General features: G+C 40.1%; 2 protein-coding genes across 3 annotated transcripts; both read left to right on the top strand.

Moving 5' to 3' along the window:
* Nucleotides 1-20,191: 20,191 nt before the first annotated feature.
* Nucleotides 20,192-58,054, top strand: slc8a4a (solute carrier family 8 member 4a). 2 transcript variants are annotated; one of them, XM_033611018.2, is made up of 9 exons: nt 20,192-20,322; nt 21,382-21,457; nt 26,804-28,204; nt 28,349-28,863; nt 39,801-39,907; nt 42,741-42,859; nt 45,352-45,451; nt 49,452-49,724; nt 56,236-58,054. In XM_033611018.2, exons 3-9 carry the CDS (start codon nt 26,861-26,863, stop codon nt 56,613-56,615), a joined length of 2,838 nt encoding a protein of 945 aa, XP_033466909.2. In that variant the 5' UTR covers nt 20,192-20,322; nt 21,382-21,457; nt 26,804-26,860; the 3' UTR covers nt 56,616-58,054. The 2 variants fall into 2 exon arrangements, with proteins under 2 accessions (XP_033466909.2, XP_033466899.2); XM_033611008.2 differs by lacking the exon at nt 20,192-20,322 and adding an exon at nt 20,353-21,028.
* Nucleotides 58,055-70,487: 12,433 nt separating this feature from the next.
* Nucleotides 70,488-110,151, top strand: LOC117261227 (uncharacterized). The gene is made up of 4 exons (XM_033633560.2): nt 70,488-70,872; nt 95,540-97,629; nt 98,207-98,509; nt 99,837-110,151. Exons 2-4 carry the CDS (start codon nt 95,556-95,558, stop codon nt 100,100-100,102), a joined length of 2,643 nt encoding a protein of 880 aa, XP_033489451.2. The 5' UTR covers nt 70,488-70,872; nt 95,540-95,555; the 3' UTR covers nt 100,103-110,151.
* The last annotated feature ends 15,069 nt before the right edge of the window (nt 110,152-125,220 follow it).

Genomic DNA, 125,220 nt, shown 5'->3' with positions numbered 1-125,220 from the left:
ACCGGAGCCTTCAGTCATCCATCATTCCGTGAAATCTAAATCTGTTTCACGGAGGGTGTTGCTCTCAATCACCTGTCATTTCTTTCATTTCCTCGCTCTATTAGCTTTTCACCCAAAATTTCTCAATTTCACTTTTTATCCATTCTCCTTTCTTTTTCCTCCAACCTCAGCTTATTATTGAACAGATTTTTAGAAACCACTGGTGCCATCTAACGTGCACTGCTGTCACATCTTTTTGTTATAATCAAACATAATTATCATCACTGATTCTGTACATCCTTTCTTTGACGAATTCCAAAGTCTGTGAGAATCACCTGCATCACAAAAATACACTCACATAGTGAAAGTATGGACAGCACAGGGGCGATGTGATGATGTAATGCAGTGGTTCACAATCTTTTTTATCTGACACACCCACAGCCCCATCAGATGAGATCAAATACCCCTTCATCAACACCCCCCGCTGTGCTCCAAATATGTTCATATGAATGGATTATAAGATGGTTATTTAACACTTTTAATTATATAAAAGTGGATATTGTTACTTTTTTTTTACACAATAAATCAAAGTTTGGTCAAGCTTGCATTTGTGCTACTACCACATGGAGTGGTAGAAGCAGGATTTTTCAACTGATCATACTTAACTTTTAGCAAACTATTTATTTTTTTAATATATTTAATTTTGTTTCTTTATCATTTAGAGAAAAAAGGTTCAAACAGACACAGAGCAACATCATTCATTCGGAGTTGTTTTTCTGTCAACGTGATGAATGTAAGTCCAATATTCTCTCTGCTTTTTGCTCTGTTTTCCTCTCCACCATCTCCCGAGAAAATTTTATGGCTCTTAAGCTGCTAAATGCTTCACTGTCAGGAGGATTGACAGTGAAGCATTTACTTCAGGCTAATTGTTATTTGTGATATTGGGCTTTATAAATAAAATTGATTGATTGATAATTCAGACTGGCCTTTGTGGGTCAAAATGTGTAACCACACCAGGTTTTAAGGTATTTTTTAATGACTCGTTGGGACATTCCAGCCATGTTTGTTGCAGCAAAACTGTTTGTTTGTTTGTTTGTTTTTTTTAAATGGGTTGGAACATTTCCAGTGTGTTTGTTTCAATAAAAGTGGGTCTGTTGCCATAAAACTGGGTATTTTTGAACCAGTCCATATTGAGCTGAATAGTCCATATCTAGCTGTGTTTGTTAAGACTAATTGAAGGAGACGTCTGTCCATTTGTAGCTGTGTTTGTTGCGACAAAACCAGATATTTTTAATGACTTGTTAAGACATTCCCAGCTGTATTTGTTGCAACAAAAGATGGTTTCTAACATCACATTTCCAGCCATGTTTGTAGCGACCAAACCAGGTATTGTAAGCCAAAACAGGATCTTTTCCAAACAGTAACCAGGTGTTATTCTTGTCCGTTTGCCTAAACCTGACCACATGTTAACCACAGCTTTGTCATATCATACACTGAAAATTAAGATGTAAAGAAAAGTTTCAACATATCTGTCACATATAAGGTGTACAAAAGTAACATATCTCTTAGTTTGCAGATATATACAATTCCAACTTTTTTATGTTGATTGGGTTGCCATTTGCCTAAGAACACAGAAATGAATGATACCAACTCCCTAATACTCTTGTCAATTTTAAATGGTTAGGAATCTGCTGTATCTAGTTTGCCATGTAAACTTCTTAGATATCTCGTATAACAGCAACACTTTATTTGTGTACATGAATTATCTGCTCTTATATTTGGACTGAATCAGATCAGAAATACTGAAATGATCCCAGGGGGAAGTTGTGATTCGTTACAGTTGGTTTGATGTAAAGAATAGAACATTACAAGAAGTAAAATTAACAGTATGAAATAGAAGTATGTAAATATAACATAATAAAATTCAATACAATAGAGATAAAAATATGCATTATGCTACAAGTTTAACACCAGTACTTAAGATAGTAAGAATACACTATATATCTTCACTGTGCTGAGTCTGTATGTGTGGAAAAATATACTAATATGTGCAGTGTGCTACATTACACTGTATAAACTAGTGTTACATTCAGAGATATTAAACAAAATCTCTGAAAACTGACTGAAATGAATAAAGGAAAGAATGTTATGCTGCATGTGACCTTGTGGATACATTGCTGATCTATACAGTTACGTGACTGTATGGTGCCTGTGCGGTTCCATACCTCTGACCACCTCACCGCCTCACTGCCTCACTGCCTCACCGCCTACATCTTAAAGTGAACAGACCTGGGAAATTAGTCAGATTATCAGGCTGCAGTCCATATGGCTGATTTCTTGTAATGAAAATATGATGTGAGAATGCAATCTGGGTTACAGCACACAGCAGTGAACGGGTGGCATTCAGCAATCTGGGTTAGTGTGTTATATATCCAGTGGTTAAGCAGAGGTTACTGGTCTATTTTGGTTTACTGTGTTGTCAGTGGTCGGGGATTCCCTGCAGTCTGGTCAAACTGTGTCGAGATGTTATTTTGGAGGTTAATTACTTTCTCACTTGTTTCATTCCTGAAGCCATTTGGGTTGTTAAACTGGCAAAGCCATAAAATACGAGTTAATGAGAAACACAGTTTGGCTGGTGTAATCCAACTTCAGCCTCTACTTTCCTCTCTGTGTCACAGAGAGAAACCTAACGCAGCATGTTTATCAGTTTCTTAGTTTAGTCATTAGTTATATGAACTGCAGTTAGATGCCACGGGTGCTGAAGGCTGCCAGACAGCCCTGGGCTGAGAGCGTTTGGCTCCATCTGCAGCCAGTAGTTCAGAAATCATAAGCACCACATGAGTGTGTCTGGGCCAAAAGCAACAGAGGAAGTCCAAGAATGTTAGTCCTCTGGCCCTCACAGCGAACACTTGAACTCCTGAGTTTGCTCTCATTAAACCTACCTAACTTGATGTTCAGCCACGTAATATTATTAAGTACAGTAAAGCACCTTAAATGCATTCTGTAGGTATTTGCTGCTTTCATTGGCGAGTTATTGTCAAATTTCAACTCTGGCTTTTGACATGAATTTGCCTGAGCCACCTGTTAGAGGGAGACCAAAGAACCAACCACAACTACTTGTCTAATAGCTGCTGCTGTCACAATGAAATATGCTCTGGTGTGTTTACAGATGGGCCATTTCCACTCTATTAGCACTGCTCCACTTGGACTTTGTTATGTTTTATTGTTGCAAATTTAAAGGACTAAAGGATGAATGTGTTAAATCAAACACAGATAGATCCTAAAACTGGTTGTTATCCATAAATATTAGAGACGAAAAAAATTTAAGAAATGATTTTCTCAATGATTTTGATAAATGAGAATTTGTTGGTTTGTGTTTAAAAAAATGAGATTCAATGGTATTGACGATAACCGGGATATTTAAAGGTCCAGTGTGTAGGATTTAGGGCAATGGCATGTAATATTCATAACTATGTTTACTTTAGGTACATCACCTAAAAATAACTGTGTTTTTGTTACATTAGAATGAGCCACTTATTTTCAATTTTCAATTTCAATTCGATTTTATTTATAAAGCCCAATATCACAAATCACAATTTGCCTCACAGGGCTTTACAGCATAGGACATCCCTCTGTCCTTAGGACCCTCACAGCGGATAAGGAAAATCTCCTCAAAAAATCCCTTTAACAGGGAACCTCAGGAAGAGCAACTGAGGAGGGATCCCTCTTCCAGGACCGACAGACGTGCAATAGATGTCGTACAGAACAGATCAACATAATATATTTACAGTGATACAGGGCAGACAGTTATGACAACAGCTACAATAACATTCATTTTAGTAATAATATAAGAGTAATAAAGACAGTAATTGTGGTAGCATATGAGTGAGTGATCCTGTTACAGGTGTTGACACAAATCATAAATGGACCTCCAGTCAAATTTATAGTGCACAATCAATTGCTCATCATAAAGGGTGTGCACCGGGTTCGTGGAACACTCTTCTTGAGATGCCTTCATTTTCCTCATTTATCACCATAAACTCAGCCATGTTGCACTCAAAATGCGATCAGAGGTACCTTACGTGGTTGCTAAGGTCCTCTGTGCAATAGTTTCACCAACTTTAAGCAATTCCTGAAGTATAAGACCAAGATAAGGGGAAAACTTAAGGAAACCTTAAGGAGAGGACTTGAGAATGATTTGTGCAACCGATTTTACTTGAGGAAATCTTAACTCGGATTTAAAGGAAATCTTAACTCAAGTTATCAGAGAAAGGAGACAAGCACACATTAGCAGGAGCTGGGCGAGTGGCCTGTCTGCAGAGAAACACTGATTTTGTAACCTGAAGCTACTTTAGTCAGTGTTTTTACTGGTTTTATTCACCTACTCTGTTTGTATTTTGTAAAGAGAAAGACCTCTGAGGATAATTTGACTCTTCTAAAAACCCCTGAACAATGAATACTGACGCAGTCCTAACTGTGAGTTCACGCTTGACACACAGGAGAAGTTTCAGCTGGTTGCAGGTTACAATCCTTACCACTAGATGCCACTAAATCCTACACACTGCTCCTTTAAAAACGAAATACTGATATCACGTTAATAACACACATAGGACAATACTGTGTAAATACTCTAGCGCCTCTAAAATAATTTTAATTTCTTTTGTCACTTTGTCTCCCTCCACCAACGCCATCTGGTTGCCTTTTAACTATCACTTTTTGTGCAATTTTGTGTGGTTATGCTTTCTCCATCTTTCTACACTTGTATTTTAAGTGCAATGTATTTGCCGAAAAAGAGACAAAAAGCACACTACAAAAAGTTAAAGAAGATTATGACTGATAGCATTACTAATATTATTACTGATATTATTATTATTGTTGTTATTATTATTATATTTTTAAAAATTAAAATAAAACAAAACTGTTTTACCCATTGATCGGTTAAGATGAAACACTCAATTGAATGTTAAGTTTTATTGTGTATTTTATGTTAATGGCAGTATATATTTCTCTTACATCTTTCTGTTTCCACTGGGGATGAAAATTGTAATTTGTAAAAAGTATTTAACAATCTTAAAGAAGATTATGGTGATGTTTTGTAAACTTAATATATATGGCAAACTGTTCATCACATGGACAGGGGAAACAACCTCAGACTCTTGATTTGATTATGTGGATGTGGCAGTGCATCATTTACAACATGCAGTAACTGCTGCACATGTTATTTAAAAAAAGAAAATTTATCAAACCTTCTGCTGGAACCAGGCAGGTTGGTTTGTAGACTTGCTGTTGTGTCATTGCTGGCTTTGGTCTGCCCACTAGTGGTGATAAGGCGTTACTGCAGCTCCTGATGTGCTTCCATAGTCCTGTCTGTCACACTGCAACTTCATGACATGAAACCTCATAATACTTCAGTTAGTTGCCAGGAAAAATTACAAAACAATCATGTTGCAATTTTGGCTGATGTCCATATTTCTCTAACTTGTTTATTTGTTGTTTACACAGAAATTTTAAAGCAGATGTACACATTGTTAATGGTGTTTATTGCCAAGTAGGTTTTGACATACAAGAAATTTGCCTTGTTTGTTTGGTGCATAATAATAAAAGAAAATAAAAGATAAAAGCACAAATCAAATTACAATAGGAAAAAATGCGTAATATATCTGTTTTAGAAATTAAGGGCTGAACAGAGTTTTGTGCAGGAAAAGGGTATTTGTTTTTTCATGTTAGTGACAGGGAATACTCTTTTTGAATGCTATATTTCCTATAAATCTATTGCTCTTTTATTTTATTCAAAGCAGCTGGTACATGCGTGAGATCATTACATGAAGAGGAATGAAAATGTTTTGAAATATGTGAGTTAAATTACTGAATAAATCGTTACTGTCCCCTTTATGATAACGTAAATGCAAAGACTGTCAGTCGTCACAGAAAATTATGCAGATATTAAAAAAAATCACCATAATGGTCATGGCAAAGTGAGATTATTCAAATTATTACTAAGCTCACATTAGTCCGTTCACTGCTGATTTAATATAAAACCCATTAGAATAATATTATTCTTATTTCTTAAATCAGTTGGACTTTTGCCATGTGAGTCATGTTGACTGTTCACAGCTTTAACAGCGATGAAGACGCTGGAATGAACTCATCTGGTTCAGATCTGTATGTGAGATTCCAAGAACCTTTTAATTGGCTTATTAGTGCAAATGAAGACTGACAGATTTTAAATTGTCCACAAGATGGCAACATACGAGCAGCAGAGGCAGCAACAGATGGTCACATTAGGTGTTTTAACAACAGTATTGATTTACAAATGACTCACTCTCTGAGCAGAATTCTAAACTCCTCTGATGGTTTGATTCGCTGCACATGAAGGATTTCAGGTGTCCATATTAACTCATCTGATGGATAGAGAGAGAGTCTGTGTTGGTAATTCAGATAAAGAGCTGCAAGAAAACTGCTGTTATGAGTAAAAAATCTGCAGATGGATTATTACTGCAAGGTTAATAACACATTAACCTCAGCTAGAGTTAGTGGTGGGATGTCACTAAGTACATTTATCTAAGTAATAATAATGATAATAATGACTTTATTAAGGACACATCATAGTGTACCACATATCAAATAGAATAAATAAATAAAAATTTTTTTTATAAAAAGACAAGAAATACCCAACACTACATAATGCAAGTTCATATAAAAAAGACAAAATTCAGTAAACTTTACCAGCTGCAATATTCATGATGCTTGCACATTAAAGGGACAGTTCACCCCAAAATCAAAAATACATATTTTCTCTGTCACCTGAAGTGCTATTTATTGATCTAAATTGTTTTGGTGTGAGTTGCCAAGTGTTGGAGATATCGGCCGTAGAGATGTCTGTCTTCTCTCAAGTATAATGGAACTAGATGGCACTCGGCTTGTGGTGCTCAAAATGCCAAAAAATTGCATTTAAAAAAAATCACAGCAATGTCTCTTACAGAAATCATGACCCGGTTACTCAAGACAATCCACAGACCTTGTTGTGAGCAGTTTCATGTAGGAACTATTTTCTTTCTACCTAACTAAACAAGCTAACTGTACCACTGTACAGAAGGAAGCGTGCATCTACTACTAGCTCAGCTAGCACCAATAAGCTAGCTAACGTTACAGCTCAGCCGAGAAAGATGACACTGTTGTTTACATCTTGCACTGTCATGTGCAAGAGCCTCTTGTCCATTAGTAGATGCACACCTCCTTCTGCGTGGTGATACAGTTGGTGGGTGTACTTCGGTGGAAAGAAGATAGTTCGTATTAGTGTTGTCAAAACTTTGATTTATGGAGACACATCGATTCTGAATATTTGAAATGGTTTAATAGTCATTTTCCTCAATATCGAGACCATTGATTCTAGTTTGTGGTCTGTTCTCTCTGACAGCGAGTTGACGGACACAGTGCTCCCACAGCCACGTCTCCTCCTACTCAAAATGGTGTCTTCTTGTCACTTGTTTTATTCTCTGTGGTTACATACTTGTACTTGTACAAGAATGTATGACAATCTCAGAGGCTTTTGAACATGTGCTCCACCACAAAAAGAAAATTGTTTGACGTAAAAAAAAATGTATCTTTAATGTTTACTACAGACACTCTGCTGTTAGGAAGAGTCATCACTGTCATGTCATAGCCTTGTTATATTGATCTTTTCGTGAACATTTTAAATTGTATGTCCTCAGTGGTTCAGAATATAAATATTTTTAGGTCAAAATTAAAGATAGGAATTCCAGTATTATTGTGACAGCACTAATCTGTGGATTATCTTGAGTAAGGTCATGATTGAGTGCCATGTAGTTTCATTATACTGGAGAGAAGGCAGACATCTCTATGGCAAATATATATATATATATATATATATATATATATATATATATATATATTTACATACATACTGTATGTGTGTGTACATGGCTTGTGTATATGTGCATAGTTTAAGTGTATATACATCATACATTGTCATACATTGTTTGACAAAGCAAAACACATCTGTCATGACTGGATAAGAATATAAAGATGAGATTATTTTGTTAGATGAGGTCTATATATAAGATATTTTATTTTCTAAGTATTTTTGTAATTATTTTATATCTTGCTGTAAGACAAATATTATTGGTAATTCATTTATTATATTAGAATAGGTCTAGGAGGATGAATTATTGTACAGCTTTATACTGATGGGGAGCTACATCATTGACTATTATTAACTTATGGAGAAGGGGTTGGAATAAAAAAGTTTGTACTTCCTCCCACTCCTTTATGGATATGTAAAACAAATTATTATATGTTGTTTTCATTTTTTTTTATGTCTGTCTACTACTGTATGATTATTTTGTTTATTTACTACTGAAGTAAAAGATCTGAGTATTTCTTGTATCATTGGTTACAGTACCACAGTGAGGATTAAGGCACAGTCTGGTCACGGCTGAATCAGTGCACTGAACAGCTGACGGCACTGTTTAGTGGGATATTGCAGGACTCGCTGGGCCGTCCCAGGGGTCCACAGGGTGTTGCACTCATCAGCTATGCCATCAGTACACTAAGAAACAAGATGGGATCAATTTAATGTCTCCTGACCTGCTGCCCCTTGGGCCTAAATTAAATGTTTATTTTTTTCTAACAGCATTATTGATCACATTAACAATGAGAAAAACATCAAAGTAGACTAACAGGGCGGCCAAAGGGCACAGTTTGGCATAGACGTATTAAACCCCAATGCATACATTTCATCCTACAGCACTTCACTGCCACATTAACAGTGTCAGACAGCTTGTGGTGAGGAAGCTGCTGGATGCTGGGTTAATTGTGCATGGTTTGCATGGAACAAATAAAGAGACAAACAAGCTTGAGTGTGTTAATGGTGTGTTTATCATGACCTCGAGGCAACAAAGAGACAGCCGACGTTTTCGTTGACCTCAGTTCTGGAAGACAACAGAGGCTGCACACAGAAGGATGTAAAGCAACAATACAACAAGTGGTTCACTGAACATTTTCCCATTTTAATGGATTTATTCCAAGCTAAAAATAAATATACAAGTGTCTGCCAAAACAAAAAAAAAGAAAGAAGAAAAAGCTCAGCAGGACCGCAACCGTAAAATATCATTTCACCATCATCCATGGATGCACAGTAGCGGAACAGTTACCATGGCAACAAAAACAAATCCAGCAAGGTTTCAGCGTTTAACCACAAATCAAATGTTTTGTGCCCTTTAGATACTGTTTAAATAACGCTGGAGGGCATCTCCATGCTTTCATAGAGGTCAGCTGGTGTTGCTGGTGTTGTAACTTCTCCCCGGCAGAATTTAACATTAGTGACAGTGTAATAATTCGGCTGGAACAAAAACTGATAACAAGGCATGAAACTGTGAGACTGCAGGAATTCAGATACCAAGTATATGACAGGAGTGTGTGTGTTTTACTAAACATATTCTGGTACTACTTGTCCCTCTCTAAACCACAGTGAAGCTCAAAGCGCAACTTCATTTTAGATAATGTAGCATCCCACCACGAGGATGGGACGCTACATTATTATAAGGCTGGAACAGTTTCAGATCTAATCGCATTTTCAAAGTTATCTGAGGAATTCAAATATTTTCTTGCCTTGCTAGGACCAATACGGATACACTTCTGTTCAGCAGAAATGTAAGAAAATAAAAATAAAACAAGGGGCCATGCTGTGGTGAAGCCACCTGTTGCCATTCTGTGAGATTCTGCAATTTATGCTTTGACTTCTCAGAAATCCTCATTTCATTGCCAACTTTCACAAATGCCAAAAGTCAAGGTCCAAAAAACCAAATTGGTCTCACTCCGAACTTGTCATAATCTGTCACTTGGGCACTGATTTGCGGCATCAGACACTGATGAAAAATGCCGTCCTTTAAGGTTGGCATGATACACGGCCAGTTGCCGTTATAGCATAACAGTGCCCGGCGGCGTCAGGGGGAAAAGCAGCGGGAATAGGCAGCAAAAGTCCAAGTAGGCTGGGTGGGAGTGGTGGTGGATGGGTCCAACAACCACCAACTTTCACCCAGGAGAGTGGTGTTTGTGTCCCGTGAGATTTCAAAGCCAAACCTTGTTCTTTTTTCCTAAACCCAACCGCGTGCGTTAGTTGTTCGGGGAAAATAAACATCAATTTGCGTTGTTGTACTGATGTAGTATATTTATTTTGAAAGAAACTGTATGTAAACGGTACATTTCCTGTGAAAACTGAAGTGTTTTTGAAAGAAGAGAATACATGTAACAGGCAGAACTTGACACAGTGTCCCAAAACATCAACAACCAATGCACCCAGGGTACCTTGCACGTTGTATCCGGACATGGAAAGTCTGTGATGAAACGTCTATATGTGACGAGGTCGGAGTGTCAGTGTGTTGGAAAAACACCAACTGAGCTTCTGACAGCAACACTGTGACGTAAACAGTGACGTACTCCGAGGGAAGCCGCGGCTGGTCAGTCCTTCGGTGATTCTCTCATAAGTTGGCCCGTCCTTCACCGTCCCCATCACTTGACGGTTAATGGCCTCTTCGTTAGCTGCTCATTCCTGCTATCAGCTGTTTCCTGTTAGTCCACCGCCAGTGGGTCGCACGTGCGGCATCATCAACAGCTCCTCCCACAAGTCATCAACAGCCCTCTGCCTCCCCTGGCAGAAGTGGGCCTCGTTCTTTTTTAACCAAAAAGGTTCCGCCAATATGACTACCCTATGAGGCGGAAAATTGGGCACCTCGGATCAACTCGCTAATCCGGCTCTGTGTGTCTAAATGCTCGCAGCTTGCCGGCAAAACTGCCCAACATTTGTGAAAAATCTGGTAATCTAAAAGGGGCTACTGGCTCTTGATAGCCAGAAAGCTCTTCGCGTTTTCGCATTAGCAGCCCCTCTGCGATGAGCCGAAGAAAGTCGGATAAACACTGATTTGCAACATTAAACTGCTTCATTCAGTGTTTATACCAGTTTTAATCACCTGGTCCATTTGTTTTGAAGAGGAAGAGATCTCTGTGGATAATTTGGCTTCTGGTAAAAACTCTTGAACAGTGAACACTGAGAAATTCACGCTTGGCACACAGGAGGAGTTTTAGCTGGTTTCAATCTGTAATCCTCTCCACTACCAGGAGAAATAGCAAATACTGTCAGGAATGGTGGTAGGAAATGTTGTCATGTTTATCACACAATCAACATTTTGCAGAGTCCAAACTGTATGTTTCAGTGAGAGACAACAAACCTTTTTTACAGTATCATTTTGTATATTTTGATGCAATGAGCAACCCGACAAAATGCATCAAAGTGTTGGAGTGAGTGGCCAGAGGGCACAGATGGAGTGGAAATCACAGAAGGCCAAGTAGCTGCCTCACAATACATAACTCACAAAAGGCAACATGAATTTCTCTTATATTACATCAGAAAACCTGGGGTTCACATATTTCAACAGTTATTGGAAGCTCATACCCAAATCATGAAAATCTCCCATAAGACAAGAAACCTTGTTCTCTCTAATAACTGCACGGGAGATAATTATAGGCGACAAGATAATTGGTCCCCTGATGACACCTAAGCTTGTTCCATGTGCTGTGAGATGCAGCTGAAGGCTCAGAATAAGGGAAGGGGACCTCGAGTTGTGCGCATGTGTGTTGTTGTGTTAATGTTGTTGTTGCATAACCTCCTATCAAGTCACAGTTGTTATAGAGGCCTGTGCTTAGCACCAGTGGTGTCCAGGATTTTATTTCAGTCACAGAAACAGACACATGTTCAGTTTTTGTTGACGCTCTCATAGTGTTATAAAAATACTTTAGCACTGAGGTCATGATGGTGCTGTATGAGACTGCATTAAGGCTGTGGCCATGGAGTTGATATTGGGAGGAGGACCCTAATCTGCAAGGGTCTGAGGTCCCCTCAATTTGAAAATTCATTTTCTGTTATATTATTTATAATAAGCAAGTACAGCTATACAGTATACCATCAAAATATGCAACAAATGAAAGCTACTGCAGTCTACATGAATTACGTGCAGTGCAATACAAATGACTGACACTTTACTCAGACTTCAGGTCAAATATCACATCATAAAGACATTAATGTAAGTTAAATACATCTGTTTGTCATTGTTAATTGCTGGTTGAACGTGTGGCTATTTAACCACATGTAACTTAGCTACAATAGCTAGCATTAGCGATAGTTGATTTTGCCAAACCCAGGTGGAAGAACAGCAAAGATGTCTTTTCCCCCGAGAAACTCCACAAGTGCATACTCTTGTTCTTGTTTAATTGTTCTTATTGACTCTATTTCTTTAATAACTTCACTTATTGCCGTTTACTCGATGTTAAGTCCCCGCCAGAGATCTAGGGGAAGGAGGGAGTATCACTGTGGTATGGATAGAGAAAAAGACAAGCAAAACAAATCGCCAGTTTAAAGGAAGTTTACTCCAAACGAAAACAGGAAAAAGGACCATCAACTAAAATCAAGCTTGAAAAGGGAACTGCATTGCCTGTACTTGTTACCCACATCTTAGAGATACTCAACTGTCACAGCATTCTGGCCCACTGGCACTGAAACTACTCCTTCATCCATTTATACCCTCGCTGATGAGGAATGAAGGGCTGCACAATGAAAAGAAGAGAAAGGGGAAAACACAAAACAAAGGGTGGGCCCAAAACACACAGGCACGTAACACTCGACTAACATCAGAGTCAGTGCTTGTTGCTTCGAAGCAGCCATTACTGTTCTGCAAGCTGCAGCCTGCATTTTAGCCTACGTCATCAAACTTAATGCAGTCCCTGATTGGATTTTAATTTCTAGAAAGTGTTTGAGGCGGCAACAAGTCCAGACTGATACAGAGAGCGAAACAGAATAGCTCACGTCATAACGATGGTCTTACCAGGCTAGCAATTACTGAATTCCTTTTTTCAGCAAAACATTATTTGGTTGCATAATTGACCTATGGCTAAGCCACGCCCCCCTCCACTCACTTGGACAAACTATCAACATTCAGTGACCGGCGCTATGGCAGGTGTCACAGTACACGGCATTTCACAGGAGGCAATTGATGATTTTTGGGGACATAACGATCAGATGTCTTTGAGAAGTAACCAGTAGGGCCTAAACTACGCATAGGATATATTAATCATTTTATTGTTGAGAAGGTCGATGAAAAGCTTAAATTACAAGCCAAAATGTACAGGTCACAGTGTACGCTTGTGAACCGCATCTTGTTGCCGTCGCCATCAAAGACAACAAGTTAGAGTGCCACTGAATTTAAGGTTTTTGGCTCAGAATATGAGAAAAGGATAACAGCCTTTTTACCATCTTTACCAAGAGTGTCTCTCCGTTAGTTTGGTGCTACAGTATTTACACTGAATCATTCAGCATAACGTTTGCCAACCTTTGTTATCTCTGCGATTACAGATAAGTTAATGAAGCTAAGCTCCAGAAGTTAACGTTAGCTTAACTAGAGCCCTTTGGACAACAGCTAACAATGATGCACAATCACCAAAGTACATAACTAGAACAAAATAGGCTAATGAACTCCCAGCAAACAAGGTGACATGATGAACAACGCAGCTAGGAGCTAACATTAGCTAGAGATGTTAAAGATAACTTTATATTTCTTTCCAGCAAAGTGACAATATGTTGCCTCAAACATGATGTTGTCTTAGAACAGATGTAGACATCATTGTTAATCTTATTCACGTTGAGTTGATGTTGTGGTCTAATCTTATCACACAACTTTATCCAAAGGAGACACTTTTCACATTTGAGATGTGGTTTAGGAAAGGATAAAAAAATACGCCCTGTCGCCCAGCCTCTTAGGATACCTTGTGTCGGAGTTGCATGTACCCCATGCACTCCGTTTGACCATTTTTAAACTTCAAATCTCCGAAAAAGCTCATAAAACCGGCATAGAATGTCTGAGTGTATGGGAATGGCTATACGCACTGTGATTGGCTCATCGCGTTTGAGGGCGGGACTTAGCCATAGGTCAATTATAGTTTTAGCTCAGCATTACTGTATGCATTGATGTGATCATTACCTTTTCACGCATGTCCTGACTGAAGCAAAATGTAATTGTAGTGCAGTGTTACAATGACAAGTTTCCCATCAACAACCATGAAGGAAACAAACAGATCCTACCTTCAGACGTCAGACCTTATTTCCTCAATATCCTTTTTTCATCAGTGTGTACTTATAAAGTTTTCTTTGACTATTTTACATAGTGAAAAAGGTATACATTATCAAATTGGGAGACATTCCAGGGCACTATTTTTTAATTGGTTAGGAGACTAGGCATCCTTTAGGGCCGTGGTTCCCAACTGGTACAGCCACGGGATCCAGATTTGTCCTCACGCATTAGTTCAAGGTGCACACAGTTTAAGCTGTCCTTTATTTACTCATTCTATAGCAGGAAACGGCACTTTAAAATAAAAACTCAACGCCAGAAATTGACTGTACATAAAAATAAAGTGTGTTTATTACAGACTTGACATGTTTGCAAGTCACTTGCGGTTCTTTCAAAATTGACCCACTTTTGGACCACGACCCACCAGTTGGGAACCTCTCCTGTAGGGGATCTTTTAATGTGTCTAAAATATATTATGTTTTACAATTACAGTTCCAATTTGAATTTAGGGAGGAATGTGGCCCGTCCAATATAATTGTAATTGGACTGCATTAAAGTCAGAGGTGTTCCTAATATTCTGCCCTTCTTATGCAGGCTACTCAAGCAGGGAGGACAAAGAATTAGAGCCACCACCTTTATCTATGACCTCAATAATAACCATAGCATTGAATTTACATGTTTCCGACAATGTCACCAAAAACCGAACACTATGAAACACATAAAATTACCATTGCGTGTACATCATACATGCTGTGCACTGGTTTTAAATAATAATGTTGCTATTCTAATGTCACTTATTATATGCACTGTTATTCAGTGTTAATTAAAGGAGGTGTGCGGTGCTGTCGGTGGTGCTGAATGACAGTGACTGAAATGAGAAAGATGCATAGTGACAGTGCTCGAGCTGACTGGCCGGTGACAGACGTATCTGCTAATTTAAACACATTGGAGGGTGTGATAGTGTATGAGTGTGCATCTGTGGAAGGACTCATCAGTATCATGGCTTGCATTGAGCAGCACCTCCTTCTCTTATAAGCTATAGGCACATACATCACAATCTGCTCCCAGTCTAAGAGTAGGTCAGTGTTGGTTTTCTTTTAAGGGTCACATGTCACATGTTTTCATATTCATACAACATATATAATCTGAATAAATGTGTTTCAATGTGCCTCTATGTTTATTCGGAGGATATTTTTTTGTTCGTTTCAGCTTTTGGCTCATACATTTACAACACATACAACACAAATAGGAAGGTCAGTCACCTGACATTAATGAGGGTGAGTTATGTTTAGCAGTTCTTGCTTCCCTCAATAGAACATTGTTTGTCGATGTTGCAGAAAATGTGCACACAAAGTCAAGAGGAGAGGCTACTCAGGAGCAGTTATGTGTTGCACAAGATGTGTTGGAATCAACATAATATGGTAAGTGACTGAAGCATCTCCACATGTAACAGTACAAACCTTTCCACATGTTTCATCGTATGATTTTAAGCTGAGTCCTCTTTACAGAGGCAGAAGATTCTGCTCCTCCTCCTGGTGTTTGGGGTGTTTCCCTTCTCCTGGTGCTTTCTGTTCTCCAGATCTCAGTCTAATCTCTTTTATTTCCCCTCCAAGGTTTGCTATAATCATCGCTTCAGGTGGGTAATCTATAGCCTCCATTCCACGATTATTACAGGCAATCATCAGCCAATAAAAACTAAATGAATTTTATCCAAATTAAAGCTATATTTTTAGCTTTCCTAGCAGTGCGGCTCCCGGGATGGCGATGCTGTACTGTCACTCAGTGTCAACACTTCCAGAGACAACAGCTAGTGAATGGCGTTGGATGCAGATGTTAATGCTACCCCAAGGATTAATCCTAATTATGGTGGTGATCACCTGACAGGTCAAAATTTCCACTTTGAGATAAAGACTGAACATGTGCTTTGAAAGGACTGTAAGCATGCGAGCATGTGCTCAATCTAGTTATGCTACATGTCACATGCTTAATGTCAGCATGTTAACTGTACCTGTGTTTCCATCCTAACATTAGGATTCAGCTAAAAGCATGGCTTAGCATAAATACAGCATAGATTAAGGAAGGTTTCACCAGTTCTGACAATATCAATACTTTTACTTTGGTTAAAGCTGGGGTGAAAAAAATTATGGCAGAATTTGAAAATGCACCCTCCTGTTGCAGCTGTCCTAAGCCCCAACCACAAGCATATGCACACACTTCGCACAGTAACCCAGTTTTTCCCATACATTGATTATTCAATAGCATTTCATTGTAGAGTTACTCACAGTGTATTCACTCAGCCCCTCCTTGCCCTGCTCTCTGTCTCTCTCTGTGTCAGACCACATATGAGACAAGAATTAGCAAGCTAGCCACCCCACAGTCCCTCCGTCTCACTTCCTGCCTCTGTGGATTGCTTACCTGGGAGGAGAGCAGGCAGCAGCTCAGGAGACGGTGCTTCGGTCAGCTGTAGTGGCTTGAATTCGGTCATAGCAAACCCCCTCAATGCTGGTCATCACAGGGGGCTGGTGGCCAGTGGCTGTGCCAGATCTTACCTGTGTAACAGCAGCAACAGAAAGTTTGTTGAATTGGCGGGGAGTCGGAGCTGTCCAGTCCCCTGCAGCTGGGTTTGCACTGGCTGGTTTCTGGTCTGATCTGCTGCCTGCTCTACTCCTGGAGAGGTGGTCTGTGATGGCGGGGGAGTGAGGCGGAGAACACACTGTTATTCAAGGCTTTAGCTAACGTTAGCTACATAAACATGAACATGAAGCTGCAGCTGTGAGCCTTTGGCTCCAGTTAGCAGTAGGCTAAACTATTAGCAACATTTTCTCTCCATCTTTGAAATGCTTTGTCAGTACTGACACGTTTTATTTTGTTTATTGTCAGACTCTCTTTTTGATAAGTCTGTATTCCTTTTTGGATTGCTTTGCAGTGTAGGCAGATATTGCCAGTGCTTAAATAGCATTATTTTCTATCAGATCACCCATCATTTAATCAGGCTTTGACCATTTAAAGGGAACTGCACATGCATCTGCTTTTGAAGAACAGCCCATTAGAGTGCCCTTTCTCTGAAATGACCTGTGTTTGGCCAAAGTCACCCATCACGTGCTAGATTTATTTTGAGCCTGAAAATAGAGCCCAGAGGAGGTGCAGAAGTCAAGTGTTCTCATAGACCACTTGAATTACAATATGCACAAATTTCATCATTAACATTATGCCAAATTGAAACTGCCCCAGCTTTAATTGAAGGGACAATCCAGCAATTTAGTATTGCCCCTCCATAAAACTGAGGGACTAATAAAATAAAGATTTTAAAAGGGGATAACCAACATCTGTGCAACAGACATGAGAAACCCTCACTTTTAGCCCCTAACATGGCTCAATCTCCAGAAACAGGAACCCACAATTCCCATAATGCAACTACAGTCATCAGACCCTTCCTGTCTGTTAAATGTGTTCATCTTTCAAATCCAACTGCTCCAGATTATAATACAGGGTTTCTTACAAATGCTTGAGGTGTCACACACAAGGGCTAAAGAAAGAAGCCAACACAGAAGTGCCAAAAACTGCAGTTCTTTGAATAACCACATGAAGACAGTCAATCCCTTAGACCCTTACGTTAAAACGGTTTTGGTCTCTATAGCTAATTTCCCCGTTCATGACAACTGTCTGGGGGTGACTCTTTAAGACTCACATGTTTATATGTTATCAAGGCTTAAAGTTACTCATAATTAAGGGTGTGGCTGCACTGAGGTGGGTGCTGTCTGTTGACAAGTTGCTACCATGGCAACAATGGTTAAGTAATGTAACCATGGTGTACAGCCGAGTAGCTGTAGCTGTAATTGTCACTATTTCAGTTCATGGAAGTTTATTGTAACGTTTTGGTCCCCTGAAAAGACTTGTTCGGTATTTGATTGTACTAAAAGACCTTTAAAGGAGTTGGATATTCAGTTTTTCCAGGAAATTTGTTTAATGGTTTTAGGCCTGTTTTAACTAGCAAAAATTAGCATTAGCATTACCACAGTTAACCATAGCTCTAAATGCACCTTGCTAACCAAACTAGCAGCTAGCGTTAGAGTTAACTCCACCCTTTGTCCAAATATGGTCACCTCTGCCTTCAAAAATCCAAGATGGTGACGCCCAAAATGCCACAAACCCAAGATAACCCCGATGACATCGACATGATATAATTAGGGTAATTTTCTCAAACTGTTTTCATAGGCTGAGTAGCACTCATGAACGTTATGGTTAAAGGAGCGTCATGTAAGATTTAAGAAGATTTAGTGGAATCTTGGGGTGAGGAACTTCTCCCAGCTGGAATTCCTTCGATGTTCATTGTTCAGGAGGTTTTTGCTAGTAGCCGAATTATCCGCAGAGGTCTCTTCCTCTAACAAATGGACGAGGTGATTAAAACCGGTAAATCCCTCAATTAATTAGTTTCAAGTTACAAATTAGTGTTTTCCTGACACTGTTCGGCTGGTTGGAGATGGGCTGCTAACCCCGCACCTGCTAATGTGTGCTCACCTTTTTTCTCTGATAACCTTCCAACTGGTGGCAACGCAAGAATAAAACATGTTTTTTTTTACAATATTATGGAGACAAAAGGTCTCCATCTTTTCATCTGTTCTAGTGGTGGCATACAGTGACATCAAGGGCAAAGGTTTTGTTTCAACATTAAGGGGGAACACATAAAAAGTGGGTTTAGGGGTCGTCTGCCAGAAAATTTTGAGCATCAAACGCCTCATTTCCTGCACTCTAGTGAATGTTTATGCCCAGTTTGTGCATGTTCTGCAGCTTTATGGTATAAATGTCTGCTATTTTGTCAAAACAAAAGTCCCCTTCTACTTTTATTAAAAAGCTCATAAGATACAGAATCTTACTATTAGAAATACTCTCTCTCGTTTCCCTGGAGAATGCAGGATTTAAGAGTCAGCACAGGCTGAAAGTTTTTCACCTAACTTTGGTAATTTGCAAATCTCGAATCTCACCAGAGACAATTCATAGATTCTCAGGATGCACCCCCTGCTGGATGTGTATCCACACAAAACTACAATTCTCTGCACTGATGATATTTTACACTCATTTCTTGATTAACAACTAGTTTGGCATTTATCCCACTGACGAGCCCAGCAAGATGTCTCTTTCACATTTCACAAAATTTTGCATTTAAAGGAACAGTGTGTAACATTTTAGGGGGGTTTAATGGCGTCTAAGGGTGAGGATTGCAGATTGTAACCAGCTGAAACTTCTCCCAGTTACAATTCCTTCAGTGTTCATTGAGGTTTTTAGTCTCGCCCACTCCAAAATGAATGGACCAGGTTAAAACCGGTAAAAAAATAAAGCAGAATAAAGCAGTCGCACGTTATAATACAGTGTTTCTCTGATGCTGTTCTGCTCATCGGAGGTGGGCCACTAGCCTAGCACCTGTTGATGTATGCTCACCTTTCTGCCCTGATAACTTAAGATCCAGATGTTCAGGAGGTTTTCACCGGGAGGTGAATTATCTGCAGAGGCCTCCTCCTTTCCAAAACAAATGGACCCTGCGATTCAAAGGAACAGTGTGTAACATTTAGGGTGATTTAGTGGCATCTAGCAGTGAGGATTGCAGATTGTAACCAGCTGAAACTTCTCCCAGTCAGAATTCCTTCAGTGTTTATTGTTAAAACGTTTTTTTCACCACCCTCAGGCCAAACTTTACATGTTACTTTACCTCACTAGTGGCAAGGAGCAGAATAGCACCTGTCTCACCTGTGCAGAGATCTTTGCAGGTGTGTGAGGAGCAATTTATGGATGAGGCTGCAAGAGCCAGTAGTTCAGTTCGTTTTGTTTCTCCCCCAGTCATAGATCCTAACTAGTTTTATAGTAATGTGCTTCATGATTTCAGGGTAAAATTCAGACTATGTGTTCTTTGTGTATACCAAAACCCACCAACCAACAGCAGGCATCAACATCTGGGGTTTCTTTAACTCGAACATCAGATCTTTAGCTTTTAGCCTGCAGCAGGTTTATCTGTGCTGATGGCTGATAACGATAATGAGCAAATAATGAGGATTTCGGAGTGAAATGGTCATTCATTCTGGACTCCTGATGCGCAGTCAGGAGGACCAGCCGTGCGTGTAGCGCTGTATCTGAACGTCTCCTCCCCTGTTTCTGCAGTGTTACTGCTTTTCCTTCTCGCTCATCGTTTCTTGTGCCAATGCTGCCCACCGCAAGAGTAAGACAAGACTTCCATTTACATAACACCACACTCCTCTTTCTTGTCTGCCACCATCCCTCTGCTTGATATCCATCTTGTCCTGATCCGTGCTCTGTGTGGTTTTGCGTCCTCTCAATCCTTCACCATTCATTCACGCCTACTCTCATGTGCAGTCCTGTTTGGTTCTTTGCGTTATTCAGCTCAGACAGAAAAGCAAGGGGATTTTTTTACCCACTCAGTTTATTTCTCGGAGGAAAAAACACCCTGAAAGCCTTTTAGAAACAGTCAGTTTGGAAGAATTTCTGACTGATACAAGCGGGACGAATGAGACAGAGTCAGTAATTTAATTTATTATTTTACGCATCAACAATCGCACGTAGCCTGGAGAGGATAAAGAGGAAAACGCATTGTGGGTTTTTTTTTCCTGAAAATTTACTTAGCTTTGCGGAAGGTGTCGCCGCGGTGGAGCGAGGGGGATTTAATAAGAGGAACTAATCCGATGTCAGTGTTAAGTTTGCTGAGGTAGGGTACCTGTCGGAGAAAAAAAACACATAACGAAGAAGCACCGTGGAAAGCTACGCGTCATTTCCAAGACACCAGCGCAACAAGCCAACACCATTACACCAGCCTGCTGTGTGAATGGCACACTGGGTATCTTCCTCTGTTGAACTGGTGCAGGGTAGCCACGCTGTGACCAGGGTCCAGCTGAGATCCAGGGCTTTCTGTGAGTATCTGTGGGACTGCTGTGCGCACCAAACGGACCAGTCTATGTGTCCCTCATGCACAGCGTACTGATGGGATAATCGGCTTTTGTCCCCCTGCATCTGTATTGCCCAATAATCTAGCTGCCTCTGAACCCATCTGGAACTTAACATTTCTGAATTGTCTCTATAGTCTGCAACAGTGGTGCTCTATTTGTATCTCTACTTCAGTTGCTAAACCTACTGGCCCACATATATGGCTTTTAATAAGCTTCTTAAAACTCTCTAATGTGGAATCCTTTCCGGCTAGTTTTCATGCTTGATTATGAAACTCTCTCTACGATTTGTTAATTTAAGATAACCTGTCTCTTCACAGAGCGATATGAAAGATAAGTTCATCTCCTGAGGCCACAACTTCCACACTGAGCTGACTCACTGGCAACTGCACCCAGGTGAGTAATGCAGTTTCTTAGAATATTAAAATATATATAAAAACATAAAGTATGTTCCTGCATGTGCATCTTAGTGTTTCTGCACTGTGCTGGGCTGTAAGGCTCACAACTGCATGCAAACCAAGAGTGCATATTTTGTGTCTCAGATTTCTGTTTATTGATCATGGTTTTTGTTCAGCACCAGGTCTCCAGGAAATCATGTTGCCTGCTAACAGTTTGCTTTTTTTTAAAAAAAAAAATGTTTACACACAGTTTCTGCTTCATTTCCCTTTTCTGTTTGTTCTGTTTATTAATTTTTATTCCCGAGATGGGAGAAATGACATTTATGAGGAGTCGCATTACAAATTGAGACTGCCACCATTTGAAGAATAAAAAAAAAAAGAAACAACAACCCACCATCTCTCACAAAACGAGTGCCGGCATCAAAGTGTGACTCATTATGTACAAGTGTTTACTTGTAAACCTGAGACCTCTGCTTACCGAACAGGAACACATCTGAGGATTAAATCATCATAACTTTATTGGGTCAGAGGCAGTGTTTTTTTTTTTTTTAGATTTGGATCATTTTTAAAGGTTAAAGGTCCAGTGTGTAGGATTTAGGGGGATATGTTGGCAGAAATGAAATATGATATGTTTTCTTTAGTGTATAATCACCTGATAATAAGAATTGTTGTGTTTTCGTTACCTTCAAATGAGCCGTTTATGTCCACATAGGGAGTGGGTTCTTGTTGGAGATTGCCATGTTGTACCGCCATGTTTCTACAGCAGCCCAGAGAGTATAAACCTAGCAATGGCTCCGGATAGAGCCATTTGCGTTCTGGCATTTTTGTCGGCCACTGTAGTTAGCAGCTCCTTTGCAATCAACAGCATCAGAAAAACAATGTTTCCTTCATATGGAACTGCTTTATTTAGTGTTTCTACCAGTTTAAATCATCAGATCCATTTATTTTGGAAAGGAAGAGACCTCTGCAGATATTTCGGCTCCCGTTAAAAACCTCCTGAACGTCTGGATCTGATGTTATTAGAGAAGAAAGGTGAGCACACATTAGCAGGTGCTAGGCTAGCAGCCCGTCTCCAATGAGCAGAACAGCATTGGAGGAACACTCATTTGTAACGTGAAACTGCTTTATTCAGTGTTTTTACCGGTTTTATTCTCGTCCATTTGTTTTGGCATCCTGGTCTCACTCTAAAGTCGTCAAAATGCAGGGCTTGCAGCTTCAGACAAAGATGAAAAAAGCTGTCCTTTAACATCGACATGATTCCTGGCTGGCTGCCATTATAGTTTAAAGGCTCCAACAGCATCTGCCGGGAATGTGGCAGGTTGGAGGGCTGGTGGATTGGTCAAACAAACACTGACTTTCACCCAGGAGAGCGGTGTTTGCATCCTGTAGAATTATAAAGCCAAACCCTCTTCTTTTTTCCTAAACCTAACCACGTGCGTTCATTGTTGGAGGGAAAAAAAGTAAATTTGTGTTGTTGCACTGATGTAGTGCGTTTATTTTGAAAGAGACTGTATGTAAGCATTAAATTTCCTGTGAAAACAGAAGTGTATTTTGAAAGAAGACAATGCATGTAACAGGCAGAACTTGACACGGTGTCCCAGGAGATTAACAACCAACGCACCCAGGGTACCTTACACATTGTATCTGGACGTAGAAGGTCAGTGACTAAATGTCGATATGTGACGAGGTTGGAATGAGAATGTGTTTGTTTTGGAGAGGGAGAGACCTCAGTGGAAAATTCGTCTCCCACTAAATACCTCCTGAACAATGAACACTGAAAGAACTGGGAGAAGTTTCAGCTGGTTACAATCTGCAGTCCTCACCCTTAGACACCATTAAACCCCCCTAAAATGTTACACACTGTTCCTTTAAATGCAAAATTTTGTGAAATGTGAAAGAGACATCTTGCTGGGCTCGTCAGTGGGATAAATGCCAAACTAGTTGTTAATCAAGAAATGAATGTAAAATATCATCAGTGCAGAGAATTGTAGTTTTGTGTGGATGCACATCCAGCAGGGGGTGCATCCTGAGAATCTATGAAATGTCTCTGGTAAGACTCGAGATTTACAAATTATCAAAGTTAGGTGAAAAACTTTCAGCAAGTGTTGACTCATAAATCCTGCACTCTCCAGGGAAACAAGAAAGAGTATTTCTAACAGTAAACGTGTACCTTTTTTGCTTTTTAGCAAATAAAAACATGACTTTTATTATGACAAAATAACTGACCTTTATACCATGAATTGATACAGGAAATGCACAAACTGGGCATAAACATTTACTAGAATGCAGGAAATGAGGTGTTTATACTCAAAATTTTCTGGCAGACGACCCCTAAACCCACTGTTTCATGTGTTCCCCCTTAATGTTGAAACGAAACCTTTGCCCTTGATGTCACTGAACTGTGTATGCCACCACTAGAACAGACGAAAAGATGGAGACCTTTTGTCTCCATAATACTGTAAAAAAACATGTTTTGTGCCTGTGTTGCCACCAGTTGGAAGGCTTGCTTTTACCATAGAAACGTCACCCACTCAAAATTTGTGCAGCGTTGCGTGCCAGACTAAACCAGTATCACATTATATTATAGGAAGGAATCAATGATATCACATGACATGAATATTTAATTCTATTGCTTTTATATGGAGTACACATCTTGCACTCTTGGCTGTGATATTATAAAAAATTGATTCATTGCAAAGCTTTTAAATTGTCAAACTTCCATTATCAAGAAATGTTTAAATGTCTTCGTTGACTAAGGATTAAACATCTTTTGGGCTGAGGGTCACATGTTCCTCCTGCTTGTTGCACTAGTCGCTGTCCATGGTGCTGATCTTGCTGATGTTTCACTGAATCTGATCATCAGACATGTGTTGAGTTGTTGAATAATGCTGTTGTTGCACAAACACAATCTGTTTGTCATTTATTTATAAGATAACAAAAAAATGACAACTTAATTCCTTCATCTGTGCTGCGCTGCTTCACCCTGAAATACAGCCTTGACAGAAAACATGCACTCCTGTTATGCAGGTCAGAGTGGAGATTTTTCCCGGCTGCATGTCGATGACAGCATGTGCTGTACATAAAGCATTGTCACATCTCTCCTGCTGTAGGTAGGCAACCTATTTTTGAGATGGAGATGGTCTTGAAATTTTAATTAGGAAGCACCAGTTTACATTCCTTGTCTCTCTCTCTCTTCACATTGATGCAGATGCTAATAGTTTGGACAGTACTGACGCTGTACTTTCTGAATTGTTCACTCAAGCTGTTGATTGCCATGTTGCTGCCAAGAAAACTAGTGTGAAATTATTTTAAGTTGTCCCATGACAGAGTTTAAATGCCTCATGTTAAATGGAAAAAAAGGTTGTTTGCTGCATTTTTAGCATTAAATAATATATAACAGAGTTGAGAGGCGTGCTGCCATGAGAGACCAGGATTGTTTCTCCTTCCAATGATCTTATACTATCTTTATCAGCAGGTCTGGGATGCCTGAGAACAACTGCTCTTTTCTTGTTATACTGTCAGTGGAGATTATTTTTGGAATCCCCTCTAACTTGACAATACATGAGTCACTTTTTCCCTCAGTACTACAGGTGCAGAGGCTAACGTTTTTACTGCTGCTTAGCAAAGAATGACCACATTATTTGTGTGGGAGTCTGACAGGGTAGTTCAATATCAATGACTCAATGATTAGTGGGTGCCAATATTTGTGGCTTTCCAAGCCTGGACCAACGGAACGGTTGGATCCCACGTCATTTGCATACAAAAGAGTATGACTGAGAGTGCTTCTGTGATGTTATACCTTTGCTTGTAGAGGTAATGTCAAGAATAGAATCCTGAATGTTGAAAATCTGGCATACTTAATGGGATAATTAGGACTTTTGAAGTGGGGTTGTGTGGAGCACATATCCATAGTCAGTGTATTACTGACAGTAGATGACAGTTGGTATGCCTCCAGTAGTGATGGGATTTCTCGTTCACTTGTGAGAGCCGGTTCTTTGGCTCTCGTTCACTTTGAAGAGCCGGTTCAAAGATGCGGTTCATTCGTTTGTTGTTTTTGTTGGTGTTGTTGTTGTTGTTTTTGTGTGTGTGTGTCAACGACGAATCACATTGCTGATTTATCACATCACGTGATCTGGATATTGTAATGTGGACCCAGAATAGACTCCTCAGATATAAAGTTTGGTGTAGCCATAGCAACGCCCTTTATAGACAACAAGCCTGTCAATACAAGCAAGTGCTAGCGGATAGTGGGTTAGCTTCCTAGTGATGTGATGTTCGCGAACGAGCCGAGTCTTTGAACTGAGTGAGCCGCTGCACTGTCTTTCTCCCTCACAAACTAGTCTCTCTCAACTTGTTCCGGATCAAATAATCTGAAATTAATGGATACAGAGTAAATTAAAGGAAAAACAAAGAAATTAGGAACTGGCTCGTTCACTCTAAAGAGCCGGTTCACTCGTTCACTTCAAAGAGCCGGTTCAAAGACTCGTTCACGAATGTCACATCACTGGCCTCCAGTTTGGAGAAGCAGGCAGGAGTACCACCATGAAAGCTAAGCAATGGACCGCTGTAGAGGGGGGCAGCAGCAAGACTTATTTTAGCCACCTAAAACAATCAATATCAGTTAAAGCGCACGCTGTATTGAGTGTATCTTCACTGCTTTACCTTGCCATCATATTGTCCATTCCAAGAGGGAAGCCATAATTGGCTTCAGTTCCCCAGGTGTGCTCTCATCAAAGCCACCAGACTCCATTAAGAAAAACAGTAATTTTGGCTCAGTAAACATTTGAACTGCTGCTCTACCATTGCCTTGATTAGTTAGTTAGTTTGTGTTATGTGTGACTTTGGTGAATCCGAACTTACCTCTTTTACATGCCAGAGTCACACAATAACACAAACAAAATAACTGATTGAAGCAGTGGTAGACCAGCAGCTCTGTTTTCAGCGATGTTAAATCACCGTTTTTCTCAATGGAGTCTGGCTTTGAAGAGAGCGATATAATGGCTTCATTTTCCAGTTGAAAATCAAAAATAAATGACAGCAAGGTAAAGTAGTGAAAATATTCTCAATATAGTGTACACTTAAACTACTGAGATTTTTTTTTTTTTAGGTGGGACTTCTTTTAGGTAGCTAAAATATATTTTGCTGCTGCGTCCATCCACAGAAGTACATTGCGTAGCTTCCATGTTGGACTCCAGCTTGCTTCTCCAAACTGAGGCCATGCCAACTGACATCTACTCTATGTTATATACTGTGCATAACTATCTCAAACAACCCCACTTCAAAAGATCCGAACTATCCCTTTAATCTGACAATCTCATCCTCCACACATCTCTTTGTCTTTCAGAGGTTTGGGTACAGCTTCACATGTGATTGAACTCATCAGAAGACTCACCACGCTGCCATGTTCCTGCACAAGCGTATCCTCAGTTTCACTCCACCTTGCACACCATATATGTTCTTCTCCTTTCTGGTGGTCCTGCTCCCAGGAGTCACTCATTTCTCCCAAGGCAGCGCCAGCCACGACGATACTGGTGGCACACCAGGCAACTGCTCCAGTGAAGACAACTGCTCCGATGGCGTGGTGCTGCCCATGTGGAACCCCCAAAACCCTGCGGTGGGCGACAAGGTGGCACGTGCAATTGTTTACTTTGCAGCCCTCATATACATGTTCCTGGGCATGTCCATTATCGCAGACCGCTTCATGTCTTCTATTGAGGTCATCACCTCTCAGGAGAAGGAGATCACCATCAAGAAGCCCAACGGCGAGACGACGACGACTACCGTGCGCATCTGGAATGAGACGGTGTCCAACCTGACTCTGATGGCGCTGGGCTCATCTGCACCGGAGATCCTGCTGTCTGTCATTGAAGTGGTTGGCCATAATTTCGAGGCTGGAGCTCTTGGTCCCAGCACCATCGTGGGCAGCGCTGCATTCAACATGTTCATCATCATCGCTATCTGTGTCTATGTGGTGCCAGAAAACGAAACCCGCAAGATAAAGCACCTGCGGGTGTTTTTTGTCACCGCTGCCTGGAGCATTTTCGCCTACATCTGGCTCTATCTCATCCTGTCTGTGGTCTCCCCTGGGACGGTGGAGGTCTGGGAGGCTGTCCTCACCTTCCTCTTCTTCCCTCTCTGTGTGCTGCAAGCCTGGATTGCAGACCGGCGCCTGCTCTTCTACAAGTACGTCCATAAGCGTTATCGTGCTGACAAGACCCGTGGCATCATCATCGAGTCAGAGGGAGATGCCATGTTCACTAAAATGGACCTGGAGATGGACGGCCAGGGCGTTAACTCCCACACTCACCCCAAAGAGGCTCTGGATGGGATGCTGGAGGGGGTGGAGGAAGGTGGAGGGATGAGTGCGGAGCAAGATCAAGAGGAAGAGGCCCGACGAGAGATGGCTCGCACACTAAAAGACTTGAAACAGAGGCACCCAGAGAAGGACATGGAGCAGCTGATTGAGATGGCCAACTACCAAGTGCTGGTCCAACAACAGAAGAGTCGGGCCTTCTATCGTATCCAAGCCACACGCATGATGATCGGAGCTGGGAACATCTTGAAGAAGCATGCAGCTGACCAGGCCAGGAAGGTGGTGAGCTGTCATGAGGCCAGTGGGCAAGAGGAAGATCCCAACACCATCTACCTGCAGTTTGACCCCTCTCACTACCAGTGCTTTGAGAACTGTGGGTCACTGAAGCTGTCAGTGACCCGGCATGGAGGCGAGAGTGGCTGCACAGTGAAGGTAATGATTGAAATATAAATGCTGATATCAATTTAAAATCGAATTTAATTTCTTGAAGGAAACAGACATTAATAATTCAACACTAAATTAAAATTCCAGACACTAAATATTTAATAAGTTTCCTTATTTGCTTGTGCCACTCAGGTGGATTACCGCACAGAGGATGCGACTGCCAACGCCGGCTCAGACTACGAGTTTGCTGAGGGCACCTTAGTCTTCAAGCCTGGTGAGACAACAAAAGAGTTCACCGTTGGTGTTATTGATGATGATATTTTCGAAGAGGACGAGCACTTCTATGTGCGCCTGAGTAATCCACGTATCGTGCACCGAGCTGAGGTCGCCGTCCTGGAGCCAAGCTCCATCACCTCCAGCAACAGCACAGTTGGCCTCTCCCATGTCCCTCCGAAGGCGGCTCTGGGCAGTGCTCACATTGCCACAGTTACCATCTACGATGATGACCACGCCGGCATTTTCACATTCGAGAGCAACTCCACAAGGGTCAGCGAAAGCATCGGAAACATGCAGGTCAAGGTTCACCGGACGTCTGGGGCAAGGGGGAAGGTGGCGGTGCCCTACCACACCGTTGAGGGCACTGCCAAGGCAGGGGAGGACTACGAGGAGGTGTCCGGCAAGCTGGAGTTCCAGAACGATGAGACCATGTGAGTGACAGTTCTTTTTCGTTAATGTGATGTCTTGTTGTTACTTCTCATCACTTGATCAAACATTGCAGCCCACACGGTGGTATGTTAAACTAGATTACTGTAAATGATCTATTCTGGTAAAGGATGAAAGGAGTATTTTTGTGAGTCATGGATACGTTGGCTCTGAGAAGTTAAGATCTTTCAGAGGGATGACGTGGGAGGATAAGAGGATATAATTGTGAGGCAGATAATGAAACAATGTAGCTGATGTAAAAAGAAGAAGAAAGAGGAGAAGGAGAAGAAGAAGAAGAAGAAGAAGCATAGCAGCAGCTTTCTATGAATGAATTATCACACAGCCCTTTGGGATCTCTGTGGAGGTTATACGGGAGTTCATTGTGATGCAGAGCAATGAAAACTCCACTGCAGAAAACAAAGGAAGTGCATGTTAGCGACAGAGCGGGGAGAAGAAAATCAGGCAGGTGACTGCACAGCAGCGAGGAGGGGATGAGGGGCTGAGCAGCTACTGAAACAGGTGCACGCGATGAAGCCTGTGTGATATATTTCAACAAAAGGATTCATGGATGCACCAGCAGAGAGAGGCAGATAAAAAGAGCAGGGGGGAAGGGAACAGATAGAGAGAGAGAAAGAGAGGTGAAAGTGTGATGTTCTTCCAGCTTCTCTCTTCTTGAACATTGTGTGGAAGGTTTGGCTGGATGATGAGTACACTTGTGGTGTTAGTTTTATGATGTGATGAGCAAAGGATCTGGCAATTATCCACAACAGTGATTTTTTTTTTCAAACTTAAAAAGAAAATGCCCTTAACCGTATCAAGCTCATCACATCAAAATGATTTACAGCAAACCAAAGGACAAACAAAGGAACAAAATGTGTCAGATGAATGCGTCTGTGTGAGGAGGATTTCAGGGCTCGTGTGTAGGTGTATTGTGTAGGTCGGCTGAGTGGGAGGAGAGTCAGGTGAATACATGGTGTCAAAGAGAATGCAGAATCTCCCTATTTGTATTTTTTGCCTCGAAGTGCAGGTGAGATTTGAATATGTTCATTTGTCAGATTCTTGTGCATGTTTATCTGCGTTTTTACTTGCTTTTTGTGTGTTTGTGTGAATTTTTAAGGATGTATGTGTGCATGTCTGCGCTGAATCCACTTTAATCCCACATCAAACAAAATGTCGCTCCAAAGGGGAAACTAAAAAGAGCTTCTTGAGCATACGCAGCAATTACAGAGAGTGAAGAGGGGTTAAAGGAGTCCCACAAGTTCTCAGCTCGGCGCAGGCGGCTACAGAAGCTGCGGTTAATGAGACAGTAGTGTATAGCAATGTGAAATGAGAGACTGGCAGCTTGTATCTGCACCCAAATGGAGACTGAGCGTTAGATAAAATCCTCACCTACTGAGCCAAGACTCTGTTCATCTGACTGTAGCGAGCTGACAGTGACACAAGCATCTGCACACTTCATTTTATCTGGAGTCATGCTTCTCTCGGCAGTCGCCGTGCAGCAGGAGAGGGAGGACTGTGGAGAGCAGGATCCAGCAGAGCAGGACAGTTTGATACGAGAAAACAGATGAAAAGAAAACCCAAACGCGATGGGAAATGCCAAAGCTGGGCTCAGCTGCTCCTGTGCTCCTTTGAATAGCAAACAAGGACTTAAAGGGGAATGCGGGGGCACTCTGATCATAGGTAAAAAGGTTTGACTCAGATCTTGAGTCAGAATTGCCAGGTCCAGTTGGGTCAAATCACAGCACTTTCTTCTTAGCCAGCCTTTGAATCTAAGGCACCTGTTGTCAGGAAGAAACAGCATTAATCTCCATTTGCCACATGAAGGTATTTATCAAAGCTGGTGTAGAGCCAATCAAGCCCCCGTTGAACAGATTTTGAAGGGCCTAAGTCTTCCTACAGTATCACATTTTGTTCCTGCGTTATGCTACTCTGATGCTCAAGTCAGACTGAATTTTTCATGAGGCTGTTTAATTTGGAGCGTTCCGTCAGTCCTGTTAAAAGATGCAGGTGGAACCTCATCGCTGTGTGTCTCTGCGTTGTCATCTTAAAGCATTTCAGCTTTTGCAGACGTGTATTTATGCGTTTATTTATGTCCTGGTACAGAAGAGCTCGCACATTCTGTGTTGAATGTATATCTCTGCTCTTCACTGCTCAGCAGGCTGCCAAAGTTCATCCTTCAAACAAAGCTGGCCTCTCTTACCCGAGTGTTTCCCTGGGCATTCTGGACAAAGAGCTGACACTCGGCAACGGGCCTCCAGGCAGCTGTGTGTGTGTGTGAGCGTGTTACAGTGTCTTGCTTTGTGTGTCTTTCTGTACATCTGCTTGTCCCAGTCGATGTTTGAGCGTGGACAGGCAAGTTTTTTAAGCTTTTGACGTGGAGCCAGAAGGAAACGGTTTAAAATGCGGGCGTGCAGTTAAATAATAATTTACCATCTAAATTCTGCAGTGCAGTAAATAGATTATGATGTACAGACACAAACCTCTGAGCCAAAATAAACAGGCTGACATAGAGAACCATTTTACATTCTGTGTTTATGGATTAGGGGAAGATCTGCACAGACCCTTTGATGCTTGTGTGTAGCTTCCTCTGTCTGTTTTTGTTAGCGCCTCAAAATGTGTGGCACTACACACTAGTTGAGGCTGAGGTGGATAACGGGGGCAGTTACATAAGCTTAGATGAAAGAGATGTGAGGAGATCACTTGTGAAAAGGAAAATCAATACCCTGATATTCTTTATTTCTCACGCTTAATGTAGTCAGGATCAATAACATTCTGAACTTCCTGACAAACGTGGATAGAAGCGGAGCAGCAGAGTCAGGGCTGGGTAATGTTAACACATTTGGAACAGTTAAAATAAATTCTTAAATGGCAGGCGTCCTCCGTGGACTCATCAGGAAAGAAGAAAAGGTTGGCTCCCTGTAAGCGGCACTGATAGGCTTCCTTTTGTGAAACATTCATACTAGGAATGTCAACAGCTGACTTTTAATTATTTTTCAGGGCTGAGAATAATTTTGACTCATTTCACATGTTGGTCTAGAGTTTAATTTCGCTGCTTTTCTGCTCACTGCACTGCACACCAACCGAGTCTGGTGGCAATTAATTAGCGGTGCCACACAACAGCATTGCTACGGAAATATTGTGCCCACCCTCTGGTCTCTTCCCAGGTTGCCCCTAGTGAGTAAGAAGCTCAGTTTTTAGCTGTAAACCTGCTTTAGCATTGTTAACTATCTTATCACTGTTAGCTCTGTTAGCACCGTTAGCAGCGTCAGCATGGCTAGTGGTGCTAACATAGTAAACAACTGTTATCTCTCTCAATGACAGCTTACCGAAATGTCTCCGACAGCTTACCGAAATGTCTCCAAAACGTAATTGGGAACACGCTGCCTTATTTACATTAATTTTAGCTTGGCTTGTTATTAGCTGGTAACTAGTCTCTAGTGGTCCAGACTACCGTTCACCAACAATGGCTTTATTGTAGTCTTCACCACAAGTCAACAAACATGGCCTTCTCCCTGAGCCCTGAGCTTCGACACTTAATTCTGATGACCATCATCACTCTTTGCCGCCTGTCATCTTCGCCATGACACCCTTGCTTCCCTCCATATACACCATGAAGTACATGTCACACCCTCACAGGTTATCCACAAGGCCACTGTCCTGAAAGGGGAAAAAGGGTTTGCCGGTAACACAATGCTAAAGGGGATTTGCATTTCACTAGATGGGATAATGGCAATCGCTCACGATTACTTAAACTACTCCACCCCCTGGAATATCCTGACATCTGCAATAAGACTCAAATTTCCCTGCTAAGTTTTCAAAATTAAGCTTCTCTTACTGACCTATGACTAGCATTAGCTAGTGGCAGCACGGTGGGGCAGTGGTAAGCATCGTTGCCTCACAGCAAGAGGGTTCCTGGCTCAAATCCAGGGTGGGGGTTTCAAACCTCAGGGTGGGGGAGCCCTTCTGTGCAGAGTTTGCATGTACTTCCCATATCAGTGTGGGTTTTCTTTGGCTACTCCAGCTTCCTCCCACAGTCCAAAGACATGCAGACTAGGTGACTCTAAAATTGACCGTAAGTGTGAATGTGAGTGTGAATGGTTGTCTGTCTCTATGTGTCAGCCCTGTGATAGTCTGGCGACCTGTCCAGGGTGTACCCCGCCTCTCGCCCAATGTCAGCTGGGATAGGCTCCAGCCCCCCAACAACCCCCAACAGGAAAAGCATCACCACCTCTAGTTTAATTGATATTAACCCTTAATTCACAGAGTTAGATGTGAAAACATACTGTTTTTCTCTGCAGTCTCTCTCTCTCTCTCTTACTGTTGCTGGCCGGCTGTTTACAATCCTGTAACGTTATCCCCTCCCCCTTACCACTCCGATTTGTGGTTCTTGTCAGCTCAGCTGTCTGATAGACATCAGTAGAGACTGGAAACTGACCTCTGGTGGCGTGTGATGTGCATTACATGCAAAAAATTCAATGTAGAGAAGAGTGCCTGTATTTTTGACAGTATTGAAAATCATACTGTCCAGATTTCTAAATACCCTGGTATACCGTAATACCATGATGCCACCCAAGCCTATCACCAAATGCGTGGTGCCACTAGCTAGCTCCCACTTGACCCACGTAGCGCCGTTAGCTAACCAGTGGAGACCTCAGGGTGGGCATGTTTCCACCTAGAAATGCAGCTAACCACCTGTCTTATTTTCACCACTTTTAGATGGATAGCACTTTAAAATATGGTGTTTAAGCTTATTGAGTTACTTACTTTGTTTGTTTTGTTTTTTATTTACCGGTTAGTTACCAGTTAATGGTTAATGGGTGTCAGGCTATCAAAAGAAAAAAAAGAGAGAAACTGGTATTCCTAGTACAAGTATCTGTGGTTTGCTGAAATGTACAATGCCAACATTTATTCTAGTGATTGGCTTTTGGTCCACCACTTTGTTCAAGTCATCAGGACACCTTTGTGAAAGCAACAAAACAAAAACAAAACTGCAGGCAGCCAATCACATGACCTGAGAAATTTTCAGATCTAAACAACGAGATAGAGAGCACACCACACGCATGCTTTGAATTGAGTAAAGCAGATTTGGAGAGGGCCCTCTCACCTGATATTTTCAAGGGCCAGAACGTTGGTAATCAAAAGTGTTTATAGTTGTTCCTAACTGCTACACAGAGTGTATGGTGGAGTAAAAAGGGGGCCGTCGTGAAGAGGGGTAGACAGTGGTGTTTAAATATGGGGGTGTATAGCATTTCCAAGTGGTATTATTGTTGGCACCGCTGTCACAAAGACAACCAGATTGCTTTCCATTTTCCTCAGAGCCGACTACAACAACCAACTACCCAAGTTTCCACATTTACTTTGGTTGTTCCACCTTACACCATCTCCACTACTGGGGATAGTAACTTCTTAGAACTTACACTGATACTCTTTGGCAACCGGGGATAGACAGCTACAGCTACCGGGGAAACGTTGTAAATCGAGCATTGATTTTCCATGGAGATCGTACCCAGTGGCAGACAGAATTGGACAATAAAACTGAGGCTTATAGAGAACCAATCTAAACACTGATGGAGTCATTATTCCATAGACATCACATTGCTCAATCACCATTTACTTCACCATGATAAGTTAAGCAGAGAACATGTTCCACTTTGAGCCGCCCCTTCTCTGGTAATGTTATTTGCAAGTGCAGGTTATCACAGGTAAGAGCTGTATATCACTATCAATGTCAGCGCAATTTTGTTTCCATATAAATATCCTGTACACAATAACCCAACAACACACTACAGTGGAGACAATATAATCTTCATATTTTATCTGCTGTAGATATGAGAAACATATTTCTTCATCGCGCTGCGGCTTCATATTCAGTTATACTGCAGTCTCTCTGGAGCTGCTAGAGATTCAGAATCTTGCTCAAGGACACTTCAGCAAGGCAGACACATGCTGACACACTGGTTTGATCCATGATTCTTGCAACTGAATGGCAATGCCCCGTTCAGTCGTGGGCATTTGACATACTGTCATGCATTTATGCATTCACTCATTCTCCCTACTGGCGTCATTTTTTGTCAGGCTCTCAGGAGGGCTAGAGCCTGTCCCAGCATGCAGAGTGCAGGAAGCAGAGATACTCTCCCAGGGTGAACACAGAGGCATAAAATCACTCACACTCATACCTGTAGGCAGTCTGGAGTCTCCAGTCCTCATGACTTACTGTATATATCTTCGGCTGTGGGAGGAAACTGGAGCATCCTTAACAAACCAACGCACAATGCAGAGGAGAGGGAAACTCCAGATGAATAAAATAAGGCCACACAGTTGAGAGTCGAGTCCCATCTGATTTTCCTTCTAATCAGCCTTAATTTAACCGGTAATCCACGTTAATCCAACTAACTGATGTAAAGACCAAACGTACACTTTTTACAGAGTGAAGAAGAAAAAGCACTGTCTCCTTCTACAGGTTTATGTGAAGAGCCAGCTCGTCTTTCCACACATGCCGCAGAGATTATGGTTGTTTCAGGTGGAACGGAGATCAATCTCCAGAGATCAGACAATAGAGTCCTCCTGACGTCCTTCGTATTTGTGTGTGACAGATACAATAGCAGGTTATGTTACCCTCTATAGCTTCTCAGAAACTATAAGAATGGAGCCGACAGGCGAGCAGAGATGGCAGATTCTCTGCAGTAAGTGAGGGCTTTACTGTCTTGATAGAATCCAACTGTGCCTGTTGTGATGAGAGTTTACATCGACCTGCAGAGATTCAGGTTTAAGGAAGCAGAACTGGGTGGTGATACTTTACCTGTAAACCTGATTCTTATACCGACCATTTCAAACTCGGAGAAGAACAAAGGAGACAGTGAGACAACTAATAAAAACACCACATGAATTTATCGCCAATTTAAAAGGATAGAAAGATATTTTTAAATGTACCAACTTGCTGAGATAACGAGTCGCGGTCTTACAGGGAGTTCTTCCAGCATGAAGAAGTCACTAGGGGCCTTTCCATCTTCCTCTTTTATGCGCATATACAATTTGCGTGTATAAAACTTAAGTGGAAATGCCAAACCCTTGAACAAATCTCAAAATATTGCAAAAATGTCTGTACACTTGGGGGAGGTTTACTCTTATTCTGTTCTTGTTTTATTCTGTTGATGAATATGTTGTGGTTAAATTTCACACTTAGAGCCTCAGCACAGTGACAAGATATATTTTATTTTTATTATTTTAATATCTCACATATTAGTGTTACACACTGTAGCGTAATGCACATTTTCATTTCTGTTTTATTTTATTATATTGCTTTATATTTACATCTATTTCATACTCTTGTTCTTACTTCTTATAATTCTCTATTCTTGACATGGGCGCAACTGTAACAATTCACAATTTCCCCTCAGGGATCAGTAAAGTATTTCTGATTCTCATTCTGAAGTGGGAAAGTAGTGAAGCGATAAATGTGACGAAGTACAACAGAAACAGATTCAGCAAATAAATGACATACAGTCCCTTCGTCATCTCCGGAGGCTTCTCACAGCTGCTGTATGAATTCTCACAGCACATAGCTGTAATATTAGGTGTGCAAAAGCCCTTTAATTATGTCATGGTGTTGTACCCTCTTCTGCTGCACTGCAGCACCTGACTGGAGGATTAGCGCCACCTGCTGTTATCTTGATGAACCAACTCCCAATGATCTGATGACAGAAATGGATGGAAAAGTTCATAAATTAGAATTTTTTGAGCCAATGTTTATTGGCTTCATATTTAGAGCACAGACGTGTGCAACATGTCCTCAGATCTCAATGACAGAATAGGTTGTTTGCCAATACTCCCCAAACAATCATGGTTTGTAACATAAGTACTTAAGTAAGTTATGTACATAAGTAGGGTATGTTGTATGAGTTAACTGTAGGTTAAAATAAGTCAACGTTGACTCTTGGTTTAATCGTGACACCAACAGTGGTCTCCTTGGTAACAGTCTTGTGTTTGTTTGACCCATCCAACCACCCCAACCACCTCCTTACGCAGAAGCTAATGCAGTATATGGACTTTTTTTGTGGAGGACAGTCTGGGCATGAGAGTGGTACGGGTATTCTTATCTCTTAGCAAGAAAGAACATTTCGCAAAATGTTTAACTATTTTTTTAACTAATGTTTCGAACGCTTTTGTTTAGGAATGAGTCCTAAATCCCAGAAATGAGTTAGCATTTTGCCGCTTGCTGGTCCCTTGTCTCAAAGTCAGTGGGTTCTTGGTTGAGTTTTTGGTTGGATGTCTAAAATAATCCCACTGATGGCAGTTTCCTCCCTAATGTAGTGGTTAAAGCACTCGTCTTCCATGCGGAGGGTCCAGGGTTGAAATCCTGCAGGGGTCGACGTCAGCAAAGGCATGCGGTCGCAAGTGGTTCCCACCGGGATCAGATTAATCTGAGCCAAGTCCTCAACGAGGGCACGTCTCAAGCCCGTCATTAGCACGAGGTTCCAGACGTAAAATTGGATTCAAAAGCGGATGGCAGTTTCAGCAGCCGGACTAAGGCCAGCTGATTCGGCCCAATTCTGGGCTGTCATTCATACCAAGTCTCAGCTGAGTTAAGCGACCAGATGCAGACCAGTTAATTTCATCTGACATGACATGCCGAGTTTAGGCAGATGCTGGGCCAGGTCATTTCTGACAACGGCCCAATGATGGCAGTGTCAACAGCTGAAATCAGGCCAGCTGATTTTGCCCGATTCTGGGGCATAATTCATACCGAGTCTCAGCCGAGTTAGGCACCTGGACCTGGCCTGGCTAATTTCATCTGGCATGCCGAGTTCAGGCTGATTCTGGGTCAGGTCATTTTGGCTACCTGGGATGTCTGTGGTTAACACAGACATCCCAGGTACTTGTGAATTTTGAAGTTTGTATGCATTTTCAAGTGGCTAAATGAGAGTACAAAACGTAATTGCGCTGTACGAAACTGTGGTGGCGCAGTTCATTTATAGCCAAACGTTTTATTTCAGGCCATTGCAGTTACACTTCAAAAATCATAAAAGTTGTGTGAATTTGTAAAAGATTATCTTGTTGAAGAAAACATGTGGGTGTGTAACTGTCATCCCTGGAGCACTCTGTTAGCCCTTTGGCTACTAGCTAGCTACATTGGTATGCTTCTGGTAATCTTGCAAGGCCAGACCTCAAGACAAAGTTATAACATCTCAGAAGCCACATGGAAGTTTTTCTTTTTCTTCCACACTGTGAACATATATTTGTGTTTAATTTGAGCCTACTTCAGGGATATGGGAGCCACAACATTTAACAATAGCTCTGCTGGGCTGTATTATGACCATAGTTATAATTACTCAGGTTGGTATGGTGCTTGTCAGTAGCCCATGAGCCTCACTGAGTGTCTAATGTTCTGAGTTCAGAGTTCTGACAGTGATTCATAACTTTATTTAAATTGAACTGATTATTTAGTCTACAGTGTTTAACTTTTACCTTCCCCCTATGGGCAGCACATGTTAACACAGTGCTCTATGGGGTTTGTAGCTTCCTGAAGTTATTTTGTTCTTTTTGATTATTTCACAGAACCGGTAAACTACTTTACCTCAGTCTTTTTTTTTTTTTTTCCTGAATCTATTTTGGAATCCGTAGTCAGTTTTGATTTGTTCACCTTTTGTGTTATTACCACCCACCTTTTGTCTGAAATAAGTGCAAATGAGCATTACACTCTGGCAGAGGTTGAGATTTAAATTGCCACCTAATCAGCCTAATGCAGTATGTGGACCTACTGTCCTGCTGCTTTCTGACAGCCCTCCATTTCTAACTTGTATTTTAGCAAGAGGTCTGCAAAATGTAAATGTTTGCCTGATCCCTGCCAGTTGTATCCTGCGCGTCTTCATGCACTAAAGCAGGATAAACTGTATCTGCTCAAAGTGTGATGCAATATCAAACAACACAGTCCATGGCAACTGAACCACCGCATTTTATTTTAAGGCCTTTCCGCGATGCTTCAAAGTGAACTTACTGCGTCCCTGTACATCTCACACTTGAAATAACATCTTGTTTAAAAGACAAATTCCTTTGTTTCCATTGCGAGGACTCCAGGCGATACTGCGATTCCCTTTGCTCCCACTGGTATGACTCTCCTTGACATTAGACGGCCGATGACGTATCGTTCATGTTTAAAATAAACTTCTTCTCTTCTGCAAGCAAAAAGCTCTTCCAGCGTGTCGAATCCTGAGTGTATATGAGTAGACAGAAATAGACAGCCACCCACATATCATTAGGGAGATGGAGGGAGAGGGAGAGAAAGACTCACTGTGACAGTGTAGGAGAATGAAGCGGGCTGAGGCAAATATGTCGGTCACAGTTTGACACCGCATCCTCACGTGTTTTCGTGGCACTCAGATTTCAACAGTCGAGGCTGTATGTCTGAATATGTCTGAGGAGTTTTCTCCAACCTGTATGGTTTCCTAGATAGGCAGTGCTTGATTTCCACTGAGAACAAGATAATAATTCAATTTCCCAGGACTTATAACTTGAAGTGTGTGGGAGGGGTGTGGGCTATCTCACTGTATTTCTCTTGTGCTCTAATGGAATTAATGGTGGAGAAGGAGTTCGCCCTCTTGTGGGGTGCTGAGAAAAAAACTGTTGCACCTAGTGCTCTGTATAACAAGATATTTTTTAATTTGTTAAAAATCTAGAGCTTCTATCTTCTTACCTAATATCTCTATTTCATGATTCATTGCGTAGGCACTCTACCTCTTGGCTACACTGTTTGTATTCGTACAAAAGCATTACAAACTGCTCCCACTGGTTGCCAGGGATCTATTTTACATATAAGATAGGTTAAAAAAAAATGCATAGAGCCTGTTGACAGCTGCTGTTATTTCCTAAAAGATGCTAATTCATTTATTCACGCGTCTCTGTTTGGCTCCATCCTTTCCTTGTCCCTTGACTGCTCTGCTTGTAGGAAGCTGCTGAACGTGAAGGTCATCGATGACGAGGAGTACGAGAAGAACAAGACTTTCACAATTGTTTTGGAGGAGCCCATTCTGCTGGAGGTCGGGCAGAGACACGGTGAGCTGAGGACACAGCTGCATGCTACAGCGTGCAGAGTGATTTTTCCTCATTATTTCATGGCTGGAAATGAGGTTTACTTTGCATCCCCTGCCCTTTATATTTTATTTATATTCTTTGGCTAGAGCTGTTTGTATTCATTGATACAAAGCCCAAAGACTCTGGGGAACCTCTGAGGTCTAAGGTGTGATCTCTTTGGTGCCTTTGGCGCATTCAGTGGCCAGGCCTCATGCTGAAGGACTCATGGTTTGTTGCACTTTAAAATAGCTGGGATAGAGACGTTAGATCAGAGTTAGAGCTGCAAGGCAGAGAGTTATTAAAAATGTATCCATTTGTCGACCTACCTTACACAGCTGCACATTAAAGAAATAGCAGTTTTTTTTGAAGTGGGGTTGTGTGTCGTACTTATCCATAGTCAGTGTTTTATATACAGTAGATGGCAGTTGGCATGCCCCAAATTTGGAAAGGCAGGCAGGAGTGCCTACACAAAGGCTACGCAGCGTACTGCTGTAGACGGGGGCAGCAGCAAATCTTATTTAAGCCACCTAAAAAAAATCAATATCAGTTTAAGCGCACACTATATTGAGTGTATTTTCACTGCTTTACCTTGCCATCATATAGCCCGTTCCAACAGGGAAGCCATTAGTGGCTTCAGTTCCCCTGGTGTGCTCTTGTCGAAGCCACCAGACTCCATTGAGAAAAACAGTAATTTTGGCTCAGTAAACGTGGGAACTGCTGCTCCACCACTGCCTCGATTAGTTAGCTAGTTAGTGTAATTTTGTGACTAAAGTGAATTCGAATTGATCTCTTTTACATGCCAGAGTCAATTTATAACACAAACAAAATAAATGAGTGAAGCAGCAGTAGACCAGCAGTTCTATTTTCACCAATGTTAAATTACTGTTTTTCTCAACAGAGTCTGGCTTTGAATAGGGCGCTATAATGGCTTTTGTGTTGATTGAAATGTTGATTTTTCTAGGTGGCCAAATTACGCTTTGCTGCTGCCCCTTTCCACAGCAATGCACTACTTAGCTTCTGTGGTGGTACTCTTGCCTGCTTCTCCAAATTGGGGGTGTGCCTACTGACTATTGTAGGTAATACACTGACTGTGGAACAGTACCTCATACAACCTGCATCAAAAAAATCCAAACTATACTTTTAATCCTATTTACTGTGATGACTGACAACATTGCAAAAGAAAAAAGAAACACAATCAATTTCAGATTTGGTATTTTGTTATTTTGATATTACTTATATCAGTTTATAACAAGCATGCCCAAGATCTCCAAATAATTAAATCAGCATTTTCACAGCGATAATCAAACTTGCTTTGGCCATACAACACTTCTTGGATGCATATTCACAAAATGCATTTAAGAAGTGAATAAATAAATACAGTTTGCCAGTTTTTGTTAGACAACCTGAAATTAATCAGGCTGTACTTGGAAATACAACAGATGTGTCCCAAACTCATCAAATGTTTTAAGTAGGGCTGTCAAATCATTCATTTTTTAATTGCTATTAATCACATTTTTAATTGCATGTTTAGAATTCCATTATTGCGCATTTCAAAACTGTTTTGACATCTATATTAACAAGGTCTATTAATTGTTATCAGAGTGTCTTGACTGGGAATCAACTGAATGCAGGTGTTTTAACCGAGCAGTACGGCACGATTCAGTTCAGTTTGGTACTTTTTTTCCGTTTCCACTGTGCAGAATTGTGGATGGTACCAATAGAACTGTACCGTCCCCATTTTTGGTCCCCGCTCTGTTGGGGTACCTAGCACACAGATCTGGTGCTAAAAGGTGGAGCTGTGAACACTGCAGTCTGTTGATTGGTCAATAGCAGATGGTCACTCTGCTCAGGGCTGAGCTGTGGCTGGTTTTGAGGCTCATGTAACCACTGTTCATACTGTGGAGAGCTTTACATATAGTAAACTGTAACTATAAAATGAAAGGATATTTTGCTACCTCTTGCAGCAGCTGGAGTCTGAGAAAGAATAACTTAACTCACTGGACCAACTGCCGGCCGCATAATGTGAACTGTGTATATTCCACATCTTCAGTGAAAACGGGAAAAAAAGCGTACCGAACTGAACCGTACCATGCCGTACTGCTCGGTGGAAACGGGGCTTTAGGTCCGAGTACCATGTCTGAAGGGTTACTTTTGGTTCCAAAGGTACCATACCAAAAGTATTTGATGGAAACGGGGCTTTAGACCTGAGTCTTCCATGATATTGATTGGTCTGCAGTCAGTTGCCACTCATTTAGCAAGCGCTGTATTTAACTTCTTCGATTGAGTTTCATCCACGGGTCTGTGGCGATTCGCACATTCCACTATAGTGCTGCTATAGTGTATGCGGTTGCCTGCTGACATCAGTATCATTAGCTGCACCTGTACGCTTAACTCAAAGTACTTTGGTGATATTTTAATCCTGTTTGACACAAGGTGCATATTACTTTTGACTTGTCAAATGAACCTTCTGGGGGGTCTTGAAAAGTGAAATGAACTATTCAAAGGCACAGTGGTGTTCTTATTATCCATCACTGTGACAGCAGGGAGCCGCTGTGGTGGCTTGACTACTAGTTAGGTTGCTTCGAGGGAATAAAATAGCAGTATTTGATAATCATGATCAAAGAAAAAAAAAAGTGTCATATTCGGACCTTCATCGTATTGTGATTAACGCGTTAATGCTGACAGCCCTAGTTGCCCATTGATATGCTTAATTGATGCAAACAGTATGCATGGAGATATGATATCTTATTCTATTGCATCTCTCACTTGTGGGAGATACTGGCTGATTGTTTACATCCCTGTCCCTCCACCGCAGGAGACACCAATGATAACAAGACAGCAGTGGGACCGGAGGACGTGTCAAAGATGGGCTGCCCCTGTCTGGGCGAGCACACAAAGCTGGAGGTGGTAATTGAGGAGTCCTATGAATTCAAGGTAACTCAGAAATAAGCAGCTTTTTACCTCAGAGCCACGCTCACCTTTCACACGGATGTTCGCATATTTTGCAACTTCCCACGAGCTGCTATGAGCTGATGAATGCCAATATTTTGTTTGTTCTTTCAAGATTTACCTGCTTTCCTCCTACATCACAGCAGGACACACAGTACTCACATCCTTCAGATCCTTAAACTAATTTATAGACAAACCAGACATCATGACATTCAAGAATTATTCTCTCTAATTGTTCTCTCTATTAATTATTCCCAGTGTTAAATCCATCCCGACCTTATTCAGTCTCACTCTGCAGCACAGTTAGAGCTTGAGCACTGAGACAAAATTAAAAACTGATATTTTTAACTTCTACGCCAATATCAGTTATGTCACAATATTTTGGGTATGACTGTTGGAGATTCATATTTAATCTAACTAGTCATAGGTGATAAATTATTAGCGATGTGCATGTGCGTAACTAATGGCTCTGCCAGTAGAGTCAGTCACTCATCATTTCTTTTAGCTTGAATAGTCAAAGAAGTTGAGAAAATTGTATCATTTAACCATAATGCAGCATTTAAAGGGCTACTCCATCAATTTTATAATGCACTGATGTAAAATTGGGGGTTTCGAGGTTCTTGCAAGAGACATGATTCAAAAAGAATTGCTCAAAATCGATGCAGAAGAGGCAAAAATATCCTGACTTAAACTCTTAAAATGCTGGATCCAACGTTTCCCATAAAGCCCAGTTCAGGCAAACCTTGTTGGCACTGGCTTTGTGCCGTTGTGCCTGCAACGTTCTAAAAACCTGCTGGATCACACCAGTGCAACTAGATGAGATGGTGAATCATCGCTATGCAACAACTCTCTCTACTTCTGTTCTGATTTCCAGCTTTCAGGCTTATTTTGTGGCTGAATATAAATTGTAGCTTCTTAAAATATGAATGAGGATAGTGATAGTGGGATACTGGCTACAGTTGCATTTGTAGTAGTGATTAAACGACGAAAAACAGAAACAAAACGAGTATCAGATGGACTGTATTCATAATAAATTCACCACATTAATATAAATAAGCAGCACCAATTAATCAGTCAGTGAGAATGTGTATGTGAGGGACGGCATAAGCACATACAGGGAGCTGCAGCAGTGACCCACCGTTCGACACCTGCACACCGTGAGGACGGAAACAAAGGGCTCGGCGGGGACAGAGCCCCTGCCACTGCAAGCAAGTCATTTTGACTTGAAAAAAGACATCATGAAATCAAAAGATATACTTATTTTGTGCCCAATGAAACACTTCCTTACATTTTTATGTCCCTCCCTCATGACTGAAAATTCTGCCAGTTACCAACCCATGTACAGGACCTACAAGCTAGCTCACAGTTATGGGTTGTCGCTCTGTTCTCATTTGTGCAAACTCTGAGGGTTATCGCTGATAATGCTGTTCCAGCACCTGGAGGCTGGATGGTGTCGTCATGGAAGCACAACATTCAACCTCCCTCAGGTTCCCCCCTAAGTTGCCCTGGTCAGTGCGACCTAACCCCAATTAATATTGTTAGCACTGTCAGCACTGTTGTTGTTATTAGCACTGTTATCACTGCTAATAACACCATCCCGATCCATGGTGGTGGGATGACGTTGTGGCAGTGTGAACACCCACCCTCCCTCCGTTCACCCTTTCCCCGGGTCGCTCCTGTGAGTGTGAGCTAACTCCCATTAGCGTTGTTAGCTATTAACATTGTTGTGCTGACTCCTGTGAATTTACTAATCCTAGGATAGTGAAGGAATGGCCCACCTTACTACCTCTGATTAGCTTACCCTGACATTCTTAACCTAACCCTAACCAATCCAACTCCTCTTGCCTGAACCTAAGCAATCTAATCATTGAAGGCAACGAGTACTAGCCAGTCATAGGGAGTGTAGAGTGGGCCATTCCTTTGCTGTCATAGGATTGGCAAAGTTGCCTCCCTAAAAGAATGCTTATAATGCTGTCCCAATCTCTCTAAGGCCCCCCTAGCTTTCACATGACACTCTAGCAGCTGTCTCATGGGAGCTTTGAATATCCATGTCTTACATTCTCCACAGCTCCTGTTTGTAACCCCCATTTTGCAGGCTTTCTGTAAACTGATCTATATGTATAAAATTGGTGGTGTGCCCCTTTAAGACCGGTTTCAGCAATAACATGATATTACACTCAGGACTTCAGTTTCATGTGCTGATACTAACGGGTCTTCTTTCTGCACTGGTGTTAAGCAGCTTTATGCTGGCGATGTGCCCTTTTCCTGGGGGATTGTGGGGTTTTGTGCTTCCCTGCTTCTGTTTTGGTGACTCACTGTGCACCACAGTGGAAAGAGTGACACGGTTAATTGCACCTTAATTCACCCACACTGGCGTCCCTAATCTTATATGACAGAGTAACCTGTAAAGAGATGGCTACCAGTGACTTGTGCTTTTTTATTTCTGTTGCTGTCTTTGTCCTTGTGGCCGTCTGCAGAGCACGGTGGACAAGCTGATCAAGAAGACGAACCTGGCTCTGGTGGTGGGGAGCAGCAGCTGGAGAGAGCAGTTTGTTAGTGCCGTCACTGTCAGTGCAGGTGAGTCGTGGCGTTGTGTGAAACGCCTCATCTGTTAATCCCTCTGAGACCAGACCTGTGGAAGATTGAGTCTGCAGGCTGGATGTAGCCCACCAGCTGCTTCTCACCAGCCTTACTGTTGTGCTGCTTTTTTTTTTCCAGATATGTCTTTAATAAAATTCCAACTGCTGCAGTCTGACATTGGCTGAATTTAAAGAAAGACGCCTAATTTAACAGATGATGAATGAGAGAGCTTACAAAAATAAAGCTTGTTTTAATGTATTTTGGCAGTTCCCTGTTTATGTGCTGCTCCCTTTTAATCTAGACACTTTGTTAAAAATGCATGATGTGGCGAATCCCTCGCGTGTCTCACCATAAAAACAAAACTGGCCAGCTCTGCCTGGACAATTAATGGCTTTGAAAAATTTATGTAGACGAATGTGGTATGGTGAACCCTTTTTATTTTGCCCTTTCAAAAGCCATTCACTTGGCTTTGTGAACCTTTTAGATCTGCACGAGTGCACAAAGCATTTGGGCTAAAAGCTGAATTAGACACCAGAGATGTGTCATTCGGCTAATGCGCTCTTTTCTCTCAGTTTCTCTCCTTCTCTCTCTGTAGTTGAGGTCGCTCAGATTTTCATGCAGAGAGTGTGTGTATAAATAGAAAGTACACTTCATGCCTATATGTATGTCTCAATCACTGACTCATAGTTATATCTACAGATTTAATGTAATGATTTGAAAAGGTTATCTCCCACACATTCGTCAAATGGTTTAAATATGCTCGGGGTTGGTGTTATGTTGGCTGGATTTTGCCGTCAGACATGTTATCTAAGTTTGAGCCATGAAGCCGGAACTATTTACTGTTTCACCAACTTTTTCTTAAGATTGAATATAAATTTCTGACCTGAGATGTGATGTCACAGCTAGATCAGGTGATACTTAAAGCAACTACAAGGAGCATTCACTTTATGTTGATTGTTGCATTATGTTTCCCAGAATGAAGACTGCATTTCCCATTGTAAAGATCTTGATCTGGCTAGCACGTGAAAGAAAAGACACAACTTATTTTTAATACTTCTTAATACTACTTTTCTTTTTCAAATACAGCTGTACACAGGTGATGTATCTGTTTATGGCTTTATAAGATCAATAACGGTGATATGATGGTGAAACAAAGTCAAGTTGTTGTTTTAGCCACCAATGTTACACATATTGGTATAAAACGTGCATCTTGCATCTCATATGGGCCCCTTTTACACTGCTAGATTTTTCTGGGAATGTTGGGCCGTTTTGCCAGCAAGCTGCGAGCGTTTAGACACAGAGCTGGATTGACGGGTTGATCCGAGGTGCCCAATTTTCCGCCTTGTAAGGTCATCATATTGCCAGAACCTTTTTGGTTTAAACAGACCGAGGCGCCCTTCCGCAACAGGAGGGGCTATTGGAGACTTGTGGGAGGAGCTGTTGATGACACCACATGTGCGACCCACTAGCTGTGGATAAACAGGAAACAGCTGATAGCAGGAATGAGCAACTAGTAGCAAGAGGGAAACGCAAACCTGACCGACACTGTAAAGATGAGCAACTGGGGAGACAAGGAATTGCGCGCCCTCCTTGTCCTCGCAAATGAAGAGGCCATTAACAGGCAGATGACGGGGACGGTGAAGGATGGGCTGACTTAGGAGAGAATCGCCGAAGGACTGACCAGCCGCGGCTTCCCTCCCACGTCACTGTTTACGTCACACGCTGAGCTACACATTTTGTTACTTGCTCACGCCCCCCATTGCCCCGAAAAGGCGCATTCTGTATAAACAAAAGTAGGCAAGCGGCATTTGGCTGCCAATGCTGAAAGAAGACTGATTGGGCTTTCCTGTAAATTTGCACAATTCCTGAATAATAAGGGCTTATGTATTTCACAAATAAAACAGACAAATTAAATACCTCTCTAGGATGAAAATGGCTAATTCAGGATCAGTTTTTGAATCCTCTCAAATTCTACATTTGTCTACATCTGTTGAATGGCCATCTACAATAACTCATGTTTTTTCGCCCGTGCTCTATCACTGTATCTTTTAGGGGGGGATTTTGTTCTCCGATCAGTACTTTTCTTCTTCTCTTTGCTGATCATGCCCCAGAATAAGCCATAACTTCAACATTTAACTATGAGGAGAATGTCCTTGCCACAGCGCCCATTAGGTCATCCCCTCTCTCTCCCTCATTCACACTTAGTCTGTTTTATCTAACTTAATTGAAAAGAAAAAGGGTGTCTTAAGACCAAGTGCAATGCCTTGCGTTACTTGCGTGAGGAAAGGCCAGTGGAGTGTTTGCAGGGAAAGGCAGCTAATGCTAACATTGGTGCTAATTTGGCTCCTAGCTGGAATAAAGTAACAAACACATATTTTCAGAACTCATCATGTTCTCTGCTGGCTTCGCTATCATAGAGAAGTAGATCTCTGGTGCCCAATTTGTGTCTTTTGGCATCTGTGCATTGACTTTGTATGTAATCCCACTGTGTGAAAACATACTACTTGCTGCCAGACCTGTGGAAATGTAAACATAAGCTCCTCAGGTTTGAATGCTATAAATCATATGGTCTGATTTGGCAGGGAATCAGACCCGGTGACAGGTATTAAGGATAGCTATATGGTAATAGCCAATCTTCTGTCTGATGGTCTGGTATGTAGGTTTTTAAGGGGCATCTTTATCGAACTGAAACTGTTTCATTGTCAGTTAAAAACTCCTTTTAGCTGCTTTTGTTGTGCCCTTAAACAAGTGAGATAATAAGACAGAGGGATGAAGAAAGCAACACGCTGCTCTCTCTTTTACTTGTCTATATTGAGTATCAACGTACTCAGTTTTAGGACCACAGTAGTGACTAAAGTTTTGACTCTCTAAATGGTTTAGACTATTTTCTTTTAAAACTTTAACACTAACTTTAACATAGGTACTGTTACATTCATGTGTACAGCCTCCATGTTAGCAGATGGGACAGTGTAGTGTAAAGATAGTTTTCAGCATTTTAGGTAGTTTTTATCATGTTGATGTTTGTTAAAATGTTCATTTTTCTAATATGTTTGGTTTTAATTAGTTATTTCATGCTATAAAAAGGGGGTTCGACATCATGATTGACAGCTATGTGTGCCAGTTGGTGTGTTTGGGACTGACGGTATTTCTTGCGATTGGTCGGACAGGTGTATGGGTGGGAAGTCAATACTGCGAAGATCACTACTGCGCAGACTCTGGCTCCAAATGACATCACCAGCGCAAGATGGCAGCGGCTGTATTAGGGGGGATATTATGGCTTCAGTTTTGGGGAGTGGAGATTTATATACAGTCTATGGTCAGACCCGACAGCGGGACCATAATGTCTCTGGCAGCTTACTTAAATACCAAATGAGTTAGCCAGAAACATTCGAACAACACGTATAAAATGTGTACCTTTTAATTATAATGAACAACCATAAAGATTTTCAAATTGTGTGTTTACAAAGTTATAATGCTTTACGGACAGTAATTACCTTAAACAAGAGAAATAGTAAGAGAAAGATGGAGAAACCATCACACTGCCCCGTCTTCACTCATCGTTATAGTGAGGAGAAGGAGCACAGTGCCCCTACTGGATTCTTGAGGCATTGCCAACAGATTCACACACAATTAATCCACGCAGACAAAGATCTGCATCACATAACTACATTCCTCTTTTTGTATTACTGGCTGCACGGCCTCAACAGTAACCAATATTAATGCACATTTACAACTGAAAATAAAATTACATGTCCTGAAAATGTTGTGATAGCCGAGACAGGAAAGAAATTAACTTCACTCCAAATTTAATAACTTTGTCTGAAAATGAAATTATTCTTGTCTGCCACACTTTAACATGGTTTCAATATGGCTGGTTTGATTAAGTTTTGTATACGGCAGGACCTGGCCTGAGACAGTCTATCAGCAGAGAAGGCAGACACAGCAAGTATTTGTACATATTTTTCAGGACTTGACGCATCTTTTCTGTCTCCACCAGGTGACGATGATGAGGAAGAGAGTGGGGAGGAACGCTTGCCATCCTGCTTTGATTACATTATGCACTTCCTGACAGTTTTCTGGAAAGTCCTCTTCGCTTTTGTCCCACCCACTGAGTACTGGAATGGCTGGGCCTGCTTCTTCGTGTCCATTTCCCTCATCGGCGTTCTGACAGCTGTGACTGGGGACTTGGCCTCTCATTTCGGCTGCACCATTGGTCTTAAAGACTCGGTCACCGCTGTGGTGTTCGTGGCCCTCGGCACCTCTGTTCCAGGTGGGCGTCTGCAGTGTCTATCACCTCTACGAGCAGACTTGTCCTAGGTTTCCTCTGGGGTTTGTGTGTGCAGTAGAGGCAGCTGCTTGGGGAGACTTGTGTAACCTCTGCCTCCGCCTGTGCTGTCAGAGTATTTCTCTCCTGAGCCCTCGTCTTGAACATTAACAAGCCGTAAACAAAGAAAAAGCCTGTTTCACTTGTTATTCTCTCTGTGCTGCCTAATTGTATTCCCATCTCACTACGTCCTAAACACTGTCACTGAAAGCAGCAAATGAGAATATGAAAAGTAGGCATTGACAGGTCAGTAAGCTCCACACGCTCCTTGAAGTTGGTAAATGAGTTATGCTGGGTATTGCCCTACATGAATTAGTTAGAAGGCAATTATCAGGGAGTTACAGTATCCACAGGTAGTGGCAGTATTAGGTTTTATGGTTATTTTGGTGGGCAGAGAGTTTGAGAGACTTGTTGACATGTTTTACCTCCTTTATTTTGCCATTACTGGAAGCAAAAAACAATCAGAATAATCTTCTTTAGCTACCTCATCTTTGCAAGCAACCAATAATACACTTTTGTCTTTAACATCACCAGATAACACCACCTAAACTAAAATGATCAGCTGCTGGATGTAGATTCATATTTCACAGACATATATGAGTTATATCAATTTTCTCCTCTAAGTACCTATGAGAAAGCGCATATGCATATTTTCCAGTATTGGGAAACTATTGCAGTAGTAACAATATGCAGCTGCAGACTAGGTGGATTGTTGTAAAACCCTTTATTAGACTTTATTAACATTTATATGGCAGACTTCATAGCTTATTATAAGGTGAGACACTGATGAGAATTAGCTAATCAGTAACAACACAAACATAAAATATTACCACATAGAGAAGAGCATATGGGATTTTAACATTGTGGCAACCTAAAACATGTTCATATTATATGGTCACTAACAGATCAACAGAGCAGGGCTATAATCACTAATTTAACATGGGGAATGGGGGAACATTTTTATGGCATGCTGTGCTATAGCATTTTATGACAAAGTATTCTATAAGAATTTTTTTTATGACAAACTTGTATTGTTATCTGTGACATACTATGACATTGTTGCAACATTTTTTATGTCATAAATTACTGATTTTTTAATAACTTTTTATGACATACTATACTATGACTTTTTCAATAACCTTTTATGACATACTATACTATGACATTTTGTATTTTTTATGACAAACTCAACTTTGACATAATGTATTACTTTTGACAACAATACTATGACAATTTTTAGGGTGTTTTTAAGGCATACTATATAATGACATTTTGTAATGTCTTTTTACGACATACTATACTATGGCATTTTAATGGCATATTTATGACATACTGTACTATGACTTTTATTTTAGAACGTTTTATGATATACCATGTTATAACAATAAAAAATTTTTATGACATACTATGACATTTTTTTTTAAATTTCTGACATGCTATTATATGACTTTTTAGGTATTTTTTTATGACAAACTCAACTTTGACATTATGTATTAATTTTTAACAACAATGCTATGACATTTTTTAGGATTTTTTTAAGGCATACTATATTATGACATTTTGTAATGACTTTTTACGACATTCTATACTATGGCATATTTATGGTATTTTTATGAGATACTGTACTACGACTTTTATATTAGAACTTTTTATGACATGCCATGTTATGGCAATAAAACTTTTTATAACATACTATACTATGACAATTTTTAAAAACTTTTTAGGACATACTATACTATACTATGGCATTGTTTTTTTTTTTTGTTTTGTTTTTTTTAAAGTATTATTACAAACTATACCACAACCTTTTTTAAAAACTTTTTATGACATGCCATACTATGACATTTTTTAAAAAAAAACTTTGACTTGTTATACTATGAATTTTTTTTAAAAACTTAATAACATACTATACTATGACAATTTTTTAAAATTTTTTATGACATGCTATACTATGACATTTTTTAAAAAAAATTTTATGACATGTTATACTATGACATTTTAAAAAAAAAAAACTTTATGACATGTCATACTATGGCATTTTTTTTAAAAAAACTTGACATGTTATACTAAGAAATCTTTTAAAAAACTTTATGACATGCTATACTATGGCATTTTTTAAAAAAAAACTTTGACTTGTTATACTATGACATTTTTTAAAAAACTTAATGACAAACTATACTATGACAATTTTTGAAAACTTTTTATGACATGCTATACTATGACATTTTTTAAAAAAACTTTATGACATGCTATACTATGACATTTAAAAAAAACCTTTGTGACATGTTATACTGTGGCATTTTTTAAAAACTTTTTATGACATGCTATACTATGACATTTTTTGAAAAACTTTATGACATGTTATACTATGACATTTTTTAAAAAAAACTTTATAACATGCTATACTATGACATTTAAAAAAAATCTTTATGACCTGTTATACTATGGCATTTTTAAAAAACTTTTTATGACATGCTATACTATGGCATTTTTTAAAAAACTTTTTATGACATGCTATACTATGGGATTTTAAAAAACAGCTTCATGACATGTTATACTATGGCATTTTTTAAAAACTTTTTATGACATGCTATACTATGACATTTTTTGAAAATGTTTTATGACATGCTATACTATGGTATTTTTTTAAAAACTTTTCATGACATGCTATACTATGGCATTTTAAAAAAAAACTTTGACTTGTTATACTATGACATTTTTTAAAAAACTTTATGACATTCTATACTATGACAATTTTTGAAAACTTTTTATGACATGCTATACTATGACATTTTTTAAAAAAAACTTTATGACATGTTATACAATGACATTTTTTAAAAAAAAAAATTTATGACATGCTTTACTATGACATTTGAAAAAAAACCCTTCATGACATGTTATACTATGGCATTTTTTAAAAACTTTTTATGACATGCTATACTATGACATTTAAAAAAAACCTTTATGACATGTCATACTATGGCATTTTTTTAAAAAAAACTTGACATGTTATACTGAGACATTTTTTAAAAAAAACTTTATGACATGCTATACTATGGCATTTTTTAAAAACTTTTTATGACATGCTATACTATGGCATTTTTTAAAAAAAAAACAAAACTCCATGACATGTTATACTATGGCATTTTTTAAAAACTTTCTATGACATGCTATACCACGACATTTTTTAAAAAACTTTTTATGACATGCTATACTATGGCATTTTTTAAAAACTTTTTATGACATACTATATTATGGCATTTTTTAAAAAAACCTTTATGACATGTTATACTATGACATTTTTTAAAAAAAACTTTATGACATGCTATACTATGACATTTAAAAAAAACCTTTATGACATGTTATACTATCGCATTTTTTAAAATCTTTTTATGACATGCTATACAATGACATTTTTAAAAAAACTTTTTATGACATGCTATACTATGGCATTTTTTTAAAAAAAAACAAACAAACTCCATGACATGTTATACTATGGCATTTTTTAAAAACTTTTTATGACATGCTATACTATGACATTTTTTAAAAACCTTTTTATGACATGCTATACTATGGCATTTTTTAAAAACTTTTTATGACATGCTATACTATGACATTTTTTAAAAACTTTTTATGACATGCTATACTATGACATTTTTAAAAAACTTTTTATGACATGCTATACTATGGCATTTTTTCAAAACTTTTTTTGACATGCTATACTATGACATTTTTGAAATTTTCTTTAAGACATGCTGTACTATGGCATTTTTATGACTTTTTATGACATGCTATACTACGACATTTTTAAAAAAATTTTATGACATGCTATACTATGACACTTTTTATGACGTGCTATACTACGACATTTTTGAAAACTTTTTATGACATGTCATACAATGGCATTTAAAAAAAAAAAACTTGACATGTTATACTAAGACATTATTTAAAAACTTTTCATGACATGCTATACTATGGCATTTTTGAAAAAACTTTATGACATGCTATACTATGGCATTTTTTAAAAACTTCTTATGACATGCTGTACTATGGCATTTTTAAAAAAACCTTTATGACATGTTATACTATGACATTTTTTAAAAAAAACTTTATGACATGCTATACTATGGCATTTTTTAAAAACTTTTTATGACATACTATATTATGGCATTTTTTAAAAAAAACCTTTATGACATGTTATACTATGACATTTTTAAAAAAAAACTTTATGACATGCTATACTATGACATTTAAAAAAACCCTTTATGACATGTTATACTATCGCATTTTTTAAAATCTTTTTATGACATGCTATACAATGACATTTTTAAAAAAACTTTTTATGACATGCTATACTATGGCATTTTTTTTAAAAAAACAAAAAACAAACTCCATGACATGTTATACTATGGCATTTTTTAAAAACTTTTTATGACATGCTATACTATGACATTTTTTAAAAACCTTTTTATGACATGCTATACTATGGCATTTTTTAAAAACTTTTTATGACATGCTATACTATGACATTTTTTAAAAAACTTTTTATGACATGCTATACTATGACATTTTAAAAAAAAATTATGACCTGTTATACTATGGCATTTTTTAAAAACTTTTTATGACATGCTATACTATGGCATTTTAAAAAACAACTTCATGACATGTTACACTATGGCATTTTTTAAAAACTTTTTATGACATGCTATACTATGACATTTTTTGAAAATGTTTTATGACATGCTATACTATGGTATTTTTTTTAAAAACTTTGACTTGTTATACTATGACATTTTTTAAAAAACTTAATGACATACTATACTATGACAATTTTTGAAAACTTTTTATGACATGCTATACTATGACATTTAAAAAAAAAAAACTTCATGACATGTTATACTATGGCATTTTTTAAAAACTTTTTATGACATGCTATACTATGACATTTTTTAAAAAAAACCTTTATGACATGTCATACTATGGCATTTTTTTTAAAAAAAAAAACTTGACATGTTATACTATGACATTTTTCAAAAAAACTTTATGACATGCTATACTATGGCATTTTTTTAAAAACTTTTTATGACATGCTATACTATGGCACTTTTTAAAAACTTTTTATGACATGCTATACTAAGGCATTTTTAAAAAACTTTTTACGACATGCTATACTATGGCATTTTTAAAAAAAAAAAAAACCTCCATGACATGTTATACTATGGCATTTTTTAAAAACTTTTTATGACATGCTATACTATGACATTTTTTGAAAAGTTTTTATGACATGCTATACTATGACATTTTTAAAAACTTTTTATGACATGCTGTACAATGACATTTTTGAAATTTTCTTTATGACATGCTATACTACGACATTTTTAAAAACTTTTTTACATGCTATACTATGACACTTTTTATGACGTGCTATACTATGACATTTTTGAAAACTTTTTATGACATGTCATACAATGGCATTTTAAAAAAAAAACTTGACATGTTATACTAAGACATTATTTAAAAACTTTTTATGACATGCTATACTATGGCATTTTAAAAAAACTTTTCATGACATGCTATACTATGGCATTTTTGAAAAAACTTTATGACATGCTATACTATGGCATTTTTTAAAAACTTTATGACATGCTATACTATGGCATTTTTGAAAACTTTTTATAATGTGCTATACTATGACATTTTCAAATTTTTTTTTCTATGACTTGCTATACTATGGCATTTTTATCACTTTTTATGACATGCTATACTATGACACTTTTTGTGACATGCTATACTATGGCATTTTTATGACTTTATATGACATGCTATACTATGACATTTTTATGATTTTTCGTGCCATACTATACTATGACATTTTTAAAAACTTTTTATGACATACTATTCTATGACATTTTTCTGTTTTTTTATGACATACTATACTATGACATTTTTTAAAAACTTTTTATGACATACTATACTATGACATTTTTAAAAACTTTTTATGACATACTATTCTATGACATTTTTCTGTTTTTTATGACATATTATACTATGACATTTTTTAAAAACTTTTTATGACATACTATACTATGACATTTTTTAAAAACTTTTTATGACATACTATACTATGACATTTTTTAAAAACTTTTATGACACACTATACTATGACATTTATGTGTTTTTTATGACATACTATACTATGACATTTTTTAAAAACTTTTATGACATACAGTCTTTAATAACATTTTAATGAGACGTCATACTTTAACATTTTTATGGCCTTTTATGAGGTGCAAGACTGACTTTTTTTTAATGACATATCATACAATGACATTTTTCATTACATACTTTGACTTGTCAGAGTTTATGCACACTATTGATCTCCATCAGTAGCTAGTTTGCACAGTGTCACCTGTTTCCCATTTCTTTCTTCATGCTTAACTCTGTCTTTATATTACAGATACATTTGCGAGTAAAGTGGCTGCCATCCAGGACCAATATGCTGATGCCTCCATCGGCAACGTGACGGGCAGCAACGCAGTCAATGTGTTCCTGGGCATCGGGGTGGCGTGGACCATCGCCTCCGTTTACTGGCATACCAAAGGCAAGGTGTTCAAGGTGAACCCAGGCTCCCTGGCCTTTTCCGTCACCATCTTCACTGTCATGGCGCTGGTGTGTGTGTTGGTGCTGCTCTACCGCCGGCGTCCCAGCGTGTCAGGCGGAGAGCTCGGGGGCCCACGGACACCCAAGCTCCTCACGTTCTTCATGTTCCTCTCCCTCTGGTTCGTCTACATCCTGTTGTCCTCCTTAGAGGCTTACTGCCATGTGCCTGGTTTCTGAGACAGAGGGAAACACACAGACACGGCTCTTCTCCTTGTTTTTACAGTCTAAAATGTGTTTTCTCTGTTTTTGTCTATTTTCACAAAGGTTTATAACTATTTGTATCATTAGTTATTATTGATATCGCACAATATTTGATTGACTTTGAATCTTTGGACTTTGGAACTTTGCTACCACCCACTATGCTGTGAAGTATAGCTTAAGCCACTGAAATTTAACCTCTCCTCAACTTTTCTTCCTTTTTTTTTTTTTTTTTTTTTTAAATACTATGTTCCACTGGACATTTATCTTATCATTAATATCAGCATAAATCGCATCAAACGTTCTGTCACTTGAAATGTGAAGCTTCTGGCAACATATCTTCTCTCTGTGTGGATAATTATTTGAGTTTTTAAGTGTTAAGAAAGCACAAGATCAAAGCAGTGTTTTGGAGGGTGATATAAAATGGAAAAATTAAACATTGTGCATGGGACGACATTATACTTGACATTTACATGAAAGGAAAGACATTACTGAGGCTGAGGTGACATATTTGTGTGTTGATATTTATTACTCAATCTATACATTAATTATTCATTGTATATCATGTAAAAGATGAACATTGTGTGTGGGAGTTTTGTGAAAGAGTAGGTGTGTTTATTTTTATGCACGTTATCAGAATAAGAGTTTCTTGGTAATCTATTTTAAAGTACTGTATGTAATATTTTGACATGGCTGTTGACGTGTTGACGTGTTCTGTACATGTGAATCACAGCTGTAACATAATATTTTCACTGCCTGATCCCCCTTTCCCACAACGCTTCCTCAGTCAGTATCATGTTTGACTTAGCCAGGGTTGAAATGCCTTTTTTTTTTGTTTTGATAACATAAGCCAATCTTGGAGCACATTTAGGATTTTTGCGTGTGTGGTGTATGTGTGTGTGTGCGTACTTCTCCTTTCCAGCACAATTTGGTGAAAGGTGTGGCACTACTTCGTTACTGACTCCACAAAGAGTAGGTGACAAAGAACAAACAAAAAATGTGGTCCGACTACGGACACAAGACGGACACCAGTTTTCTTATATGTCACACTGACACTGTGAGCATTTTTCAACATCACTTTTAGAAAAAAAGCACAGCAAAGAGAGCAAAGGGTCACTTTCCACATGAGTGTACAAAGAGTTATTAGGTCCTAAGCATAGCACAATCACTGAACAGGTCACCTGTGATGAAAAATGTGCTAAAAGAGAAGACATGTACAGTACTTCCTGAGAGTGTCTCCTTGTGTCACACAGCAGTTGATATTGAAGTTTGTTTTTTTATTTAACCTAGAATCTGTAGAGCCATATTTATTGTAACAGTATTACAGTAGAGGTATTTATATGATCAATTTTAGTTTTATTGATATGCACGTTTAATGTACAAAAAGTGGAAATAAATGTTGCTCATTTATGATGCTGTAAGATGCCTTGTCTTAATTGCACATTTCACTGAACACTCTCACAGCTTTTCAACATTATGTCCAAAGCACATGGTTAGAATATTTCACAGATGTAACCTTATTTAGATATAGAATTTATCAGTATGAACTATTTTATTAAAGTGAGGTATCACAAAGTGAGCTGGATGGCTGTCTGGGGAAGTGAACAAACACCTTAACATTCATAACAGACAAAACAGGATTTTCGGATAATATAATGCCACCCAGTGCAACAACTATACAAACCACAGTCTTAAAAATGAACATGTTCACTGTTGACATTGGTGGAAGAAATACTCAGATGCTTTTTTAAATAAAATGTCAAAATACATTGTGAAGATTCTGCATCCATAGTCATGCATTAGTTAAAGTTCTAATTCAGGTGTTGGGTGGCATTCATTCATTTTTCTGTCACCGCTTATGCTGTTGGGGGTGGCGGGGGCGCTGGAGCCTATCCCAGCTGACAATGAGCGAGAGGCAGTGTACACCCTGGACAGGTCGCCAGGCTAACATGTAGAGATGGACAACCGTTCATGCTCACATTCACACCTAGGGACAATTTGGAGTCACCAGTTTACCTGCATTTCTTTGGGCTGTGGGAGGAAGCTGGAGTACCCGCAGAAAACCCACGCTGACACAAGGAGAACATGCACAGAGGGGCTCCCCCACCCTGGGTTTGAACCTGGAACCCTCTTGCTGTGAAGCAACAATGCTAACCACTGCACCACCATGCATTGTTTTTAATATGCTTATTATATGACAAGTAACTAGTAACTGTGAGGTAAGTATGGTGCAGTAAATGTACAGTATTTTCCTGTGTAGCAGAATTTAAGTATGAAGTAGAATATAAATATGAATACTGAATGAGCTCTGTGAGGTGATTTTAGGATTAGGTTTCATCATGCTGTTGGTTGTTTGGTTGGATCCTCAACAGTAGCAACAATGTATAGAAAATAATGTGAAAGAGAGAAAACTATGAAATATGGAAATTATTTCATCACCTTCTCCACTGTAGCGTACACGGTGTCTTGATAATTGTGCCTTTTTTATTGCAAACATTAAGATGTACTAATTGCAAACACATTAACATGGAAATTAACCCCCACTGCGGCAGAAGATTATCATTATTACTCCAGAGCACACTGTCACTTGGACTGTGAGATTACCTTGTGCTTTGCTCACTAACTCAAAAAATGTGATTTTTCATTTTGTGGATTCTTTGACAGCTGAAAACAGAGTTCCACATGCTGTCACCTCTGTTGCAGGGTTGGTATTAAAGGCCACTCCTGCTGCACACGATGAAGGTCTGAGGACTGAACACTGTTTTGGATAAAAATGCTGGGAGCAGATGAAGCTACCCAATGTCACGTTCTGTGATTTTCATCAAACAAAAAAAGAACACAAACTTCATAACAGTACATTGCTATAATGCTGACATTTAGCCAGAACCAGATTATTTCTAATATAAATCTTCATAATAATTTCATTACAAAATTACGTTTTACGCCATATTAAATAATTCTCCAGTGAAAGACGTGTTTGTACCAGTCTGTCCAAATCTAATATCATTTAATAAATGCTGGCTGGACTAAGTTATTGTTCTGTTTACAAAAAGCTCTATATTTCATCAAGGCTTACAAATATTGGATTATTATTTGTCATCCACATTTCCCAGCTCTACCATTTTGCTGTATTGAGCGGGAAATGAGCCATGGACTTAATATGCATTCGCATGCTGAGGCTGGATGGGTTTGCTCTTGCTGCCAAGGGCATGCTGGGATATGCTCCAGTCCCCTGAGAAGGATTAAGCGGGTAAAGACAGTGACTGATAAACAACTGGGAAAAAGTTATGTGATACTCTATTGATCATAAATTCTCTGTTTTAAGGTCCTAATGACGTTTTTAACACGGAATATGCCCTCTGTGACCTGACAACCCACCAGAGAAGTCTTGGGGAAATTTCTCCAAGGAGACATTTTGAGAAACTAAGCAGATAAACTAAAACTGTGGGGAAAAAACATAGATCAGGGTTCTCCAATCATTGATGACTTAATTGCATTTCAGGAAGCAAACATGACTGATGGCTGCAGAAAAAAGGTACAATTTTTTTTTTTATATAGTATACTATACTATAGTATATAGTAATATAACTGTTAATAGTGACATTTTGTCAATATACTATACTATGACAAGTTTTATGACCTTTTTTCATATCATTATAAACTAGAACAGATTTTGTGAGTGATTTCATGAAATACTATACAATTACTTATAATGACATTTTTATGACTTCTTTAGTAACATACTATGCTCTGCCATTTTTTCATGATTTTGATCAACATACTATACTATAGGCCTGTTTCCACCGAAGAAGTTCATGGTACCATTTGGGGGGCAGGAACTACTACAGGAACGTCCTCTCGCTTGGCACTCTCAACCGCCGTGTCTCCACTGAGAGAGCGGAGTACGAGGAGGGTTCCTGTAAAGTTACGGGCTCTGGATGTGACATAATCGTTGCGCGACCATTTTGACCGGGGCGACGTAGGGACGCCGTTAGCTGTTAGCCGATAGCGGTGTCTGTAATAACTCACTAAATGGCCCGTGAAAAAAATATTTTTTCCAGCTGATGTCTTAGTTACAACATGATTAAGCTATCTGGAGTAGTTTCATGTCGTATCCAACAACAGGAGGCTTTTAACAGATGACGTCCTGATGTTAGCTTTGCTGCTGCTGTTAGCTGTCCCTGTCAGCTGCAGCCACTGATGCTTTCTAGACATCGTGATTTCCCAAAACTGAATAAATACCACACATATCAACACAAAACTGCTTTGCTAGCTCAATCATGTTGTAACTAAGATATCCGCTGGAACAAATATTTTTTTCATGGGCCATTTAGTGAGTTTTTTTACATGGCAGCGGAAGCTATATGAACGAGCTAACTCTCGTCTGCTGAGATTTAAAAATGCCCGCTATTTTGTTGCTTTCTGTTGACGTCACATCCCTCCTTGAGTATATCCAATCAGCACCCAGTAAACCCCAAGCCCCAGCCAGGAGTCTTTTGGGGCCGTTCTGAGTACCTACCCCGAGGTAGGGACTTGTTTAGCCCCCGTAAAAGTTCCGTAACTCTGTCCTTCGGGGGTGGTTCCTGCGGTGGAGACACGCACCAACGGCCCCGGTCCCGTAGAATTACCCTGAAGTTCCTGCGGTGGAAACGGGCCTTATGACTTTTTTTCATGATTTTGGACGGCATACTATACTATGACTTTTTTCATGGTTTTGGACGACATACTATACTATGACTTATTTTTCATGGTTTTGGACAACATACTATACTGTGACTTTTTTTTCATGATTTTGGACAACATACTATACTATGACTTTTTTGTCATGGTTTTGGGCGACATACTGTACTATGACTTTTTTTCATGATTTTGGATGACATGCTATACCATGACTTTTTTTGATGATTTGGGGTGACATACAACACTATGACTTTTTTTCATGATTTTGGGCGACATACTATACTATGACTTTTTTTCATGCTTTTGGGACGACATCCTATATTATGACTTTTTTTCATGGTTTTCGGCGACATCCTATACTATGACTTTATGTCATGATTTTGGACAACATAAATATACTAGGACTTTTTTTTATGATTTTGGGTGACATACTATACTATGACTTGTTTTTCATGGTTTTGGGCGACATACTATACTATGACTTTTTTTCTTGATTGTGGATGACATACTATACTATGCTGTTTTTTCATGAATTTGGACAACATACTATACTATGAGTTTTTTGACATAATTTTGGACGACATACTATACTATGACTTTTTTTCATGATTTTGGACGACATACTATACTATGACTTTTTTTCATGATTTTGGATAACATACTATACTGTGACTTTTTTTCATGAGTTTGGACGACATACTATACTATGACTTTTTTTCATGGTTTTGGGCGACATACTATACTATGACTTTTTTTCATGCTTTTGGACGACATACTATACTATGACTTTTTTCATTATTTTGGACGACATACTATACTATGCTGTTTTTTCATGGTTTTGGGCGACATACTATACTATGACTTTTTTGTCATAATTTTGGACGAGAAACTACACTATGACTTTTTTTCATGATTTTGGACGACATACTATACTATGACTTTTTTTCATGGTTTTGGACGACAGACTATACTATTACTTATTTTTATGGTTTTTGATGACATACTGTACTATGACTTTTTTTCATGATTTTGGACGACATACTATACTATGACTTTTTTCATGGTATTGGATGACATACTATACTATGCTGTTTTTTCATGCTTTTGGGACAACATACTATACTATGACTTTTTTTCATGGTTTTGGAAAACATATTATACCATGACTTTTTTCATGATTTCAGGTGACATACAATACTATGACTTTTTTTTCATGATTTTGGACAACTTACTATACTATGACTTTTTTTTTCATGATCCTGGACAACATACTATACTATGACTTTTTTTCATGGTTTTGGACAACATACGATATTATGACAATTTTTTTTATAACATACTGTACTGTGACATCTTTTGTAACATTTTTATAATGACATATGGTTTGAGTTTTTTAATGACATACTTTATTATAACTTTTTTTATGACTTGTTTTTATGACATACTTTACTTTTTTTACTCTTTACTCTTTATTTTTTTATGTATTTGTTTTTACGTAGTATACGATAAATATTTGTGACATAGTACACTTTACATTTTATGACATGCTTAACTATTACTTTTTATCATGACATTTTTTACTTTTGTGCGACTTACAATACTACTGCTAGTACCACAAACTACTATATCATACTGACCAGACCAAAACCTTACAGCAGCATTAAAATCATTATTTTTGAAAGTAAGACAGTGTGCGGGAGCCCTTGCTACACATTATATTCTTCTTATCTCCTCTCCTCCGCAGCTGTTTGAAGATACATATGCAAAGTATTCCATTTTGTTTTGAATGTAATTTCTTCTGACATTTTAATTACATACTATAGCATGAAGTTGTTTTATTTTTATGACACACTATAGTATTTTTTTTTTTTTTTGTATTTTTTAAATTACATCCTATGCTATGAATTTAGCATGACACACTATGACAGTTTTTAAAACAAAATTTTAATCACAGGTGAAATAAAAATACACAAAACACAAATCACAACATGACATGACAGTTTGGTCTCACAACGAGAAAGAAAACAAAATAAGACTACAACAAGCAAAATAAAACAAAAGTTAGACTTAGACAGACTAAAGTGGATCAGAACAGTAATTCAAATGATTGAGTCAATAGTACTAGTAAAAATAAATAAATAAATAAATTAAGTATATAACAGCGAGAGCATTATTACAATTCTATACACTTACACTTTTCACTAGAGCAAATTTTCTCCCATTCTCCCATCCCATTTTACTGCACTGTATCTTTCAAGAAACTTAAATTCAATTATTTTTCTTCATTCAGCTTTCAATGAAAATATTTCATCCAACAGAATAATTGTATTTATCATCTGGGGACTGTTTTCATCCAGTCATTTTTTTCTGACATACTAATATGACTTTTTTAACATCATTCTAATGACCTACTATACTGTGACATTTGACATCATTTTTATTTACCTACTATATTATGAGACTTTATGTCATTTTTAACAACTTGCTATGACCACTATGACTTTTTTTTTAATTACAACTTTCATTGTGTACCATACTTTGACCTTCTTTATGTCATATTTCACAACATACCACTTTTTATGTAGAGTTTTATAACATACTATGACTTAGTTATGACATTACTTGCTGGCTGTAGCTTATGCAACCATCAATAGTGCCATCTCACTCTCCTAAATAGGTAAATAAGTGTATTTACTAAAACTGTTTCTTCAGGGTTCGGGATGGTCTCAGTGTCAAAGTGTCAAAGACATTTGCCTACACCATCCTTGCTTTCAAAGTTACATTCATCCTTTCTATTCACTTTACTTTCTTTGGCACAGATTACACTTAAAAATCCTTAAAAAAGTTATCTTGTGCTACTTCAATAGGCTTACAGGATGTGTCACTTACACCTCGTGGGACCGGATGAATGAACTGAACTTTGGCCACAGATCATGAGCTAACTTCTAAAACAGATATAAAGACGTTCGAGAAACGTATTGAAATTCATCACTGTCCTTCCATTCCTGCTGTTCTGAAATGAAGGAGAACTATTCAATTATGAACCACTCACAGTGAAATCTCTGTTGTATAACACGCGTCAGGGCAAGATTAAATTCTTGAGGGGATGTCAAATCATTTTAGTAATAGAATATGGATTATAAAGACAGATTACATATATTATGTATACCTTGTGTAATCATGAGGTAATTTCCACTATCTTACAGGCATCATTGCAGTGTTTAATTGTGACACATTACGAGGTTTACAGATGGAGCTATACAATGCAGGTGTCAAATGTGATAATTAACATTATTGGATTTACACATCATTGCATTACCAAGTACAGCAGGTGCAAACCTATCACATCCACTGGGACGTGAAATGCTGTTAATTTGGGAATCTGAAAGACTTTTCTTTGCATGTTACAGTCACAGCTGTGAATGGGCCTGAATTGAGGCTGGTAGGCGAAGTGTCTGTTGGCAGTGGGAGACAAGTGGATCAATGTGTCAAGAAGTAGTAGTATTTGTAGCACTAAAAGGACAAGCTGTGATTTTCCATGCTGAGGCTCTGTGTCAGATAGTTACAGTAGAAAAACACATCTTAAATGTAGCTACAATAGTGGAGAACAGGTAAGGTTTTACCACTACTCAGTCATAATTCCTCTAATCCTGAGCAATCTTGGGTGATCAGAGGTGTTGATGCAGCTTGAGTGACCCTCAGTCAGTCAATTTTTTCCAAGGCTGCAAGTCAGCAAAGGCCGCCAAAGTGCCAGCTGGTTGGCATACTGTTTGTGCCAAATTGTTGTTTGGCAACAGTTGGTGATGTCTTTGTCAAACGGAAACAGCATCTAGGGATCTTTTATAGAGCTTTTAAACCCTCAAAAGGTCTTTGAAGGCCACAAGAGTTAGATGTACACTCAAATACGTGAAAAATAAACCCAGGTGCAGCGCCTGAATGGGTGGAAAGGTGGACAAATAAACAAACAAACACCTCTGCCAAGAGCAAAAAGGCTATAATATACGGATAGGTCAGTAAACGTCTCTGCTTGGTGCCTTACTTCGGATCAGTGACCGCTAAAATTCCTTTAAAAGTCTGAGTAAAGCAAAATCAGTCATTTCTTTCTTAACACATTACACATGTTAGAAAATACTTGTTGAAAACATGTGAAAAGACTGCAGTTCAATCAGGAGAGAAAGAAGAATAGAATATGAGCGTCCAGATTAACAGATGATTTGTGCTGATCATACACTTGGACACCAGAGGGAGATATTTTGTGATCGAGGGACATGTGAGCAGCAGCAGGATAAATCCCCCCCATGGAGTCCAGACACTGGTGGTGGTGGCTGCTGACTCTGAGGCTGATGACTGCTGAGGCGGATGAGGCTAATAAATCCCTTAAGACTAGGTGGTGCAAGAAAGACCTGTGGCAGAGAAAGAACCATATTCAAAATAAGGAGCAGTAAGATGATAGGCTGATAGAGAAGGTGTTTTGCTGTGATATTGGTTGATTGTGAATCTGCTGATGAATCAAGCGACCTACCCAGATGATGACACCTACAGATGGTGAGCGTGCATGTATGCAAGGCAGGGTGGGAAAGAAATGTTGCAGCCTAAGAATGAAATGTATTGTCTTCCTGACTGAACTTTCACAAGAGCTTCATGTCTGAATTGTAGAGTTAGACCGTCAAAATGTTGTTCACCGTTTCTGCATCCAAGATTTTTTGTTGGGGGTCGTGTATATTACTATGCTACCGGGTAAGCTGCTAAGGAGAGTCTGTAGCTGTGCGGCAGCTCGTTCTTCAGCTCTGAGGGAATGTGTGCTTTGCACTACTGGGTTAGCTCCTAACAAGATTTCTTTGCCTTGGAGCAGCCTGGCAGTGGCTCGATCTTCAGTTCAGCTCCTTCAGCAAACACGCCCCCTGCCTCTCAGAGGAGAGAATACTGCTCTTTTTTCATGATTTTGAAACCTGATTTTAAGTACTTGGACATTTCAATCATTCTGTGGTGTGACAAACTCATTACACATATTAATTTTTGCTTTACCTGTACTTTAAAGCAGCTACGAGGAACTTTAATTTTGTGTGATTTTGGCGGCCCCTGTTGACAAAAGCCGTATTGTTTACATGAGCACCACTGCCTCATAAAAATTTCGATCTGGCTAGATTTTATTTTGGCTGCGAGTAAAGAAAAGATGCAACTTATTTTTAAAACCATTTTACAGATGTTTGCAGGATGCATAGTAAAGAGGGAATGTATCTATTTGTGGCTATATAAGATTAATAATTGTAATATGACAATGTCAGCTTTGTTCATACACCTTGCTGATTTGTGTTTTTGCCTGTGCTCTGTCACCTTACCTTTTTAATTTAATTTAATTTAATTTAATTTAATTTAATTTAATTTTATTTAGTTTTTGTTCTTTAGACAATTATTTTATTTTTTCTCTTGGCTGATTCTGCCCCAGTCTCAGCCATTACCACAAAATATAACATCAAAAATAAAATTCTCTAAAGAAAAATCTCCTCTTGCCTCTTTGAACTGTCTAACTTACAACTAATTGCCAAACTTTGTACAAAAAGTAAACATAGGCTCTTCCAGTCTGCGTGCCATAAATCACTTCATCTGATTTTGTAGGGAATTGGACCACAGACAGGCATTAAAAATAACTTTAAAGAACACAGAACTAAAATGCCAATCTTCTCGCTGGTGGACTTGTTTGTTTCCACAGGTCATAGAGAGGCATCATTATTAAATTAAAACTGTTTCATAACCAGTTAAAAACTCCTTCTGCTGCTTTAGCTGCTAAAATTAGTCTGGAATTGGTGGCTTCATGATTTCACACAATGAGAAGATCATTTTCTGGTCAGCATGATATCCGTGTCAATCATCTCTTTTTGTGAAGTGAGAAATGTGGATTTTTGTGCTCAAGCCAAGACAGCTTTGCCAGAAATAATACACTGGTGCAGATCATGATGTCAGAGTGTGTGTATGTGTGTGTGTGTGTGTGTGTGTGTGTGTGTATGTGTGTGTGTGTGTGTGTGTTTAAAAGACAGAGTGAATGTGACCTACAAATATCATTAAGATAAAATTGGTGCTAATGTAATTAGTTTGTTAGTTGATGAGCTTATAGAAAATGTTTATGCTTATTTTGGTAATGGATTTCTGTATCTATTTATTTTCATTTTGTTGATCAGTCCAAGTAAGAAACCTTACATTACTTTGGTTAATGCATCAGTAATAGTATTCCACTAATATAATACTGTAGTATAACTCTTAAAGGGGCCATCCTACTAAATAAGTACTTTTACTTTGGTGCTTGAAATATATTTTGATGATCTGGTGATTTTTTTGTACCTTTATTTGAGTACATTTTTGACAGCAGAACTAGAAATGCTAATGGAATAATATATCAATTATTACTAGTTTTATGTAATTGAAATTCTTCTTGCTCCACTGATGATTAATCAGTCAGCTAACTGAGAACACAGTCAGCAAATCAATAGAAAATTATGGATAATTGCAGCTGCACAGCGTTCATAATGAAAACTGACAACTCCTAAAGTGTCACATATTAATTCGCAACTTATCAATATGCACAATAGATGACACATTTCAGAATCAACATAGAATAAAATTGTCTGATCTTCTTGAAAGGTACAAATTTCTTTTACATTTCTGCAATGTGTTATATATTATTAGATATATATTATTATTAAGTAAGATGAAAAAAGTATCAGATCCTTTAATCAAGTAACAGCATACTGCAAAACCTGTTACTGCAAAACCTGTTACGTCTTTTTTCTCTGATTACTTAGGATACAGACATTCAGGAGGTTTTTACAGTGAGATGAATTCTCCACAGAGGTCTCTTCATCTCCAAAACAAAAAGACCCAGTGATTTAAACTAGTCAAAACACTGAATGAAGCAGTGTTTTTCAGATGCTGCTCATCGCAGAAGGGCTGTTAACTTAACCCGGTCTCACTCTGAAGTTGTTGACAACCACTAATGAAAAAAGGCATCCTTTCACATCGACATGATACGTGGCCGGTCACCATTATTGTTTAATGGTGCCTGGCGGAGTCAGGAGGAAATGCAGACGGTCAACAATGAAAGTTAAGGGGGTGGAAAGTTTGAGTATGTGTTGGTTGGTGTACTAGAGACTTTCATCGGCCGAGATGCTAACTTTCGGTGCAGCCCTTCACTAATGATTATGTTGGGATTGTGATGCTCAAAATATGTACCCTCTAGATAATTCTATGCGAAAAAGTCTTTTTAGGCCATGTATTCTCACATGACAGACAGTTTAGCCATTACCTCAGATTGGCTCTAAAGCCCGGTGCTGTTCCTGAGGGCTTGGAGTCATCCCTGTATAATGTCTGTGCAAAATTTCATGGCAATCCATCCAATAATTTTTGAAATATTTCAGTCAACACCAAAGTGGTGGACCACTAGCATGGCCAAAATGGTCATATCGCGACGTGGAAAGTCCATGACCAAATGTCGATATCTGACAAGGTTGGAGTGAGAATGTGTTGGTTGGATCTACAGTGCAGGTGTACTAGAGACTTTCGTCAGCCAAGCAGCTAACTTTCGGTACAGCCTTTCGCTAATGATTATATTCGGATTGTGACACTAAAAAATGTATAAGTCTATGGGAAAAAGTATTTTTGGGCCAAGTGTCTATGACCAAATGTCAATTCATGTCAAGGTCAGAGTGAGAATGTGTTAGTTGGACCTACAGTGAGGTGTACCAGAGACTTTTGTCAGCCAAGCGGCTAACTTTTAGTACAGCCCTTTGCTAATGATTATGTTGGGATTGTGACGCTCAAAAATGTATAAGTCTATGGGAAAAAGTATTTTTGGGCCAGGTGTCCATGACCAAATTCCAAACATGACAAGGTCGGAGTGAGAAGCAAAAACGTGAATGGCCCCATCTGGAACTATTGTTTGGTTTGTCCATTCTGGGCTACTGTAGAAACATGGCAATGCAACATGGACACGGACTGGCTAAACAGCTCATTTACGGAAACAAAATCACGACAATTCTTATTTCAGGTGATTACACTACAAAAGTGTATTGCTGCCACACCAGGAAAAAAATAATGGGTCAGTATTACGTTATAACGTGAAAAGATTATTGTTCTAAGAAGTTTTTCACATTAAAATATATTTTTATGTTATAATGTGAAACTTTTCAAGTTAAAACGTGAAAATTTATATTGTAAAAACGTAAAAAGTTTCACGTTATAACGTGATAATTTATATTCTGAGTGTGAAACATTAGGACATTAAAAGTTCCACATTATAATGCAATATTTGGTCTCGGGAGGAGGTGCACTCATACTCTGGTTGTAAAATGGCACTTGTCTACTTACGATGAACAGGCATCATGGCCCAAAACACAGATAACATGAAACTATATTGTTATAACGTGACACTTTTCATGTTCTTACAATATAAATTTTCACGTTTTTACAATATGTTATCACGTTTTAACATGAAACTATATTGTTATAATGTGAAAAACTTCTCGTTAGAACAATAAACTTTTCACATTATAACGTAGACTAATACTGATCCATTTTTTTTTTCCTGATGTGGCACCAATTCGCCTCCATAATTACATACCAAAGAAAACGTACTGATTATTTTAAATGTCATTTCTGCCAGTATTTCGCTCTAAATCCTAACATCCCATATTAACTTAGTTGCTCTTTTTTTCCAAGTGTTCACACATCTGTATATGGTTATACTACTTTATTTTACAATTTATTCATGTTTTATTTTATTCATTATTTTTATTTTATTGATTATTTAAATTTTATTTGTTTGTTTAGTGGTTCTTGTTCTCTGTAAAGCGTCTTTGATTATATAAAACCAATGTATTATAATAATAATAATAATAATAATAATAATAATAATAATTATTATTATTATTATTATTATTATTATTATTATTAATATTAATAATAATAATGATAATGATAATAATAATAACAACTTAATAATTACTCAGTTTTAAGTGATTTAGAGTTGTTGTTGTTTTTGTTGTTGTTGTTTGTCTGTTCAACATCACCCCTCTCCTCTTCCTCTTCCTCACCCTCCTCCTCTTCCTCCCCCACCAGCCCGCACGTGCTGCGTGCTCGCCCCTGAGCCTTTCATCCCGTGTGTTTCGCCATTGGTCTGGGATGATGTCATCCACAGTGGAGACAATAGAGCCCACCTCCCCGTCAGTGTCTCCTCACACACGCATCGCAGCTCAGAGTGACACACGCTCAGACGTGACGCCAGCTGAGTTAGCCAAGCACTCCCGATGACATTTATTTATTTATCTGTTCATCTAAAGTCCGGCAGAGCTGTGTGCATCTTCTCCTCCAGCCTGGTCTCTTCTGTTTTTTATCCTTTTTTCTTTTTCTTTGTATATACATGAGCAAACGAGCAGGCAGGGAAGGTGTTACACATCTGGATCATACCAACGCAGCGGGTCGTGCTACTCGGGCCACTACAGACATGAGGATGCCTCACACCGCTGCGCATAAATGATGAACACACTACGGGACTGCCACGCTTGATGTAAGTGATGTTTCTTTTTAGTAGCGTTACTTATCGCGGCGGTCGGTCCGGTCGGCCTGCAGCCTGTGTGAGACCCCCATCATCATCATCATCAGCAGCAGCAGCAGCAGCAGCAGGCTGTGCTCAGTGCAGCGGCTGTCACTGCACTACGTGTTGGTCAGGTTTAGCTTTACAGCACAGAAATAAAAACGCTTCCACTATGCCTGCATGCTTCATGTAATTTAATCCACTAATTAAAAGCATGCAATGCATCCTCGTGGTGCTCACCGCTGCTCGGAAGGGGTCAGCAGTTATGATTGTTTGCCATAATAAGCGTGTATTATTCATGGGGATAAATAACTGCAGCCATGTGAAAGAGCCAAGTGTGCCACAACAAATGATACACATCCACACATGATCAGAGTGTGTACAGGTGAAGGCAGAGGCCTGCTGGCCCGGGCCCTGTCGCCCACATCAGCTTTATTTGCCATCATGGTAAAGGTTCAAAGAATGTGCAGCGATTAAAAAACACAGAGGAAATTAGGCAGCGCGCCATCTAGCGACCGCACAGACAGGAACTAATAGATTTTCCATTGCTGGTCTGCAGAACAGCCCCATAAACAACAATGCAGAGGAGGAATGTAAATATTAATAGCTGGGTTTATTTCTGCTTGCGGTGGGGCTGATGGGATGCTACAGAGAGCTGAGGAGAGGCAGAGCAGAGCACGTGAGCTCATTATTTTTAAATAGCATCAGCAAGCGATTTATTGACATCATAGCCAAGCCTCTAGTCTCTGTCAACACTTGTGCAAGGAGACAAAAGGAAGTGCAGAGACGAAGGAGTGGACGCACATGTGTAAATGACTGATAGGAGCAGTTTGGATCAGACATGCAGTGTATTTATGGTTAAAGCTGACAAATAATTATGTCTCAAAAAGTAGTATTCACTGTGGTGACACTATGGTGAGTGTGAGACAGGCAGCAGAGGCACTAACTTCACAAGCAAGACACATACACAGAAGAATCACTGCGGTGCATTTGCAGGGAGACATTTGTGTTAGGCCGAGCAGTGTATTTCTGATGCTAATATGGATCTGTAATGCGATATGCTCACTTGTAGTGTAATGTAGACTAATCAGCCAACTCAGCAGCTCACAGTTTGAAGCTGCTTTTAGTTCAGAGTTTGGATTTCTGGCCTAAACTATAGAGTTCAGTTTAATTTCAAAAATGTATGTACAAAGCCCAATATCGCAATCACAATTTGTGCCAGAGGGCTTTATAACACACAACATCCCTCTATCGTTGGGCCCTGAGCAGCTGAGGAGGGATCCTTCTCCCAGGACGGACAGACATGCAATAGATGTTGCGAGCTGACCAAATGCTCACATCAATCCCCTGTATAAAACCATGGGCAGCCATTTCCGGCAATGGTGCAGTGTTTCAGTGGAGCAATAATTAAATTGACTTTGAATCTCTCAGGAAAGATACAGTGTATAATCAGATCTACAGTCTACATGACTGCAAGGGTCAAATTTAAAGATTGACTAAACTGACGAACTCAACTGCTCTTTGTCTTGTAGTTCAATGCAGCAGCAAAGGGACTGCTCAGATTACAAGATATGAAGTATTTTTTAGAAGTATGAAGCTATTGATATTACTTTAAGATGACTATCAAGAGAGGTCAAGATCAGTGCCGAAGATTTGACCAAAATGATTTTGTAAAGTGGCTCAATGAATAGAATTGTTTGCAGAAAGGAGGTCTAAGCCCTGGTCTTCTCTATGAGGAGTTTACACGTGTTTGTTCAGTTATTTGTTAGGATCCCCAACAGCTGGGCCCTAAAGCACCGCTAATCTTCCTGGGGTCCACCTTTAAAAAAATACATTGTATATTACAGTCCGAAAAAATCAACACATTTAAAAACATACAAAAGTTAAAGTCAGACCATGAATACAATATGTGATATTTCAGTGGTTCCCAACTGGGGGGGTGGGGTTCAAAAGTGGGTCGCGGGTCCGTTCTGCAAGTGACTCACAAATGTGTCACGTTTGTAAAAAACACACTTTATTTTTAAGTACAGTGAATTTCTAGCACAGAGCTGTGTTTCTGAAGTGCTGTTTCCTGCTGTAAAGTAAGTGACTAACATACAGCCACTTGACAAAGACAGCAAATTAGCGCAACGACACGGCCAAATGTAAGTATGACGCTTAATATATCAGACTGTGTGGACTTTGAACCAATTACTAAGAAGAAATCCTGACCCCATTGCTGAACCAGTTGGGAACCACTGTGATATATGCTATGTATATATATGAAAAAAATAAACCTTCCCAGTGTAGTTTTATTTGCTTTCTAAACATTGTATTCTGTGTTACTTTGGTCAGTCACAGTGAAGAACTCCATACTTTCATTGCTTTATACTGTGTGTTTGAAGAAATTAGTGTTTGCCTTAGAGAGTGAAAACCGACCTTCTGTTGCCTGTCTGGTGGTGGTGTGTATGTGTATAATGCTTCTAAATTGTGTTTCAATTGACTGAACTGATATGATGGAGTTTTAGATTGAGAGACTTTCCATGTTGAAAGTAGAAGCGCAGCACTCATCCCGTCTTCAGCTGTTAGACAGTTAAGATGGAGGTGCGTGCTACTGACGTTTAGATTTTTATTTTACTATGGTGTAAGATGAAAAAGCAGGAAGTCTCAACACAGAAACATTAAAATGTTTGGCATTTTTAATCATCTATTATCAAAATAGTTGCTGATTAATTTTCCAACTGTGTCAGCTCTAGTTTGCATGTTTTACACTTTATTCTCAGTGCTCCAGTTTAATCGCACAGTCTACAGACTAGAAACGCTGAACTTTTTACAGATGTGACTGTGTTTGTTTATGTGGTATCCATGTACGGTTACCTGTATTTTACCCAGTGTGTGCTGGGATAGTCTTTGGTGCCTCTGAATAGGAATGGACAGGTAGACAGTGGATGAATTATTTGCAGACTGTGCGAGAGTCGTTAGGTTCTGTGGTACTTGAAATTAAAACGATCCTTTTAGCCTTAAAATCACTCCCACCATTAATCATGGTAATTGGATACCTCACCCACAAAATAACCATTTGTATATCAGTTACTCACAGAGTCTAACGTTGAACTCACAAAGAAAACTTTTTTTTTGTTGTATGTCTTCACAGTGAACAAATAATCCAAAATGGTGAACAATCTTTGATGAGTCTGTGTATAACAGCAACAAAACTTCATCAATCTGTTCACAAACTTTCACACAACTCATGAAGTGAATCCACGTCTCATGTATCCATTCGTATGCTCAGTACTTCCCAAACGCATGCATTTTTGTTAAATGGACATGGACACAGATATTTTTGTAAGCTGGGTCTTCCCATCCAATGTCCTTTAAAAACAATTCCCGTGGACACACATTGTCATGAAGTGCTGTCAAGATCGTGCCAAACTAACATGTGCTGATATAACTCTAACTAAAGCCACGCAAAGAAGGATAAGATGTTGGTGAGTCAGCAGCCTGAAAAAAAGCTATTACTAGAGGAATACCTGGAGCAGTGACCTCCGTAGCACATTCTGACGCTCAATATAGTGAAGAGGAACTGTACATTTGTGTGTAAACGTGTAAAAAGTCCTGTTAGTGAGGTTAGAGGCAGCACTATTTTGGCCATGTCCGCCATTGCACAAAATGTTGCCTCACTTGCAACGCCTTGCAACGGAGATACAATACGATACGATACAATATGTCGTGATACAGCACGATACTATACAATACGATATGATAAGATACAATACTACTACATTACACCGAAATTAATTTTGCACGCTCCACTCTGTGTGTAAAAAGTCTTATTAGTGAGGTTAGAGCTGCCATTCTTTTGGCCATGTCTGCCATTGCACGAAATGTTGCCTCACTTGCAACGCCTCACAAAGGAGATACGATATGATGTGATACAATACAATACAATACTACTATATTACACTGAAATTCATTTTGCACGCTCCACTGTGTGTGTAAAAAGTCTTATTAGTGAGGTTAGAGCTGTCATTCTTTTGGCTATGTCTGCCATTGCACAAAATGTTGCCTCACTTGCAACGCCACACATAGGAGATACGATACGATACAATACGATACAATACGTTAAGATATTACTTTGTTACACCCAAATCCGTTTTGCCTCCTCAGACAACTCCACTTAAGAAGTACACACATAAATTAGACATATAATTACACACACGGCACATAAAAGCTCACCAAACAGTCATGACCATGAACACATCACATAATATCCTCAGATTCAGATCCTAATGGACTCACTCTGAAGTCACAAGCCGAAAAACCTGTTTTCCTCTTCTGCACAGCAACTCTGAAAACTGAGTTTCTGAAACTCTTCACCCTGGATGGATTTTCACAAAAGGTTCATTGTTAGTGACCTAAAATGTCGTTTGTGTGAAGACGAAAGGCCAAAAATGAGCCATGTTTGTGTGGACCGGGCTTTAAAGTGTAAGCTTTTAGTGAAAATGCATGTGTGGGAAGTACTAAGCATATGACTAAATAAATGATACTTGGATGATACTGCACAAGTTGAGTTTGTGAACAGATGAAACACAAAATTTTCTTCACAAATCCATTGTAACATGGGGTGAGTAATTGATGTACAAATGGTCACTTTGTGAGTGAAGTTTCCTTTAAGCATCCCTGCTTCTAAATGATGATGCTGTTACAGCCTCAGGGTGTCCTGTGTTGTTGTTTTCTTGCACACTCATTCTACCTCAGAGGTTTTATCTTCAAGGATACGAAAATATGAAGATGGTCTGGCATAAATTCCAGAGGGAGAACAGAAACAGACTGTTGTTACCACACTGCATCTCACAGATGTTGCTGTTGTTGATTTCTCTTTTTGTTTTTTGTTCAAGCTGAGCAACCTTCTGTCAAATAGAAAAGTGTCAGATTGTTTCTGGTGTTATTTTTCTGAGGGGAGAGGCCTGCAGGAGACAATATAGTTTGGGGACCCTCGCTTGCTCGATACAACAAGTTCCTGGATTCTTACAAAGCAGCCGCTCCTTCGCTGGTTCAGATCAAAATACACTCTGAAACAAACGATCGATCAAATGCTGCCACAGAGCACACAGTGGCTCTCAGTGTGTAATTTTAGACCACGTTTGTTCGGGTGTTGTCTCCACGAATTAATCTGTTTTCATGCCTGTCTGTCTTTTTTGACTGTTTGTTTGCAAAGATCCAGCATGTCAGAAAACTGCAGTTGGGAGGACATTTGGTTGACAGAAATGTTTTGGCACAAGCATCACTTAATATTTTGGTGGCGCTCAGATCTGGGCTTTCCAACATCAACTGATTAAAATTTCATTGCAGCCACGACTGTTCCTTTGAAAGAGATAATTCTCCAAAGATTTTAAAATATATTCAGAGCACACTACTGTTCCTCTTCTTATCGTTATGTGACAGAGAGCTCAAATCCCAACCAACCACAAAACCTTTCTCCAAGCTGCTTTTGTCACTTTCTATTCTTAGTATTCTATTTTAGGATTTAGTCTTATAAAATTGAACAGAGGTCTTATTTTTCAACATTATAATGTGCCGTGGCATTGTGCACGCTCCTCTTTTAAATCATTGTGCTGTTAGAGGTGCCGTCTGCAGCTGATTAGCATCAGTTTGCTCCTTGATTCAAATATTTGATTGGTCTAAATTGGGGCATGGGCAGGAAATCTCAGGCCAACATGAGCAAAATATTGCTCTGTAGCCAAAGTGTCATCAAACCCACTTTATCTCCTATAAAATAATGAAAAGAAAATAACCGCTGAGCCTTGGATGTGTGGGGATTATGTCCTAAAAGTCAGGTGTCAGTCTTAGTGTTGAATCAGTTTGACTGAACAGTGAAAGGAGAGAAGAGATGGCTCAGTGTTCCCTATCATGCTGCCCTCCGATTGGCCAGTGTGTGCAGTTGCTTCCATCACTTTCTGTCCGCTGACTGTGGAGATTGGGTGATGTAATTATTTTGACTTCCTCTCAGTAGCCTGTAGCGGTGTGAGCTCCGATGAGACAGTAAAACGAGCAGATTACACTGAGAAAAAATTAGTAACGCGCAGACACAGATTAGCAGTAAACATAAAGATGTATTCCTTAAGGATTAATGCAGTGTTGTGAAGTGGAGTGTGCGGTATTTAAGAAATGAATGAATGAATGTAAGAATGTTTACGCATCAACACAAGGCTCATCCTCGTGTGTCATTATTGTAGCGTTATCATGGCGTTGTTGATAAAACACTCGTTCGGGCGTCTGAGTCACAATCAAGTCATCACATGCAGCCGGAATTCAAGTTGCAAGTCATTTCCCTTTGTCTCCAGTAAATCTTACATCATTAGATGTGTGACTTAAGCCTGATTACAGTGTGAGTCATTATGAGTTCTCAGTTGGGACCCAGATTTATCCGTTTTGTTCTTTAACTTCATTTGGTCCTTTTTTTCTTACTGCTGTCCCACTTCACTTGGTCGGGCAATTTAACATTAATTTCATTTTGTTTGTTTGTGACACCATCCTTGAGACAATTCTTAAAGGAGCTGTATGTGACTTCCAGAGCTTTTGTATAGCAGCAAACAACTACTTGCTATTTAAAGACACAGCAAAGTAATGGCGTCCTTAGCAGAGACTGAAGTCACATTACCTCTCTGAGTGTTGCAATCATAGACGCTATAAAAAGAATCGATGTAGCCAACGTGAATCACCCATCAGTTTATCGACTCACGTTTTAAAGCCTCGAGTTTTGCATTTCTGATGTCGCTGTCTTGGTTTTTCCGGATCCCGAAGTGACCACATTTGGATGCGAGGTTGAAGCTGTGGAGGAGCGTGATGTGGATCTGACTCATAATTAATTAAATGTAAACAGGAGGCTTATATAGAAACCTCCAAACAGTTGTCATGAACAGGGAAATTAGCTACGGCAGGGCTTGGTGTCATTTAAAAAATTACAATACCAGTACCCTTAAAGTGATACTGTTACCCATAGAGGACTTCATTTGATACCCATAATGTGAATAGAGTGGAGTAAATATATCCATATCATCAAACACGCTGAACTCGCTGGAGTTGGCACACTGAACACCGTGCTTGACTTTACCACACCACAGATATTATAGGTTGTAGCTGCCTGCTGGGTACAGAGAGTCCACCTACATGCACAATGACAGGGCAATATGTTAGCATCACATGCCTAATGTTAATGGTGATTATTAGGTTTAATGACAGAGTCAAGTTGTTTCCGTATCGCTATGAGTTTGTTGGAAACATTTAACAGCTTAGTGATGGACGTTAGCCACTGCTGCTGTGTTAGCTTGTGCTAACCGGGCATTCACTGAACTGACCGTTTGCTGTGATGACAACAGCTCCAGAGACGGCAGCAACAAAAAGTTTGCTGTAAAGGGCCCCCAGTGGAGGCATTATCACAAGGAGGCATTTTAACATGGATGCCTATGAGGAGCCAGCCTCAAGTGGCCATTCAAGGAACTGCACTTCTGCATTGGCTTTATTTTTCAGACCACGAGGTTTCCGCTTAGTTGTTACCCTTTGTCTGTTGTTACGGTAGATGGTTTGGCAGCGCGTACATGTTACTGCATGTGTGTATCCCACTGCCTAGCTAATTGCCACCAACTGCACTGCACTCATACAGCAGTTACAGCTGATATCAGGATGGAGTCATTGTGGAAGCGTAACACACCCCCTCCGGTTTCCCCCCAGGTTAACAGTGTTAGCTCTCAGCACTGTTGCTCCTGTTAGCACTGTTTATTGAGACACCTCCATGTTGAGAGCCATTTGAAGGCAATACGGGCTCATACTCTGAATCATAGATAGATATGCTATGAATGTCACGTACAGCTCCTTTAATAATTATAAAAATTATAAAAACAACTGACATGGAAACATAAAATACACACTTCAGATCTTGGGTACTATGTGGCCACATTTATTTGAAGGCTGTATTATGTTTATAACTGATCAAATATTTAATCAAATAGTACTTTTCATACAAACATGCAGCTCAAAGTGCTTCACATAGCAAAATTTAAACAATACAGAAAAATAGTAAATAATTAAATAAAAGGAAAACAAAAACAAAAAATAAAAAAATTGCCTTAACAAAAAAAAAAATCAATTAATAAAAGTCAATAGAGTAAATTAAAACAAAACAAACACCAGGGACAAAATTAGTGTAAAAAAACTAAATTAAAATTTCACTCGCTTCTTTCAGAAACACCTGACCTTCACACATTAACATGCTTTCACACTCTTGCTGCTGGTAATTGAATGGTTCGTGTTATGGAAGTTTGGGGTGAAATAGCACATTCAGATGCAATTTCTGCTCAGTTTGGCGAGCAGCCATCTGCACAGGGTGCTTTGGTTGTCATTATCATTCATATCATATTTGTGATGGGCAGGAGGCGCTTCCCCCTCTGCCGCCTTTCCCCCTCTACAACTCATTCTGCCGCAGTAACAATTAACATTTCCACCCCAGCGGATGTTGAAAGTGAGACTCTACATGCTGCTGTGACACCAGTGTCAAAGCTCACTGCAACACTGTGCAGAGTATTTGTATTTAATAGAAGTAGATTTTAACCTCATTTGTGAATTTGGAACTAAATTAAATGCTGCCCACAAAACTTCATTGGTGATGAGGCAAATTGATTTCCAGTGTTCAGCAATGAGAGAGTCTGTTTTTCTGATGTTTGGCTTGTTGGATTTTGATGCCAAAACATGCTTGAATGTTTAAATCCTGATAAGCCTGATCATTTTGTGCTTCTCTGCTGATTTGTGAATTAGCTCGTTATCTGATATCAGCGCCTGTGCAGGCCAATCAAAGTCTTTTCATTCGTGAGACCAATATTTGCTGATAGCTTACGGCTCTTTTACTCCGCTCATAACATGTAAAATCATGTCTAATTCTGTATCATATCTGTAAATCTGATGGTGCACATTCATTAAGATTAAGAATACTACCACTACATGAAAACACAAAGGGACCAACTCCCATTTGTTTTCCTTTTAGTTTGTCATCAATCAAGTTGTCAGGTTGAATTATTGAGTAGAAACTGTCTTACACAGGTTATTCTTTATCAGCAGGGGAAAACACAGAGCCCGGCTCTGCCCAAAGGTAAAATAAAAAAATCTGAGCACCTCTAAAACTGATTTAACACAGAGACTGACCTCCAAAGCTCATCATTAAGGTTATACCTCACAAGAATTGTTAGCGACTGTTGACAGTATTGCCATCGAAACAGATAGTGAAAGCCAAAACCAGCTTTGTCTGCTTAGTGCTTCCCCTCACTATATTTTTTGGCACTGTGTCCGTGATTTCCAAAGCCTCCTCCTAAGATGTGTGCTGCTTACACTCTGGCATCTGGTTGCTACCTTTTTATAAAGTCATGACCTCACCTGAGCTTGGATGGGTTACTGATCAGGCCTATCGGGCTCAGGCCCAGGGGCCAAAAGTTTCACAACCTCTGCTGGCACTCAGCTGCAAAATATCACTCGAGTTAACATGTAACACCCAGGAAGAGACTCAAAATAACCACAAGAAGATGCAAAGAAATGCTAAGAGAAACAAAAAGATTTGTCGTGACTGCAAAGACACGCAAAAATGCAACAACAAAAGTGGCGAAATCACCAAGAAGTCTGTGTTTCTTGGTCCTATGTGGGAGAGGTGGCGGGGCCTTTTGCACATCTGTGCCCAGGGGCCCATTGTCTCAAATCTGCCCACGCACCTGTATGCTGTGCTGAGGAATGCCCCAATCACAGCAAAATAATACGATACGATACGATACGATACGATACGATAAGATACAATACTACTATATTACACTGAAATTCATTTTGCATGCTCCACTCTGTGTGTAAAAAGTCTTCTTAGTGAGGTTGGAGCTGCCATTCTTTTGGCCATGTCTGCCATTGCACAAAATGTTGCCTCACTTGCAATGCCTCACCAAGGAGATACGATACGATATGATACGATACGATACGATACGATACGATACGATACGAGCAATGTATGACAAATATGAAATACAATATATTGCAAATTTAAATCTAAATATAAACTAAATAATAATAAATAAATACACTGCCACACACTGCTGGTGGGTCATATGTGAAAAATCCTGCACAGTATATCTTAAACAAAAAAAGCCAGAGTATCAAAACGGCAAGCTGTGTTTTTAGAGCATTGTTTTAACATTGTGCAATTGCATTATTTAGCCCGTCTAGTTATGTAATAATCAACAAAATCTATTCATTTTGTCATTAATTCAAGTGTTATTGGTTTTGGTACGATTCCACAACTGTTTTTGCTGCTTAAGGAAGACAAGGTGACAGTGGCTAGAGGCCAACGACACCTGAGACAGTAACATTCCTATATTGGCTTATGTGCTGTCAGTAATCCTTGTCAGGTTGCTGACAGCACAAATCCATCAACGCACCTTTTTTTTTTACACCTTGACATGCAGGTCTTCTCTGCAGGAACCTGTTCATTGATTTCCAGTCACATCAGCAGCCTCACAGCAAACCTACTGAGACTGTGTGTGGATGTAGAATCTCCTTTAGGCAGAATGTACCTAAGTGTACTTAAATACATTAACACATACTTGAGGTACTTGTACCTCACTTGAGTATTTCATTTTATACTTCCACTCCACAAATTCACAGAGATAAATATTGTTCTTACAGCTTTGGGCTATTTAATTTTCAGATGACAGTTTTCCATCCCCCTCCTGTCCAGGGAAAACCATGCATCTTCAGATGTGTTGATGTTGAATGTTTGTGATAAACTGAAAGATGAAGTGCTCCTTTATGTGTTTAAAAATTCTGTAAGTTCTTAAGCTAAATCAACTCTTAAGAAACCCTCCTGGATCAGCTGAAAAATGCATCATCACAAAGCTGTTTTTCTGACACCATAAAAAGTTAGTGATCCGTAGTTCTCACAAGAAAGTGACACTACATTGATGATCTAATAGAGTATGATGCAGTGCTGTAGATTAAACTACGCAACAGTGTGTAAAGGAGTGAAAATGAGCACAACCTTAAACATCTACAGCAGTAAAATGCAACATACACATCAATGCAGCATTAATATTAATTCAAAAACATCACAGAAGAGGTAAACACTCAAATGGGACATTTTACTGCACTGTGATTCATCAAGATCCACCGTGTAGGATTTAGCCACAGGCTAGTTAATAACGTGTCAGGCAGGAAATCCAAAGTGTGGGATCATTTTGAGAAGGTGAAGGACGAACCCAAGGTGATATGTAAACTCATCTTCATTGGTCGACTACAAACATGACGTATCATCTGAAACATGGAAGTAAACATGCCCATTAGCCCACAGCGTCATTAACAGGCGGCTCGCTCAGTGTGTGACGTGCACTTGTAGATAAAATATAGGCCTATATTAATGAAGGTTCATTAGTACGGTTTTGTATTTCTCTGTAATGTAGCACAGTGTTAACAATGTTACTGATACTATTCTTTCTCACACCTTCAACTCAAACCATTGTGTTGCCCCGCCCAAAATATATCATTTCATAATTTAATTAATTTCGTAAGCATGGGGCGCCTAGTTGACTAATGGCCCTAAATGACGACTACCGGTCGACGAGGAAAATTCCTAGTTGGGGGTCAGCCCTAGCATCTACTGAAGTATAAGAGGAGAGGGAAGGTGGATGGGTCATACAAAATCCAGACTTTAACCCAGGAGCCTGCTGGTCATATCCCACGTGAAACCAAAAGACATAGTGTAGCATACTGCACTAGTCACCTATGTCACCTGATCTATCTTGAGTGTGTCGTAGACGGGTCCTTATCTACAGAGATTGCTATGTTGCACAGCCATGTTTCTACAGTAGCCCATAACAGACAAACCAAGCTGGCTCTAGATAGGGCCACGAGCGTTTTTGCGTCGGCCTCAATAGTTATTTGCCCCTCTTCAACAAGAGCGTTGGAAAACACAGATTATTTAACATGAAACTTTTTTTTTTTACCTGTTTAAATCACTTTGTGTTTGTTTTAGAGAGAGGTTGACCTCTGCAGATAATTTGGCTCCCGGTAAAAACCTGAACGTCTGAATCAGAAATAAGGTGAGCACACATTAGCTGCCAAGCAGTGTTGAAGAAACACTAATTTGTAACGTGCTTTATTCAGTGTTTTTACTGGTTTTAATCACCTGGGGTCTCATTTATAAAACAATTCGTAGGATCCGTACTAAAAATGTGCATACAGACAAAAGCCAAAAATGGCATGCGCCAAACGCCATCTGCGTTGCCAATTTCCTGTCTCCAAAATGTTTGTAAGCATGGGTCAAAGTTTCTCCCATCACGTCTGTTTTTATAGATCACAACTTTTGTGTGGGAAGTGGCGAACGCCTCTTTCAGGCCTCGTTTCGTAATGCAATGTTTATAAATGAGACCCCAGGTTGTTTTGGAGAGGAAGAGACCTCTGTGAAAAATTTGCCTTCTGGTAAAAACCTCCTTAACAATGAACACTGAAGGAATTCTAACCGGGAGAACTTTCAGCTGGTTGCAATCTGCTAGATTCCACTAAATCCCCCTGAATCTAACACACTGCTCCTTTAAGTAAAGGATGTGCCTCTGCCTGTAGGATCTGACACCAACTGTTTGACCCTCACTGCTGTAAGGTATATTACTGTGAACATCCTCGTGCCTCTCTCCTTCGTGCCCAGTTGCCCGTAGCTCTGGCTGTCCAGCTGTCAGTTTGGTTATGTGTGTATATAAAGAGTGGAAAGTGGACCGCCTCCTGTCATTTTGTGCCAAACATGAGCAAAAACGTGCAGATGTGGATTGTCCTCTGACAGAAACGGCCTGCTCATCAGCCTCTGGAAACAAGTGACTCTGATGACTAATTTTCCTCCAATCCACCATCTGAAGAGGCTTTTTCTTCCACTGTGATGAAAAAGAATCTTGTTCATGCAGCAGAGGAAGAGATTCTCTAACTCAAGCAATTTTACAGGCCAGTAATTGAGCTGCACATCCTCACATTATTGCCTGGTTTTTGCTCTGGTGCTGTCCACTCTGCTGCGTGGGTGTTTTGCTGTCAGGTGCCTTTTGATGAAGGAGCCGCATAAAGCCGGGGCGGAGAGGGAGAACGGGAAGACCGCCATCAATCTTGCACAGCCAGACAACCATCTGTTCCCAAAAACATCAGCCCCCTCAACAGCTTGTCCCCAAAAACACTCGCACCGCACCGCCTCTGCAGCTGGAGACGCGCTGTGCAACACTAAATCTACAATGTACCTGATTACTGTAGAGCACGGTGATGTTCTTTATAGTCTGCTCTCCACTCTAAGTCATGCACTGTCCTCCTGTCCTGTACGCTTAGACCCATCACTTCATGCACATAAACAAAATGAGTGAATTCTGTTGTCCTCACAACATAAAATGATTCCAACCTTGATTTGTTTTATGAGCTATTACAGAGTTCAGAGGTGCTGAGCAAGCAAATGATATCTATTTATGATACTGCAGGTTTTGCTCAGGTGTTTGGGAAAGAGTTAAATCATCTGGAAAAACATTAGCATGTGCACCACTCTCCCCTCTCTGGCTCATGACTATAGAGCTGTTATCTTCATTCTGCTGGTGGGGTAGCAGAGAGCCGAGGGAGGGCGTCATGATCTCCCCCGTAGGCTTATGCAGCCCTCGCTAACTGGAGCTGAGTGGCACTCCTCTTCTCCTTCTTCTTTTTTGAAAATATCTCTTTTTATCTGTGGGAGTTTGCATTCTACACTTTCATGTGCTCCAACTCAGAAGCAGCTAACGTGATTGCAAAGCTTAGCATGTGTTAGCCTTTCCCTTAAATATTAATATACGCCTAATCATGCGCATACATTTGCATTTGCCTCTCTGCTCCTTGATCCATCCTGCGACATTTGTTTATTCAGCCAATTACAGGGCTGACTCTTTAAAGAAACTCACATAGCGTCCTCAGAGGCTGTTATGCCTCAGCTCTGCTCATAACTTATTCACACCTTACTGTAAACTCCTGTAGTCATGTGTGCTTAGTAGATATATTATGCAGTCTGACATACTGATATGAGTAGTCTGATGCCTAATATTGCTGCAGCCATGCAGTGGGATTCTAACAAAAGGGATGAGCTACGTCTTTAAGGGTAATTTCTTCAACCTGGACACTATTTCACCATGTGTTTGTGTCCAATGCCCCTTTTCCACCAAAATTAGTGGATGTGTATGCATGTGTATTCCCGTTGAACACAGGAAAACACCACTAAAAACTAGGCTGTAGACTCCTCTCCCATTGCCAGTAGAGTCAAGTTATGTATACAGTTCTACTGCAGATGAGTATGCCTCTCTCTTTTTGTGGTATGTCAAGTTCGATGCCATGTATAGGCTGGAAAACAGCTTAGTAAACAGTAGAAAGATGCAAGAGGCCAGCGAAAATGTGACCGTGGGGACCTCTTTCTATAAGGCCCAATCCCAATAAGCCCCCCTTGCCCACTACCCCTTGGCCCTCAAAATCAAGCAACAAGGGGTAGGGGTAGAAATCTTTCCCTAGGAATTGGGACACCACTCACTACCTCACCACGTCGGTTACGTTCACACATACGTAACTATTTTAAACAGGAAGCTGCAAGCCATCTACATTTCCAACCGGCATCTACAATGGAGTCTCATTCATCCTACCGATCGCGTTTGTCGCATTCATCATGCTTCGTTTGATGAACGACAGACGACAGGGGACTTATGCTAGCTAGCTAACCAGCTAACATTACGAGGCAGCATAGTTATACTAGCTGGTGTGTTATCGTAATGTGAAAAGTCCGACAATTTTGCAGAACAGGACAGATGACAGATGCTAGATAGTGCGAGCTAGCTAGCTAGCTAACAAGCAACCTGACAACGGTAACGTTAGCTATGTATGAACTTTTTTCCCCATCTCTTGCTTGGTGGTAGCCATGACAATGTCTACCCCTTACTGGCAAGTCAGCATCTGAAATCCCTTGCTCCGAAGGGCTAGTTTCATACCCACTACCCCTACACGTAAAAAGGAATTGGGACACCACTACCCCTCGCGGGAGTGCGCAAATGTAGGGGTAGGGCTAAGGAGGGGTATTGGGACAGGCCCTAAATCTCTTACTGATTCAGTCTCTCTGTCAAACTTGGTCGATGTCTGAGTTCTGTTTGAGCGGAGACTGACAGTATTTTGTGGTGGCGCGTCATTGTATCTCACTGGTAAAGGGGCTAAAATTAGCATGTTTGCCCGCATTTTGTAATTCTATCAATGCCGATCAGAGCCAGAGCTGATTAATACCGGTATCTACTGCAGAGCCATTTCACCCGGGTGTGATTGCCAATTCTAACCTTTCCAGTTACATACAAAAGTCAGATATTAGCGGGTATTAGTGGATTTTTTGCAGTGGCAAAGGGGCTTTTGAAACTGATCCAGTAATGAGCAAGAGCACTGCAGCCAGCAGCGGCGAAACAGGCCGCAATGTAATGTTAGTTGGTAAGTGACCCTTCGCTAAATCCCGCCCTTGAACACAGTCTGACCAATCTTTGTGTAGCATCGGCCAGCTCAGACGCAGGGTTCAACAACTACACGACTGTGCCCCATAGACTCTTGTGCAATCAATCAGATTTTCTTCATCTTCAGGTTGGTTTTGTGGACTTTGAGCTAGTTATGGTTAAACATTGGGGGATGTGTAATAGTGAAATTTATTACCCAGAGAGGCTGGAAGGAGACACATTAAACTTTATACGTTACTAAGTTAGCACTTCTATGCTATGTTAGCTAAAGAAGGTATAATGAATGTCTTCTCTCTGAAATCACTTTTTAGTTTTTCCACAAATTAGATATTTCTTTATGGAGTGCACTTGGTGACAGTGAGCTACATGCCAGCTCCGCGGCTTTACAGACCATCACAAAAGGGTTGGGTTTAGTGAAAGGTCACCAATTTACATCCACAAAATGTGCTTGTTTTTGCCAATGACAGGCTCAGATTATTATGACAACATCATTGACAGGATCCCTACACAGGTTGACCTTTTTGGTAAAGCGTAAGGTCTTTTTTGTTTAACTGGAGCGAGCCTCCAAATTTGCTATCATCAAACCCACACTTCACTTAATGCCGACAGAAACAGAATAAAACTCACAATAGCAGTCCTGGTTTGCTTTTTCACTGCTCCAACAATCACCAACTCTGGTCTGGTTAAAATAAACTCTTAATTCACTTGGTTAGATGTGAAAAAACTGCTGGCTCTATACATGCTAAAAATACTGTTTATTTAAACGGAGTCTGGTGGAAATGGCGGTTTCTAGTAAAACAAAAAGGATTTCACTCTTTAACTGAAGGGTCCATGTCTGTATTGATCCTTTCCATAATATTGCCAGACACTCGGAATAATATTCTGAGCCTGTCAGTGGCAAAAACACTTTTAATGAACTTGCATTGATGGTGCGAACATGTCCCGAGTGGTTTAATTGTGGCCTGTTTCAAGGCTTCAGGCTGCAGCGCTCTCAGATTCAGATTCAGCTTTATCTGTGTCCCCGTAGGGCAATTAGTGTTGCAGCAAGTAAAAAAGACATAAAAAATGTACAAGACATACAATTAAAAGTCTAAGAGGGGGGGGTAATATAGTGTGCTGAAACAGTAGCAGCGACTCAAATAGCCCATACAAGATAGGTAAAGTGCAAACAGTGCACTTTACCTATCTTGTATGGGCTTGAGTATTGAGCTCTCGCTCTCTCTCAATACTCAACCAATTTCAAAACTTGTTATTCCCATTTGTCACTCAGACACAAACACATGAGAAGATAGGGTCCAGGTTGAAATATTCCAAGGTTACTGTCTAAGTTTCAAAGTATCAACACACGTAGGTTTAAGAGTTTATTATTGTGCTCAGTGGTTGTCTGGCCATAGTCTACAATATTACAGTTATACAACACAGATTGTCTAATGGCCTCTGACTTGTGAGATATTAATTTTGGCCATCAAACTGAGCAGAGTTCCTTTTTTCCTCTCTGTTGTGTTTTCTCGGAGCTGACAGACTGGCTGCCGCCTCAGTTCAGGGATCTTGTAATTGAAGCTATTAACAAGGGGGCAATAATGGAAAAAAAGAAGTCAGTACTCTTTGTACTGCTTGGCTGTAACTTCCAAGTGAAACAGATTGAGGCGGCTCATTTTTGAAAGACAATCACAGCAAACACACACAGCAGCGCCCAGCATGTACTGTATGTTGGCAGGCAGAGCAGGTAGCTCACAGCCTTTTATCTGACTCCATTAATGTGTTAGAAAGACCAACCAACTGGAGGGATTTCACATGAAGACAGTTAATTAAACACAGCTTTAATTAACCTCCTTATCAACAGTGCTCACACCATTTTACAGTTTTATTCCCACTGGTGGATCCTGTCACCAGCTGCCCTGTGGCAGCAGGGAACAAAAACACAGAGATGACAGGATACCTAAACTCTCAGCAGTGTTTGCTCTGTTCTGTCAACATTTTAATTGTGTAAAACCAAAGTTCCTGCAAAAACAAATCATCACAGCTGACACAACCAGTGGTGGAGGAACTATTTAAATGCTTTACTTAAAGGTGAAGTGTGTAAGATATGGGGGGTTTAATGGAGAATGCTGAAGCTGAAACTTCTCCCAGTTAGATTTCTTTCAATGTTCATTGTTGATGAGGTTTTTACCAGACGCCACAGAGGTCTCTTCCTCTTCCAAACAAATGCACCAGGAGATCTAAACCAGTAAAAGCACTAAATAAAGCAGGGTTGCATTACAAATCAGTGATTCTCCTACACTTTTTGGCATGTTGGAGACTGGTGCCTACCTCACCACATGCTATTATGTGCTCTCCTTTTTTCTCTGATAAATCAATCGAGGCTTTTACTGGGAACAGAATTATCCACAGAGGTCTCCTCCTCTTCAAAACAAATGGACCTGGTGATTAAAACCAGTACACACATTGAATAAAGCAGTGTTTTCTGTGTTGGGTGCTCAGGTGAGGTCAAGACTTAACAAAAAGGTAGTGACCAGGTGCCAGACCATGAACAGCACGCATCCAAGAGACACAGCGCAGACAATAAGCAAACATAGTGAAGCAGAACGCAAAATGAGAGTGACTCTGGGGTTGGCTTTTACTTTCATTTTTGCTTGCAAGCGTGTTTACAACCATAACAGACAATCATGCATAGTGTACGTACAATAACAACACTACTACTTAAGGTATGCTATGCAGGATTTTTCATAGAAAACAAATCATAGTCACCCAAAAGTGACCCCTTAAAATCATCATTTCTGACCCACTCTGACTGTGTGGTGGTGTATCAATCCGTCCTCTGTCTGTATTTTCTTATTTTTCTTGTTAATTTGCTTTGTTTGGGACATTCCTGGGCACAGGGTGCAGGTGAGGTCAGGGCTTTATAAGAAGCGACCAGCTGCCAGACCACAAGCAGCACACATCTAAAAGGCAGCTACAAAGACTGTGGACATGGCACAGAAACAATGCAGATATAACTAATCTGGGGTTGTGTTATGTCCCCTGTCAAAGGGGGACTTAGACATAACATGCTGCAGCAGTTTATTTAAATCTTTGAACCCTGAGCAAATTGTTGTGATTTCTTTCACAAACATGGGAAAAATGGCAATGAGCAACTTGGTAAGAAATGTCCCACAAAATTGCAAAAAAAAAACTAATAGATGCAGAAAAAAAAGATGGGAAAAAGCTAGGGAAAACTATATCATTTTTATTTAATTTTATTTCAATTAATTAATTTATTTATTTTATCTTATTTTTTAGATTTTTTTTAATAAAATTTAAGCACTTTTTCCACGTCATTTCCTTGCTTGTTTGTTTTTAAATTTCTTTCTTTCTTTCTTTCTTTCTTTCTTTCGTTTTTTTTTTTTTTTTGCTGATTTTCTTGTTTTTAATTTTCTCTTTTTACGAATTTCTTCCTTCATTGCTCATTGCCTTCTTACCTTGTTTTTGAAAGAAATCAAGCCAATTTGCTCAGGTTTCAAAGGGTTAACTTCAGAGTAGAGCAGTGCCCTAAACAACAAACAAAAATATGCTAATGGACCCTAAACTTACTTTGCAAAAACAAATGTGAAACAAAAGACAAATTTCTAACCTAAACTCCTACCACGTGAAACAAGAAAAGAACATGGCGATGCCAAACACAAAAAGGCTTCTTACTGTTACTAAATATGTTTCAAGTGCTCTATTTACAGTGTTCAAACAAAAATAATGTAACCAACTAATAACTCAGTGTGCACAGACTCATTTACAAAGTCAGAAGTTTTTTCCTGCAGGTACACCGTTCTAAGTACTGGCTTCTCTGGAAGTGGTTGAGGTGAATGGAGGGAAGATCATCTGTCAGCTGTCATTTAAAAATCTTCTGTCATGCCCTGGACCAATCCAGTGACAGCAATCTCTGCGAATTGTCCAATAAGCAAACACCACCTGCCTTGCAACATCCAATCACACTCAACCACATGCACACACCCTGAGGGGAGGAGAGAGAACACACACAGAGAGAACACAACAATAATGGCCTGGGTCACAGTTGGCGGTCACTCTCACTTTTGTCGGCAATACTATTTACAGCAGCTGATAATTGCTGCATAGTGCACCTTTAAGTCAGGGCTGTCAAATATACGGCCCGGGGGCCAGAACCGGCCTGCCAAAGGGTCCAATCTGGTCCACTGGATGACTTCACACACCTAATAGTGATGCACTTGTGAAGGCCTAGAGGTGCCAGGTTTCAGGAGCAAGTTAAAAGGCTGCTTCAGAGGCTTTTCCATCCCGACCAAAATACACATCTTTTCTTTCACATAAATTTGGTGTGGTGATGTCAGGATTTCTACGCAGGAGTGGAATTGTTTAGAAAAATGCACGTTTGTTATTTATAGGGCATTATGCGATGGTTTTACTGGTCCTGCCCACCTGCGATCAAATCGGACTGCATGTGGCCTGTGACCTAAAAGAGTTTGACACTGCTGCTTTAAGTATATGAAAATGTGAAAAAATACAAAGTTAAAAAAGCGCTACTTTATGTACATTGCTTATGAAGCATAATTAATAACATGAGAGATTATGAAGATTTCATAGATTACTTGACTGAAACGTCATCAAACTGTGTCCAGATAAACTGTAATCCTGCAACACAGAGACTTTTATCGCCCATCAGATGGTGTAATGTTTCCGTAGCGATGCTTCATTATAGTCTGTGGTGCATTATATGTTATTCATGCTGTGAAGTATCATGTCAACATGTGCCAGTGAAATTTCAAGAGGCTTCTCTTTGTCTTACTATGTCCCATCTCTCTGTGTGTGGCCCTGACTGTGAGTGAGTGAAAAGGCCACGAGCCAGCCTGCAGTTTACAGTGTGTGAGAGAAAAGTGATCAGAGTGATAGTGACTTTCACCATGATAAAACTGGGTCAATGTAACCCCCCACCCCCCTCCACCACAGGCAAGGCTGAAAAAGGAAAAAAAAAAAATGAGGATGCCGTCACCAGCCTGTGTGCGTGGATATGAGCATGGGGACACTGGAGCGTGGTTTGCTTTCTCCATGGGTCGGTATCTGTGTTGTGTTGGGACTGAAGACATCCCCAGATTATTTTGACGTGTTCCTTCCTCCCCTGTAGTCTGTGCTTTACAGTGTCACGTTATAATCTTTCCCCCTGTATTTTCTCTCTACCCACTTTGTTTCTGTCAGCCAGTGTTGTCCTCACTATCTCTTCCTCTCAGTCCCCTTTTAACTTTTTGGTCTCCCTGAGAGATTCTTGATACGTGTGGCTTAAAGGGCTTATGGTTGAAATGAAAATCCACCCTAAAAAACATTGTTATCTATCTAAGATCTAAGATTGCTTTCAGACCTAGAGTTGTCTTGCTTTGGTCCGAATCAGGGACTAATTTTGTTACAATGGTGCATAATTGCCTAGAGTTGGTTCGTGTTCTCACGGCAGCATTTACAAGCAGACCAGATCAAATGCCTTGTGCGAGAAAGCTGCTCTTGATTGGTCAGAATTTCCAGGAAATTTCCAGGAAGTAAACAAAACGTTGAAGAAGAGTACACTTGCAAGATAAATGTGACAGTTTCTAATGTCACAATGGAGGGACAACTACGCAAGTTGATTTTAGCGCTGCTCATCGTGAACTATATTGCTGTCATTGTTCATTTTAGTCAAACCATACAGTTTGAAAACGAGGCGCGGCTCCAACTAGAAAACAACCAAGTGTGAGAGTTATGTTCGCACCGCCCAAACGAACCGCACTTGGGGGCAAATGAACTTGAGTTTGATTGAACTGAACCAAACAGGGCAGGTGTGAAAGCAGCCTAAATGACAAAAACAAAACAAAACTTAACATATTTTCTCACTTGCGTGGGTTATACAAATATTACTGGCTAATGATTATGAGGGTTATATACGAATTGTTGTGCATTGCATTTCGGGCTATGAGACATCAAGGGGCGTGACTGAGTGCTGGTACTTGACAACGTGGGAATGAAAACGGGTCGAATGAAGAGTCTATGGCCACAGGTTTCGATGTCCGCCTATCGAAAGTGCTTTTTTCTAAACTCACCAGCACAAGACAGAGATGCAAAACCTCAGCAGACTAGAATACCAAACAAACCAAATGCCAAATCTCTCACTCTCCTTCAAACAGAGCTCTAACTCGGTCTGTGCTTTGAGCTCAGTGCTAACATTAGCATGCTAATGTGCCCCCAGCTGACCTTAACAGCCATGCCGCTGGTGTGGCAAAAACTAAATTAAAGCCCTTTATCAACCAAACAACTCCTGGGTGCACAGAACATCTCAGATTGATTGTATTTAACAGTGTGTGTATCAGAGGGTGGATTTTCACTTTAACGACAATAATTTGTCATCTTTGAGAGCAGCCGTATAATGAACGCACCGAGTTACTATAAAAAGTCTAAAGTCCTGTAGTGCACGGACCAACCAATAACATTAATCATAAAAGGCAATTTAATGATACAAAAACCCCTCCATATGTGTTTTGTTACAAAGCGCATATTCAGTTCATCTCTTTTTGCAGTGTCATGGTGAGAAAGCTTTCTCTCCAGCTGAGTCGTATTGTTGTGTGCGTGGTGACCTTCTGTTTATACCATGGCCTGGACAAATGCTCATTTCTAATTGGCCCAAAGGATTTGGTTAAATTAGTTTATTCCAGAGGCAGGATGAAGAGGCCAGATGGCTTGGGGCAGGAAGTGTTTCATTTCAGGTAATCACATGGCTCTCCAGCATTAAATAGTATTCAAAGTGAAGAATCCCACTGAGCCATTAGCTAATTTTGGGAGTTGTTTTTCAGTGCAAACACATAAATGTATTAAGATTTTTGTCCATTTTAAGTGGTGCATGAACATAAAAGTGTATATATTTCAGAAGCATCCACAAACATGAGCTTGCAGTTTTAAAACCTCTGTGAAAATGCACAGTCTAGCTATGTTTTCCCATCAGCTTATTATTTCATCTGACTGACCGCGTCTTGTTAAGAATGAGGAGTCATCAGAGGGATGAAGGTTGTTGCAGCTCATTTGATGCATCTTTTATAGCTGAGCTTTTAAGAAGCCTCAGGATTAGCTGGGATTATTTGCTGCTCACAGCAAACAGGTACACAGTCTTGCACCTTTGGGTTTTGAATTTTATGCCCCAAGGGTGTTTATATAGCCGGGAAATAGTTTACATATTGATGTCAATGTCCTACAGATACAGATGAGCATTAAACGTCTGGCGAGCGGCCCTGGTATAAGCAGGTAACAGACTGTGACGTGCATGTTGAAATGGATTTGGCTAATGTAATCACTACACTGTTATCCATTCAAGTCAAACATGCACCTCAGTAGGTTTTCTCTTTATAGCCTATACGTTCTCCTTTCATTTGCAGCAAATGTGAAAGGAAATATGTGTGACATGTTAAAGGTTCAAAACTGATATTGTGGGTTTTGTATTTGTTCTTAATGTGTTGTGCAAAATAAGACACCCCAGAGATGACTTAGAAAACATGCAAAACTTAAAAATCTATTATTGTTGTCAAAGTGTGTCGTCATTCTTCTGGCAGATTTGGGGTTTCACTTTACATTTCACAGAATTCATATTCATTCTTTTAAAGGAGCAGTGTGTAGGATTTAGAGGAATCTAGCAGTGAGGATTGCAGCTGAAACTACTCCCATGCCCCAAGCGTGAACTCCTGGTTAGAATTCATTCAGTATTCATAGTCCAGGATGTTTTTACAAAGAGCTGAGGTATCCACTGTTTCTATCCACTCCGATAGAAACAGTGAATAAAGCAGTTCCACATTAAAAATCTGTGTTTTTCCGATGCTGTTTGGCTCATTGCAGATAGGCTGCTAGCCCAGCACATGCTAATGTGTGCTCACCTGTTTTCTCTGATAAGATCCTGGGACCAGTTGCACAAAACAGGTTAAGATTTCTCGTTAAGTATGACACTTAAGGTTTCGTTTCTCCTCACTCTGAGGGACTTACACAGTTGCAGGAAAAACTAAAACTCATTTTCTGCATTGAAAGAGATTTAACAGCGGTACAAGTTTCCATGGAGATTGTTAGTTTGCTTGGGCTTGTGATGCCTGTTATCATCTCATAAAGTTGGCTTTTAGTTATATAGCGAAAAAATGGCAGAAGAAATGAAGACGGGAAACCATATTGGTCAGAGGAGGAAAAGATTATACTTCTGGAGGAATACAATCATAGAAAGCACAAACCATAAAGAACATTTGATCCCCAAATACCAGAATACAGAAAATGATTATAGGAGGAAATTGCAATGAAAATTAAATCAGCCAAATCTATAGTGTAAATCAAAAGCGTATCCATTGGGTCCTCCTGGCCGCAGAACCCTCTTCTTGGAATGTGCTAGTTTATTTCATTTATCAGCATAAAATCGGTCATGTTGCAGTGAACATAGAGTCAGAGATACCTTAAGTTTTTGTTTATTTACCTTGCTTTGGTCGCTAAGGTCTTTTGAGCAGTCTAGGGGTTCCTTAAGTACAAGACCAAGACAGGGAGAAAACCATAAATACTTGCATAAACATTTTAAGAAAACCTTAAGGAGAAGACTTAATGGTGTTTTGTGCAACCTGCCCCAGACGTTCAGGAGGCTTTTGCCATGAGCCGGTTAAAACCAAAAACCAAAAACACAAAAACACAAAATAAAGCAGTTTCACATTTTAAAAAATGTAAAATAAAGCCATTGTTTAGTTTGTCCATTCTGGGCTATTGCAGAAAGATCGGCAGTGAAATATGGTGATCTCAAAGGATGGGGTTCCCGCTCCCTATGTAGATATAAACATCTCATTTTAAGGTAATGAAAACATGGTGATTCTTATTTTCAGGTAATTATACTCTAAAGAAAACATACTTATTATAGGCTAGTATATTCCGTTTCTGCAAATATATGTCTCTTAAAATCCTACACCCTGGACCTTGAAAAATTAATTGCACAATATCAAAACATACTATATCAACCGTAACAACAGCATGTGCTGTTTGTGTCTAAACAGGTGGAATGTAAAGTGTGCCCCACATTTCCAGTGTTTGTGATTTAACAGTCATTTCCTGACTACTTTCTTTTTGTGTCTCTCTCCTTCTTCATCGTACAGCTTTGCATAAACCCAGATGCCTCCCCTCCCTCTTGATGAGCGCATAGTGGTCATTCAGCGCCCTAAAAACTTAGCCCTGTGTGAGGCTTCCCCACAAACCATCCCGCAACATTCCTCTCAAATATCAGCCTCTTCCAATGGACACCCACCTCATCTCCACCCCTCGCAGTCCCATTTCTATCCACCCACCTGTAAAGCTCTGACTCTGGAATGCAAGCGCAGATCCTCTCGTGTGCAGAAATTCAAGAGCGACCAGCCGGTCATCCCAGCAGGTGTCAGACACATCCCTAGCCACTGCCATAGCAATGGCACAGTAACTCTCGGCCCACGGCTGCCCTCCCACACACATACTATTGATATCAGGCTGACTGTGGACAAAGGAGGACGAGGAGGAGGAATCAGCAACTCGCTTGGGCGCAACGGAAGTGTTAAAGGCGGCAGAGGGAAATGTGCCTCTTCACAGTTGGATCAAGGACAATGTGAGAGAAAAACTGGAACTCTAGGGAGGCCAAGTGGAGCCGAACACAAGTCACAGCGAAGTCGCTATAGTCAGCTGTCATCTTCACCCGGAGGCGTCCTACAGTTTGTGCCGGCTCAGGCGCAGCAGCATAGGTGCAGGAGTGAAAAGGAAAACTCCAGTTTTTCTAACAGAAGTGACCAGGAATTTCCCTCTCTAGGTCACAAGAAGAATTCCAAACTGGGAACGGTCCATCAAAGCCATAACAGTCACAATCTGCCCTACCACCAAAACTCCGTCCCTGTGCCCCATGCCGCCATCCTAAACTCCAACTATCCGTCATCCCCGCCCTCCCAACCCACCCATGTCCCAGTCTCATTTCAGCAACTCAGCCAGCCGCACCCGTCCCGCACCAGGGATCTCCGCCCTCACATTCTTCATGGTCTACCCCTCTCCCCCTGCTCCTCCCACGCTGGAGGCTTCCCCAGCCCTGACCACACCTGCACCATCGACTGCACCCACCCATTCAGTTGTGGCTGCTGGAGGTTGGTAAGATGCCGAGGTTGTAAGGGGCACTCTGCTAGCTGCCAAGGAGGTGGAGGAAGCTCTTCCACCTCGTTCTCCTGTGTTCATAATGTCGGAGCAGTGAAGAGAGGTGGCAAAGATATGGGCCTGAGAAATCTGGGTGGGTGTCTCTCCACCGCCTCCACCTCCAACACCTCCTCTTCTAACAGCACTGTGTCAGACTGCCGAGCAAGCCTGTTCAAACCTCTCCGCTGTGCCTCCTGCTCTGGTGAGGCCGGAAACTTCGAGAGTCCTGCTATCCTTCGCAAAAAACTAGTAGGGGGATGCCTGCCCTGTACTCCCCTGTCCTCCTCGGCCCCTCTGCGGGCAATACAGAGCTGCGTCACAGGCTGCAACCCCAAAGCCTCTCAGACAGGCAGCTCCACCTGCAGCTACTGCAGCAGCGACCCCATAGTGGTGACATTCAACCCTCGCAGAGGCAAACCCCCAGGAAGAGGCATTGGAGCAGCTCATTCGATGGGTATGTTTCAAGCCGATGATGATGACTACAGTGTGCGTACTATCTGGCCTGAAGAACTGGCCAAGAAGATGACCCATTCTAAAGCCCAAAAGAATCACTGTGCCGAGATGGGAGTCGGAGTCGGGAAGACCTGTGCAACCAAGGCCCAAAATGGCAGTAACGGAACAGGCCTGGCACTCCTGGACTGTCAAAACCTCCAGGAATACGCGCAGTCTCAGCTAACAGACCACGCAGGCAGACGACGGCTTCAGCAGGGGAAAATGGCTGCCTTTGATTTTATGGGCCGCAGGTCGGGATCTGGGTACGACGAAGGCCGTAACTCACTGAAGAGGCTCCTGAACAAAGCTGAAGACATAGGAACTGAGCAAGACGGAGATGTAGCATATCCACGTTCCCCCTCTCCACGCTCTGCATCCCCACCGTCACCTGTGTCCTTTTCGCCTCCGCCGTCCGCCCCTACCACACTCATCAAACCCAAACCTTGGCAGAGAGACAGGGAAGGAGGAGGACATTCCCTGCCATCGGCTCAGTCACTTCACCTGGCCCTTAACTCCCTGAACAGAGAGCAAGATGAGGAGAACAGCAGAAGTAAGAAAATCTGAAAATTCACCTGAGTGCAAGTTGTAAAATATACATTATGTCTATGCAGTAACTCATTTTCCACCGCAATCACTGACATAAATCTGGGTCATGTTGGGTTGAAGCCATTTAGCAGTTTTTTCCTTATATATACTGCAAATGTCCATCAACATAATCCCTGCTGGTTAGTTTTAAGTTAAAGTAGTTCGGCCTGTCTGTGTTTGGCATACGCTGTCATGATTCTGAGCTCGTTCCCCTTGATGTGTTAAATAATTTGCTGTGTTTTTAATGGATGCACACACATTTGGGAACATCCAGCCTCTTTGGATCTCAGCAAGTTGTTTCATTTAAGTCATAAAATAATCAAAGTGCTAATGGCCAGACCTCTTTTAAAATTGAAACAGCTAATTAGTGTTCCGACCAAAATGACCCATTTTTGAATCAGTGGTGATTTAATTACTTAAAAGTTTTGTTTGTTTGTTTGTCATCCGATGCAAATTATTAGTCTTGTAATTTCTTGCTTTGTGGCCACACTGACTGCAAACAATGTCTCTACACACTTTGTCTCCATCTCGTCTTCTCCCAGTGCACCTTTCTCTGCCGCTCTCCTCTTCTTTGCCGGCCTCTCTGTCTGATGAGACCGTGATGACCCCCGATGCGGAGAACGCCGTGGTCAGTCCCATCCTGCCCTTCCTGTTTCTGGGGAACGAGAGAGACGCCCAGGACTTGGACCTGCTGCTGCGCCTCAACATCGGCTACGTGGTCAACGTGACCACACACCTGCCCCTCTACCACGTCAGCTCTGGGCTGCGCTACAAAAGGCTGCCCGCCACCGATAACAGCAAGCAAAACCTTCGACAATACTTTGAGGAGGTTTTTGAGTTCATTGGTGAGAGTCCCACCTCAGATCTTGTTTATTTGTGAGTTTTTTTCCATGACGAGTTCTACTCCAAAAGAGAAAAAAATCTGCAATGTGATCAACCAACCCGGTCTCACTCCAAAGTCGTCAAAATCTGGCACTTGGGTAGTGATTTATGGCGTCAGACACTGACAAAAAAAGCTGTCCTTTAGCGTCGGCATAATATGGTTTGGTCACAGGGAAATGTGGTGGTACAAGAACGAAAGTTATGGTGGCGAAAGTATGGGTAGGGTGGGTAGGAGGGGTGGTGGATGGGTCCAGCAAACAATGACTTTCACCTGGGAGAGCGGTGTTCATGTCCCTTAAGATTATAAAGCCAAACCCTGTTCATTTTTCCTAAACCACATGGGTTAGTCGTTGGAGGAAAAAAACGTCAGTTCACGTTGTTGCACTGATGTAGTGCATTTATTTTGACAGAGACTGTATGTAAATGGTAAATAAGACAATGTATGTAACAGGCAGTTTTCTCAGTACGTGAGTTTACGTTGTGAACAACACACCTTAACTGTTAATAAGACAACTTTGGCCATTCCATTTGTTTTTACTGTCTCTCTTACATGACATACGCTTTAGTCTTGATTGGATCTTCAAGCACTTAAATAAAAAAAAAATCTGAATTTCAACTGCGTTATGTGAACTGCAAAAATTCTATTTCCTCACTTGGAGAAAAAATAAAGGTGGCAGAGCATCATTTTGGTGCGCTCTAGCAGCGCTACACCTCTACTGTGTTCTTAAGACTCCAGCCTGTTCTTCTGTGTCCTAAAGATGTCACGCAAGCCCCGTTCAATGGACAGTAAGTGAGCTGCTGATGTTCCTCTGCATTGTCGGTAAAGAGGAAAGACAGTGAGAGATAGCTGAAGCAGTAACGTGACTGTTACATCTTGTAAAAACTCTGCCAACCTTAAGAGTAATATTGGGTTTAGGTACATGTCTGTATGGGTTAGGAACTGACATTCAATTGTACTATACCGAAAGTGTTTGGTGAAAACGCATTTTATGTCACCAGACTCCTTTCACTAAAACAGTACATTTACCAGTAGAACATGGGAGTTGTTGTCTACTGCTGCCTCCATCGGTTAGTTAGTTTGTGTTATTGTGTGACTTTGGTGGTGTAAAGGGTATTTTGGATTCACCAAAGTCACAAAATAACACAAACAAACCAAAGCACCTTTTAGGTGGCTAAAATACATTTTGCTGCAGCTCCCGTCAACAGCAGTACATTGCTTAGATTCTGGGGTGCTTTTACCTCTTTAGTTTGGCAAATTGAGCTCATCTGTTTTGTTATTCTCATCCACAGAGGAGGCATATCAGAGTGGACAGGGAGTGTTGGTACACTGCCAGGCAGGCGTGTCCCGTTCTGCAACCATTGTCATCGCCTACCTTATGAAGCACACCCTCATGACAATGACAGATGCCTACAAATACGTGCGGAGCCGTCGCCCAGTGGTGTCCCCGAATCTAAACTTCATGGGCCAGCTTTTGGAGTTCGAGAGGGATCTCAACTCCGGGGTGACTCCTCGCATCCTGATGCCTAAGCTCAACGGTGTGGAGACGCAGGTGTGAGAAAGGTCAGGGGGTCAGGAGCGCGTAGGGTTCCTGCAGATAACGGAGAGATTGATGAGCGTCAAAGAAAAGGGTGCAGCACATTGTAGAAGAGAGACATGATGAGAAATATTACAGTTGGGAAATGGCAGTGTGTTTGGCAATTAGTGCACTTTTAATACTGTGAAACACGAGACAAAAAGACTGGATGCTTCGTTTGTTTAAGTAGTAACTCTTAGACAACATGATTATCATCCAGTATACTGTTTATAAGATAATGTGCCAATATTTTGTATAGATCTAACATCACTCTCAGATATCTCATTTCTTTTTTTTCTGATGCCTCTTCCTTTTTGTTCCCATCGTTTACATTCTAAAACACAAAGACAAACACAGTGACTTTGTCGCCATGAATCATAAATGCATGCACAATGGGTACGCAAACACGGAAAGGGTTCACTGGTAACGTCCTGCTTCATCTACAACACCTCTCTGACGTTTCCCAACACATGTAGCAACACAGAGGTTCTTACAATGCACTTTACTTCCCATGCATTTGTTTCATTATCAGCAACTGAATTGTCACAAGAGTGAGAGGAATTCATCACACAGACCTCAGTCACTGTTTCTGGTTAATATTATCATGTATATGTTTTTTTTCTATTTGCAATAGAGAGGCACGGACCGAGTAGAGACATACGTAGCATTAACCTTGGAAACTTAAGGGATGAACAGCTCATGGAGATGTGTAAGAATGGTTTTATTTCAGTGAAGCGGCCTGTATAGGAGCTAAGATACTCACAGGGTTAGAGTTACACAATACACAACATAACACAGTATTAATGTGTGTGAATTAAAGCTACATCTGAATATGCAGGTTAACACACTGAAATAAACTCATTATAAACACATTTACTGCAGAGCTGAAACCACAATTCAACAGTACTTTCAGAGATTTCTTTATGCACACTATGATTTACAGTATATTTACCTAGAGGTGTGGGTTGGCAGGTTTTTTCCTGCTGTAAAAATGTGCTTTAAAACAACAGACCTTCTCCAACTGTGCACTATTTATGTTGTGGTTAATTCATTTGATAAATGCATATTTTAATTCATTTTTTATAACCTAAAAAACTTGGTCTTGTTTGGTGTTTAGCATGAAACAGTCCTGTCATGGTGCACGAATAGATCTTTTACTAAATTCAAAAAGCACATGGTAGTTTGATTTACTGGAGGCGACACATTAAAAAGGCAACATTTACCCTCCTGCTTTATCTGTCTGGTCAGAGACATAGAGCTCAACTATTTGTTATGTGTTATGCTGAAGGAACTGTTTTAAACTACACAGTAAGCTTTAATTTTTATGTTATAAAGTGTTATTTCCCACAGCACCAGAAAGGGTCGGACAACCATGACCCAACTGAAAAATATAAGGTTTCACAGCTAACACTGTTTTTCCTAAATCATGAACACTGTTAAAGGAGCTGTACGCGACATTCAAAGCATATCTGTAAATCAGAGTCTGATTAAGGTTGTCTGCACATGGTTCTCAACATAGAGTTAGCTAAGCCAGCGGCTAGCAGCAAACGGTGCTAACAGTGCAAACAGCACGAACAACAGCAACAGTGTCGACAGAGCTAAAGGTGTTAACCTGGGGGGAGCCTGACGGTGGGTGCAAGCTCCCGTGACGACGCCATGGGTTGGAGTGGTGTTAGCGGTAAGCACTGTACGAGCTCAGTGCAGAGCAGCAGCAATTAGCTCGCCAGTGGGATACACACACAGGGACTCACAAGCACTAACAGTTCTGCCAACTGACCATAGAATTAGTGACTTTTTTTTAGCAATTTTATTGCTAAACATTGACTAGAGACAATTAGCAACTTATTCTGGCCATCAGGAGAAAAGAGAGAAATATATTGTAATTCATTCCCATGGTGCTCAGAGTAATCGCAGTCCACAGCAGTAGGTGTGGATAAAGCTGAAGTATAAATCCCACATAAGGCAGGAGTTGAAGAGACGCCACTCACCAGGGTAGTTCAGTTGTAGTAAGTTTCTATGGTCACACTGACGTTCTTGCCCGCTTGCCAATCAAGCGGGCAAGAGCAAGAAAATGGTGCACTACAGTATAAGTACCATTACTGTCATGCCACTGAATATAATTCAGCAAAGTTTTAATAGAGTGCCGTAGGGATGACGTTTTTTTGGAGGCTGCCACAGAAGTTAGCGTTGCCCTGGTTCCTTTGACAAAAAGCCCTTTCCACTGAATTTTAGATTATTGCAGACACCAAAATGCAAATAAGCATTTGACGTCATCTGGCAACTTTTAGCGACTTTTGGAACTGGTGCTAGCTACTTTCATTAGTGAAGAGTTGGCAATGCTGTGCACAAACTGGGGACTGTCTACCAGGACAATGAACAGAGAAGCTCAGATTTCAACACACAAAGAGGGAGTGTGACACTATATTTTTACATAGCTGCTATATGAATGCTCTGAATGTCATATACAGCTCCTTTGAAGCCAAATCTTTACATTTTGTTATTTTAATACCTTTGTGGAGGAGCTGAAAGACTGTTTTTTAGAGGTGGTGATGCCTGGTAGCTGATTTGTTGATGTCTGTTGTTACTCCCTAACTGTTCGTTTGCCTTACTGTCCTTACTGAACTTCTTAACTGTGTCCCTCATGACTATGCATTATTTTTATTATTATTATGAAGGCTTTGGTTTGATCGGAGAAGGTTGATTCACTGTGAACTCTTCCAATGTTAAGGTCGAGGCCTATTCTATTCACATTCAATTACAGTTATAGGTCCTGTGCAGCCAATGTGCTCAGTCAATCTTCTGGTTGGAGGTTAAAACAAATCATCACTTAACATAGGAGGACAAGAAATATGGGAAGTATCTTCTTATTATAAAGCAGCTACAAAACTGGCTGATGAATCAATTATAATGTGCCATCCGTGAGAAATGTGATGCACACTGCAATTATCCAGCTTTTCAAAGCATTGCTCTTCCTGTTAAACCTCCGTATTATATCAGTTCATTCACTCCATAGGGAGAATCAGTGATTGGTGGAGAACTGATGTTTTCGTATCTGCTAGCTGGGGATGAGAATTATTTTTGCACATTTTCTAAACTGATGCCATATACATTTTTTGATAGCATGCAGTAATTCATGACTAAAGCATTTGCAAAGACATTTTTGCTGGCATTAATTGTTAAACAGTGTCAAATATGACATACTTGTAAGGAACGATTCAGGTGTAGGGAGAGGGCACGTTTGTGCTCTTAATATTTTATTTATGTGTTTTCTTCTCTTAGACAGAGGAAATAAATGGTTGTGCAGTCTGACAGGGAGACAATGGGATAGCCCAGAGATTTGGCACCCATCTATTATTGATTAAAGCTCACCTGACAAGGGTAGAGCTTCTGTGTCCATAACAACCCAAGCAAATGAAAATTCAAGTATAAGGTGACTGAAAACAAGCTTTTACATTCGAGTTACAAATTCACAAGCTGTGTTAGTATTTTTTTCTTATTCTTGTAGTATTTTAACCAAGTTGCCCCTTTTCCAGATTTTAACAAAAAGCCCTGTCCCAAGTTTATACAACCAAAATGCCTTCGGTTTAGCCTTGTGTAATCTGGTCCCCCCTTGTTGTCATTATGAATATGACTTTGTAAAATGATCTTGAATTTTGCTTGTTGGATTTATTTAAGTGACTTTGATATAGGCGATATATTTTTCTACAGTCAAACTTCTTCATCCGAGTTACTGTAACTGTGTATTTACAGTTTTTTACATGAGTCTTTGTTTTATATGAAGGGCCGTTCGGACAGAATGCCATCTTCCAACTCTGCAGTGACAGTTAAGGGCCCCTGTTCACTGAAGCGTTTTTTTCCTGAGGCCAGCGTTATTTTTAAAATTCTTTTCAATGGGAATTCCACGTGTGTACGCTATGTCCCAACCCTTACCTATGGTCATGAGCCTTGGGTTGTGACCAAAAGAATCAGATAACAGATACAAGCCACCAAAATGCGTATCCTCGGTAGGGTGACTCAAAGCCCAGCTCTGATTTATACTTGTGCGTCAGCTTTATGCAGAGCTGTAACGTTTAGTTGAATCAAAACTCACACAAAACACACATTAAACACACATTAAACATGGCTTAATAGAGACAATTGCAAACACAAGTACACAAATCAGCTTCACTATAACTTGCAGCATTCACAGACAAAGCACTTGTCTTTATCTGGACACATTTTCCCCACAAATACAACATGCTAATGTTTTTAGCACAAGTCTATGGCATTTTACACTGTATAAATTAGCCTAGCAGCTAGCCATCTTTTCCTCTTCTCATATGAAGCCAGGGTCAACAGAAACATTTAACAAAGGTAACGTTACAAAATTCGGCTCCATTACAACTCACAAGGCTCACCGACAAAACAACTGTCTTATATATTTATACTGAAGACATATTCCAAACAAATATAACAGAGCCTATGGCATTTTACATTGTATAAATTAGCCTAGTGATTTCCTCTACTCATATGAAGCCAGGATAAATCACACACAGGACTTAAAATGCTATTTTTGTGGAGGCTTTACTGTCTTCACAATTTATTGTTTCTTATCTGTGAAAATAAAGTAAATAAAAATTTCGTTTCCACTGAGGGAAATGGTTTCAGCTTACAAAAATAGACAGGAGGTCTGGTCGCTGCGACATGTAGTTACATTTCTAAGGTAGGTGCATGTCAGGCTACGGTGTAGGTACAGCGTAAATTTGACGCAGAAGTATAAATCACGTAGAGATAGGGTGAGGGGCACATCCAACTGATAGGAGGTCTTGAGTACCTTGCTCAGCCTGCTGCCCCCCTGACCCGGCCCCGGATAAGCAGATAAAAATGGATGAACGGATGGATAGCAACCAGTAGCAGCCAAAATGTCCAAGCTAAATAATGTTGCACCTTCAAAGTGTTCTCAAGTGCTCCCAGCCTGGCGTTCTTCTCAAGGACTGCCTGGCGTTTTCAGTTGGGAAAGAACAAAAAACGCTTTGGTGGACACGGGGACCTAAGGATCTTGAGCGGTGCTTTGCGTTGCAGTATTTCACTGTTATCAGACCCAAGTAAACGTGGGTCAACATGCCGCATTCCTGTTTTTACCTCTCGCCTTTATTTCAGCTGGAGAGACTTCAGCCAAACATGCTGTTCACTTCTTTGGTCTCTCCAGCTCAGCTCCCAGTAGGTGTATTATTAACCTTTGAAGAGGGCCTGATGCTACTGCTCCTTGATTTTTTTATATAGACTTTATATGCAAAATGGCTGTCGAAGCAATTTCTTTAACTCCAGGCTGTATGGATTTGCTGTGCAGTTGAGTCAGTGCTGACCTCAGACGTTTGTACTCGAGAGACACATCGAAGGAAACATTTTTCTCTTTAATTCATATAAACTGAAGGGCCAGTGTCTCTGTGAGTGTCAGTGTGTGTAAAAAAAATCCTTCTGTTTGTGTTTTGCACATGAAAAGAGGAAAGTTGTTACAGTGTGTATGATAAGGTTTTGAGAACATTGTATATCCGTGCATTGGTTATTTGTGGGAACATAATTATTCCTGTTTGTACTTTATTGCTCATTTTTAAACATTGTGTTATTTCCTGTACCAAATATTGAATTCAAGGATATTGATGATGATGATGATGAGACGATTCAAGAAAAAAAGCAGATCACCTCCTTCCTTCCTAACGGGGGTAAGAACTCTTCAGGTATGACTATCATAGTAATGCTGTGCTGTTTCACCCCACCGCCCGCCTCCTCCAGAGACCCAGAAACTCATGTTATCTAACCTGTGATGCTCTTCCTTTTCATGATGGATTGTTTCTCTTAAGCAAATGTAATATTTTCATATTGTAGTATCTGGTCCATTGTATTTAGACAATGTTTTTACCTATACTCTTCATAATTCTTTGAGGTGCACTGTGACTAATAACAATGCTGCTATATCACAAAGACTTTTCTTTTGTACGTCACATTTAGCCGATGCAAATATCGCTAATGGTGACGGTTACAAAGTGGGCTCGAATACGGAGGCCCTGCTTACATTGTTCCAATTGAATCCAGGCTTTATTATTGTGCTGCCCTCAGTGCAGTGTATTAATCTCAGAGTGACTGTGTGTGCACAACCGTAGGATCTGTAGCTCTTCCTGTTGGTCTTCCTTTACAAGCATGATAGAAAGAAAAGAGAGCGTAAAATGTAGCGGTGAAAAAGCCCATCTCATTGCTCACTGTGGTTCAATAAAACTGTGAGGTTGCTTTTTCTGCACCAGTGTTGATTTTGTCAGCAATTTTGTCTAAGTTTTATGATTGACTTGAGTTACAGTATATAAGAAGAAATGTCCTTGTATAGGAGCATTTGAAAATGTATGTATATTTGATAAACTCTAGATTCTGTCCTCTATTAGCATTTATCTGAGAAATACAAGGATCAAATGACTTAAAAACTGTCAAGTCCTGTGACTGAAATTATGACAAGATGCATATTTGTATCACATGTTGCTGTGTATAATGTTGCTATGTACAGTGCGTTGTTGACATGTGCAGATTTGCTTTACGACAAAAAACATCAAACACAAGATTGAACACAGATTTTAAAACAGTTCTTATTATTTTCTGGCCATGCTAGTGGGCCACCACTTTGATCCTGACTGAAATATCTCAAAAATTATTGGATGCATTGCCATGAAATCTTGCACAGGCATTGAGAGAGATGGCTTCAAACCCAAGCACCAGGCTTTAAAGCCAGTTTGAGGTAATGGCCAAACTGTCTGTCATGTGATAACACTGGGCCCAAAATGACTTCTAATCGACTTATATAGTGATATTTGTGAGCGTCACAATCCGCACAAACTCATTAGCAGAGTGCTAAATCAAAAGTAAGCTGCTCCACTGGCTAAAGTCTCTCATTCACCTGCACTACGGGTCCAGCAAAAACATTATCAAACTTCGACCTTGTTACATATCAATGTTTGGTCATATACTTTCCACGTTGAGATACGACGTGCAAGGTACTCTGGGTGCATTGGTTGTTGATGGACGCTGTGTCAAGTTCTGCCGTTACATGCGTTGTCTGTTTTCAAAATTTAATGTGCATACAGTCCCTTTTAAAATAAACCCAATACATTGGTACAACACCGCCAATTGACTTTTTTTTCCTTCAACAGCAAACACATGGTTGGGTTTAGGAAAAAAGAACAGGGTTTGGCTTTAGAATCTTAAGGAAAGCGAACATTGGCCTCCCGGGTAAAGGTTGGTCGTTGTTGGACCCATCCATCACCACTCCCACCTGCTCTACTTGGTCTTCCACTGCCTTAACTTTTGTTTTTGTGCCGCCGCGTTTCCCCCTGATGCCGCCATTAAACAATTACGGCGACTGTCTGTGTATCTTGCTGGCGTAAAAGGACGTCCTTTTTTTGTCGATGTGTGATGCCGGAAGTCACTGACCAAGCGATGGATTTCAACAACTTCGGAGTGAGACTAAGTTGGTCCAACAATGCGGAAAATCTGGCTAATTTTAGACCTGGAAAGTTGCCTCTAAAGCTGTATCCAGTTCTCTTTATACATTCATGGATGTCTTTGTGACCCCCTGACAACATGTCACCATGGGGTTGACTGATTTTATTTTTTTACTAATAAAGCAAAACAGCTATTGGATGGATTGCCATGAGAGACAGACATTTTTGTATGTAGCACCATCTTCAGGTTTAGAGCTTTGTTTATTGTATACCTGGTGACGAAGCAAATACCTGCAAAAGTAATTCCTCTGAGCCTCAGCTCTACTTTGGTTTAGTGCTAATTTGCAAATGTTAGCATGCTAACACATTAAACCAAGATGTTAAATATATACCATGCTAGCATTGTCACTGGGGCTGGGTATCAGTACTTAATTTCTTGAAGGCATTGACTGAAATAACCCAATATCAGGTGTTAGCACAACTTCACCAGTCAAGATCCTTATTGTGCTGGGGGCCTGATCCTGGACCACAGTGACTCCCCGCTGGAGGGGCAACCTTTCCTTTGCTGCCATCTCTGGAGTTGAACAGTCAGTTCAACATCTGCCCAGTTAGCACGAGTCAATCCCACGACTCATCGGCTATCGTCTGAAGATGATAAGCCTCTGAGGGCAAGGGCAAATATTTCGGACTTATCTGGTGTAGCCAACAGATATCTGGACCAGGACTTCCTCTTCTGTGCTCAAGTCATTTTGGCCAATCTCTATAAACAGATATCTGCATATAAATGCGTAGAATTGTTTTTTAAAGCTAATATAAAGCTAACTCGTCGTCATATGATAGTCGATGGGTTATGAGATTGTATTTCAGCCAAAGCGTTCTGCCTCTCCACACAGACTCTTTACATGCCGTTCAGATGTGATTGGTCAATACTACTCTCACTACAAATGGACTAAAAACTGAAACCAGAAATCTTTCGATACCAAAATTTTGTCCTGTCTCCTACAGATTCTGCATATATATGTATAACTTGTTTATATAGATTAAGCACAAGCCTACACCGCAGCAGCATCTAACATCAAACACTGAACCGTTAAATGGTCCCGCCAAACTCACACAAACACCAAAACAGCTTGACTCTGTCGTTAAACCCGTTACTAACCGTTACTGGCCGAGTAATGCTAACCGTTAGCTCTGTCACTATGTATGTGCAGGCAGACTCTCACCAACTGTCTCTAGTGTGGAGCTCACAATCCCCCAGCAGCAGCTATGACCTATACAGTCTGTGGAAAGGTGAAGTCGAGAGAGGGCATGTGAGGATGCTGACATTTAACTCAAAGCACCACTGTGCTGAAGCCCACTAGCATGGCTGCACACACCTTTTTTTTCTATCATGAGAATTTAACGCCACATACAAGCATTACTGTGATACAAATCTGCACATTTTAACACGCACTCACAACCTGCAAATGTTTCAGTTGCATGACTTCAGCTGATTTTAGCTCAGTTTTTTTTTTGACAGTAATTCTGTGGTGTAAATGGTAAAAAGATATTTTGTTGAAATTCAGCAGCATTTATATCCAGTATATGTAGTTGATCTCATGTTACAATGTGATGTCAAGTACTTTGAAATAGAATTGGTTGACGAAATTAATACTGAACAACAACAATGCCTATTACAATGTCAGTAATAAAGACAAAGTTATAAACCAACATTCATAGGCTAGGGAAAGATGAATTAGGGGCCTTTTGTATTTTTTATGTTTGCTTTTGAGGTTATAAAATATGTTTGGACCTAGTTATAATTTGCCTCCTTATACAGCAAAATATATTCTTAGCGTACATGGGCTTTGGACAGTATAAACTTTAAGAATCTAGAGTTGATTTGAAACATAAAAGCCCCAAAAACATGCATCTATATATCATGTTGTAGCACAAAGCAATATGCAAAATGTCAAATGGAGTTATACTGAAATATGCTTCAGAGAATCTTTAGCAGTCTTCAGCCAGTGTCAAGATTATTATCTCAAATACACACCGGCTTTCCATGCATCCATGACAGAAGAATTACGTTTGGAAGTTTGAGGAGTCGGATGTAGATGGCGAGAAAAGTGCCGTGTGTGGAAATCGATCATCGGTTTAAATGTGTGGCTATACTTTGCTGGCATGACGTCAAACTCCCAGCCAGGCAGAACAGTTGTGCAATACATAGCCACACTAGCTGCATGAAGAGGTTTGAGGAGGTGCTCTCTGCCTGAGTAACAAACTCAGCTCACACATGTACTTTCTCTTCCATTTCTTACATGTCTGATTAGCAGCAGCTGCAGCTCTGATTAATCTGGTTCCTGTGTTGGTGACATGACTGATGCTTTCCCATCAAGTGATTTAATTGCTGTCTTGTCTTCTCTTTTTGTTGGTTATAGCTGAATATGATAATGTTACCATAATAGCATCCTAAAGTGTGCAGTACAAAACCTGATGGCTGGATTGTGAAGTTGTTCTCCATGTTAATTTCTAGTAAACACACTGGAACTGGCTCTTTTCATTAAAAAACATGAGGAAATAATCATTCCCAGGAGTGTTTGTTGTTGTGATTTTTTCCTGTGAGTGTGCTGAAAGCTTCGGTGGGCTCAATAAAAACACACACTGCGATAGGCTGAAGCTCACCAGCACTCTGAATGAAGGCAGGAGTGTCTATTTGGAAAGTATTGAGCGGTGACATTGCCGTCAATACAAACGGCCAGTTGCAATTGATGATTCAGATGATCGCCCCACCCAGATCTGCTCTCCACATCATTACATAAGAGCTGGTTTAGGATTCACAGCTGTGTGATTGAGCACCCGGGGCACATCGATCAGTGAGAGAGGTTAAAACTAACTCACTGCCTGGCAATAACTACTGCAAATAAAAAGCATGAGTGGTGCAGAGCAGTACCGCGCTGACTATATTTAACTGTGAGGATGAGGCTTTAACTTTATCATGACTCCAATCTCCAGTTTTTCTGTTTAACCTCAACTATGTTTCCATTTTTAGTTGTGCTCGGGGCATTGTTCGAGGGACAGCAATGTCGCTCTGCCAATCAATCTACAACTTAAGTCCATACTAAAATATCTCAACAACTATTGAATGGGTTGCCATGTAAGTTTGTACAGATCATGGCTCCCAGATGATGAACCCCACATACTGTAGCGATCTCCTGACTTTTCCACAGGTGCCACCATGAGGTTCAAATTTGTGGTTTTGAGTGAAATATCTCAAGAACACTGAGATTAAATTTATTTCAGATATTCATTCCCCCCTCAGGATGAACTGTAATAACTTTAGTGATGACGTTTTTGGTGGGCGAGGCTTAGCTGGAGGCAAAACAGTTCTCCATAGACATTAGCTAGCACTAGCAGAGATATTGGATAAAGCGAGATACCCCACTGAAGGCTTATCCAGTGTTAAGAAAACAGTTACTCTTCCTGTCTCCTAAATGGACGTGGTTAGCTCTCCCTCCAATCAGAGCCTGTTCTCCCTCAACCCCCCCTCTCCCCACCACCATGTTGAACAGAGGCTCTGTGGATGTCTGTGTATGCGGATCGAGAAGCAGGTGGAATGAAAATACATTCTTCCTATTACTGCAGCCTATTGCTGCACAAAGCTTTTGCATTTTTTATTTATTACTAGCGGTAAATAACTGTTTGTAAGCTAACTGTGATTTTACCGCCTGTTTATCAAGATCACAAGATCTCATGAGAACTTGTTTTCTGAGACGGACAGGGCTCAAACAAAGTTAATTTTCTCTTGATCTGTGCGGATGAAAAATGCAGCTTTAGTGTCAGAATGTTGGTAAGATGTGTGGCTTGTGGAAAACGAACCCAATATTTATTTTAGTGACTACAGGGCGAAAGAATTGACCATAAATTGTGATCACGTTCATTTTCCTCATTGACGACAATACATTCAGAGCTGCCGCAAGTCTCCTACGGGGGCGTGGTGCTGACGTCACTGAATCAGGAAGTGAGCTGAGTGGGGTATCTCGCTTTATCCAATATCTCTGGCACTAGCTAGTAAGTTCTGTTGGGTTGTTTTAGACAATGGAGTAAGATGATGCGAGTGCTGCATTTAGAAATACTAATTTCAAGTGCTGGAGTGCTGGCACAAACTGGACCATTCGTAAATTTGGAGCACTGTTGGAATGTACTGAGTAGCAGAGCGCTGAGCGAAGTGAAAGTGTGATTAACCTAACCGTTCATTCATTCATATAGCAATATAACGCTCCATTTTTTCGCCCAACAAGGCTCTCATTTTAGTGTAGCGCATCAGACTGAATTTACGAATGAACCATGTTGGGTCAGTCACTCTCCGGGACCACAAGTGTTACTTGAATAAGTAAACACTGACCAACAAGACCAGACTGGCCGACCCGTATGCTCTCACTCAGTGGATGGATGATGTCACAGGAAGTTTTGTGGTTGGTTACTATGTCCATCTCACAAAGGAGGACAACACTTGAACGGTTTCCTGCAGTTTGTTTTGCTATCGAAGCTAACGTTAGCTAATGCGCTAAAGAGTTAGCGTTACAGAGAAATCCAATATTCCTCTTAATACCTCCCCAATTTCTGATGAGGTGGACATGATAACCCTTAATACACAACATTATTCATCCCTATGACATTTTAAGACTCCTGTGTAGCCTACAGCCCTGTGGTGGAGAGTCTGTTTTGCCTCTAGCTAACATATTGACATCATTGTGACATCGGCCCTTAAAGGGTCTATCCTCAGGTCTAAATTTTAATTTGCCCCTACAATCATACATAGACTGGTTTAAAACCAAATATTTGCTAACCTGATGATGTTCCCATCACTCTTTTGTCAGATATGCAATTTTAGCCTTGCTGTAGTGTATTTGAATAGCTTGTTTGCAATCACATGATGCACAAAATTTAGACAGACGGCAGGAAATGATAAATCCGTACACTGCAGGAACTGGATATGGAGGAAAGTGACTGCATCAAAGGGTTGGATGAAGCTGCAGGTAGCAGATATTGTCACATAATTGAAACTCGTAGGCTACTGGATGTGATCCATGCAAAAGGAGAAAACATGATTTTCCCCACAACTTGATTTGTCATTACAAATGACCTCGACTTCCAGACCTCCTACTACATGGTGAGCCAGATGAAAGCGCAAAAGAATCTAGAGGACTAATTATGTGTGCACTTGGGTCCACAACCTCAAAACAAAAGTAGTATTGAACAACTGTCCTCTTGTTTTTGGCCGGTTGAGTAGATGTGCTTGAGAATTAGTATTTTTATATAGTTATTTCAACTTAAATACAGTATGCAGACTACATGGATGCACCACAGGTGTCAGGCTACTAGCTAGCTAACTTTAGTCACTATTGTATGTCAGCCGTTTGGTGGTTTGGTGAAACGCCACTAGACACCTGAGTTGTGGCTAAGAAACATGGTTGTCACAGCACATGATTGCATGACAATACCAATTCAAGACTTTAACACAATGCTTTCACTTAACGTTAGTTGTAGGGGGATTTAGTGGAATCTAGTGGTGAGGATTGCAGATTGCAACCAGCTGAAACTCCTCCTGGTTAGAATTCTTTCAGTGTTCATTGTTCAGGAGGTTTTACCTGGAGAGAAATTATCCACAGAGGTCTCCTCTCCAAATCAAACGGACCTGCTGATTAAAGCCACTAAAACCACGGAATAATGTTACAAACATCTGTGTTTTTCTGACGCTGTTTGGGATGTTGGACACAAGCTGCCAGCCCAGCACCTGGTAAAGTGTGCTCACCTTTTTTCTCTGATAAAAGGTCCTTTACCTCATACGACCTTTCAGACACGAACGTTTTGGCGCTATCAATACTTGCCTCCAGGGGCGGCACGGTGGTGTGGTGGTTAGCACTGTCGCCTCACAGCAAGAGGGTTGCCGGTTCGATCCCGGGTGTGGGAGCCCTTCTGTGCGGAGTTTGCATGTTCTCCCCGTGTCAGCGTGGCTTCTCTCCGGGCACTCCGGCTTCCTCCCACAGTCCAAAGACATGCAGATAACTCTAAATTGTCCGTAGGTGTGAATGAGTGTGAATGGTTGTTTGTCTCTATGTGTTAGCCCTGTGATAGTCTGGCAACCTGTCCAGGGTGTACCCTGCCTCTTGCCCAATGTCAGCTGGGATAGGCTCCAGCCCCCGCGACCCTCAAGAGGATGAAGCGGTTAGAAGATGAATGAATGAATGAATACTTGCCTCCAGCCTGCCTCCAGCCTTCCTCCAGTTGCCTGCCCTCCACCTGGAAGGAATGCTGATGTATATAACAGCATAGTGCGAAGACGCGATAGGTGAGTCAGAAGAGAATTCTTGTCTAAAAAGTAACAAAATACTGTGATGAAATTTTCTCCTAAAACATATGTGACAAAACCATATAGTAGTACCTATGAAACAGGTTTGCATGAAAAATCTGTCAGCAGCAGTTTAATTATAAAACAGATCATATTTTAGCCAGTGCATTTATGCCCCAAGGCTCAACATGTAAAAACCTTTGATCTACCTGTTTAAATATAATCTAACAATTCCTGATGTATCACTCTGTGGAGATCATCCTGAATGTTTTGTTGACACACACCTGCATCCCAGTTGCTAGCAAATCTGTTGTCACCTCCAGTACAGTACACAGTATGGTGCTCTGTTGTAAATCATCTCTTCACTACATTGCATTTATATAAAATGAATTCACCATCATCAGCCCACAGGACAATCAAAGTGCAGGCCTTTCACACAATAGCTCATCAGCCACCGCTGCATGATTGCCTGTAGCACATCACCCGATGGTTATTATAGCGGGCGTTTTACTGTGATTCGATCCTGGAGAATATCGAGATGCAGCAGCCGTTAAAAGCCCCTGGTCAGACATTAACGCTCAGAGTCACACAGATAATGCACCATGCATTTTGTTCTTCAATATCAACTCCACGGCTACAGCTGAGCTTGAAACACGTCCAGCATTCCAGTGTCTGTTGGCCAATCATGGAATCAATGGCCCAAATGGGCTGAAATGAAAATCAACATTGTTTCAATCTTTATTGAAATCAGCCTGGAGGTAGAGAACTTCACTATCCGCAGCACGGATTCAAATCAACATGTCAACAATGCGACGGCAGTGATCATCTGACAGCGTTACAAAGGTAGATAATAAGAGAGCTTTAAAGGGACAGTGCACCCCAGATTAAAAATACATACTTTCCCTCTTACCTTTAGTGCTGTTTATCAGTCTAGATTGTTTTGGTATGGGTTGCAGAGTGTTATTGTGGACGTGTCTGCCTTCTCTCCTGTCTCAGTCTTGTCTGCCATGGGGTTGCATTTGATGTATGAAAGGCGCTATATAAATAAAGTTTGATTGATTGATTGATTGATTGATATAATGGAATAAGATAGCACTCAGCTTGTGGTGCTCAAAGTGCCAAAAACCCCCCCCACAACATTTGAAAAACTCAACAGCAATGTCTCTTTACCAAAATCATGACCCCGTAACTCAAGATAACCCACAGGCTTTGTTGTGAGCAGTTTCATGTAGGAACTATACATTTATATTTGCATCACAGACATTTTTTTTAATCAAGGGAGACTGAGACTGTTCCTCAGCCCTGAGGTCTCCAGTCTTGAAGGCTCCAGTTTGTGACGACAGTAATTATGCTCACCTTAATTAAGGATTAGTAATTAAGTCAAAAGAAATGTATTAAGAGTTAATTAACTGTAATATTCATAGCACAACACATAATTAAACATACAAGTGCGTTAGTAATTCAAATTCAAAGTGTTTTTTGCTCAAAATATGGGAGCAGGATTTATGTATTAAGCCTTTCGCACTCTAATTTTGGAACACACATTATTAAAGGACTTACTTGCGGGATGGCATGTACCCACACTAATTACACCAGAGCACAACCTGCGGAGATGAAACAGGAGGTCTCGAGGACCATCTGGGGAGCGTTTTAGACACGGCCCTTGCAGTCATGTACTGGTTTATACCTGCTGTCACTGTTTTTCAGACTTTGTGCCAGGACAGAAAAAAAAGGTTCATGAGGATTAAAACTGGTCCTCAAATTGCAAGAAATGTTGCCAAGTCCCCGCTGAATTAAAAATGTGGGTTAAAACTGTAGATGTGTTGCCTGGAACCAGTTTAGAGTTTGCTGCAGAGGATCAACCTGCTCAGCAGAAGAATACATGAAAACAACTGGCCTATAAAGGATCCTGAAAAGCAGCGACAGATAGCTGCTATTCAAACAGCCACAGGAGACGTCATTATTATTCTATGTGCTCTCAATTCATTTAGAAACTGAGATACAGGGGTATATATTATATATTGGACATGAACATAATGGAGAGCATTTACCTCTCTGCAAGTCATACCAATATAGCAGTACATAAAACATTGCTACATGGTTTATTAAAGGGTAGGGCAGTAAATAACGTTTGCAGGCCACTTGCGGTCCATTCAGAATGGACCCCCAACCACCAGTTGGGAACCACTGGGCTATACAACTATAACTCCTCCTATGCTGCAACCACAACTGATGTATTACAAGGATATTGATATGTAATAAACAGCAAATTCTCATTCCCAACTCATCAAACACCGCCATTTCGTGCTGGGATGATTCGCTGCCGGGCAGGGTCAGTTTATAACGGCGCCCGGTAGTGTGTCATACCGCCAGGTGCGAGTGCATCGATTTGAAACAACACGGGAAATATAAGGAGCTGGAAAGTGCCTATAGGGAAGGCAGGAGGGGAGTTGGTTGGGTCCAATGTCCATGGTTTTTTTTCTAAACCTAACTACATGCTTTTTTCCACAAGGAAATGCAGGTAAATATGAGGTGTTTTACCGATGTTGTAACGTTATTTAGAAAAAGTTTTCTCCAGGTACTCCAGCTTCCTCCCACAGTCAAAAGACATGCAGGTTAATTGGTGACTCTAAACTGGCCGTATGTGTGAATGTGAGCATGAATGGTTGTCTGTCTCTATGTGTCAGACCTGTGATAGTCTGGCGACAAACTCTTGCCCAATGTCAGCTGGGATAGACTCCATCCCCCTGCGACCCTCAAGAGGATAAGCAGTTACGAAAATGGATGGATGGATACATCCAACGAACAGAAACTGCACATTTCCTGTGAAAATGTAAGTGCATTTTTAAAATACAGAATGCATGTAACAAGCATTAATTGACATGGTGTCCCGGAACATCAACAACAGGTGCAGGAGGATACCTAGCGCGTCATGTGTAGATGTTAAAGTCCACTGACTGAGCGGTGATATTTGACAAGTTGGGATGAGAATGTGTTGCAATAAAACATATTTATAAGCATCTGTAATGATGTATCTTGAGTCATTTAACTAATGTATTAAAAGACAGTTTCAAGAGATTTACATTTTTATGGTCCACTTACTTGTTTTTGAACTGTGACAATGGAGCATCATGAAGAGGACCATGAGATGTTGTTGAAAGCTCCATAAAAAGCTACTGAGTGGACCTTGGATATTTATATTCTGTCAAACTGTTTATATACTGTATGTGTTTACAATCCTGACATGTTGCTGTATAAATCTAAAGGGAATTGTACAAAACAATGAATAATAAGGAAAATGCCCAAACTGAACTGAACTAAACTAAATATATGATTACAGCTATGTTGTATTCTTTTTGTCAATATTTATCAAATGTTCATACACTCAGTTAATTCATTTATTGGTCACGTGAAATCGTGAATAGAATTTCAGTGAAATGTAATCTGCCGGTTTTTTAATCGTGCATTTCAAACAGTGTTTTACTCTTGGTAAATATATGCATGTATTTATATTTCCGACCTCAACAGAAAGTAAACGCTGTTACCGAGCAGGTGGTTGGGATCTTTGATGATTCTCCCAGCCATCATGAGGAGGAGTTAGCCTATAGTTGTTGAGAAAAACATTAATAAACAAATGTATTCCTTATACCTGCTACATTAAAATGTCCATCCATCCATTTTCATCCGCTAATCCGGGGCCGGGTCGCAGGGGCGGCAAGCTGAGCAAAGCACCCCAGACATCCCTCTCCCCAGCAACGCTTTCCAGCTCCTCCTGGGGGACCCCAAGGTGTTCCCAGGCCAGATGAGACCTCATACCAGTGGGATGTGCCTGGAACACCTCTAACAGGAGGTGCATAGGAGGCATCCTGATCAGATACCCGAAACGCTTCAACTGACCCCTTTCGACGCGAAGGAGCAGCGGCCATTTTCCGGCAGAGAACCATGGTTTCAGATCTGGGGGTGCTGACCTTCATCCCAACCGCTTTACATTCGGCTGCAAACCACCCCAGTGCATACTGGAGGTCACAGTGTGATGAAGCCAACAGAGCCACATCATCTACATAAAAATGCGTCAAAAGCAAATTGATGTTATTAATTCCACTCTGTTGTCACACAGGCCTGAAATACACACACATGCACAAACAGGACCAATACATGCATTACATGTGGGGATGTTAGGCAGGTGCCTTGAGTGGTTCAGGGTTTCGGTGCTTACTCAAGGGCATCTTGGCAGTGCCCAGGAGGTGAACTGGTATTAACTGCTCCATGCTTGGCCTGTATGGGGACTTGAGCCAGCTGATCCAGTTCCCAACCCAAGTCCCTATGGGCTGAGCTACTGCCGCCCCATGATAGCATCATTGTTAAGGCACTGAATCAATACTATTGTGTTTGCTCATCTTAACAATGAAATCTAATACTGCTGTGTTGCACAGAGGGCACACATGTTAAAACCAAGCCTGCTCCATATGACAAAGCTGTGTCAAACCCGAGGTGGTTCTATCCTCCGCATTTCTGTCTCCTGTCTAGTTTTTCTGTTATTCTTATTAATAATTAATAGCCTCCACTTTATTTATTCTATCAGCAGACATTTGACACGTCATAACAGGAAAGGCACAGGCGTAATTAATAACATTATTATTGGCTGCACAGCCAAATGGATTTCAGCCATTAATGACCTTATTAATAATACCTGTGCAGTTTCAGGCCCTGTGTTCTGTGTGCTGACTGGGACACATTTAGGACACAACTGGAACAGAGCCATCTTTCATGTTATTACTTACACCTGTGTTTTTCCGCCCCTGACAGGAAGAGATCTGTGTGAAGAAAGACCTCTTGATATAGGACACCTTTTACAGATTATGTTACAGATTCTATAATCAGGATTTATATGTTTACATACAACCCCAATTCCTCAAAAATTGGGACACCCACATATGCCATGCTGCCAACAATCCGGATGCACCTTTCCCTCTTTAGCCCGGAGAACACGACAACGTCCATGATTTCTAAAAACAGTTTGAAATGTGGACTCCTCAGACCACAGCACACTTTTACAGAGTCTAAATTAACTTGCGTTTATAGATGCAGCGACAAACTGTGTTCACAGACAATGGTTTTCCACAGCGTTCCTGAGCCCATGTAATAATATCCTTTATATAATCATGTTGTTTTTTAAGTAGTGCTGCCTGAGAGGTCAAAGGTCTCTTACGTGCAGAGATTTCTGCCCACTCTCTGTATCCTTTGATGATATTATGGACTGTAGATGGTGAAATCTCTAAATTACTCACAATTATGCATCGAGAAACGTTGCTCTTAAACTGTTTGACTGTTTGACGTTGCTTGTGAACGACTGAGCCTTTCGAGGATGCCCCGTTACACCCAATCACGAACTTAAATCTGGTATTAATTAACCTGTTTACCTGTGGAATTTCAAACAGGTGTATTTTGATCATTCCACAATTTTCCCAGTCTTTTGTTGCCTTGTCCAAAAATGGTTTGAAATGTGTTGCAGGCATCAAATTCAAAATAGATGTATATTTACAAAAAAATCTGATCAGTTTAAACATTACAAATCTTGTTTTTGTATTGTTTTTAACTGAATATAGGCAAAAAAAAGCAAATCACTGTATTATGTTTTTATTCACGGTTTACACTGCATCCCAACTTTTTTGGACCTGGGGTTGTACTATTTGGAATGAATAACATTTCTCTAATGTGAGATGTCAATATACAGGTGCATCTCAAAAAAATAGAATATCATGAAAAAGTTCAGTATTTCTTGTCAGTTATTTCAGAAGGTGAAAATTGTATATATTCTGGACTCACAGAAAAGAAGAGCTCTAATCAGCTAATTAACTCCAAACACCTGCAAAGGTTTCCTGAGCCTTTAATCTGTGAGTCTGGTTCAGTACAAACAACCCCATCATGGGGAAGACTGCTGACTTAACAGTCGTCCAGAAGACACTCATCGACACCCTCTGCAAGAAGGGTAACCCGCAGAGGGTCAGGGCCTGCTGTTTGCAGTGGTCTCAGTGGTCCAAAGTTGTCTTGTCAGATGAAAGTAAATTTTACATTTCATTTGGAGATCAAGGTCCCAGAGTCTGGAGGAAGAGTGGAGAGGCACAGAATCCAAGTTGCTTAAAGTGCGGTGATGATTTTGAGTGCCTTGTCATCTGGTGTTGGTCCACTGTGTTTTATCAAGTCCAAAGTCAACACAGGCGACTGCAGAGCTTTTCATACTTCTGTCTTCTGATAAGCTTCATAGAGATGCTGATTTCCTTTTCCAGCAGGACTTGACACCTGCCCACAGTGCCGAACCTCTAGCAACTGGTTTGCTGACCATAGTGTTACTGTGCTCGACTGATCAGTCAACTGGCCTGACCTGACAGAGAATCTATGGGGTACTGTCGAGAGGAAAGTGAGAGACACCAGACCCAACAATACAGACGAGCTGAAAGATGCTATCAAAGCAACCTGGGCTTCCACCTCAGCAGTGCCACAGGCTGATCCCCTCCATGTCACCCCGTCACCCCGCACTGATGCAGCAATTTGTACAGCAGAAGCCCCGACCAAGTATTAAGTGCATAAATGAACATACTTTTCAGAAGTTCTTATGTAAAATTCTAATATTGGGAGATACTGGATTTTTTATTTTCATGAACTGTAAGCCATAATTATCAAAATTAAAACAAAACAAGGCTTGAAATATTTCATATTATGTGTAATGAATCCAGACTATATGAAACTTTCACTTTTTGAATTACATTAAGGGGGAAAAGAATTAACTTTTTAATGATATGCTATATTTTTGAGATGCACCTGTATATACGACTGTAAAGTAAATCGTCTCTTACAGCTGGAGATACATTTTGAGCTTCTCAGTTATGAAACATGACAAAAACATTAAAGGTGCAACTTGCTCCAAAATCCATGATCTTCTGCTTCAACATCAACCAGCAATTCATTTGTATAAATTCACTTTTTCAGAGCATCCTTTTTTTGCAATTTATTCGTCAGTTGATTTGGTCAAAACATCAAGAAATAATCATAAATGCTGCCAAGCTTCATTTGGCCCTTGCTAATGTCCCCTGAAACGCTTGTTTACTGACACTGACATTTCACCATAATTAAAATCAGGGCTCCTTCAGCTTAAGGCAAGTTAAGACTTTTTTAATGTCACTCAATGAAATTATGACAGTTTTTCCAAATAATGTCAGTAATACTGAAGGAGAAAACATAAACTGACATAAATTACTGAGGGTTGTGAACAATTTTCCCCAAATGTTTATTGCGATATAAAACATGACCTTTTTGATCAAGTTAAAAAGTCAGATGATCTACTTCATGTGTTGAAAAAAAAGAGATAAAAAATAAAGTGGAACACATGGAAAACAATGAATATATATCATGATAAAAGTATTTGTTTGATTCAACTTGGGAAAAAAGCTTGTTCATTTGTAATTTAATTGCATGTGTTACATTAATATTAGTCTTGTTGGTTCCTCTGCTCTGATCTGCATGACATTAATGCAAGAGGCATTCATTAAATTATTTATAAAAATAGATATTACAAATTATTTTGAGATTTTACAATGCAACTTCAGAAAAAACCTATACACAATATCCTACTTCCCATGACTTAGCAGTTTTGAGACTTTTGAAAGATTGATTTAAGACATTTTTGTGCTAATTAAGGCCTCATTTTTAGATAAATAGATACTCTTTAAGACATTTTAAGGACCTGTTGGAATCCTGAAAATGAATGAGACATTTAATCTGACAATGAAATGAGATTTGCTCCACAGAGGTGAGCTTCACTTTCTTTACGTGGGGCTTCATTTTTCTCTGTCTATCGTCTGTTATTATCACAATTTGGACAATTAGATTTTTACAGTTTACCTCCAGTTATAAAAGAAGCTCCACATAGGCTATCTCCCAGCCGGTTTCATCAGGAGGAGGCTTGTTGTCGCTGTGGTCTTCTCAGATCAGTGATGCAGTCAAACCTGCTGGCATCATCCAGCAGATGGAGTCCTTAAACTGCAGCCACAGCTTGTAAATCCAAATACTCTGCCGTCATAAGGTTCATCTGCACTCCCTGCAAGCGAGACTTAAATCAGTCATTTCAGTAAAACACAATAAAAAGCAAAATGTTGAGATGAAATCAAGACTGTGGACGCGGTGTGAGTGCAGCTCCTGCATGTTGATGAGTTATTTTTTCAGCATCATCTTACACGGTCATGAATTCATTACAGTTTCCCAGATGATCAATTTCTGAACTTTCAGATTAGGCATTATTGATCACCAGAAGTGCTGCAACTAATTTTAAACTTGATTAAACAGTTTGAGTCAACATTTTTCACCATATTCTCATATTTCATAGACCAAACACCTAATTGATTAATTGAGAGAATAATCGTTTGAATAATCGACAATGAAAATAACCATTACTTGCTGCCCTGATATCCAGAGAGGAAATTCAGTTGTTCCAGCATGAAGACAGAAATAAGTAAAGATAAATATGCTCTCCACTGCCAAGAGGAGAACATAGAGAGGAATCTTCTCAGCCAGCTTGTCCTGACGCTCATCTCCAGCACAAAGCCTCAAGACAACCCTCACACAACCTAACCTAACCAAATTATTGCAAAAGAAAAAATAACTTAACGAGTTTTATCCTTTAAAATGTACGTCAGAGCTATTACATCGGCTCCACCGGTCCAGAGCTCGGCTGGCTATGGTCAGCAGTGATATTGATCTTACGTGTGACAGGTGTAAACAGTCTTCAGCCACTTTACTCTCCAGCCACATGTTCTGGTCATGTCCGAAACTATTTCATTTCTGGGATTTAAAGGGAAATTTTGGTTTATTTCAACCTGTCTCTTATCGTCCTAAATTTGTTTCAAGTGACTAGTGACATAAAAATAATAGCTAGCACATTAGCCGTTAGGTCATTAATGGCTGAAATGGCACCACACTGGTAAGGTAAGACAACACGTTTACATGTCGTTTTCTATATGTGCTCTGACATTTATCCTAACAATATGAGGCGGTCTTTGTGGAAAAAAGCTTGTTTAGTGGACTAGCTTTGCACTTGAAGGTTGCCCGCTCACTTACGTTTTAACAGGTCTGGCGCTACTATGCGCCCTGGCTGTATCTAGGCTAACAGCTAACATGCTAACTATTATTTTTATGTCACTAGTCACTTGAAACAAATTTAGGACGATAGGAGACAGGTTGAAATAAACCGAAATTTCCCTTTAAGATCTAAAACTTGTTCAGCAATGTTTGAACGGCTGGTTGCCCCATCCATGACCGTGGCAATATTTGGAGTGACTCCTCTAGATGCTAACTTCAGTAGAGCCCAAGTGGACATTGTTTCTTTCTGCTCACTTCTGGCCAGAAGGCTCATCCTGCAAATGGACGGACTCTTCACCTCCAACATATGCACATTGGATTAAGGATGTTATGTATCATTTACAATTGGAGAATATCTGTTGTTTAATTAAAGGTACAACTTCACTTGGCAACCATTTTTAACTTTCGTAGCAAATACGGAAGCTGAAAAATTGTAGTGAAACACGTTATGCTCCCCTACTTATGTCACACAAGTTAATTAATTTGTCATCCCTTTTTTGCTGGTTCTGTGTTTGTATGTTGATGCTCTGTGAATCTTATTGAATTATAAATAAAAATATCTTGTTTAAAAAAAAAAATGTCTGTGATTTTGTAATAATACATTGTTGTTAATTGTGTCCGAGTTTTCACTGTCTTAAATGTTAATTGTTCTTTGGCAACACATAAGAAAGGTCAGCAAAGCTTATTGAATTGAATTGAATAAAGAAATAAAAAAGAGGATAAATAAAACAAGAGGTAGAGCAATAAGATGAGATGAGATAAGACAAGAAACACAGAGCACTATAATAAGTAAGCAGCAAAAAAAAAAAGCAAGAGATAATTAATAGACAGGCTGAATGGCAGAATTTACATTATTGCATGTATTAAATGTACAGTTGATATACTGGTATTGCACAGGAGTGATGATTGATTGCCAATACTCAGTTTTGGTACGTGTGGTCTATTGGGAGCACTGTTGGTTACCGTCTGACAGCAGCAGGAAGGACCTGCGGTATCTCTCCTCCACACACTGCGGGTGAAGCAGCCTGTCACTAAAGGAACTGCCCAGTGCTGTCAGAGTGTCCTTCATGGGGTGGGACATGCTGTCCATGAGGCATGATAGCCTGGCTATCATTCTCCTTTCTCCCATCACCTCCACCGGGGCGAGGGAGCATCCCAGGACAGTGCCGGTCTTCTTAATCAGTCTTCCTGTCAGCTGTCGAGATGCTGCGGCCCCAGCATACCACTTAATAGAAAATGGCTGATGACACCACAGGGTCAAAAACAACTCAAATGAGAGCAGACAACTAGAATAATAAGTAAAAAATATGAACTATATAAGAGAAATTAGAGGGTAAGGTGACATGGTATGATTAATAGAAGTCTAGAATAATGTGAACAGCATACAACAGAATAATATATAATGTGATTAAGAGTCCAATTATACTTAGGGCACATTCGCACCAGGATAGTCCAGGGGAATTGGTTTGATTGGGCGGGGAATGCCGAAAAATTTCACACCCTCATTTGGTTGGGTTCACTTTCACACTCCACTTTTTAAAGCAGACCAAAGCCCCTGGACAGCGTCACACAGTTACAACAGCTGCTCGTTTGGGGGTGGTATTGCCCGAAATGACCACTGATCAGGAAGAAAAAAAGCATGAGGAAGGAAAAACCCCGGCTCATCGATTGGCCAGGACTGAAAACGGTAATCTATCCCCTTCCCCTTCTATCTATCCCCCTAAGCCTGCACCTCCTCACTACTCCACGTCTGCCCACAAGACATTTTCCAACTTGTTCTTTTTTTACCTCTGCTTCTCCTGGTTCGTGCTGTTGGCTTTGATTTTTTTTCTACCCAAAATGCACTGCGCTCTACGTCACTTCCTCTCTTTGGTTCGCCGGATAGTCCGTTTGCATTTCCTACTGTAAGTGAACCGCACCAGGGTTCACTTGCAAGTGAACCGAGACCACCAGTTTTCAAGCGGACCAGGGTTAGCTCGTTTGGTCCGCACCAGAGTTCGAATGAGCGTTCACACCACTCTAAACGAACCGAACTATCCATGGAAGCGGACCAGGGTTCGTTTAAAGCGGACCAAATAGCACCAGAATGAATGCGTCCTTTAGTGTTGCCTGTATCAATATAGCAAAACAGAAATGATTTGGTAAGTCAGTATAACATTTCAAAATACTGTAGT

This window comes from Epinephelus lanceolatus, chromosome 11 (assembly GCF_041903045.1).
Source record: "Epinephelus lanceolatus isolate andai-2023 chromosome 11, ASM4190304v1, whole genome shotgun sequence".
NCBI lineage: Eukaryota > Metazoa > Chordata > Actinopteri > Perciformes > Serranidae > Epinephelus > Epinephelus lanceolatus.
This window is presented reverse-complemented; position numbering and strand designations above follow the sequence as displayed.

Excerpts from the sequence above, each read along its gene's own strand:
- slc8a4a (XM_033611018.2), top strand. The coding sequence starts at position 26,861 with ATGTTCCTGCACAAGCGTATCCTCAGTTTCACTCCACCTTGCACACCA. Across the intron at positions 39,908-42,740 it reads GGAGGTCGGGCAGAGACACG|GAGACACCAATGATAACAAG; the intron begins GTGAGCTGAGGA and ends CCTCCACCGCAG. Across the intron at positions 49,725-56,235 it reads CCTCGGCACCTCTGTTCCAG|ATACATTTGCGAGTAAAGTG; the intron begins GTGGGCGTCTGC and ends TTTATATTACAG.
- LOC117261227 (XM_033633560.2), top strand. The coding sequence starts at position 95,556 with ATGCCTCCCCTCCCTCTTGATGAGCGCATAGTGGTCATTCAGCGCCCT. Across the intron at positions 97,630-98,206 it reads AGATGAGGAGAACAGCAGAA|TGCACCTTTCTCTGCCGCTC; the intron begins GTAAGAAAATCT and ends GTCTTCTCCCAG. Across the intron at positions 98,510-99,836 it reads GGAGGTTTTTGAGTTCATTG|AGGAGGCATATCAGAGTGGA; the intron begins GTGAGAGTCCCA and ends TCTCATCCACAG.